A 122,693-nucleotide genomic window follows, 5' to 3' on the forward strand; every position below is an offset into this window, starting at 1 on the left:
GTAACCCCTGTGCATTGCCGGGTGTGACCCAAAAAAAGCAAAAAAAAAACCACGTAACTTCTCTTAAGATTATCTCTACCTTTGGGGCCAGAGCAATGGTACAGCAGATAGGGCACTTGCCCTGCAAACAACCATCTCAGGTTTAATCCCAGCACTCCATATGGTCCCTAGGCCTGCCAGGAGTGATCCCTAAGTGAGCCAGGAGTAAGACCTGAGCACAAATAAGTATGAACAAAACTAAAACAGAAAACAAAAAAATAAAAGAAGAAGAGATTATAACTATTATTTTTAATTTTTGCTAAGATTCAAATCCAGGTCCTCATACAGACAGGGCAAGTACACTGTCACCGAGATTTATCCCCAGCCCTTAAGATATCTATCCATCTTTTATTTTAGGGGGCCACACCCAACTGTGCTCAGGGCCTATTCCTGCATCTGTGCTAGGAGTCAATCCTTGCAGTACTTGGGGAATGACTTGTAGTACCAGGTATCGAACTGAGGTTGGCCTCAGTGTAAGGCAAATTCCTTAACTCCTATACTAGCTCTCTGGTCTCTGTCCCTTAAAATGATATCTGTATTTACTTTTATATCTTCTTAAGGTTTATTAATATTATTTTCTATTATTTTCTGGGTATTCAAAAACTTTACCAAGTCCAGTAGAAAAATATATGTATATAATTTTAAATGAGTTGATGTTTGGGTATCTGTTAAACCAACTAATTCTTTTGTTTTGTTTTGTTTTATATTTTGGGCCACAACTGGCGATGCTCAGGGGTTACTCCTGGCTCTGTGCTGAGGGATGGGACAGAGATAGGCTGTGTGCAGGGCAAGTGCCTTACCTGCTGCACTCTCAGTTGTGTGTCTCTGTGCCTACCACTGTTCCTGGCTGGACAGGAACTTTAAGTACAGTGATTAAGAAAAGGAAGAGTGGCACCCTAGAGTGACTTTTGTAATTGAGGGGTGAGAATATAAGAGGGAGGATGGGAAGATGTTCTTGTGCACAGCCAGACTTTGTGATCAGAACCTCTTGAAGTCAAAATGGGGACCCTGGAAGAAGGTAACTCTCTCTCTATTGAAATTTGTGCAAATAGAGCCTAGAGGGTCCTTCTAAAGCAGCTGTAGGGACTCAAGCACTTCAAGAGCCTCAGACTATTTTACCACCAAAGGACCTTCTGACTTTAACTTTCTTTGTTGTTGCTGTTTTGGGGGCCACACCTTGTGGTGCTCAGGGTTTAGTCATGGTTTTGCACTTGGGGTCATTCCTGGCAGGGCTCGGGGACATATGGAGTTCTGGGGATTGAATCCAGGTCAGTCATGTTCAAAGCAAATACCCTACCTGCTGTATTATCTCTCAGCCCCCAATTCCAACTTGTGAGAGGACAATAAGCAGATCCCGGAGATGTATACATCATTAAGGTCAAGGGTGCCTAAAGATCATATAGGATAAAGTCACAGATTTATCGACCCTCCATTCTTTCTACTTATTCCTTATACAATCATATTCACAATAACTTAAATTATATACAACTTACACAAACACCTACCTGATTATATAGGATGCCTTCAAAGTCCTTGCATTCTTCACAGGCAAATCTATGCTAAGCACCAGTCAACGCTTAGTGGCCCAAGTGTGTACTTCACTTTAACTGAAATCATTTTGTCCATTGCTTTCAGACCCAGGTAGATTTTGGAACTTTTAACTGTGATTGGTTAGTCAGTTCTGTGAGTCCAGAGAGATGGAAAAGTCTTGGCTGACTTGTGATGGATGGGATTAATATACTGAGATAGAGAAACAAAATCATTAAATTCTTTATCACCCCCCCAAGTGAACCCAGGGCAATATAGCTGAGAGTTTGGATGTTGAGACCCAGAACAATAAATTAGAGTCAGGTGTGGTAGCACTGATAGGGACAGAAGGGAAATAGGCAGGGAAAGTTTAGGAATATGGTCCTAAGAAAGAAAGGAATTGTTGGTGCTGGAGCGAGAGTACAGTGGGTAGAGTGTTTGCCTTACATGTGGCTTACCTGGTTCAGTCCCTGACATACCCTCCCACCCCCCGTATAGTCACCTGTGTACCACCTAGAGTTATTCCTGAGTGCAGAGCCAGGACACACCCCTGAGCATTGCCGAGGGTGTGGCCCAAAAATAAAAAAGAAAAGGAATTGTTGGTATGGAATGTCAGGGGGGTGAGCCTGCGTGGTGCCTAATAACCTGGATGACCTAGGCTCTGCCTGACAACCTAGATGACACCATAAGATAATCACCACAACATCCTAACCTCTGGGATAAAACTGAAAAGGTTTTTGCATTTTTTTGGAATCCTACTTCAAGAGCCCTCATTCACTAGTCCCCCAAGCCTGCTATGTATGATCCCTGAGCACGGAAGTAAGCCCTGCACACTGCCAGATGTGGTCCAAAACAAAACAGACAAACAAAAACCTAAACAATCCAGCAGAGTTCATTTTGTTGTCTGTTAAATTAGAAGAATGATGAGCTGCAGAGAGTACTTCAGGTAGGGCATTTGCCTTGCATGGGTCTGACTGGGGTTCAATCCCTGGCCTCCCAAATGCTATTCAAGCACTGCCAGGAGTAATTCCTGAGTGCAGATCCAGGAGTAACCCCTGAGCATTGTCAGGTGTCTCCCCCCGACCCCAAAAACAAAAAAGAATAACAGAGCACTGGGGCCAGGGGCATAGTTTGGTGGCTTAAGGCAATTTCTTAACCCTTTTCCGTTCATGGCCCTTTTCTTTCTTTCTTTCTTTCTTTCTTTCTTTCTTTCTTTCTTTCTTTCTTTCTTTCTTTCTTTCTTTCTTTCTTTCTTTCTTTCTTTCTTTCTTTCTTTCTTTCTTTCTTTCTTTCTCTCTCTCTTTCTTTTCTTTCTCTCTCTCTTCCCTTTCTTTCTTTCTTTCTTTCTTTCTTTCTTTCTTTCTTTCTTTCTTTCTTTCTTTCTTTCTTTCTTTCTTTCTTTCTTTCTTTCTTTCTTCTTTCCTTCCCTCCCTCCCTCCTTCTCACCCTCCCTCCCTCTCTCCCTCCCTTCTTCCCTCCCTCCCTCCCTCCCTCTCTTTCTTTCTTTTGCTTTTTTTATTTGTTACACACATTCAATATTCCAACACTAATCCCACCACCATTATACCTTCCCTCCACCACTGTCTCCAATTTTCCCAACCACCCCTTAATCCTGCCCCCACAGCAAGCCCTCAACAATTTATTTTATATTGCTTCTTATAAATAATTTGCTAATAGAATGATCAAAAAATGTTTCCTTAGAAGAAAACTAGTGAAGATTGTTGTGACTCCCCATGGATTCATTAAGCCCTTGTATAAGAGATTACTAAAATGTTGTTACAGGTTAAGCCTTTCGTCTTTATATTTAGTTAATTGAGATTGGTTGTCTTCTATATTACATCCTATCCAATCTGGTGTGCTACTTCTGGTTTATCCAGGGAGAGTTTGAGATGTCGAGGGGCCATGAATGTGGCATGGTCCCTTTCTGACCTGTTTCTTTCCTGTGGCACTCTTGTCCTACCAATTGTTCCCTGGTCATGTGCTGTAGCACCTATCCACTTTACATGATTTTTTTTTCTTTTTGGGTCACACCCAGCGATGCACAGAGGTTACTCCTGGCTCATGCACTCAGGAATTAACCCTGGCGGTGCTCAGGGGACCATATGGGATGCTGGGAATCGAACCCGGGTTGGCCGCATGCAAAGCAAATGCCCTACCCGCTATGCTATTGTTCCAGCCCCTACATGATTTTTAAAGTCTCACAATGGAGATGTTACTGATGCCCACTCGAGCAAACTGATGAACAACGGGACGACAGTGCTATAGTGCTACAGTTCCTTAGGAATATCTGGGACCTACAGGGGACCAGATGACCCCCAGTTCAGGAATGCTGGCTTAGAGCACCTGCTTGTGAGTATAAGACTGTGCGTTTGACAACCAGTGTCAATCCATGCACTAAGCACAGTCCCTGTGGCTTTCGGGTCTATGATGGCTGGTACTACAGGTGATTTCCAGCTATACTGCAGCCAGGTGTATGATATGATCCAATAAAAGTTGTGATCCTTCGCTAACACAATAAATAAAAAGATGTGCAAACTCCATGACCAGCAAAGAGAGCCTCTGGCAAGCATGTATGTGAGCACCACAGCAACCCCCAGTAAGAATCACAACCAGAATGTGCGCAAGCACTACAACGAAATGGATTGCGACTCCTAGTGAGCACATGCAGAGCACCCCGACTACAGTAGAGCAACTCCTATGGGGAGCAGCATGGCTACATGTAAGAGCCCATAGCCAGGCATCTATGTCTCTTCTGGTCAACACAACAACAAGGAGAAGGGAAGGGGGAAATTTACTGTCTATGAATTTATAGTCCTACCAATATGTGAAGAATGAAGGAAAACTAAAATGATTTTTTAAAATTAGGACTAATTTGAAGAATATAAGGGATGATTATAGCAGACATCAAGATTTATTATAAAGCTGTTTCAAAAATTAAGGTTGTAATATTTCTTTAAACAATTTTTTTGGGGGCCATGCCCAGCATTGCTCAGGGCTCTCTCCTGAGAGGGCTCCAAAGGCCATAGGTGGTCCTGAGGATTAAACTTGAGTTGGTGGTGTGCAAAACAAGCACCTTACCCGCTGTAGCTGTACTATTGCTCTCACCCTGACAATGTGATATTTCTACAAAAAGAGGCAAAAAGTATAGATTAGGAGCCCGAGTAATCATTCAAAGGGCTGGAGCAAATTATTTGCATAAAGGAGATCCAAATTCAATCTCTGGCACCACATTGTCCCCTGAGAATGTATAAGACCAATCTCCAAGCGCATCCCTTGAGCTGAGCATCTGTGATCTGGGTATTCACTCCCTGACCTGCAGAAAGGTTCAGATCATATAGTTCTCAAAGAAATCCACACATTTATAGATAGCTTATATATGACAAAGATGACAAGATAGAGCAATGGGGCAAAGGTCAGACTTGAAAAATGGGACTTAATCTGTTCAAAATTTATATGGATGAAGGATATTTGACTTACCTCATACCATATACAAAACTGATGAGTTGTAATCTGAATGGGAAAGATAAAATAATAACATCCCAAGAAATTAAGAAGAACCATTAGTAGAAAAATATTTAAGATGACACAAGTAAAGTTACTTGTAAAGGGGCTAGAAATATAGTATAGCAGGTAGGGCATTTGCCTGTTATGCAGCTGACCTGGGTTGCATACCCAGCAACAATACCCAGCACCACGTATTGTTCCTCGAGCCTGCCAGGAATGATCCCTGAATGTAGAACCAGAAGTAAATTCCAAACATCACTGGGTATGGCCCAAAACGAAAACCAAATATACCCCACCACCTTTTAAAATTGATAATTACTTATTGGTAATTTGGCTAAGGTCAAGAGGAGAATCTGCTTTTATTAAGTGATATATTGAAGGCACTATATTAAGTAGATTTTTTGGAAGTAGGAGATGGGATAGGAACTTGCTCTGTTTACTCTACACATCAACTACACAGCTTGGTAAAGCAGTATTTCAGAAAAGGAGCATCCTTCTAGGGGAAATTAAAAAAAATTGACATCATCTTTACAATTTTACATATATATGACCAAGTTTACTACTAGGTATAATACTGCTAAGTATTATATGAGCAATTTTTCTGCTAGGTATAAAGCTAGCATATGTGCTGATGTGCCACAAAAACCAAGAATGTTCACAGCAATATTATTATTCTTTTTCTTTTTGGGTCACACCTGGAGGTGCTCAGGGGACCATATGAGATGCTGGGAATCGAACCCGGGTCAGCCGCATGCAAGGCAAATGCCTTACCCGCTGTGCTATTGCACCAGCCCCCAGCAATATTATTTCTTTTCTTTTTTTTTTTTGCTTTTTGGGTCACACCTGGCGATGCACAGGGGTTACTCCTGGCTCTGCACTCAGGAATTACCCCTGGCAGTGCTCAGGGGACCATATGGGATGCTGGGATTCGAACCCGGGTTGGCCGCGTGCAAGGCAAACGCCCTACCCGCTGTGCTATCACTCCAGCCCCTAGCAATATTATTTCTAAAAGAAAAAAATTGAGGTATGGTGCTTACCTTGAGTAGGCTGCCCTGACTTCTATCCTGGATATCCCATATTGGTCCTCTGAGCCCCGCCAAGAGTGACTTTTAAAGGAGCTGGAGTGATAGCACAACAGGTAGGGCGTTTGCCCTGCACGTGGCCTACCCAGGTTCGATTCCCAGCATCCCATATGGTCCCCTGAGCACCGCCAGGGTTGTTTCCTGCATGCAGAGCCAGGAGTGACCCCTGGCTCTGATCACCGGGTGTGACCCAAAAAGCAAAAAAAAAAAGAGTGACCCCTAAAGCACAGAGCCAGCAGTAAGCCCTGAACAAGGCCGAGTGTGGCTCAAAAACCAAAGAATAAAATAGCACTGTCATCCTGTTGTTCATTGATTTGCTTGAGCGGGCACCGGTAATGTCTCCATTGTGAGACTTGTTGTTACTGTTTTTGGCATATCCAATACGCCATGGGTAGCTTGCCAGGCTCTGTCGTGTGGGCAGGATACTCTTGGTAGCTTGCCGGACTCTCCAAGAGGGATGGAGGAATCGAACCGGGGTCGGTCGCATGCAAGGCAAACACCCTACCCGATGTGCTAGTAAAAAATTGAAGACAACTCAAATGTGCATCAGTAAATGGTTATTTTGCAGCAATTTCAGGGGTTTGTTTTTGAGCCACACCTGCTGTGTCCAGGACTAATTCCTAGCTCTCAGCTCATGATGATTGAACCTGGATCACCTGAATGAAAGGACAACAGCATACCTGCCATACTATTGTTCCAGCTCCTGTAGCAACGTTGAATAGTATACAACTGTCCAAATAAGTGGTATCACAGTCATGTATGTATCTTCAAAACAAGGTTGAATTAAAAATGCCAAAAATTGATTTTGGGCAAGTCAAGTAATATAATTTATACTGGGACAAAAAAAAGTAGATCTTGGGGTAGTCACAGATTGGATTAAGTGAAATGACATATATTTGATGCCTGCTCTATGAACATCAGGGTTCGTGGGGTTGTTTTTCCTTATCCACTGCATGTATTTAGATTTTTACTTTTCCATTTTTCTTCGCTCCTTTTTTGTGGGGTGAGGGCAGGAGAGCAAAAAAGGGGTGGGTTCTACACCTAGTGGTGCTCAGGAACCTCACCTAGTGGTGATTGGGTCTTTTGTTTTAAACATGTAACCAACATTCAATAAATGTTGCTGTTAAGTTTGGGGATAAAAAAGCCTCAATCTCAGTTCTCAACTGAGAGGTATGAATACAGTTATTTTAAACTCTTTACCAGTACAAGTCAGTGAGGTATTAATAAGAGATAAACATACTTCTTGCCTTTACAAAAATAAAGTTGAATTAGAGACTGAATTTAAGTAACATTTGAGGGTGTGTTGCAGGTAAGCATATTAATATGATATTCCATTGTCTTCTGATCTGAAATATGTTTTTATGTAGTATTTTGTTCAATGTTTTGTTATTTGCTGAGATGGAAAAGATTTCTGGCTGGAACACTGCATAGAGTTCATGGTCTTCTCATGTCTACTTGGTTTTTTTTCTGGGTAATTCCATCTCTCAAAGATTAGTTGAGTTGGTGTGTCTAAGTTGTCCCAGTCTGTGTGAGTATAGATGTGTCCATCATATAAAGCAAACTTGATTTCTATCCAGTCTTGGTTTCTCCAGGTTAGTTACCAGAGTTACCAGGTTAGGTTCTGGTCACCCATACCCCAAAACTGGAATTTGTGGAATGGAAAATGAAGAAACACAAATTGCTCCCTAATTTCAGGTGTTTGGGGTTTTTTAAAAAAACTTGATGTCAATAATAGGATGTCACTAACACAATATGGGGCTGGAGAGATAGCATAGCAGGTAAGGCACTTCCCTACGGTGCAGTTGACCCAGGTTCAATCCCTGGCACCTATATTGCCCCCTGGCCCATCAGGAGTGATGTCTGAGCAGAGTCAGGAGTTACCCCTGAGCGCTGCTGGATGCAACCTCAAAACAAAAATCCTGCAGGTTGGGGCTGGAGAGATAATACTGTTGGTAGGGCATTTGCCTTTCATACAGCTGACCTGGGTCAATTCCTGGCACTCCATATGGTCTCCTAAGCCCTGACAGGAGTAAGCCTCTGAGCACTGCCAGGTTTATGGCCTTAAAACAAAGCAACACAACAGAAAAACCCCATGATGTTTTTGTGTCCATTGGAACTAAGGACATTTTATCAAGTTGTTTATGGTAAAAGCTATTTTTATTTTATATCATTTAAAGTCTCAGTTTCTAAGAACTTCTGAGGACTTATGTACATTTTAACATTGTATATATATATGTGTATCTGTATATAAATGAAATTGGAGTTTTACTTTTTCTTGGACTGGAGCACTAGCACTGCGGGTAGGGCGTTTGCCTTGCATGTGGCTGACCCGGGTTCGATTCCTTCGTCCCTGTTGGAGAGCTCAGCAAGCTACGGAGAGTATCCCTCCAGACCGCAAGGCAGAGCCTGGCAAGCTACCGTCTATTAGAAATGCCAAAAATTGTAACAAGTCTCATAATGGAGACGTTACTTGTGCCTGCTGGAGCAAATCGATGAACAACAGGACGACAGTGCTACAGACGTATATTTGAGGGCTAACAAAAACTTGACTTAAGCTTAGCAATTATTTACTATTTTATTGTTATTATTATATTTTAACAGGTCTCCTTTCTGGAAATTAAATAAGGGTGCAGAGCATTTGCATTGCCCTCTAACACCCTAACATCACGCCACCAGGCCCCTTCACCTTCCCTTTTCCTCTTCTTACAATTAGGTCTGGGTCTCTTTAAGAAGTCCACCATAACTGAGCACCGAGGAATGCTGGGACCTTCTACTCAGCTCGGGTCCGGAGCATGACGGGAAAAGAAGGAGGAGCCAAACACTGAGCACAGCGTGGTTGGCTGAGTGTTGCACTGGACCCGTCAGGCGGAAGGATTCTCAGTCAGAGAAAAATAATCCTTGACCTAGCGCTGGGGCCGCGGATCTCGTTTTCCCTTCCTTAGCGGGTGCGCGTCTGGGAGCCCGAAAGCTGCGGACAGGTGAGCGCCGCGGGGCTTCCGCAGGGGCAGCGAGGGGCGGGGCGGCGTCGTCGCCACGTGACGAGGCGGGCTCGGCGGGGGCGGCGCCGCGGACGCAGCGGCTTGCTGAGGCTGCTGAGGTGGCTCTCGAGGCCGCGACCGCTGACAGGTGTTAGCGGGCGGGGGGTCCCGCCTGGCCCGGAGAGTTTCGGAGCGTGTGGTGGGTGGGGCCTGAGCGATCCCGCAGGAGCGGGGAGCGCCCCCTCGGTTGCGTAGCAGCGGTCAGGAGTTCTCGTCCTCTCAGACGCTGGGACCAGTCGCTCCCCTTGGTGCCTCTGGGTCACAGAGAACTTTGAGGAACTTTTGCTATCTCTGTCTGTATTTTTGTTTTTCCTTCCAGTTCGCTGCGTTCTCGTCAGTGCTGCGAGGAAGTCTGTCGAGTAGCTAATAGAGTTTCTCGTTCACAGGAAGGCGGTTGTGCAGCAGAGCCCCGAGGGCTCAGTCCTGGGCATGGCCCTCCCGGAGACCCTGGACGGTGCAAGTGTCCACTCTTAAGTGAGGGCGTCCCTCGGGGTCGCTCGCGATGGCATCTTAAGCGCTGCTCGATCGTTGGGCCAGGAAGGGGGCTCTGATGGCGGCCTGCAGTTAAAGATTGACTAGAGGTGGGGACGGGGACGTCGGGGCGCCCCCACTTTGAGAAGCAGAAGGCGAGAGGGGCCTCTGGGTGCCAGTTCTCTCGGAGTCAGAGACAGTGCCCGGGGCCTGTGTGCTAGGAGCGCGGGCACTTCCCCCGAGGGCGGGGGCTCTAGTGTCATTCCCTCAACAGCATGCCAGGAGTGGAAGGAAAGACCTTCCTTTTGTTTGTCATCCAAGATATTCTGGAAGCGGGAGCCTTTGCAGAACTCTTGCTTTCTCAGGTGAAAGTAGCTACGAAAGGAACAAAGGTCAGGAAGGAAGAACGGGGTTGACTGAGGCCCCAGAAGGCTTGATTATTAGAGACTTAGCCCCACAGCCTTGTGCTCCCTACGAAGCTTTTATTGATTGATTGATTTGATTGGTTGATTGATTGATTGCTTTTTGGGTCACGCCTGGCGATGCACCCAGGAATCACTCCTGGCGGTGCTCACAGGGGACCATATGGGATGCTGGGAATTGAATCTGGGTTGGCCACATGCAAGGCAAATGCCCTACCCCCTGTGCTATTGCTCCAGCCCCCCACAAAACTTTTTTTTTTTTTTTTGCTTTTTGGGTCACACCTAGCAATGCACAGGGGTCACTCCTGGCTCATGCACTCAAGAATCACCCCTGGCGTTGCTCAGGGGACCATATGGGATGCTGGGATTTGAACCCGGGTCGGCCATGTGCAAGGCAAATACCCTACCTGCTGTGCTATCACTCCAACCCCGCCCCACAAAACTTTTAGTATAAACATGACAAAGAAGAAAAGAGTAAAGCTGAATACCAACAAACCTGAGTACTTTATGTTGTGTTTTAGGAGCCCAGCTATCCATTACCAAGAAGAAATCCTTTCTTTTTAGACTGGGGAATTCCTTTACATTGAGAAAAAATTAAAATGAAGGAATCTTTGAATGGTGGACGTGACGAGGCAATGGCACCGCAGCCAGGCCTTCTGGACAAAATTAAAGAAGAACCTGACAATGCACAAGTAAGCATCTCATTTTTATTTAGAATTCTAAAACATATAATATATATATATATATATATATATATATAATCTGGTGAGTTAAAGATTTCAGCTAGCCAGCTCCTAGTTTGTAAAGTAAGAGAGCCAAACTGACACTTCCACACCATTCAGTGAGTAAATTAGTTTTTATGCTCTTTGAAAAAAAGAACTTGGCAGTACATATTCCTATTTGTAAGGGCAAGGTAATACGTACTACTATTTTTCCATATTTGGTGCCTCTTTGAAAAATAATTCCCTTGTATCTTTTAGTAGTTTTCTTTGGTAAGTACATATTATCTAGTCTATGGTAGACTCTGGAAATCTAGGAGTGAGCAAAATTATTTTAGTCTCTTATAGTATGCTAGTAAGAGACATAAACATTAAACAAATTCTTCATCAGATAGTGTATGTAATTAGAAATTATGATAAGTGTCCTGAAAGCAAAGTCTAAAGTGGGGAATCTCGCCAACTAGGGAAGGCTTCCCTGAGGGAAGAATTTGTAAGTTATTTAGGTAGAATCAATGGAGCAGGCAAAGGTAGAGAGAGCGGTCTTCTAGACAGGGGAAGTATATAGAAAAGCACTAAGTTGGAAAGATGCATATTTTTTTCTTTTTTCTTTTTGGAGAACTGCAAGATCAGTGAATTTGGAACAGAAGAGGTATGAAAACGGTGTTAATGATAATCATAACAATACTAATAGTATTACTATGTTAATATGTAATGTATTATACCATAATAACATACTTCATTGTAAGTTATTAAAAGTATTACCACACTTATATGTGCTTAAAATATGCCAGACTGTATTCTCATGATCATATTATTATCCTCATTTTACAGATGTGGGAATCAAAATACAAAGTACCACAGAACACAGGTTGTAAATGGCAAAGACTGGGTTCAAATAAGGTAGTCAGAGTTTTAGAGCCTCTGCTATCCTGCTTCTAGGATGAGGCTCTCCAGGAAGCTTGAGGCCAGATTATGCATGTCCGTATGGATTTTGTTAAGAATTTGTTCTGTCTTAAGAACAAAGGAACCACTGCTGGGTTTTAAGTGGTGAAGTAAGACGAACATATGAAATGATTATATGGTGAATCATTTATGGTCCTGGACTGAACATCTGTGATCTGTGTTGCTTTGGTAAAAAATTACTCTTTTTCCCCTTCTTTGTTCTTTTTTTTTTTTTCTTTTTGGGTCACACTCAGCGATGCACAGGGGTTACTCCTGGCTCTGCACTCAGGAATTAACCCTGGCGGTGCTCAGGGGACCATGTGGGATGCTGGGAATTGAACCCGGGTTGGCCGTGTGCAAGGCAAACGCCCTACCCGCTGTGCTATTGCTCCAGCCCCTCTTTGGACAGTTCTTTGATTCTTTGTAGTTAGTTGCCCTATTGTATAAATGAAACACTGATATTAAAAAAAAATAATAACATTGCCATCTCATACCATTTCAGAGGTAATTTCTTTATTCCTCGACAGGGATACCAAATAGGTTTTGATTCACTCATCAGGTCAATGCCTTCTAAAATGCTGTGCCGTGGTGTATGCAGAAACCTTAGTCAGGGGCCGTGTGGACCTTTAGGATTTTCCAAGGGGTCCACAGGTGAAAATTATTAATGGGGGGATACATGACTTGAAACTGAGGAGGCGACTGCTAGGACAGGGGGCTGCAGGAAGGAAATATGTTGGAAGGAAGCCAAGGTTGGAAAAAGGTTGAGAAACAGTGTTCTGTGGGGTTGGGGATGGGGTGTGGGATGATAGCACCAATGCCCCAACCCAATACTACTTATTTCTCTCTGCTATATAATTTATTGTTTATTTTTAATTAATTAATTTATTTTTATATAATTTATTTTTTTAAAAAAAATTAAGCATCGTGAGATACACAGTTATAAAGTTGTTCATGATTGGATTTCAGTCACACAATGTTCCAACACCTGTCCCTTCACCAATGTACGTTTCCCACCACCGATGTTCCCAGTTTCCATCCCACGAGCCCTGCCCTACATGTCTTCTCTCTCTGTCTCTGTCTAGTCTCACAATGGAGACTTTACTGGTGCCTGCTCGAGAAAATTAATAAACAACGGGACAACAGTGCTACAGTGCTATCTGTCTCTCTCCCTCTCCCTCTCCCTTTCTCCCTCTCTTTCTCTGTCTCTCTCTCTCTGTCTCTCTCTCTGTGTGCCTGTCTCTTTTGGGCATTATACTTTGCAATCTAGGTAATGACAGGTTTTCATGTTTGTCCCTTTACCTACTTTTAGCACTCAGATCTTGTCCCAAGTGATCATCTCCAAGTATCATTGTCATAGTGGGCCCTTCTGTATCCTAACTGCCGTCCCCACACCACAGGTGGCAAGCTTCCAGCTGTGGAGCAGTCCTCCTTGCTCCGTTTACCCTGACTTTGAATATTAGTCTCATACTATTTTTTATATACCATTTTTTTATATCCTGCAGATGAATTCAGTCATTCTATACCTGTCCCTCTCCTTCTGATTCATTTCACTCAACATGATACTCTCCGTGTCCTTTCATTTATAAGCAGATTTCATGACTTCGTTTTTCCTGGTGGCTGTGTAGTATTCCATTGTGTAGATGTACCATAGTTTCTTTATTCCGAGTTCTCCAGCACTCGGATTGTTTCCAGATTCTGGCTATTGTAATAGTGCTGCAGTGAATATTGAAATGCAGATGGCTTTTTTGCTGTGTGTTGTTGGTTCCCAGAAGTGGTATTGCTCACTTTGGAAGCTGTATTCCCAGGAGTGGTATTGCTCAATTTGGAATCTCAATTTGTAGCTTTTTGAGGACTGTTCATATTGTTTTCCAAAAAGGCTGGAACAGTTGGTGTTTCCACCAACAATGAAGGAGAATCTCTCCCCCCACCCCCCATCGGCATTAGCACTAGTTGCTCTTGTTCTTTGGATGTGTGCCAGTCTCTGTGGTGTAAACCGATATCTTATTTTGATTTGCATCTCCCTGATGGTTAGTGATGTGAATTTTTTTTCATGTGCCTTTTGGCCATTTGTATTTCTTCTTTGAGGATTCTTTCAACACTTTTCCTTAGTTTTTGATGGAAGTTGGATTTTTTTTCTTGTAAAGTTTTATCAGTGCCTTATATATCTTTGCTATTAATTTCTTACCAGATGGGTATTGGGTAAATAATTTTTCCCATTCCATGGGCTGTCTTTGTATTTTGGTCGCCATTTCTTTTCTTCTCTTTTCTTTTTTTTTTTGCTTTTGGCGTCACACCCGGCAGTGCACAGGGTGCACAGGGGTTACTCCTGACTCTGCACTCAGAATTACTCCTGGCGGTGTCAGAGGACTATGTGGGATGCTGTGAATTGAACCTGGGTCAGCTGTGTTCAAGGCAAATGCCCTACCCGCTGTACTATAGCTCCAGCTGGTTACCATTTCTTTTGAGGTGCTGAAGCTTCTTAGTTTCATGTAGTCCCATTTGTTTCATCTTTGCTTCTACTTCCTTGATCAGTGGTGTTTCATCTTTGAAGATTCCTTTAGCTTCAATGTCTTGGAGACTTCTGCCTACAGTTTCTCCCATGTACCTTATGGATTCATGTCTGATATTGAGGTCTTTAATCCATTTTGATCTGACTCTTATGCCTGGCATTAGAAGTAGGGCTGAGTTCATTTTTTTTGCATGTAGCTGTTTTCTCAGCACCACTTGTTGGAGAGGCTTTTCTTGCTCCTTTATCATAGATTAAATGATTATATATTTGAGGGTCAGTGCCAGGATTCAATTCTATTCAACATCTATGGGTCAGTCTTTATTCCAGTACCATACTGTTTTAATTAATACTGCTTTGTGGTACCATTTGAAGTTGGAAAGGTGATGCCTCCCATTTTCTTTTCCCCAAGAATTGCTTTAGCTATTCGTGGGAGTTTATTGTACCATATGAATTTCAGGAATGTTTTATCTATATCTTTGAAAAATGTCATGGGTATCCTGATAGGGACTGTTTTAAGTATTTTGCTTGTCCTTCATTAGGGGCATATACGTTTAGGACTGTGAGTTCTTCCTGATGTACAGATCCCTTGATCTTTAAGAAATGATTTTCACTGTCTCTTATAACCTTCTTCAGCCTAAAGTCTATGTTGTTTGATACTAGTATGGCCACCCCAACTTTTTTCAGGGGGCTTTTTGCTTGAAGAATTGTTTTCCAGCTTTTGACACTGAGTCTGTGTTTGCTCTCACAATTCAAATGTGTTCTGGCAGGCAGTGGAATATTGGGTTCAATTTTCTGCCACTCTGTATCTCTTAATTGGTGTGTTTAGCCTATTGATATTGTTATGAGAAAGATTATTGTTATGGAGTTTTGTGCCGTCTTTCTGCAGGAGTTTGGTATGTTTGTGGACCTTTTCTTAAAGTAGTCCTTTTAGTTCTTCTTGTAACAATACCTTGAGTCTATGGAACTCCTGAGTTGTAAAGTTGTGTATTGTTTCTTTAAATATAAATGAGTCTGACTGGATAAAGTGTTCTTGGTGAGGTGTTCATTTCATAGATTTTTTTTTCACTATATCCCACCACTATCTTCGGGCCCAGAGGGTTTTAGCTGATAAGTCTGTCATAAGTCTTAAGAATGCTTCTATGTAAGTAATTTCCTTTTTTTGATCTTGCTGCTTTCCGTATTCTATATCTGTGGTTTTCCTCATTCTGATTAGGATGAGTCTTTGAGTATTTTTATTTGGATTTCTTTTAACTGGTACCCTTCGGGCCTCCTCGATCTGGGTGCATGCACTATTCAGCTCTGGGAATTTCTCAGCAGTGATGGCTTTGGCAGTTGCTTCTTTATCAGGATTGTCTTCCTGCCCCTCCATGACCCCAATGATTCCTATGTTGTTCCTCTTGAATTCATCTGAAAATTCTCTTGTCATCTGTTAGTTTATTTTGAGGCTCTTATTCATTTCTGCTATAGTTTGGAGATTTTCTGCACCTCATCTTGGAGCTCACTAATTCTTTCCTCAGCAGTTGTTACTCTGCTACAGACACCTCTCAATGAGTTTTTCATTTCACTTACTAGGTTTCTCAGATCTGTCAATTTTGCTCGTATTTTCCTCATTTCTGTTCTCATATCCTCTTGTTTTATTGACAGTGCTTTGAGCTCCTTGCGCACCCCCAACAATTCCATTCTAAATTCCTTATCAGAGAGGTTATATAGCTCATTATTACTGCTTGGGTCATCTGGACTAGCATCTTCACTCATTAAGTTTGGGGGGGTTTCTGCATTGCTTTACCACTGTGACCTTTGCAGTTTGAAATTGTTTTTTGTGTGTTGTTGTGTGGTTAGGAACTTACATTTAGAGTGTCTTTATATGTTTATAGTGATTTATGGAGAGGTGAAAAAATGCATTGGCACAGAGAGACCAAGCTCTTCTTTTGTTTTAAATTTTAAAATGTTATTTTCATAAAGTTGCTCACAATAATTGATTACATTCAATATTTTAGCACCAATCCCACCATAATTACACTTCCCACCACCATTATTTAGAATTTTTTCACCACCACCCACGTCTGTCTCACAAGCAGATACTAAATAGTTTATTTTGTATTGCTTATTATGAATAGTATGAGATATTATGCAGCTGCAAAAGTGGTTGTGTGCTCCTGGAATTCTAAAATTTTAAATATTTGGAGTCCAGAGCCATCACTGCAGTGTGCTGTTCTCTTCAGAGATTCATTTGTGAGTCTCTGGATCATGGCCATTAATGCTCATAAATGGTGCCCAGGGGCAGTTTGTGGGCGTGACTGCCAGGAAACCTGAAGGACAGGTAGGGGGGAGGGGCCCATTCCTGACTCCGTGAAACCTGGAGATTTCAGTCACAAGTTCCACATTACCTGGGTTTTCAGTGGATTCATTCTCATGCATAGGGTGGGTGGCTCAGTTCGAGCCTGTGAAGGTAGGCCGTGAGTGTGGTGGAAATTGGGTTCTGGAGGTTTGTTGCTGCTGGGGTTCTTTTGGAGCAGGTAGGGGATCACACCTGTCCCCTTCCAAGGTGCCCAGATGAAATCAGCCTGGCATGGGGTGGGGAGTCATCTCTGCTGCGTGCTGCTCTCTTCCAAGGGTCAGTTGTGAGTCTGTCAGGCTCTTCAAGGGCAAGGCTCACTCCTGATGTGCAGAGCAGAACGGCTCTCCTGAGATCAGTCCAGAGTCCTTGATATGACACCTGCCTGACCTTTCTTTAGTTTTCAGTTCTATATGACTTCTTTCCTCTTCCAAAATAACTATTTGTTTGCTATATTCTGTGGGTGTTACCTTTTAAATATTTTCTTCTGTGAAAATTCTTTTTCTCCCTCTTTCATTATTTCTCTCATTCATACTTTGAGAACGATTTCCTACTCATCCTCTTTCCTTCAGTTCCCTCATCAAAACACTGTATAATGATGTTGGTATATTTTATAGATCTGATGATTTTTATATGTTTGTTTTTGGGCAATACATGGCAGCATTTAGGGCTTATTACTGACTCTGCACTCAAATCACCTCCTGGCAGACCTGGAGGACCATATAGAGTGTTAGGGATCATGCTAGGGTTGGCCACAGGCAAGGCAAACTTGTTACCCATTGTACTATTACTCTGACCCCTATACCTGATGATTTTTTTTTTTTTTTTGCCTTTTGGGTCACATCTGGCGATGCACATGGGTTACTCCTGCCTCTGCACTCAGGAATTACTACTGGCGGTGCTCAGGGGACTATATGGGATGCTGGGATTCGAACCCGGGTCAGCCACATGCAAGGCAAACGCCCTACCCGCTGTGCTATTGCTCCAGCCCCCTATATCTGATGATTTTATTGCTATAAAGATCCTGTCTTTGGGCAAGGGAGATAGCCCAAAGGACGAGAGCACCTGCTTTGCATACGGGAGTCCTGGGTTCGATCCTTGGCACTGCATGGTTCTCCAGCATTGCCAGATGTGCTTCTCCCTAAAATATAAACATCTGACCTACTTTCACATAATAAAGCATAAACCTTAAATGTGGCACTCAAACTACCCACATTTTGACTTTTATTTCCCTCTTCAGTTTTATCAATAATCTTTCCCACTAAAATCTAAATTGCAGTTTTCAAATCTATCCTCCTATAATCTATTTGTGTTTCACTACCTATATATTCTGCAAAGTTTTATGTATTACCATTGCATTTATCATTTATTTTGGAAGGAGGTACTCCGGTGGTGCTGGCAATCAATCTCAGCTCTCCAGCATTCAAAGCATGTGCTCCAGACTTTTGAACTACCTCCCTGACCATGCAATATTTCATTTCTTTTCTTTGTGACATCTTAAACAAGTTAGCTTGGTGGAAATTTTGGGCTGGAGAGTGGGGCACTTGCCTTGCACATGGCTGACCCAGTTTAAATCCCTGGCATTCTATATGGTCCCCTGACCCCTTCCAGGAGTGATCCTTGAGCACTGCTGGGTGTGTCCCCCACTTTTTTTTCTCTTTTAAGATATAGTTTAATTTTCCACCACTTGGAGATAGAACTAACCATTCTTCTCTTTTTTTCTCTCTTGTATCATTTTAATCTAATTGAAAGGGTAGTACTTTCATTTTTACCAGGCAGTGAATTCTGTTTTCATACAGAGAATGGTCTGAATCCTCAGTTCCTGACAGTGACTGTCACAAAGTACATGCTTAATAATTGGAATTTAAAAAGCCTCTGTTGGGGCTGGAGTGATAGCACAGCGGGTAGGGCGTTTGCCTTGCACGCGGCCGACCCGGGTTCGAATCCCAGCATCCCATATGGTCCCCTGAGCACCGCCAGGGGCAATTCCTGAGTGCATGAGCCTGGAATGACCCCTGTGCATTGCCGGGTGTGACCCAAAAAGCAAAACAAAAAAACAAACAAACAAAAAAATAAAAAGCCTCTGTTGGGGCTGGAAAGAACGTATAGTGGATTGGGTGCTTGCTTTGCATGCAGCTGACCTGGATTTGATCCGTAGCATTTCGTATTGTCCCCAGCACCCCCAAACTAAAAGAAGTAGCACAACAAAAAACAAGCGGTTTTTTTTTACAGATAAGAAAACTGAAACTGAAGGATAACTCACTTTATAATTTCACTAATCTATGGCAGCAGTAGCAGTAGGATATAAAACCAGCTTCTTAAGTTAGAGGTACAATATAAACTTAATAAAAACTATGCTATGTATTAATGGTGTGGGATTTTGTTGTTGTTGTTTGGTTTTGGTTTTTGGGCTACACCCAGTGGTGCTTAGGACTTACTCCTGTCTCTGCACTCAGTGATCACTTCTAGAGGGCTCAGGGGACCATAGGCTCAGGAGTACTGGGGATCAAACTCAGGTTGGCCACATGCAAGGCAAGCATCCTATGTGCTGTACTATCACTCTTGCCCCTTTTTTCAAGTATTCTCTTTTTTTCAATATAAAAATAGTGATGATGAAGATTCCGTAGGCAATTTTCATTGTTTTCCAAAGTGGGAGGTGGTACCTTTGAGGGGTGGAAGTTGGGGAGGGCTTAGGACCGTCCAAGGTTGTAGTGGGTTTAAGGGGAGGGGTGCGGGAAGGCAGTTTTTGTTTGCTCAAAAGAAGGTAGATCTAGGGGCTGGATCAATAGCACAGCGGGCAGTGTGTTTTTGCCTTGCACGCGGCCGACCCGGGTTCAACCCGGGTTCGATTCCCAGCATCCCATATGGTCCACTAGCACTGCCAGGAGTAATTCCTGAGTTCATAAGCCAGGAGTAACCCCTGTGCATTGCTGGGTGTGACCCAAAAAGTTAAAAAACAAAAAAAAAGAAGGTAGATCTCCTGAGAACCATGGAATCATGAGTGCTCCCCTCCCCCCCAAAAGGGTGGCAGCCCTCTGGACATTGTAAATTTTAGTAGATAGGTATTTACTTGATACTTTTTTGTTATTTGTTTCAAAAAAATGCTAATGTTTCAAGGTGAATAGGCTATCATTTTCATGATTAAGAGTATGGATTCTGGGGCCCAGGTAGATGGATCAAAAGGCTTGTGTACATACTTTGCATGAGGCAGCCTATTTCATGATCCTTTGAGCATGGCTGTTAGAGTGGCCCCCACCTTCCCATCAAAGTACTAAGATATGTCACTATAGAAGCCAAAGAGAGTGGGCTGTGATTTCTTAAAAAACCAGTTGAACAGGGGCTGGAGAGATAGCACAGCGGGTAGGGCGTTTGCCTTGCACGCGGCCGACCCGGGTTCAAATCCCAGCATCCCATATGGTCCCCTGAGCACGGCCAGGGGTAATTCCTGAGTGCTGAGCCAGGAGTAACCCCTGTGCATCGCCGGTTGTGACCCAAAAAGCAAAAAAAAAAAAAAAAAAAAAAAAAAAACCAGTTGAACAAATTATGCTATCTTACATTTGAACATGAACATTGGAAAGTAGACAAGCATTAAAACAATGCTAATATTTTCAGATATATTAAGAATCTCTTCTGGTAGATTCATAGAGTTGAGTCTCATTAGTTCAGAAAGCTTTTATTTCTGCTTACTGTAATTCATAGCACTTGTTGAACACCTGTAAACTATTTACATAATGAATCCTTTAGATGCTCCTGACCCTAAGAGTTAAGTACTATCTTTTTTTTACACATAGACAGGCTGAGACATGTTGCTTGTTAAAGGTAACACAGATACATAATTGAGTGAGGATTTCATCCCAAGCAGTTTGGTTTAAGAACCCAGGTTTTTTTGGTTTTGTTTTTAGGTTATACCTAGTGATATTCAGGCCTTGGTACTGGCTCTGTGCAGTGCACAGGGATCACTCTTGGTGGTGCTGGGGGGACCATATGTGGTGCTGGTGATCAAGCCAAAATTGGATGTGTGCATGGCAAGTTTCTTCTTTCTTTCAGACCCAGGAACCCAAACTCTTTTTTGCTTTTTGTTTTTGAGCCACACCTATAGTGCTCAGGGCTATCTCTTGGCTCTGTTCCTGGAGTCACTCCTGGCGGTACTCAGGGGAACCATATATGGTGCTGGGGATTAAACACTGGCTGAGCATATAGCAAGTACCCTTCCTGCTATGCTATAGGCTCCATGACCCAAACTTTTCAGGGGCTGGAGTACAGCAGGCAGGGCGTTTGCCTTGCATGAGGCTGACCCAGATTTGACCCCTGGCATCTTATATGGTCCTTCGGTAGTGTCAGGAGAAATTCCTGAGGGCAGATCCAGGAGTAACCACTGGGCATCACCTTCTGAGCAAATTCTCAAGAATTTGATATAATGTAAGGGGGGAGTAAAGGTATGGGAATGAGAAGTAATTATATTTTGAGTGATTGCATCTTGCTTGAAGCTGTGCTTGGCACATTTTAGGCATTCTCCTTTTAAATATACAACCATCTAAGGGAATCTCCTTAACCTGTTTAATAAATGAGTAAAATAGCATTAAGTAACTTAACCAAACTCAGCATCAGAGTTACAATAGGAACTTCCCTCTAATTTCAAATTTGTATTCTTTCTGTTGCCTTTTGCCACCTCACTTCTGTACAGATTCAGAGTCACAGTATTGTGTAATTACTGTAATAAAAATTGTAAAGTGTATTAAGAACATAGGGAAAGAGCCCTCAAGTCTCTGTGGAGAGGAAGATTTCAGACTAGAAGGTACTTGTATTATATCAGTTGATTAAGACTTTCAGGCAGAGAAATGGTGGGTGCCAAGTCATGGAGAGATGAGAGAATGTATTATGATTAGTAGTTGAGCATTTCAGGAAAAAAAGTGGGAGAAGAGAATAGGTTTAAGATTTTTTTCTTTTGGGGTAGGCCTCAGTGGTTTATGAATTGGCCCTCCTGGCAATTCTTGGGCAATTAATTCAATGCTAGAACCTGAGGATACTGTGAGTTCAGCATACTGTGGTAATGAGGATTACGCAGGCCACCCCGGAGGTGTTTAGGGACCTCCACTGGTGTCCAGCCATGTGCAAGACAAATACCTTAACCTCTGTACTATTTTTTTAGATAGATTTAAGATGTTTCTGTTTGGGACTTGGGGTTTGGGGTGGAAACATTCCAAGTATGGTGGTGGGAAGGTGTAATGGTGGTGGAATTGGTGTTTGAATATTAAATGTAGTCAAATATTGTGAACTACCTTATAAAATTGAATTAAAAATAAAGATATTTCTGTTTAAATAATTAAATGGAGTTATTCTAGGGGTGGTGACAGAAATCAAATGTAAAGCTTCACATTTGCAAGACAAGCGCTCTCCCTCCGAACCATATTTCCTGCCTCTATTAAATAGAACTTTTTTGCCCAGACCCAGTTGTGTTCAGGTCTCACTCCTGGCTCTGTGCTCAGGGATCATTCCTGATGAGCTCCGGGGAACATATGAGGTGCTGGGGATCAAGCCCTATAGTATGGGGAAGGCAAGTGCCCTATCCACTGTACTATAGCTCTGGCCCTTAAATGGATTTTTATCTTCAGTTTCACTTATCTTTTTCTTGTAAGATTGAGCCTATTTTCAGTTTTTCATGTTCTTTCTTTATTCTAGTTGCCTCCTCTCTCTTTCAGTTGCTATTTTGTTGTGACAACTAGGGATTATATACTTGGTATGGTACTTAAATACTTAGTTGAGGTACTCTAGCTCCTTTGACTATGAAGCTCAGTGGTGGTCACCAGAGGCTGTACTTTTGAAAAGTTACAATGCTTGCACACTTGGTTGTAGTGTGCCAAAAATCTCATGCAGTGTTGCACTGTTGGCATTCCCTAGCTATAAATTTTGGCTTTGATGTGTCTGTGGAGGTCCTTACAATTAGTATGTAAAAGAGATGAAAGAATTACTCTTGTTCAAGTTTCTAGTTTACTTAGCTATATTGAAAATCTCTCTCTCATTTGCTCTCTTGCTTTTTCCTTTAAGGAATATGGAGATACCATAAAACCAAAAACTCAGGAGAGTGAACTGAAAATCAGTGCTGTGTTTTCAGTGAGTGACAATCCACTTGGTAAAAAAATAGAACTAGGTAAGTACAATTTTGTTTATTATATTTTGACTAATAGAGTAGCAGGAAAGCACATTGTTGCTGTGTTTCCCTTTCTTTAGATAAAGCATGACTTTTCAAAGTGTGAACAACTGGTCTCGATGAGCATTTTATAGTTGTTTATTAGAGGCTACACTCAGCAGTGCTGCTGGCCCTGTGCAACTTGAGTGATGCTCAATCTTGTGGCCTTATGGTTCTCAGGGGCTCATGAGGATTACATCTTGCAGTGTTTAGGGGTCCTAAACATGCAGTGCTAGGAATTGAACACATACTTTGCCTGTGCTCTACCACTTGAACTACCTCACTGAACCCTAAACAGTACTAAAAAAGTGAAACTGAATAAGATTATAATTATAATAATGCATGTGCAATATGTAAGGAAACAACATTACTTCCTGAAACAACTGTTTCAGTTTTAAGTTGTATCTATATATCTATATCTATCTACACAAATATATGTATGTGTGACATGAGTCATAGTGTGAGTCAAAAACAAACTATTTGACATTTCTGGAATACTATTCCCTTTACTTATTTAGTTTTTTTTTTTTGGGCCATACGCAGTTGTGTTTGTGTATTCACAAAGAGGCAGCAGCACTCTATCTCTCCCGCTGCCTGCATTTGGTAGTCTCACACCACTTCCCCCTCCCTGGGGAGGTCGATGGTGATAGGTAGGCGAAAGAAGGAATGAGGGCCAGGCTGGTCAGTATCAATTGCGGTTTATTCCAGTCTCCATTCCCCTTTTGCTTCTCTCTCCAGCCCGTCTTGCTTTCACTTCTGATTTTGTCTATTACTTCTGACTCTGTCCCTTATTTCTGACTCTGGCTCTCACTTGCTTTGTGCTCTTTCTTTCCCCTGCTTCTGGCTCTGATGACGCCCTGATTCTCTTTCACCTTGTGCTCTGTTTCTGTGTCTTCCCTGTTAATTCTCCTACAGTCTTAGTTTATATAGCAATCACGTAGGGTGGTGACACAAAGGTGGGTTGAACATTAACAAATCAACAAAGAGGGGTAAGACCACTCCTTCAGGAGATTCACAAAAACTCATCTAAGGAAATTACTCCAGATTACTGGGAGATCTGCTCAAGGGTGGGAGCCAAACAAGAGTGTGTCACTTTCTTCTCTCCTCAGCTAGTAATCCACTTAAATAGTTGTAGTAAATCTACTTTTAATATTTCTAGCAATGTCATTCTGTATCAGCACAGTAAGAGATATAAACTTAAAGTTTTGTTCTTCCTGAGGACATCTCACTATACATTCCAGACCACAGTCTTCAGGCCAGGTTAATCTTCTTTTTTTTTGCTTTTCGGGTCACACCCAGCGATGCACAGGGCTTACTCCTGGCTCTACAATCAGGAATTACTCCTGGCGGTGCTGGGGGACCATATGGGATGCTGGGAATCGAACCCGGGTCCACCGCGTGCAAGGCAAACGCCCTACCCGCTGTGCTATCGCTCCAGCCCCCAGGTTAATCTTCTTAACCCCAGCAGGGTCCTAATCTCGTTGTTAGTTTTGGATCATGACAGCATTTGTCCATGATCATGCCCTCAACTTATAGTTGAGTATTGTGGTGCTTTGGCTTGGCCCATTTCAATGCCAGGGTAGCTCACAGCTTGACCTGGGTCCATTCTGTCCTTCATCGGGACCTTGCTTTTGGGGTGCTAGGAACTAAGGGCAACTAAGTCGAGAAAGCAGATGCCCAGGAGTAAATATTATTTGGAGTTAATCAACTCCCAAGTTACAAAGCATAATATTAACTGTCTTCCTGTGTCCATACAGAAAGGACATTGCTTTAAGGTAAACTATGCAAAAGACACTAACTTAAAATACAAGTTCAGAGTCCTTAGAAGGATCTGATCTTATAAGCTAACAGAATCTGATTAGGGAAAAGGTGATTTACTGGTTGGGAAGGAGGGTACAGAGAAGAGTTTACAGATAAAAGGAGTGAAGTGACTGGGGAAGCATTGTGATGGGTGTAACCAGACAGACCTAAGTTCCCTGCAGCAAGGCTGAAAGGCCAAACCCTGTGTTATCCTACAGAGTTCAGGGCTTACTTCTCACTCTGCACTTAGGAATCATTCCTGGTGTGTTCAGGGGACCATGTGAATATCAAGGATCTAAACAGTGCAGCCGGCTGCAAGACGAACACCTTACCTGCTTTACTATGACTCTGGACCATTATTGCCTTATTTATACTAAACTTTAAGACTGATGGGATTTGTCCTAATAAAGAGAAAATGTATATGTATTCCTACTGAATCTAAATTATTTTTCTTTTTTTTTTTTTTTTTTTTTGTATTATAGCCCAAAATTTGACCCCAGCCTTTCAGTTTCCTGTTGCATCATCGGCCCCAAATGCATTACTACCTTCGGTTCCAGCTCTGGCCCTTCAGGTTTTTTGTTCGGGTTGTAAAAAAATGCTTTATAAGGGACAAACTGCCTATCACAAGACAGGATCTACACAACTCTTTTGTTCTACACAGTGCATCACGGGATTGCCTTTACCTGTCAGCCTACCACCTCCTCCCAAGAAAACCTGCACCAATTGCTTGAAGTATGATATTAATTCTTTCCTTTTTTACACAGTTTTTATATATAGTAAATATAGTTAATATATTATATATTTAACTAGAGAACTATAGTCTGTATCGTTGAAGTGGAAGTGTGCTGTTGCTCCTGTAAATCTCTTTAGCACCTATTCGTCGAATAGCTTTTTACTGATTAAGAAATTTGAGAAAGTTTTTGTATCTCTTTCCATTTAAAATTTTCTGTAGACAGGGGCTGGAGCGATAGCACAGCAGGTAGGGTGTTTGCCTTGCATGCGGCCGACCTGGGTTCGATTCCCAGTATCCCATATGGTCCCCTGAGCACCGCCAGGAGTGATTCCTGAGCCAGGAATAACCCCTGTGCATCGCCGGATGTGACCTAAAAAGAAAAAAATTTTTTTTTCTGTAGAAAGTAACCATTTTGGAAAGAAACCATTTTAGGGAATTATATGATCATTCTTATGTCCTGCAATTGTAGATAACAATCATTTAAAACTAGTTGTTATCTTAAAAGTGAGTGAACACAATGGCCACTCAATACCCTTATTGCGGACCACAACACCCAAAAGGAGAGAGAGAGAGAGAACAAAAGGGAATGTCCTGCCACAGAGGTGGGGGAGGACCTCAGGGGGAGGGGGGATGGGATTGGGAGGTGGGAGGGATACTGGGTTCACTGGTGGTGGAGAATGGACACTGGTAGAGGAAGGGGTGCTCGAACATTGTATGAGGGAAACACAAGTATGAAAATGTGTAAATCTGGGGCTGGAGCAATAGCACAGTGGGTAGGGCATTTGCCTTGCACGCGGCTGACCCGAGTTCGAATCCCAGCATCCCATATGGTCCCCTGAGCACCGCCAGGGGTAATTCCTGAGTGCAAAGCCAGGAGTAACCCCTGTGCATCGCCAGGTGTGACCCAAAAAGCAAAAAAAAAAAAAAAAAAAAAAAAAAAAAAGAAAATGTGTAAATCTGTTACTGTGCCTTCATGGTGACTCACTAATTAATAAAATAAATAAATTTTTAAAAAAGTGAGTGCAGTATAAACTAAAATAACATTACTCTTAGAAGAGTACGTTCAGGTTATTTTTTAGTTGTTTTTTTTTTTTTTTTTGCATACCTGATGGTGCTCAGGGCTTATTCCTGTCTCTGCACTCAGGGATCACTCCCAGCAGTGCTCAGGGAACCATGTGGAATGCTGGGGATCAAATCTGGGTTGGCCTTGTGCAAGGCAAATAAATACTTTTACCCACTGTACTATGGGCTCTATTTGCTCTGGACTTTCTGCTCTTTTTTTTTTTTTGGTGTGTGTCTGTTTTTTGGTTTGTACTTGGCGATGCTTAAAGGTTAGTCCTGGCTTTGCACTCAGGAGTTAACTCCTGGATGTGTTCAGGGGACCATTTGGGTTGTTGGGGATCAAATTTTGGTCTGTGGCATGGAAGGCAAACCCCTGTACTATAGCTCCAGCCTCCTAATTCTTTAGAAGGTAATTTATCTATAAAAGCAGTGTGTTTATAAAATAAGCTTATGAACTTTTGTCAGAGGTCTTTGTGGCTTTACTGTAATGTGATGTGAAAATAGTAATAGACTTAAGACATAGCAATAGACTTCGAAACATTTCTTGCTATCTTAGTAAGTGTGAAGAATTTGGTGTGTTTAGCCTATTTCTATGATAGAGTAATTTTGGGAGTATATTACCTATGCAGAAATCACTACTGTGTAGCAAAAAAGAGTTTGATTGTAGATCCTGGCTTTATCACTGTAATGTGACTTTGGACTAACAAGATAATTAATTTTTTCTAAGCTTCACTTTCTGCACTGGCAAATTATTTCTCCTTTCTTTGGAATTTAATGATATAGATTTTGCACATGGCATAGCATATAGCATATACTTAATAACTGGGATCCTAATATATATATATACATATATATATGTATATTTTGCTTTTTGGGTCACACCTGGCAATGCACAGGGGTTACTCCTGGCTCATGCACTCAGGAATAACCCCTGGCAGTGCTCAGGGGACCATATGGGATGCTGGGAATTGAACCCGGGTCGGCTGCCTGCAAGGCAAATGCCCTACCCACTGTGCTATTGCTCCAGCCCCGCCCCTTCATTACAAAAAAAAAACAGCTTGTTGTTTTGGGTCTCAACCCAGCACTGCTCAAGGGTTATTACTGTCACTACACTCAGAAATTACTACTGTGGTACTGGGAGGAACAACATGGGATATTGGGGATTGAACCTGGGTTAGCCCTGTACAAGGCAAGTGCTTACTTGCTATGCTCTCTCCAGCCCAATTATTTTTTTGTATAATGAAAAAACTTCTCCCCTTTCCTCTTTTTATAGTATACTAGGGGTTACACACATAATTGCTGTTCTCATACACACTTGGTTATAGTGCTCCCTGAGTCAAGGACATAGCAGAGCCAGTAATCACTCGTGAGGACAAGGGGCTCTGCTGGGCTCCAGCTTGACACCTCATACACATACACTGAGTCACACCCCCAGATCCTGCATTTGTATTTGAAGTTAATGATTTTTCCCGTCAGTTTTTACACTTTTCAGACTGGAGTGATATCACAGTGAGTAGGGCATTTGCCTTGCACACGGCCCACCCGGGTTCGATTCCTCTGTCCCTCTCGGAGAGCCCGGCAAACTACTGAGAGTATCCTGCCTGCATGGCAGAGCCTGTCAGGCTACCCATGGCGTATTCGATATGCCAAAAACAGTAACAAGTCTCACAATGGAGACGTTACTAGTGCCCGCACAAGCAAATTGATAAACAATGGGATGACAGTGCTTTGTACTTTTTATTTTTTAAAAATTAAAAAAAAATTATTTGTTTATTTATTTTTGCTTTTTGGGTCACACCCGGCGATGCTCAGGGATTACTCCTGGCTTTGCACTCAGGAATCATTCCTAGCGGTGCTCGGGAGACCATATGGGATGCTGGGAATCGAACCAGGGTCTGCCGCATGTAAGGCAAATGCCCTACCCGCTGTGCTGTCACTCCAGCCCCAGTGCTTTATACGTTTTAGAAGACATGCCATGCTTAGGATCTATTTCTGCTGTCAGTGCTTACTGTAACAATTACCTCTTACACAATGACCCCAGAAATATCATAGATCTACTTAATCATTTGTATTCTTTTCTGTTTCATTTCTGTTCCCATCTTCTTGAGTCTAAGAGTTACTATTCCTGGGGCTGGATAGATAGTACAACAGGTAGGGCATTTGCCTTGCACCCGGCCGACCCAGGTTCTATTCCCAGCATTGCATATCGCCCCCGAAAGCATCGCCAGGAGTGATTCCTGAGTGCAGAGCCAGGAGTAACCCCTGAGCATTGCTGGGTGTGACCCAAAAAGCAAAAAAAAAAAAAAAAAAAAAGTTACTATTCCTTTTTTTCTTTGATTTCTTCAGGTATGGCTTTATGTTATGTATTTTGTTAATTTTTTTATTAATCTTCAGTTCGTATTTATTCCAAATAAATGAGCTTGTATTTAAATTAAAGGGACTGGAGTGATAGTAAGGCACAGCATGAAGGATGCCATGGATACGGTACTTGCTTTGCATACAGCTGACCTGGGTTCAATCCCTGGCACCCCATGTGATCCCCCAGACATTGCCAGGAGTGATTTCTTGGCTTGGAGCCAGGAGTAAGCACTGAGCACTACAGGTATGGCCCCAAAAATAAAAAACAGAAACAGTATAAAAATTAGTGCTCCTTGTCTCATTCTTAACATTTTTTGTGTGGAGAAGAGATCACACCCAGCAGTACTCAGGGCTTTCTCTTAGGTCTGTGCTCAGGGATCAGTCCCTGAGGGCTTGGGAGGGTTTGGGGGCTATAGAGGGTGCTGGCGATTGAACCGGATCTGCTGCATGCAAGGCAAGTGTCTTACCTGCTGAACTATCTCTCCAGCCCTCATTCTTGACTTTCTTGACAGTCACTAGCTAGTATGGGGGCATGTGTTTCATAGTCTGGAATTATGGGATGACTATTTACTACACTAGTACCAGTGGATGAAACTTGGTTAGAGTTAGAAGCCTCACTGTTTTTGTCAGGAGCATCTGACAATGTGTGGATATATCTATATCTATATCTATATATATTTCTTTCTCAATGCATCTGTAAGTTAGATATTAGAAATGCCATTATGTACATAGAAAATTGAGACAGTAATTTTAACAATCAGTTGTTATTCAACTGGTAAGTAACAACTAATTATCAAATCCTGGTTTTCAGATGCCTCATTTAAGTCTCGTCATTTTCTACTACACAATAACTGTTCTTATTAAATGTAGTTATTTTAGTTCACAAGGTGGGGAAGAAATTACAGTTAAGAAGAGCATGTTTCATTCTGCCTTTGTTATTTATTTTTAGAAACATTTTAAATCCAAAGGATGTGATCACGATTCGATTTGAAAATTCCTCTGCTAGCAAAGATTTCTGTAGCCAATCATGCCTTTCTTCTTATCAGTTAAAGAAAAAGCCTGTTGTTACCATATATACCAATGGCAGTTCGACTAAATGCAGTATGTGTCAAAAGAATGCTGATGTAAGTTCCATCTTACCTTTATTGGGATTTTGCTAAAAGATTGGAGATTTTTAAAACTGGCTCTGTTTATTCTCTATGTGTATGTGTTTTGTGTCCTAGATTCGATTTGAAGTTAAATATCAAAATGTGGTACACAGCCTCTGTAGCGATGCCTGCTTTTCAAAATTTCACTCTACTAACAACCTTACCATGAAATGTTGTGAGAACTGTGGAAGCTATTGCTATAGTAGCTCTGGTCCTGCCCAGTCGCAGAAGGTTTTTAGTTCAACAAGTGTCACAGCATATAAGCAGGTAAGATTGGTCTGGTGCATGGAGATTGGAGTATTATTAGTTAATCCTGTTGTGTGAGTTCCCTTTCCAAAAAACGGAATAGATTCTGATACCAGAAGGATTGATTGTGGTGTAAGATGACTTAAGTAAATGACATTTTTGTTTTTTGTTTTTTTTTTTTGGGTGCCATACCCAGAATTGCTCAGGGCATACTCCTGGCCCCATGTTCAGGGATCACTTCTGTGGTCTTGGAGGACTATATGGGTAACTGGGCATTGAACCTGGTTCAGCTGTGAGCAAGGCAAATGCCCTGCCCACTGTACCATCTCTCTGGCCCTAATTTCAAACTTACTAAAAGTTAAAACTTTTTCATAAGAGTCAAAACAAAGTGACTGGAGATAATACAGTGGGTAAGGTTGCATGCTTTGCATACGGTTGACCCAGGTTCAGTTCCCAGCATTGCATATGGTCTCCTGAACACTTCCAGGACTGATAACCTGAATACAGAGCCAGGAATAAGCCCTGAGCACTGCTGGGTAAGCTCCCAAAACCATTAAAAAAAAGTGGCAGACTTTCTCATAGACTTATATTCAAGTCTAAATTAAGGATGGCCTGTTGTCTGATTATTTGTGATAAGAGAAATATAATTACCTAATTCATTACTTTGAATGTTTTCTTTATTGCTAATATAACTGAATGCTTACTAATTTTCTTCAGTTTACATTTTATTGTATGAAAGATTTAATTTTTCTCACATCTCAATTTTCTAAAAGCCTATACTTGGTATGTCTCATTGTCATGCTCAAATATTTTGAAGGTGGCAATAGCTTTTTAAGAAAAAAATCAGGATTCTTGATATCTTTTATTAAATAATATGTACATATGTATGCATGCTTGTGCTAGCTACTTAAAATTCTTTTTAAAATTTTGTTATTAGAATTCAGCCCAAACTCCTCCATATGCCTTGGGGAAATCATTGAGGCCCTCAGCTGAAATGATTGAGACGACAAATGACTCAGGAAAAACAGAGCTTTTCTGCTCTGTTAATTGCTTATCTGCTTACAGAGTCAAGACAGTTATTTCTTCAGGTAATGTTTAAGTTAGAAAGTTTATTAACTATGGGAGAAAAATATAACTCCTTTTCTTTAAGTTTTGTTACAGACTAAGTATTTCTCTGTGGTTAAAATCCCAAATTTGATTTCATTTCTAATAACTGATTTTTAAGCAACTTTCACAGATTTTCTAGGTGAAGTATTTATTTTGTAGTAGTCTTTTTTGGGCAGTGTGGGGGTCAAACCCAGGCCTTCACACATGCAGGGCAGGCACTGTATCACTGTTTCATAGTCTTCTGTTTGAAAAGAAAGAACATATGTTTAAAGTAAATTTTTTATTTTGTTTTGCTCTCAAAGCAGTGCTCAGAAGATGCAGGGATCATTTGCAGCAAATTCTAGCCAACCATACAATGCAGCTGAATGCTAAGGACTGGACTACTAGGGTCACCACAGCAATGCTCAGGTGGCCTCCTGAGTCACAAGGCCACACCTAGAAATGATTGGAGTACCATGTGTGCCAAGCATTGACTGGAGTTGGGCACAACAAAAAAGATTTGGGCCAGAGTTGATAGTACAGCAGGTAGAGTGCTTGCCTTGCACACGACCAACCCAGGTACCATTCCCAACACCACATGTCCCTCAGGCCCCACCAGGAGTGATCCCTCAGTGCAGACCCAGGAGTAGTAAGCCCTGAGCCCTGTCAGGTGTGGCCCCAAAAAACAAAAAACAAAAAAATAAACTTGTGCCATAACGTTAGCTTGTGCATTTCCCTGGCTCTCCAAGGACGTTTTGTGTTAAGTGGGACTTCGTTGAGATTAGTTGTAGTTAGCTCTGCAGACTATGGTAAAGTTCTTGATATCTTTCTCTTTTTCTTTCTTTTTAAAATGTGGCTGGGAGCACACAGAGTTTTGGACCACACCTAGTGGTGTACAGGGATCAATCTTGGTGCTGCTTGGGGACCATATGCAATGTTGGAGATCAAACTAGGGTTGGCCATGTTCAAGGCAGGTTGTCTTAACCCTGTACTATCTCTTCAGCCCCAAGTTCCTTGATTTTTTTTTCTATATTATTTGGCATGTTTTTCATTTTCTTAATGCATTTTTAATTGGTTGTTCATATTCATATGTATCCCTTATTTATTTATTTATTTATTTATAACCAAGGTGTTCAAGTTTCGTGTCATAGTTGTAAAGCCTCTGCAATTCCTCAGTATCATCTTGCCATGTCCAATGGAATGGTATACAGCTTCTGCAGCTCCAGTTGTGTAGTGGCTTTTCAGGTATGATCTAAGATATTTTGGGGTTTTCTTCTTTTTGGGGGGGCGGTTTTCTTTGTTATTGTAGTTTTGTGTTTTGGGCCATACCCAACAGTGCTCAGGACTAACTCCTGGCTCTGAACTCACGAATTACTCCTGGTGGGGTTCAGGGGGTCATATGGGGTGCCAGGGGAACTTGGGTTTGCCTTATGCCAGGGAAGTGCTCCTCCCACTGTATGATCTTTCTGCCTCTAAGGTAGTTTTCTAATCCTTGTAATTCTTTTAGGAATAGGTCTTTGGCAAAATGTTAACTTCTTAAGGTTCATGCTTATAAAAATTTAAATTAAAAGGAAAAATTCTAATTTAAATTAGAATTTAAAATTTAAATTAAAAATTTAGAATTAAAATTTAAAAGTAAAAATTCTAAATTAAATTAAAAAGAAAAATTAAAATTTTTTAATTAAAAGGAAAAGTTTTGTTTTACTTATGGTCCTCAGAGGTAATTTCTGCCAAGTGTCAGGGCCTAGATTTTGGGTCTTAATGCTTTCTTCCTTTTTCAAAATCCTTATCTAAACCAGCGTTTCCCAACCTTTTTCATACCTTGGTTCCTCCTTCTGACCTTGTTTTAAACCAGCGTTTCCCAACCTTTTTCATACCTTGGTCCCTCCTTGTTTTCATCTTTCGGCCCCTCTGTCCTACCCTTAGTTTTGTGCCATGGTTACCCATTTAGATGATTTCCACCTGTGACCTCCTTGGAACAGCCTAGGGGTCTACCGGGAGCCAGATGTTCCCTGGCTGAGAAATGCTGATCTAGATGACCCTGCCCTTCCCTTTCTATCTTATTTTCCAAAGGATGGAAACTAAGATATGGTTTGGATAGGTAGTTTGTCTATTTTCCTATCACCCTCATCCTGATACACAGTGGCTCCCGGTATGGAATTATAAGCCTCCACTTGTCCCGTTTTCTCCTATTCTCTACTTTACACAGAGGAACAGTAGAGTTCAGCAATCTACCAGGCTGGAAAAGTGCCTGATAGAGTGTCCTGGGCACCAGGAAGAGAGACTGTGTGACAGTTGTGTTCCTGATAACTGCAGGCTGGTTGGCAATGGAAGAGCAGTTGAAGGGATCTTTGGAGTGGAGAGGCAGTTGTGACTTATTAGAGACATATACTGTAGGTGTTTGTCTGGAAAGCCTAAATGCTAATTAATACTTAAACTTTTAGTGCTTCCATCCTCATGCCTTCTATTCTGAATTATTCTAGTCTTTTTTTTTTTTTGCTTTTTGGGTCACACCTGGCGATGCACAGGGGTTATTCCTGGCTCTGCACTTAGGAATCACTCCTGGCGATGCTCAGGGGACCATATGGGATGCTGGGAATCAAACCCGGGTTGGCCGCATGCAAAGCAAATGCCCTACCCGCTGTGCTATTGCTCCAGCCCCTATTCTAGTCTTTTTGTTCTAGAAGTATGCCTTTAAATTCCTTATGTGAACTGCTTTTTTTTTTCATATATACAAGTGGGGGAATTAATGTATTTAAAAAGAGAAAAGTACCAAGTTACATTATTTCTCAATTAATAATGATTTTATTTGTGTTTGTTCAGAATGTATTTAGCAAGCCAAAAGGAACAAATGCTTCAGTAGTGCCCCAGTCTCAGGGCAAAGTGCTTTTAAGTCCACCCTCTGGGCCAGCAATATCTGCAGGAGGAGGTAAAGCCTGTGCGGTACCCTCCAGCTCCCTCGGTGACTCTTCTGCAGCCAGTCTACAGCCTCCTGCTGCCCAATCCCAGCAGGTTGCTTCCACCCGGACACTTATTAAACTCAAGTGTCAACACTGTAACCATCTGTTTGCCACAAAACCGGAACTTCTTTTCTACAAGGTAAAGAGAGGTCATAAAAGTAGGATTAAATGTAAATTTTGCCAGTAGAAACATTTTTGTCTTTTCATCTTCAATAATCACTCAGTTTATCTTAAAATCAAAATCTTAAAGAAAAAGGTATCTTAGAGATAAAGTAATGGTTTAATAAGCTCTTAATGATTTTTTTCTCTGCAGAATAAAATGTTTCTCTTTTGTGGCAAGCCTTGTTCTGATGACTACAAAAAGAAAAATAAAATTATGGCAATGTGTGACTACTGCAAACTGCAGAAAATTATAAAGGAGACTGTACGGTTCTCAGGGGTTGATAAGCCATTCTGTAGTGAAGGTAAAGAAAAAAGTTCACATTTACTTACAAAGGATATGATTGGTATAAAAAAACTCATTAGAAATTTGACTATTTTAGCTTTCAAATGAATTTTTATTTACTCATTCATTTATAATTTTTATGCGGGTGGGGTGCCAGACACAGGGATGCTCAGGTATTACTCCTGGCTCTGCACGCAGGAGTGCAGTGGTGCTTGGGGGACCATGTGAGATGCTGGGGATTGAATCTGGGTCGGCCATGTGCAAGGTGAGCACCTTTCCTGCTGTACTATGGCTCTGGCCCTGTCAGGTGAAATTTTATTTTGAGAAATATTTTGAGATTTTTCCCGTACCACTTCCATACATTGTTGTTGTCATCACCAAGTGTCTCACACTTATCTGGATTTGGTGCTTGAAGGGTTATTTGTGGTTCTCACTAGGGGTCACACATCAGGTTTTGATACTTGCACCATTGGCCAGCGTGCTGCCCAAGCGTCAAGCCCCTTTGGTTGTGGTGTTCGTGTACATTCTTGTTGTAGGACTTGTCCCAGGTCACTGTGGTGCTCCCACACGTATTCATTAGGGGTCTCACTTCCTGCCTGTGGTGCTCCAGCATCTTCTAGATGTGCTGCTTATCCCCCTCTGGTGTTGGGCAGTGCAGCTGGAAATTGCTTGCAGTGCTGGGGATCACAATCTACCAAGCTGCCAGGATCACACAGTGCATGTGACTTCACCAGGGACTGAATAAGCTCTGCTGCTTAAAAGGCAGACATTCAAAGATTCAAAGCCACCGAATAATTTACTGGGTTCAAGGGTTTTTTTTTTTCAAAATTGAGAATATATGTAATTCACTTTAAAATCGATCTTTTTAAATACCATAATACTCTTTAAAGGCAAAATTAATAAAATATAATTAGGTCATTAGTATAGACTATCAATAGCACAGAGTGTTTGCCTTGCATGCAGCTGACCAGATTCGATTCCTTCGCCCCTCTCAGAGAGCCTGGCAAGCAATTGAGAATATCTCACCCACACGGCAGAGCCTGGCAAGCTACCCGTGGTGGTGTATTCAGCATGCCCCAAACAGTAACAAACAAGTCTCACAATGGAGACGTTACTGGTGCCTGCTTGAGCAAATCGATGAGCAACGGGATGGCAGTGACAGTATAGACTATAGACAGTTTTTTCCTGGATTTAGCTATGATTTCAGAGATCCATTTGTTCTCACATTTATAAAGAGGATACTTAAGCACTTGCTGCTTTTTGGCTTAAAGAACCTTTAGAACTTGGATGTTGTAGATAGCTGAATAGTTATTATAAAGTATTATAATATTAAAATATATAAAAATATTTCATTTATTTGAAAAACTTTGGGGGGAAGGGCTGTACACATTGGTACTCAAGGGCTTACTCCTGTATCACATGGGGTACTGGGGATTGAACCCAGGTCTATCACGTGAGAGGCAAGTGCACACTACCTGCTCTACTTGCTCTCTGATCCTATTTAGAATATATTTAAAAGAATAGATTTAGAATATATTTAAATTCACAATTTATTTTGTGAATATGGAGACCATATTTTAGCCTGGAGGCAAATTATTGTGCCAAATATTGAGAAATTAGCTTAAACTTGGTATATATAAGACTGTAGAAACTCACAGAACTGATGTAAACTTATTGTTTCTTTTTATGATTTCATTTATAGTTTGCAAGTTCCTTTCTGCCCGTGACTTTGGAGAACGATGGGGAAACTATTGTAAGATGTGTAGTTACTGTTCACAGACATCCCCTAATTTGGTAGAAAATCGATTGGAGGGCAAGTTAGAAGAGTTTTGCTGTGAAGATTGCATGTCCAAATTTACAGTTTTGTTTTATCAGGTAAATGTAATGTACCTCTTTGCTTTTTTGAAAGTTCTATACATTTTGATTTAAAATTTTGTGAAGATAAAGTTTGGCATTTGGAACTGAGTAACATGTTATTGGCTTCTAAAAACAGCATTCAGTTCAATATAAACATGAAGCCTCATAGGGTTTCTGAAGAATTTGTTGTTGTTTTTGAGGATATGTGCCTTTAGTGGTTTAGATTTTTTCCCCTATGTTTTTCTTTCTTATAAGGCAATTGACCTTATTTATAATTTTGAATTCTTTCAAGTGAGAACTTGACATATTCATGTTGCCTATAAGTAGCTATCTTATACAGGGGTCATTACTCTGAGGAATTAGAGCGTTAGACCTGGTTTTCCTTTCTTTTTTTTTTCTTTTTATTTCTGGGTCACACCCGGCGATGCACAGGGGTCATTCCTGGCTCTGCACTCAGGAATTACCCCTGGCGGTGCTCAGGGGACCATATGGGATGCTGGGAATCGAACCCGGGTCGGCCGCATGCAAGGCAAACGCCCTACCCGCTGTGCTATTGCTCCAGCCCCTGGTTTTCCTTTCTTAAGTAAAATGATTGATCACTCTTCCTACCTCCTTTAAAAAAATTTACTTTTCTAAAGGCTAACAAGGGAAGCGACAATGACTTGAGCCATCAACACAGGTCCAGAGTTTCCCAAGTGTTATTTTATCCTTCCGACAATTTCAAGAAATAAATGTATTATTGCCAGTTTGCAATTTAGGAAAAAGACTTGGGTGCAAGAGGTTAAGTAATATGCCCCAGAAGAAACTGGTAGATGACAGATAGCACCTATAACATTACAGTGTGATTTTAAGACAATGGATGAATCAAAGTCTTAATGACTTCTTTCTACCACAATACTGCATCTTTGCCTTTAGAAAGCCTGTCTTAAAATTCATTTGTCAGTAATTTTGGAAACAGAAGTTCAGCTTTTTATATTCTCTTGATTTATGACATTATCTGTATGAAACAGGCTTGTGTATATTTAGCTACGTTTAGTTTTGTTTTGTTTTTGGGTCACACCCAGCGGTAGTCAATGTTTACTCCTGGCTCTATGCTGAGGGATCACTCCTGGTGGGGCTCAGAACGTTATATTGGGTACTGGGCATTGAACTTGGCTTGATCGCATGCAGGGCAAGTGTCCTACCTGCTGTACTGTCTCTCCAGTCCCTGTTTAGTCACATTATAAAATAGAAACATTTTATGATCTCAACTGATTAATTTATCCTGTTTCCTTAGTACCTTTGGTTTTACGATTGTTATTTTTTCATTATTCTATAGTGGTAAGCCTGTTCTTTCTTACATTTCTTTTATCAGATGGCCAAGTGTGATGGTTGCAAACGACAGGGTAAGCTAACTGAGTCTATAAAATGGCGAGGAAACATCAAACATTTCTGCAGTCTGTTTTGTGTCTTGCAGTTTTGTCATCAGCAAATTACAAATGACCCTCTTTCACAAAATAAAGGTAATGTTTGACTTATGAATCCTTAAGTGCTAGAATTTGCTGTCAGCACATGTAGTTGAATAATAAAATCAAGTGGATTCAAATGGTCTGAATTTCCTTATATGTGTGTAAAATTCCTTAAAGTATGTGTAAGAATCCTTAAACTTTGCCCTTGAGGCAACTTTAAGAACTTAACAGTTAAACCTAATTTGTTTAGCAATGCCAACCAACACAAAAATATTAATAAATGTGTGCACTGATTTTATAGTTTTGATTGATTTTGACTGACTTTATCTGTACATAAGTAACTTCTGCCAACAAATATATACTATTTAGTTAATTTGTTAGAATTAAAAATAGGGGCTGGAGCGATAGCATAGTGGGTTGGGCATTTGCCTTGCACACGGCCGACCTGGGTTGGATTTCTCCATCCCCCTCAGAGAGCCTGACAAGCTACCAAGAGTATCCCACCAGCACGGCAGAGCCTGGCAAGCTACCTGTAGCGTATTTGATATGCCAAAACAGCAACAAGTCCCACAGTGGAGACATTACTGGTGCCCGCTCAAGCAAATTGATGAACAACGGGATGACAGTGCTACAGTGCTAACTCCCATGTTACAAAAGCATAGCATCAAACTGTCCTCTGTCTATACAAAAAGGACATTGCTAAACCACGCAAGTGACATAAAGGAAAGAGAAAAGCAATATAGAATTACTAGTGCTTTATGGAATTGGGAGTGCCTCAGGGGCACTGTTATGGCAGTAATTCAAACCTAAGCTCCCTGTGGGAGGAGCAAGGACAATCCAAAGTTACCCAGTGTCTCTCCCTTTTCTACTTGCAAAACACAAAAAAGTAAAAATTTCAATCCACCCCTGAACCCGAGCAGTGTTTGTTATAAAGGGTCCAGTCATTGCTCAACATTATGGTTGACAGCAGCCTGCACTGCCCAGAGACGGTGAGAGTCATTTTGCCAAGTTTTGACGAAATCATGCGTCTCCATGAGGTTTGTCTTGATGAGGTTTGTCTTGAGGTTTGTAAACCTGTTCCTGCAACAGTAGCGATAGTGGTTACAGCAATGAGTCTCAGGAGAGATTCAATTAGGAGTCGGACAAATTGTTGGGAATGGCCAAACAGTCATATAAAGGAGCTAGAGAATGTTTTCCCACAGGTTCTCTGATGCTGAATCCTCCTCCTCCTTTCTTGTGACTTCCAGCTGAAATTGGTTTGGCAGGCTGAAGTTTGGAGGATTGAGGAGTTTCTGGTGGTCTTTAAGGGTCGAATTGGGTGGATGAAGTTTGGATGGATGTGGAGTCTCTGGCTGTCTGGGGGCTGAACCTGGCGGATGAATTCAGCTCCAGATGAGACGTAGTGGGACCCAGAGTTTCTCTGTGGGTCTATCACCTGTTAAAATAAGCATAGACTTTTCCTCGAATGAGGAGTTCCTCTGCTACCCACTCTTTGTCAGTTTTAACCCAAATAGAATTAATTGTATCCTGAGCCTGTGCACCTTCCTGAAAGTGCCTCTTAGCTGCTGTATAGGGCTCTCCTTGAGGTAAATTTAAAAAGTTTAAAGAGAATAATGTCAAGGACAAGGGGTCAATCGGGGGCATACTTCCTTTTTTGTTTTTTAATAACTGTGTTTTGTGATTCTTGGCCACCAAAACCTCTCGTCCCCCAAGAGCCCATGTTTTCCTTTTGAAACTCACATATACTGTTATTTTATTTCTTATGTTTTTTTTTTTTTTTGGCCACACCCATTACTGCCCAGGGCTTACTCCTGACTCTGCTCAGGATCACTTCCAGTGGGATTTGGGGGACCTATGCAGTGAAATGACTGAAAACGGGTTGGCTACATGCAGGCAAGCACCCTACCCACTGGGCCCTTGATGTTTATAATTTTAGAGAATTAGTCTCTTTTGTTATTTTTGTGGGAGTGGTCCACACCCGATAGTGTTCAGGGCCTTACTTCTGGTCGGTGCTCAGGGCTCACACCTAGAGTGACTCAGAGTCCTATTTGTGGTGCTGGGAATTGAATCAGGTTAGCCATGTTCAAGACAAGTGCCTTTATCCACTGACCTCAAGAATTAGTCTCTTTCGCTATAATAAGAATTGATCTGGGGCTGGAGCAATAGCACAGTGGGTAGGGCGTTTGCCTTGCACGTGGCCAGCCCGGGTTCAGTTCCCAGCATCCCATATGGTCTCCTGAGCACTGCCAGGAGTAATTCTGGAGTGTACAGCCAGGAATAACCCCTTTGCACTGCCGAGTATGACCCAAAAAACAAAAATTAAAAAAAATTGATCTGACCAAACTCACCAAATTCAATTTTTTTCTGTTTGTTTTTTTTTTTTTAAATTTGGGATTTGAGTGATAGCACAGCAGGTAGGGCATTTGCCTTGCACATGGCTACCCGGGTTCGATTCTCAGCATCCCATATGGTTCCCCTGAGCACCACCAGGTGTAATTTCTGAGTGCAGAGCCAGGAGTAACCCCTGAGCATTGCCAGGTGTGACCCATAAAGCAAAAAAGGCAAAAACATTTAATTTTATTTTTATAAAGTAGTTTATAATATTTGATTACATTTAGAGCTGGAGCCATAGCGCAGCGAGTAGGGCGTTCAGCTTGCACGTGACTGACCCAGGTTTGATAACTTCACCCCTCTCAGAGAGCCCGGCAAGCTACCGAGAGTATCTTGCCTGCACGGCAGAGCCTGGCAAGCTACCTGTGGTGTATTTGATATGCCAAAGAACAGTAACAAGTCTCACAATGGAGACGTTACTGGTGGCTGCTCGACCAAATAGATGAGCAATGGGATGATAGTGATTACATTTAATATTTGAACACCAATCCTACCAACATTACACATTCCCACCACCATATTTCGGGAGGTTTCCATCCCAAACTCCAATTCCTGTCCCAAAGCAGAATTGAAATAATTTAGTTTGTATTGTTTGTTATAAAAAAAACGCTGAGAATGATTCAAAAAAATTTCCTCAGAGGAAAGTGCATGAAGATTGTTGTATTTCACCAGGGGCAATTAAGCCCTTCTATAAGAGATTACTGCACGACAGAGCCTGGCAAGCTACCCATGGCATATTCAATATGCCAAAAACAGTAACAATGATGGTCTTCATTCCCCTGACCCTGAAAGAGCCCCCAGTACACCATTGGGCTGCACTAGCACACGACAGGGATGAATGGAGAGGTTACTGGTGCCCGTTTGAGCAAATCGATGAACAATGGGATGACAGTGATGATAAGAGATTACTAACATGTTGTTAAAGGTTGATCCTTATGTGCTTTAATATATATATCTGTAAAAATATATTTCCCTTTAAGAATGGTTGCCTTTTACTTTATACCCCATCAAATGTGGTGCTCTACTCGTGGAATATGAGTAATGTGAGATATGGAAAGTCAGTTTTTGTGGCTGTGTGGTTCTAGAGGTTTTCGGTATTAGGCCTGGGTCCTTGGGGCAGGGAGGGGCCTTACCTCCCTCCCCCCCCCATGCCCTGAATAAAACAGCCTGTTATGAGGTCCGGCGGCATGGTTATAGCAAGTCATTTTGTGCTCCCTTCCAGGAGATTTATAATGAGTCTCTGGAAGATTTTTGTTTGTTTGTTTATCTTTTTTACCCTACAACCAGCTATGGTCAGGGGTTATTCTTGGCTCTGCACTCAGGAATTACTCTTGGTGGTACTTGGGGGACCATATGGGATGCCAGGGATTGTACCTGGGTTGGGTATGTGCAAGGCAAGCGACCTACCCACTGTACTGTTTCTCTTGCTCCTCATCATATCCCACTTCTGATAGTTTAATATTTGTACCGTGTCTTGAAAACTGAGTTATTAGTTTTTTTGTGTGTATTTCTTTTGTTTGTACTAAGTTTACGTTTTTATTTATTTTGATCAGTAAATATTCCTAAAGCACAAACTGCTTTAATGGCACTTCCTTCAATAAAGATGAATACTACACCAATTATAACCAATGTGGTATCATTGGCAAAGATACCTCCTGCTCATCTGACAGGCAACACTAACAGTTCTTCAAAAGGTATGACTTTATATAAAGGTGTTTTGTTAGTTCATAGAGGTGTCTAATCTTACAAGCTCTTTTTGGCAGTAACATTAAATTTGCAGATAAAATATATCCCTCTTTCGGTAGTAAGTAGGCTGGCATTGGGTAAGGAAGAAAGTAGGATGTACAATTCATTTTTAGTAAGCCAAATGATTTTAATATACCTGCCTTTACCAATGACAATTCTAATGTGGTAGGATTGTATAGCATTGCAGGTAATATTGCTGTCAGGTTTCTTTGGATCTCTTTTTGTGGGGGAGGGCACACCCATTTTTGCTCAGGGGTTATTCCTGGCTCTGTACTCAGGAATTACTACTGGAGGTGTTTGGGAGACCATATGGGATGCCAGGGATTGAACCCGGGTTGGCCGTATGCAAGGTAAGTGCTCTACCCACTGTACTATCACTCTGGATCCAAAGGACCATTTTTAAAAAATTAAATTGAAACAAAATTTAAAAAAATTGAATTGCAGTGAGTTGCACAGTTAGAAGGTTGTTCATGGTTGGGTTTTAGTTATATAATATTCCAACACCCATTCCTATCACCCCAAAATTAAATTTCTTTTGGGCCTCACAAACAGTGCTGGGGGTCACAGGAAGCCTGGGGCCACACTTGGTAAAACTTGGCCTGGATGTTTGGACTGGACATGTCAATGCTTATATCATTGATTCAGTGCTGCTTGGGCCCAACAGTGCTAGGGGCTGTCAGAGATACACCAGCCACCAGTAGACCATATGGTAGCAGGGATTGAACTTGGGGCTTCAGCATGCCTGGCTTGCACTCTAGTTCAAGGGTCTTCTGGACCCTGTTTAAAATTCTTATTTAGAGTCTAACCCACAGCAGTGAAATAAACCAACAACAAAACTAATTGGCTTTACTGTTTACTTCTTTATATTCTGGGAATAATATAATGTATGTTTTCATTTGTAACAGGTGCAATTACTAAGGAGGCAGCAAAGATCATTGAAGAGGTGAGTTTTATTACTAATATTTTTCTGATACTATCACTTGGGTTATTTTTACTTTGGATACAGACATACCTTATTTGATTGCACTTTGCTTTATAGATACTATAGCTTTTACAAGTTGAAGGTTTTTGGTACCTCTATGTTGAACAAGTTTGTAGTTGCCATTTTTCTAAGAGCTTTTCATATCTAATATTTGGTAATTCTTGAAGTATCTTAGACCTTCTCATCGTCATGGTAACTGTTACAGTGATTTGTGATCAGTGATCTTGGAACTTGCTATTGTATTTGTTTTGGGTTGCCACAAACTGTGCCAATATAAAATTACAAGCTTTATCCATAAATGTTTGGTTCCTTAATTTTTAAATTTTTTTATTTTTTTTGCTTTTTGCGTCACACCCGGCGATGCACAGGGCTTACTCCTGGCTTTGCACTCAGGAATTACTCCTGGCGGTGCTCAGGGGACCATACGGGATGCTGGAAATGGAACCTGGGTTGGCCGCATGCAAGGCAAACGCCCTACCTGCTGTACTATCGCTCCAGCCCCAACAACATATTTTCAATGAAGACAAAGTAGCCTTTCATTGGATGGTGCTATTTATAACTTTCCTAGCCAGAGAGAAGTTGGTGCCCAGCCTCAAAGCTTCAGAGGTCAGACTTATGCAATTTAGGACTTTAAGTTGAAACCTGTGCTCATATACCACTCTGAAAATTCTGGAAATCTGAGGATTATGTTAAATCAGGGCCTGAAAGATAGCTCAACTGATAGAGCACATGCCTAGCTTATGTAAGACCCTGAGTTGAATGCCTGGCATCACATGGGCCTGCTGAGCACTACCAGCTCAAGCACTCCCGACCCCAGCTGGGTTCTGCCTGGTGCTGCCTTGGCTGCATCCCTCAGCACTGCCAGGTGTGAGATATATATACATGCCTGTCAGTCATATACACATCCCTAAAATATGTATGAGTTGAGGATTAAAGTTAGGCCCTCATGCATGCAAAGCAAGTACTCGAGACCACTGCGCTACATCCTTAGTTTTATTTTTTATTTTTTTATTTTATTTTTTTTGCTTTTTGGGTCACACCCAGCAATGCTCAGGGGTTACTCTTGGCTTTGCACTCAGGAATTACTCCTGGCAGTGCTTGGGGGACCATATGGGATGCCGGGGATTGAACCCGGGTCGGCCATGTGCAAGGCAAACGCCCTACCCGCTGTGCTATCGCTCCGGCCCCAGCATCCTAAGTTTTATTATTTATTTATCTATTACTGGTGATTGAACCCAAGGCCTCATATAGAGGAGGCATATGCTCTTTCACTGAGCTATATCCACGGACTCCAGTTTTGTTACTTTTAAGTGTTATTTGGGGCCATACTTGGAGGTGCTAAGAAGTTACTGATCATGATGCTTAGAGAATCATGTAGTGCCAGTGATGAAAGCTGCACCTCTTGCATGCAAAGTAGGTACTCAATCCTTTTACACTATCTTCCAGGCCCTGCTGGTCCCCCAGCTCACTGAATATTTGAGCTCCTATTGAGATTTACTGCTCAGAAAAAAATAATATTTCTTTCAAAATATTATCTCTCACAGTATACATGGTCACCCAAGAGCTCTGATAGAGATGTTAAGAATTTGTGTTGTTTTCATGACCGCCAACATCGAATTCATCAAGGAATAATTCTGACTTCTGATTAATAATATTGAAGAAATGCATTTTTCATATGTAAGACCTTGGATTTGATCCCCAGTACTGAAAAAAATTTTAAAAAAGGAAAGAAATGAAGAAATGCATTTTGTTGAGGCTGTATCACTGTGTCACTGTCATTCCATTGCTCATCGATTTGCTCGAGTGGGCACCAACAGCGTCTCGATTGTGAGACTTGTTACTGTTTTTGGCATATTGAATATGCCATGGGTAGCTTGCCAGGCTCTACCCATGTGGGCAGGATACTCTCATTAGCTTGCCAGGCTCTCTGAGAGGGGCGGAGGAAGTTAAGGCTGTAGGTTTGGGAAAACTAAATTGAAAATTTATAGAAAGTGGTCATCATTTTAGATGTCATTAAGAACATTTGTGACACATGGAAGGAGTTAAAAAATCAACATTATACCGTATATACTGTATATATACCCCAGTACACCGGGGGTCTTGGTGGCTGAACATATGCACTGGTGAAGAGATGGGTGTTTGAGCATTGTAGGACTGAGACTTAAACCTGAAAGCTTTGTAACTTTTCTCATGGTAATTCAATTAAAAAAAATCAACATTAAAAAGAGTTCGGAAGAAATTGACTGCAGCCATCATAGATGACTTTGAGGGATTCAGGACTTTGAGTAAGGAATTTTCTGTGTGTGTGTGTGTGTGTGTGTGTGTGTGTGTGTGTGTGTGTGTGTGTGTGTGTGGTGTGTGCTCGCGCTTGAGGCTGGGATAAGGGGTGGTGGTGGTGAGGGGGGGCAGTTATTAGCAAGAGAAATAGAGCTAGAAGAACCTGAAGATGTGATCAGAGAGCTGCAAGCTCATGATAAAACTTGAAAGGATGATTTGTTACTTCTTGTGGTTGAACAAAAGAAAGTGGTTACTTGAGATGGCATCTACTCCTAGTGAAGAGTCTATGAGCAATACTGAAGTGACACCAAAGGATTTAGGATCTTACGTAAACTTAGTTGATAAAGCAGAGGCAGTGTTTGAGTGGATTGACTCCAATTTTGAAAGAAGTTCTGCAGGAGGTAGATGCTGTCAGACAGCATTTTGAGAAATTATTACAGCTGACCTCTCCTTCAGCAATCATCATTTGGTCAGTCAGTACCCTCCAACACAGAGGTAAAACCCTCCATTAGCAGAAATGATTACAATTCCCTGAAGGCTCAAATCATAGTTAACATATTTTTTTAGGCAACAAAATTTTCCTCATTAAATAATCACTTTTTAAAGACATTACTTTATTGCACACATAATAGACTGTAGTACAATATAAATAACAATCATGTACACTGGGAAACCAGAAAATTTGTGAGCTGCTATATTTTTATACTTGTTTTATTGAAGTGGTCTGAAACAGACTGTTTCAGTTATTTCTGAGATGCTCTTCTAAAATATACAATTAACTCATTTTTTCCGCTTTGTATTTGGGCCACACCTGATGATGCTCAGAGGTTACTCCTGGTTCTGCACTCAGGGATCACTTCTAGCAGTGCTCTGGGGATCATAAGCAAGTGTCTTACCAATGTAATCTCTCTGGGTCCATAAAATATACCATTTTATCTCTACAGGTATTTGTGAGGTCCACTTCAATATGCTTCAGATGTATTTAGTCTTATAATATATATGTGAATACATTTCTATTTGTATAAAATTTGATAATATTTGTACTATCTTAGGTGTTAAAATAATATACAACTAAGTCACTAATAATGCATTTTTGATTTATTTTGTGTTCTGGCTCTTTAAATTCTTGTTAATTCTATCTGGTTAATTATTTCTTTCACTACATTCAGATATTTTCCTTTTACTTATTTATTTTGGAGCAAGGTGTTTTGTTGTTGTTGTTGTGGTTTTTGGGTCAGACCTGACCATGCTTGCACTCAGGGATCATTCCTGGTGGTGCTTGTGGCATCATATGGGATGCTGATGATGGAATCCCAGTTGGCTGTGTGCAAGGTAAATGCCCTACCCTCTCCAAACTGTCCGAAGCAAGATAGTTTTTTTTTTTTTTTTCTTTTTAGGTCATACCCAGTGATGCTCAGGGGTTACTCCTGGCTCTGCACTCAGGAATTTCTCCTGGCGGTGCTCGGGGGACCATATGGGATGCTGGGAATCGAACCCGGGTCGGCCGCATGCAAGGCAAACGCCCTACCCGCTGTGCTATTGCTCCAGCCCCCAGCAAGATAGTTTTTATTGATAGAAACTTGCTTAGAAAAATGTGAGAGGAGAGAAAGACAAGAAACACTGTTCAAGAGAGAATACATGCTTCTCAGAGTGGAAATAGGCACACAAAGAAACAGCCAAGCAAGCAAGATAAGTGTTCAAGGAGAACACAGACTTGAAGAACAAACCTTTTTTTTTAAAAAAAAAATCATTTTTTAATTGAATCACTGTACAGTACACAGTCATAAAGCTTTCATGATCAGGTTTCAGTCATACAATGTTCCAGCACCCATCCTTCCACCAGTATATATTTTCCACCACTAATGTACCCAATATTCCTCCTTCCACCCAACTCCACCCTCATTCCCTGCACCTGTCTCTGTGGCAGGCATTTTTCTTCTTACTCTTTCTCTACTTTTGGGCATTATGAATTACAGATACTGAGAGGCCATTATGATTAGTTCTTTACCCGCTTTCAGCACACATCTCTCATCCAGAGAAATCCCTCCAATCATCATCGTCATAGTCCTTTCTCTCTCCCAACTGCCCTCTTCCCCAGCACTTGAGACAGGCTTCCAGCAGTGGACCACTCAGGAGCAAAACTTTTACACTTATTTTTAATTATTTAATTTTGGTTTGGGGGCCACACCCATGGTGCTCAGGGTTCACTCCTGGCTTTGTTCTCAGGAATCACACTAGGCATTGCTCAGGGGACCATATAGGATGCCAGGGATTGAGTTTGGGTTGGACGTCCATATGCAAGTAAATGTCTTAACCACTGTACTTTCTCTCTAGCCCCAAGTATTTTTCTTTCAGATTTTAAGGTATTCTGAAAAAGTTCAGTAGTCATTTTATGCTCCTGAATTATATGAGGCTGAAATAGTGCATAGTAAAAACATTTAAGTTTTCACTTTATGTCTCAAATTTGAAATATTATGAACTTCTTCTCTTCTCCCCCAACCCTACCCCAACCCGTTTTTAAGACATACCTGTCAGTGCTCAGGGTTTACTTCTGGCTCTGCACTCAGGGGTCGCTGCTGTGCATGGGGGACCGTATGTGCAGCTGGGGATTTCAACCCAGGTTAGTTATATGCAAGGCAGGAACCTTACCTTATCCCTCCCTATTTTAATTTTTATAATTTTCTTTCCACTTAAGAATGCATAGTTTCAAATCTGGCAGACTCATGGTATCTCAGCTAAACATTACAGTATCATTGATTATCACAGTGTCAGCATCACTTTGTTAACAAGGAAACAAAATTCTGGTCATCCTGTAACAGTATCACGTGAATCTAATGTGTCAGATTTTTGGTTAATGCTTGTGACTGTTATGCTACTATCTTAATATTTTCATCTGGTACCTTAACCAGTTTTTAAAAAAATATTTTAAGCAACTGTGATTTACAGTACTACTAATGGTATTAAATGATTGCAGCGCCACACCCTCCAGAATGTCTGCTGCCTTCTACCATTTTCCCAGTGCTCTGCTCCCATCCTATCTCCCCAGTATCTGTACCCTTCCCCCCATGTTAAGCTTCCTGCTGAGGTCAGTTGTTAGTTTTTATTGTCTTTGGGCATTTGTTATTCTCCTACTATGTTTCTTTAGTTTCAACTATGAGAGAGATCATTCTGTATCTGTTCCTCTCCTGACTTGCTTTACTCAGCAGGATACTTATCAAACCCATCTATGTAGCAGCAGACTGCCTAATTTCATCTTTTTTGATAGTCAAGTAGTATTCCACTGTATATACATATACAAAATGTATCATCGTTTTTTTAGCCAGTCATCTGTTCTTGGACACTTGGTTTGTTTACAGATTTTGGCTATAGTGAATGGTGCTGTAATGAACATAGGAGTGAAAGTGTGTTCTCTGATAGATTATTTTGGGTCCTTAGGGTAGATGCCAATAAATGGAATTGCTGGGTCCTGTGGAAGCTCAATTTTTAGTTTTTTGAGAAGTGTTCATATAAGAAGAAGTGATGCAGAGCATATTTTCATGTATCTTTTGGCCATTTGTGTGTTGTCTTTGAGGAAGTTTCTGTTCATTTCTTCCCCCTACTTTTTGATGGGGTTGGTTGTTTTAGTCTGATAAAATTCTACCTAAAATTCTACCAATGGATATTAACCCTTTATCAGATGAGTGGTGGGTAAATATTCTCTCCCAGTCTGTGGGATATGTTTGTATTCTGGAATCATTTGTTTTGTGGTGCAGAAGCTTCTAAGTTTGATATAAGTCCTATTTATTTATCTTTGCTTCTGTTAGCTTAACTAATAGCATTTAATCATTGAAGATGCCTCTAGATACAGTGTCCTATAGTATTCTACCTGTGTTTTTCTCAGTATATTTTATGGATTTAGATTTAATATTGAGGCCTTTAATTCATTTTGATTTGACTTTTGTGCATAGCATTTAAAAAGGGATTTGACATCATTTTTTTTTCTTTTTGCATGTGACCATTGCTCCACATTCTGTTTTTTTCTCTTTTATCAAAGATTAATTCTTCGTATATCTGAGGATCTGTCTCTGGACTCTTAATTCTATTCCATCATTACCAGTCTTTTAATAATCATATAACCTTGTTGCTTAGTCATTTCCCATATTTCACTTCTTAATAGTTTCCACTGCATAATCATCATTCCTGTTTTTTCAGCCACAAAATTGGTTTATAATTAAAAAATTTACATAATGGCTGTACCCCCACTTTTTAGGCCACTGAAAAAAGGGCATAAAATCCCTGATTGTTATGCAGTGAAATATGGTAATGGTGGTGTTAATTACTAAAAAGTATGCCCATAATTCAGTAAGTTTGGGACAGAAGTTAGATGTGATAAAAATCAGTGAAGGCCAGACCACTGCAGTGATATCCTGTGATGTTAATTAAGGAGAGTGCACCCTGCAGAATATTAGATGAAATGCTCAAAAAGCCCAAAAGCAGCATTAAAAAGGACACACCCTTTTGCTGACAAAATTGTCTTATAACCAGACTAGGGTAATGGAATAAATGGGAAAAAAATCTGGGAGAACTGCAGCAAAATATAGTGCTGCTCTAATGCATCCCAAGGCCAGCTTGAAATATTTTTGATGATTTGAAAGGGGGTCACAGTGAGATAAAAGGGTTTATTACAAGTCGTGGTTGACATTTTGGTGTTATAAACCACCAGTGTTTTATTTAATTGCTTTTTGGTGCCCCCAAGCAGTGTTCAGGGAGCTACAGAGCCACTCTGGATGATAGCAAAATGCTTTGGGCCCATGTTGTGATGCTGCCTGAGCTCAGTGATATTGGAGGTTACCAGGGTCATAAGTGATGGTGCTGGGAAGGGGTGGCAATGTGGTTTTGGGTATGAAACTAAGGGTCTTACATACGTAAAATGTGTCCTCCAATCCTTTGATCTGTCTCCGGGCCCTGCTTATTTTGTTAGTTTGTGCCTTCACACTCTGAAATTTTATTTATTTATTTATTTATCTATTTATTTATTTATTTATTTATTTTTTATTCTTTTGCTTTTTGGGTCACACCCGGCGATGCACAGGGGTCACTTCTGGCTCTGCACTCAGCAATCACCCCTGGCGGTGCTCAGGGGACCATATGGGATGCTGGGATTTGAACCCGGGTCGATCGAGTGCAAGGCAAACGCCCTACCCGCTGTGCTATCACTCCAGCCCCTATTTATTTATTTATTTATTTATTTATTGCCACACCTGGTAATACTCAGGGGTTACTTCTGGCTCTGCCCTCAGTAATCACTCTCGGCAGTGCTCTGACGACATATGGGATGTGGGGATCTAACCTGAGTCAGCAAGGCAAACAACCTACCCCTTTACAGTTTTTTTAAAAAGATATGTTTTTATTGAGATGTATTTTTTATTGAGTTAACGCTGGTTTATAAGAGGGTAAATGTTTTAAGAATATAAAAATGAGTAGGGGAGTTACATACTTGCTGATTCTAAACCTATCAAAACATTCCATCACTGATGCCATAAAGACAGTACAGGGATTAAGGCACTTGCCTTGCATATGGCTGACCCTTGTTTGATCTCTGGCACTCCATATGGTTCCCCAGGTACCACCAGCAGTGGTTTCTGAACACAGATCCAGGTGTAAGCCCTGAGCAAGGCTGGATATGGCCCAGTACTTCATCCACCCTTGCAAAAACAAAAACAACAAGCAAAACCCAAAAACTTTACAGCTTTATTATGATTTTAAAAGGTTTTAACTTTGAAGACACTATAACTCCTGATATTCTATAAAAGTTAGGGTCTAGGAAAGATAGATTTGTTTAAGACTGATGAAAGAGATATTGAAATTTTGTTTGGGTTGTATCCTGTGCGTTAAGGAAGACTTTACAGAATTAGAGAAACAAAAGTAAAAGAAAGAGGGCCCAAAATAATAAGCCCGTGTCTTCTACATACCAGCAAAAAAAAAAGTGAGTAGTACAATATTTTGATCATATTTCACGAGCAATTGCTTATTTACTTTTGACCATACCCAGTGATGTTCAGGGTCTATTCAAGAGACCTTGTTGTAATTCTCTGGGTTACCATAGGCAGTGCCAGGGATGAACTGAAATTGGCCTCATGCAATGCAGATATCTTCCCACCGTACTATCTCTGCACCAACATTTGCTTTTTTGTTTTTGGGCCACACCCAGCAGTGATAAGGGCTTACTCCTGACTCTATGCTCAGGGATCACTTCTGGCAAAATTTGGGTTACCACCTGGGGTCCCAGGATTAAGCCTGGGATGACTACTTTCAAGACAAACACCCTACCCATTGTATTATCTCTCCAGACCCAACAATTGATATTTTTAAAGACAGTGCTCCAAATATAGATTGTAGTTCCAAAGTGGCAGGTAAAAGATATATAATATATTGATTGTCAAGGTATTCTCAGTAGTCTCAAAAAAAAAAAAAACCAAACCAAAACCCCAAAGTATTAGATTCATTTAATTAATTTATTTGTTTATTTTTTTAATATTTTTTGCTTTTTGGGTCACACCCGGCGGTGCACAGGGGTTACTCCTGTCTCTACACTTAGGAATTACTCCTGGTGGTGCTCAGGGAACCATATAGGAGATGCTGGGAATCGAACCTGGGTCGGCTGCATGCAAGGCAAATGCCCTACCTGCTGTGCTTTCACTCCTGTCCCTAGATTCTTTTTTTTTGGGGGGGTGGGGGGTTTGGGTCACATCAGGCGATGCACAGAAGTTACTCCTGGCTCTGCACTCAGGAATTACCCCTGGTGGTGCAAGGCAAACGCCCTACCCACTGTGCTATTGCTCCAGCCCTGGATTCATTCTTAATGTACCTTAGAACCTCTTTTGGAGGACTCAGTCCAGACTTCGTTCTAATATGATATGTCCTATCTCTCATATATATTATTGGATGAAAGTGATAATTTTCATTACCACTACTGATTTTTCATTGCAGTATAATTAAGTAAGTATAATTAAGTAAGAATCATTACATGAGCTTCAATAACTACCTTTAATTATATTTACATATTAGATATACATTAAAGCATATCAATTATTGTTATATAGTTAATATTGTTATAGCAAAATTGTATAAAGTATTAGCATGTTGTTATGTTTTCTATTAAGTATTCATATGTACTATAAAATATTCTGTTGATTGTAATTTACTTACTTTCAGAATGCATTCCTCCTCTACTTCATATGTATGGGACAGTTAGTTTGGAATTAATGTTAAATTTGAATTATTAATGGTTTTCAGTAACATCCCTTAAATTAAAAGTGAGTCCATTATGTATGTTTTCCCTTTGTGGAGTACTTCTCTAATTCTCCAATCACTTAAGCCGTGTTACAGAATAGTTCTGATTAATATATGCACTTTAGTTTTTTACTTTTGGTTTTTGGGTCACACCTGGTGGTGCTCAGGGCTTACTCCTGGCTCTGCACTCAGGAATCACTCCTGGTGGGCTTAGGGGATGCCAGGCATCAAACTTGGGTCAGCAGTGTGCAAGGCAAGTGCCCTACCTACTGTACTATCACTCTTGCTCAATATTTTCACTTTAGTCTATAAAAATTTTAATAGTGAATAATGTTGTACTTCTTGTGATTAAAAAGTTCTGATTGTTTTTGAAAATATTTTTTTGTTTTGCTTCCTTTTCATTTCTTTGGGACTTTAATGGGAATTTCCTTCAACTTGCTTAAATTATGTTAAATTTTGGGGAAAGACAAGAGGAAAGTGAAAAGAAGAAAATCTACTGCAGGCCCAGGGAGAGCACTCCAAGAGTAGGAGCTCATGTTTTGCAGTGAAGTCTGTATTCTCTCCCCCTCTATCACTGTACAGTTCCCCTTGCACTGCTGGGAGTAATCTCTGAGTTTTTGACAGGTGTGGCCCCAAATCCCCAAAAAACAAAAAATAAAAATATCTACTTCAAAATCTAGCAATTTATTTATTTATATATATTTCTTTTTCTTTTATTTATTTTTTAAAAATTGAATCACAGCGACATCCACAGTTACAAAGTTGTTCATGATTGGATTTCAGTCATCATGTTCCAACCTCTCTTCACCAGTGTATGTTTCCCACCATCAATGTTCCCAGTCTCCAGCACCTCCCCCTCCCCCCATGGCAGACTCTTTACTTACTTTTCTTCCTCTCCTTACCCCTTCTCTTTTTTTTTTTTTTTTTTTTTGGTTTTTGGGTCACACCCGGCAATGCACAGGGGTTACTCCTGGCTCTTCACTCAGGAATTACCCCTGGCGGTGCTCAGGGGACCATATGGGATGCTGGGATTAGAACCCGGGTCGGCCGCGTGCAAGGCAAACGCCCTACCCGCTGTGCTATTGCTCCAGCCCCCTTACCCCTTCTCTTTAGCATTATGGTTTTATCAAACTTTTAAAAAATGAATATTTAAATATTAAATATTTTAGACTTATTAGCCTCTTTTGCAGCTTCTCCCCTGTAAAAAATAGAAACACGTGCATGCGGAAGGGTGATGATATGTGTGTGTGTGTTCGTGGGCTCTCGGGGTGATGCTCTCTCTCGATGCTCGCGTTCGGTGCTCTTGAGCAGCTGTGTATGGACCAGATCGGAATAGCTCCTTCTTGTGCATTGCTTCTGTGTGTGCCGCTGTGTTCTCTTCTGTCTGTCTCTCTGTCTCTGTCTCTGTCTCTGTAGTCTCTCATCTGGTCTCTTTCGACCTCTCTCTGTTGTCTCTCCTCTGGTCTCTTCCGATCTCTTCTTCTGATCTCTCTCTCCAGAGCCCTTCTGCTTCTCTCTCTGAAGCCCTTCTTGCTCTCACTTCTGACTCTGACTCTTCTGACTCTGACCCTTACTCTGATTCTACTCGCTCTTATTTCTTACTCTGTCCCTTCTGATCTCTGACTCTGATTCTGACCACTACTTCTGACTTTGACCTCTACTTCTGACTGACCCTTACTTCTTTTTTTTTTTTTGCTTTTTGGGTCACACCCAGCGATGCTCAGGGGTTACTCCTGGCTTTGCACTCAGGAATTGCTCCTGGCAGTGCTTGGGGGACCATATGGGATGCCGGGGATCGAACCCAGGTCAGCCGCGTGCAAGGCAAATGCCCTACCCGCTGTGCTATCGCTCCGGCTCCCTGACCCTTACTTCTGACTCTGACCCTCACTCGCTTTGTGCTCTTTCTTTCCTCTGCTTCTGGCTCTGATGACTCCCTGATTCTCTTTTGCCTTGTGCTCTGCTTCTGTGTCTTCTCCCCCTACTTCTCTTACAGTCTTAGTTTATATAGCAATTGCATAGGGTGGTGACACAAAGGTGGGTTGAACATTAACAAATCAACAAAGAGAGTTAAGACCACTCCTCCAGGATATTAACAAAATCTCATCTAAGCGGATTACTCCAGATTACTAGGAGATCTGCTGAAGGGTGGGATCCCATCCAGGGTGTGTCACTTCCTTCTTTCCTCAGCTAGTAATTCACTTACATAGTTGTAGTAAATCTACTAATATTTCTAGCAATGTCATTCTGTATGAGCACAGTAAGAGATAAATGAGACTTAAAGTTTGGTTCTTTCTGAGGACATCTCACTATATATTCCAGACCACAGTCCTCAGGTCAGGTTAGTCTTCCTCACCCTAGCAGGGTCCTAGTCTCATCGTAACTTTTGGATGACAGCATTTGTCTATGACCATTCTCTCAGCTTATAGTTGAGTATTGTGGTGCTTTTGTCTGGCCCATTTTGATGCCAGGGTAGCTCATAGCTTGTCCTGGGTCCATTCTGTCCCTCGTCAGGACCCTGCTTTTGGGGTGCTAGGAACTAAGGGCAATTGAGTTGAGAAAGCAGATGCCTAAGAGTAAGTATTATTGGAGTCAGTCCGCTCCCAAGACATAAAGCATAATATTAACTGTCTTCCTGTGTCCATACAGAAAGGACATTGCTTTAAGGTAAACTAAGTTCCCTGCGGCAAGGCTAAAAGGAAAACCTAATGTTATTCTACACTCTCCTATGTCACTTAGTATGGAAGTAGTCATAGACCATATATGACTCAGTGACTGTGCGCCAAGTAAAACTATAAAACAGGCTGTCGGCTGGAGTTGTGGCTTAGTGATAGAATGTGTATGTGAGGCCCTGTATTTGATTCCTGAAACTCCAGAAAGTGAAGAGATGGTGGCCTACCAGCTGTTTTGCCACTCCTGCTCTCCAATTTTCCCACTTTCCAGACTCAACCATGGTTGCATTTGGCTTGTTTCCTTATACTTCCTGCCCCCTTTACTTTTTCCCTTTTTTTAAAAAAGTTAATTACTCTCCCCAGTTGCCTTTTCACAACTTGAAGGCAACTGCTATTATGATTTTGTTGTACTCCCTTTCATATCATTTTTTGGTCTTATTCATTTTTTTTGTCTTTCTTATTCATATATGAAATCTATGGATTGTATTTAATTTGGTTTTGGGCCACAGCCAGTAGTACTGAGGGGTTACTCCTGGCTTTGCACTCAGGATTCACTCATCATGGGACTTGGGGGACATTATGAGATGCTGGAGATCAAACTTTGGTCAGCCATGTGCAAAACAAACATTCTAACCACTGTACTATTGCTCCAGCCCCAGGAATGTCTTTATTATTAAAAAATATATCCAGATAACATCCCTTAAAACATATCTATGTGACTGTAGGTTTGGTGCATTTCTGTCAAATATTATTTTGTGTATAGATACTATATTGTTTTTAGTGTCTATTGATGAACATTAGATTGCTTCTGGTTTCTCACTATTAAAAGACTTTTGCTATAATGATTAAACATCCTTGTACATGTCTTCTTGTGCGTGTGTACAGATGTTTATGGTAAATAATGAAGGAGTAGAGTTTTGGGCCAATGTGTATTTGCATTTATAGTTTTTAAATTGCCCTACAGAGTTTCAATTTTATTCCCACCAGCAGCTTGACGGTTCTTATTTGCTAACGCAAATAAGAAGGCAACTGCTTATTTAATGTTGTCAGATTATTTATTTAATGTTGTCAGATTAAAATATTTTTGTCATCTTACTGTTGACTTATTTTGCATGTTACTGATTACTAGTGACTTTGCATATATTTCTATGTTTTTGAACATTATACTTTCCTTTCTAAAAATTTTTTTTAGTGAAGCAAGATAGGTTTATTGAATAAAACTGATTTAGAAACATGTGAATGAGGGAAAAGAAAAGGAATACTTGTTTAAGAGAGAACATAGCTTGAAAGAAAAAGAAGCAATGAGACATAGAAAGATACATATTCAAGGGAGAATGTGGACTTGAAGAGCAAGCCTTAGTTCTTTTTAAAAATTTCCCCCTAATTTTGTGTAGTAATCCTTTTTTGTCTTAGTTATTTTATTTTATTTTTTTTTTAATTTTTGCTTTTTAGGTCACACCCAGTGATGCTCAGGGGTTACTCAGGGGTTACTTCTGTCTCTTCACTCAGGAATTACTCCTGGCGGTGCTTGGGGTCATGGGATGTATGGGATGCCAGGGATCGAACCCAGTTGGCCGTGTGCAAGGCAGAAGCCCTACCCACGGTACTATTGCTCCGGCCCTGTCTTAGTTTGTTTTTTAAAAAAATTTCTCCCTATTTTGTGGAATAATCATTTTCTTGTCAGTGCTCATGACTTACTCCTGGCTCTGTGGTCAGGGATTGCTCCTGTTGGGATTTGGAGTACAGGGTGTGAGACCTGGTTCGGTCATTTGTCAGGCAGGTGCCCTACCTACTCTGTCTCTCCAGTTCCTGAACTTACTTTTTTTTGTTATTGATTTATATGATTTCTTGGTATATTTTGGATTCCACAGTTACTTCTGTTCATCATTTTCTTCAACACAAAACTATGCAATAAAACATCTTGTCTTTTGTTTGGGGTTCACGCCCACCAGCACTTGGGGGCTACTTGACTTTACTCTGTAGTTGCTTCACAATCAGGGTTGGAGGTAGAGGGTTGGGGGACTGAACCTGAGCTGTCTGCATGTAAAGCTTATATTAAGCCCCTTGATGTCTCTCCAGCCAATACTCATGGTTCTTAACTGAGAATTCCTTTGGCTTCTCAGGTACAGTCCCATTTCTCTTCTTTCCGTTTTGGAAAGAATCCAAGGTTGGCATCCTTTTCTTTATCTGTTTCTTTATCTGCTATCTTTCCTACACTCTAGTCAGGCCGTACTACTCCATTCAAATTGCTTTTGTCAAGGTCACCATCTTGATCTTGTTTGGCCAAGTTGATGGACGTTTTCCCTTTATCATTTTGCCAGCCTTTCACTAACATTTAACACAGTTCATTTCCTCTTTCTTCTTGAACTGCCTTCTTCACTCAGTCTCAAGGATATCATGCTGGCCCTTTTCTCAGTCAGCTTTATTTCCGAGGGACTTAGACAGTCTGTGATTTTTAAGCACCCACCCTGTGGTGACCGATTGACCTCTGAGTTACAGCTATGTGGGTCCAGCTGCCTACTTGACCTTTAAACTTGGATGAATGGTAGCGGTCTCAGGAGGTCTAAAACAACCCTTTGGTGCTGGAGAGATAAAAGGGTGAGAAAGGCTTCTTTGTATGCAGCCGACCCAGGTTTCATCTCTTGCACCACATGTGGTCCCCTGAGCCCTGCCAGGAGTGATCTTGCGCACAGGGCCAGGAGTTGTCCTGAGCACAGCTGAGTGTGGTCTCGCTCTTTACAATTTCTTTTTTTTTTTAATTTATTTTTAATTAGTGAATCACCGTGAGGGTACAGTTACAGATTTATACATTTTTGTGCTCATGTTTCCCTCATACAAAGTTCGCTTTACAGTTTCTTTTACTTCTCATTGCTGTTGTCAGGACAGTCTTCTTAAAATACAGACCCTTTGTGTCACTCCGCAGTTTGAAATACTTCCACGTAATTCTGAAGAATAAAAAATAAAGGAAAAACTAGTTTATAAATTTATAGACAAACTATGTATTTTTATGTAGTTGAAAATGACCCTTTAGTGAAGTAGGAATAGACAGACAATTCGAAAGAAGAACAAAAGCTCCAAAGTAGAGACCCAAATATACATGACAGTTTAAATTTGTTTCTCCCCCGCTTCCCTTCCTTTTGTTGTTGTTGTGTGAGCACCACAACTAAGTGTGGTGTTCACCGGGAGTAACACTTTAATTTTGGTGCCTGTACACATGCTCAGTGAGAGCTGTACTCCTTTGGTTGTGATACTTCTGTCCATTGTGGGCTTAGTTTGTCAGGGGTCACTTTGATGCTCATCTGCTTGTTGGGCATCTCTGACCACAGTGCTTACACATCTTTAGTTATGTGGCTTATCATGGGAGCACTTATTAGATTGCTCACACATGCCTGTCTGTAGCACTCCAAAGATTAGGTGGTTTTTGTGACAGGGACCCCAGAAAGCAGAATTACTCGACCATGCTTGGTGCAAATGGATGGCATTGGAGATTGAACTCACGACCTCACACTTGCAGATATTTTGTTACTAAGCCAACCCTGGGCCCCCTATGTGGGAAATTATATAGGAAATAATAAAGGTGACATTTGAGATCAGTACAGATACTTAAATTATTCGGTAAAAGATGTCATAACTGAGTCATATGTGACCATGTGGAGGAAAATACAGTTAAGTTACTCTGTTGTTTTTTTATTGAGTCACTATGAGATACCCAGTTAAAATATCCTGGTGTTCATGAGTAGGCTTCAGTCATATAATGTTCCAATACTTAGCCCCTCACCAGTGTACATTTCCCACCACCAGTGTATAAATTTCAACTTCAAAATTAAACCCAAATGAAGTCCAGATGGAGAAAGGTTTAAATGTAAAAAACAATAAAAGTACCAGGAAAGATATAGAACAGAATTTTAATAATATAGAAGAGAAAATCTTTCTAAATATGTCACAAAGTTATAATCCATAAAAAATATGATAGGGAAAATCAGTTTAGAAATCAAAAGACATGAAAAAATGGAAAGATTTCAACTTTATGTCATAAAAGGCTGGTTAATGCACTTTTCATAGCTCCATATGATAGACGACCATAGATTGGACATAAAAGACTTTTTTCCTGGAGCATCTGAATCATTAAAAAGATTCTGTGCCTACAGGATAGGAAAATGGACAAAAGAATGAATCACAGTTTATAAACTACAGGGCTGGAAGCTAGTGCAGCAGATAAGAGCTTGCTTTGCATGCAGTTGACGTGGATTAATCTCTGGTACCCCATAAGGTCCCCAAAGACCCCCTAAGAATGACTTCTGAACCTCACTAAGAGGGAGCACAGAGCCAGGTCTGTGTGCCACCAGGTTAAAAAAAAAGTCCCTCCCAAAACAAGTTTATAGGCTAAATTTATAGACTAAGAAAAAAATTGGGCGCAGGGAAGTGGAGTAGGGATTGGGGAATTGGGTGTGGTGCCCACTGTTCTCAGCCAACTGGGTCTGCAGTTCAGTGTGAAGGTCAGAGAATGTTATGCTGCTCAGGTGCTGCCTGGCTACCTGGGAGCTGCAGGGTGTCTCCAGGGCCATACCCATACCCAGTGGTGTTCTGGGGAGCATGACTTCAGGAATGGCACCGAAGTTGGGCATGCCCTAATCATTGTACTATCTCCCAGTTCCTAGAGATCTTTTGTCTCTGTTTTTGGGTTACACCAGGCAGTGATTGCTTCTGGCTCTATGCTCAGGGATCACTCCTGACAGGACCTGGGGGGTCATATGAGGTACCAGGGATTGAACCTGTGTCTCCCATCTGTGCAAGGCAAACACCTACCCGCTGTACCATTTCTCCAACCTTAAAGATCTTAAACATGCAAAACTATTTAAAAATGAGTTAAAATTATCCTTTCTCATAGTTTGCTATTTGACTCTTTAAATTTTATGTTACATTGCCCACTTTAAAATTACATGGAGTTTTCTTTATTTTTTGTGGGGAGAGCACACCCAGTGGTGCTAAGGGCTTACTCCTGGCTCTGGGCTCAGGGATCACTCCTTGCGGGGTTCAGGGGATCATATGTGGTGCTGGGGATTGAACCTGGGTGGATTGTGCAAGACAAACAATGTACCCAATGCATTATCTCTCCAGCCCCAATATAGAATTATTTTTAAGATGAAGGAAAGTTGTGAATATACAGTTCATGGGAGAGGACACAAATAATAGTTAGTGGTCTAGAGTGGTAGTACTGCAGGTGGGCACTTGTTTTGCATGCAGCCAACCGAATTCAATCCCTGGTATCCCATATGGTCTCTGGGGCACTGCCAGGAGTGATTCCTTAGTGTAGAATCAGGAGTAATCCTTGAGCATTGCCAAGTGCGGACCAAAACAAAACAAAATAATAATTCTTAAACATCAAAGATGTCTCATGGCACTACAGTAAGGTAATTTTCGCTCATTGAGAAATTGTGATAATATTGTGTTTACTAGTGCGTTGAGAAACAGGCTGCGGTTCGCTGCCGAAATTCACATTCAAAAATTTTTTTTATTAATTTGTTTCCCTTTGCACTTTATATAAACACTGTGCTTTACAAGTTGTTCATGATGATTTGTTATAGGCATTCAGTAGACAAACAACAATCCCACCACCATTAAACCTTTCCTCCACCATTGTCCCCAATTTTCCCAACCACCCCTCAAGTCTACCCCCATAGTATTCTCTCAATAATTTATTTTATATTGCTTGTTATCAATAATTCGCTAATAGAATGATAAAAAAAATATTTCCTTAGAAGAAAGCTAGTGAAGATTGTTGTATCTCATCATGGAGCCATTAAGTCCTTGTATAAGAGATTACTGAGATGTTGTTACAGGTTATAGGTTAAGCCTGCTAAAATTCACATTATTTTGTATTTCTGTGGAAAGAAATTTGGCAGATCCATCATAACTAAAAACTGTAGCATATAGATTTAATATCTAAAATATGTAGATTTTAATGTTTGACTTAATAAACAACATGTACAAGATTTTAGTCTATAAATATGGTGGTCCATAAATATAAATAGGCATATATATTGTAATATTACTTATAATAGCAGATGACTTATAAAATTTAAATGTTCTACAGCAGAAACTCTTCAAATTATCTGTAGTCATTGGATATATAAAGCTGGAACTAGGTTATCATTTGCCATCAGAAGCAAATTACACACACCATCTTAGAAAGATACACAACATCTCTGGAACTGTGGTTGTGTTCAAATTTGAATCAATAGATGGCAGAGAGGTGTGAAAAACATTTTGTGTATATATGTTCATATCTTTAAAAAATTTATTTTTATGATGTTATTCACAATAATTTATTATATTTAATATTCTATCACCAATCCCACCACCATTATACTTTTCCACCATCATATTTCAAATGTTTCCACTCTGAACCCCAAATCCTGTCCCCAAAGCAGAATCAAAATAATTTATTTTGCATTGTTTGTTATGAATAATCCACTAAAAATGATCCAAAAAGAGAAAAGTGTGTTAAGATTGTTATATTTCACCCTGGAGCCTTTAAGCCCTTCTATATGAGATTACTAACATGTTGTTAAAGGTTGAGCCTCATATACTTATATATATATTTTTTTCTTTTTTTTTTTATTCCCCCTGAGGTTGGTTGCCTTCTACTTTAAACCCCATCAAATGTGGTGTGCTACTCTTGGTACATCAATGGTGTAAAGTATAAGATGATGTGTAGCCACAAATGTGGCCATGCGCTTCAGGAATTCTAAATTTCAAAATACAGTTATACATCAGATTCACTCATGGGTGAGGCGTGTCCAAGCCTGTGGAGAGTGGCTGTGAGCATGACGGTGTTTGAATTCTGGAGTTTTTGACTGCCAGGGCTCTGTTGAATTGCCCTGGATGAGACAGTCTGGAGGCATCTCTGTGGCATGTCGTTCTGTGTTGCTATCTATCGAGAGCTTTATTTCTGAGTCTCTGGATTATGGCTGTTAATGAGATTATATGGCAACAGAGGTGGTTCGTGGGCATGACTGCCAAGTTACCAGAAACACAGGGAGATTGGGGAAGGTCACACATTCCCAGTTCTGTGCAAGCCTGGAAATTTTAGTCACAAGTCCCTTATACCTGGGTTTTTCAGCAGATTCACTCGTGGGTGAGGCGCATCCGAGCCTGTGGAGAGCAGCTGTTTGAGTTCTGGAGGTTTTTGGCTGCCGGGACTCTGTTGGGGTGGGGATGGGAACTCACCTGCCCAATTCTGGGTTGCCCTGGATGAGACAGTCTGTTGTGGGGTCTAAAGTTATCTCTGCAGTGTGTCACTCTGAAACTTTCATATCTTTTAAATAAATGTAAATTAAACAAAAACCTTTTAGATCCTATACAATTTGGCCTCTGTCTCCCTCTCCAAAATTGATCATTCTTACTCTACTTCAATTATATTCTTTTCAGGGAAGGGGGGGCAAGCACACTCAGCTGTGCTCAGGGTTTACTCCTGGCTCTGTGCTCAGGGATCACTCCTGGTGGGTTGAGGAGATCATGAGGGATGCCTGGTAGGATGCATGCAGTGCAAGCGCCTAACCATAGTACTATCTCGCTGGCTCCCAGTTTTGTTCTTAATGTTGTACCTAAAACCACACTCATACTTTTGGGCTTTTAGAGCTATAATTTCTCTGCTCGGAATCATCTGACCTCAGGCCTTTGCATGCCTTGCCCTTTTGAGTATCTCTGTTTAAAAGTCTACTCAAAAATTACTTCCATGTCTGTACTCTCCACTATTTTGCCCCACTTTATTCCTTTCATAGCACTTACCTCTATAATTATACATTATACTATGTAATTATATATTGTGTATTTGTTTTACTTGTTTAGCTGATGTGTCTCCTAGAATGTAAGGTCTTTAAGAGCAGTACTTTAGTTTTCTGGTGTATCTTCAGGGTTTTAACAGTGCTTGACTTTAAATATTTATTAAATGCAGAAAGCATTCTTTCATGTTTTGGTTATACTTCAAATTTGTTTTATAAAACAAACTTGTAAGAAATTTCTAGCTAGTCAGATTTGCTTATTTTTTCTACCTTGTTTTAAATTCTGGTGTTTTAAGAGTATTTTCAATATTCTGGTCATTTCAAATTTCTGTAGTGATGTATTTCTTATTTTTGGTATATATTATGCATGTTCAAAGTTCTTTAGTATAATACACTTTTGCATCTGGCTTGAAATTGGTTGTGATTTTTGCAATAGCCAATTGTTATAATCAGTAAAGGCATCTTTTAAAAAAATTATTTTGGTATTATTTTAAATCAATAAATAGAAATGATACTGATTGGAGGAGTTAGGAATTAGTGTAAATTTCTCAAAGTGACTTTATTGTGATCACTATTTCTAAGGAATTTTATTTCTTTTGATATTGTGCCACCTTTCAATTGATAGCAATTATAGACAATGATAGGTACTGAAAAAAAAACTCTTTGGTTTTTAAATTTGTTTTTAACTAGGGAAATGCACAGACAGATGCCACAAAACTTCTATCTTCCCAGACTTCCAGACTTTTAAAGAACAAAGCATTATTGTGCAAACCTGTCACTCAGACCAAGGCTACCTCTTGCAAACCACATACACAACACAAGGAATGTCAGACAGGTATGTGACCCGTGCTTTTCACTGTAAAAATTTTATTTTCTCTTTCATCTGTTACTGTGTTTTGTTTTTGTTTTTCATTCTTCTAAAGAAGAAAAGAAAGCTTGACAAGTTTTTAAATGTGAAAACGTTAATTCATGGACCACATACTTAGAACATTTACTTTATTCCTTTCATAATTATTGTCATTAACACTAATAACTATTAAAACTTAGTCCATTTGCACACCATGCATTATATGTAGTGTGGACAAGCATCTCCTACATGTTTGCATTGCTATTTTTCTAAATCTACAGTCAAGGTGTACATTGGTCAGCTTCTTGCAAGACAGTCACCTTAACCCCTGTACTATGTCTCTGCCCTCCTCTTCCCATCCATCTTTTTTTTTTTTAAAACAACAGCTCTGTGGATTGTTTGTTTGTTATGTATGAATTGTGGTCAGGAAGATTATCTTACTTGCCTTCTTTTTTTCCGTTTGTTATTGTTCTGTTTTTGTGCTGCAAAACAGGTTTTGTTCAGAGACCACTAGAGGAAGATTATTTTAATACATACTAAAAGGTTGTAAACTATTGCTCCAATCCATGTTCACTGTTTTCAATCAGCTACCTTTTGTTTTATTTACTCTATAGCCTACTCAATCGAAAGCATTAAAAACAAATGTGGTGGTGGTGGTGTGTGTGTGTGTGTGTGTGTGTGTATGTGTGTGTGTGTGATCATTCCTGGCAGTGCTGGAAGACCATATGGGATGCCGGGAGTGAAATAAATAAAATCATTTTATTTTTAATGGTAATTTTACTTTTCACTTACTTTACCCAGGTTGGCATACCCTGCTGTACTATGGCTCTTGCCTCTCGTTCATACTTGATCTGACTGTGAGGGTTTAATTGTTTGGTGTTGATGCTATTCTGACAGTGCTCAGAAACAAATGTAGCACTATGGACCAAACTTGGCGCCATTGCATGCAAGTCATATGTTCCAGCCCTTTGAGCTATTGCCCCAGACCTGACTTTTTTCTTTCCTTTTCTTTCTTTTCTTTTTTCTTTTCCTTTCTTTTTTTCTTTTCTTTTTTTTTTTTCTGTGTGTGTGTGTGTGTGTGTTGTGTGTTGATCCTAAGCAGTGCTCAGGGACTCTGAGAGGTACTGTCAATCCAACTGTGCAGTTTAAAGGCATCCAGGAGCTATGTGGTGCCACATCAAACAGGATCCCAAGCATGCTTGCCTGGCCCCTGTACTATCTCTTCAGCTTCTCATTTTAATTTTTTTTTTTTTTCTTTTTGGGTCACACCCAGCGATGCTCAGGGGTTACTCCTGGCTTTGCACTCAGGAATTACTCCTGGCGGTGCTCGGGGGACCATATGGGATGCCGGGTATCGAACCCAGGTCGGCCGCATGCAAGGCAAACGCCCTACCCGCTGTGCTATCGCTCCGGCCCTCTCATTTTAATTTTTAATGATAATTTACTTATAAGCTTTGACTAGCAACAAGTAGTCATGATTTTTATGTAGAATGCTTTATCTTGGTAGAAATAATGAAGGATCATATTTTCTTTCCTCAGAAATTTATATTTTTGGGGGCTGGAGCAATAGCACAGCGAGTAGGGCATTTGCCTTTCACGCGGCCGACCTGGGTTCGATCCCCGGCATCCCATATGGTCCCCCAAGCACTGCCAGGGGCAATTCCTGAGTGCAAAGCCAGGAATAACCCCTGAGCATCGCTGGGTGTGACCCAAAAAGAAAAAAAAAAGTCGACTTGAACTAGCTCTTAATCCTAAGGAAAGCAATAAATTGAATTAAAAAAAATTTTATATTTTTGTTAAAATAGTATAATTTGTGTATATGAATTACATTTAATTTTTATGTTCCTTTATTATATTTTATATAGTAAAGTATCTGTGGTCATTGGTATGTGGGTGTATGTGAGTTTAATATGCCTGGCTTTGAATTTCTAAGTTGCATGTTGGTTAGTTTGGGGCCAGAGTGATAGTACAGTGGGTAGGGAACTTGCCTTGTACAAGGCTGACCTGGGTCTGATCCCTGATACCCCATGATGATTCTTTGAGCACTTCCAGGAGTGATCCTTGAGCACAGAGCCAGGAATTAACCTTGAGCCCTGCTGGGTATGGTGCAAAAACAACAAACAGAAACTTACTGGTTTGTTTTCTCTATACTACTGTAAAGTACTTTCTCCTTTAACACTACAACAGAAACATACTTCCATGTCAATACAAGTTTAAATATACAGTACAATTTGGGGATGGGAGACTATACCCAGTGGTGCTTAGGGCTTATTCCTGGCTTTACACTCAGATTACTTCTTTTTTTTTTTTTTTCTTTTTGGGTCACACCCGGCGATGCACAGGGGTCATTCCTGGCTCTGCGCTCAGGAATTACCCCTGGCGGTGCTCAGGGGACCATATGGGATGCTGGGAATCAAACCCGGGTCGGCTGCGTGCAAGGCAAATGCCCTACCCGCTGTGCTATCACTTCAGCCCCCTACACTCGGATTACTTCTGATGGACTTTGGGAACATATGGGATGCCAGGGATCCAACCCAGGCTGTCCACGTGCAAAGCAAGCACCCTGCTATAGTCCCAGCCCCAACATTAAGATTTTTAACAGATAGGAAGATTTCAATCCATACAGCCATCTAATCCACTAAGATTAGACATTTATAGTGCTTGTAAATTTTTAATATTATAAACAGTGTTAAATTGTATAAATTGATCTTTGTCCTCTTGTCCAATTTTATTCTTAGGGTAAATTCTAAGTGGTAAAATTACTGATTCCAAAGTTATCATAGGGCCATAGCAATAGTACATAAGGTAGGACACTAGCCTTGCACATAGCCTACCTGGATTTAATCCCTGGCATCCCATATGGTCCTCTGAGTACTTCCAGGAGTAATTCCTGAGTATAGAGCTAGGATTAATGCTTGAGCATTACTAGGTGTGGTCTCAACTCTCCCCTCCCCCCCAAAAAAAAAGGAAAAAGAAAGAAAAGTCGTCATGGCTTTTGTTTGTTTGTTTTTCAGACTACTCAGCAGTGCTCAGGGCTTACTCCTGGCCCTGCACTCAGGGATCACTGCTGCATTGCTTGGGGAACCATATATGGTGCTGGGGATCAGACCTGGGTAGGCTGCATGCAAGACAAGCACCCTGAACACTGTAGTATCCCTTCAGGTCCCATCATAGTTTCTTGTGGGAGGGTTTTGACTAGGCCCTACAGTGCTCAGGTGTATTCCTGGCCCTGTGCTCAGGAGTGTCTCCTGCCAGTTCAGGGATTACCTCGGACTAGGCTTTGGGGCCATATGCTGTGCTAGGGATGGAAGCCAGGTTGGTTACACTCAAGAAAAGTGCCTTTCCACTGAACTATATGGCCCTTCTCTGGACTTTTAAAAAGTGAAATAAATCATTTAAATTTTGTTTTAGGCACTGTGGTTTACAATATTGTTACTAATTTTTTTTTTTTTTTTTTTTTTTTTTTTTTTTTTAGCAATGCGTACTCTTTATTTGTTGTTTTTTGTTTGTTTCTGGGCCAATTCCAGCGATTATAAGGGCTTACTCCTGGCTCTGCACTCAGGAATCATTCTGGGCAGTGCTTGGGGGACCATATGGGATGCTGGGGATTGAGTCCCAGTTGGCTGTGTCAAGGCATGTGCCTTACCTGGTGTTCTATCTCTCTGGACCCTATTTTTTAAAAAAATTTTTTGGTCACACCTCTCAGTGCTTAGGGCTTACTCCTGGTTCTGCACTCAGGGATCACTCCTGGAAGGGTAGGGAGATCATATAGAACACCGGGGATTCAACCCAGGTCTTCCACTTGCAAGGCAAGTGCCTTCCCCTCTGTACTACCACTTCAACCCCCAATAAATTCTTAATTTGACATATTCTGTGGCCTTTAAGTCCTAATTCTAATAATCTTTAATATACATTGCCTTGCTAGTACATGTACCTACAGCACCTACTACAGTGGTACTATTGTTAGTCACCAAGCTTTGGGCAAAGGAGAAATTAGTTTCATTTCATTTTTTTTCTGCAGGGAGGAGGGCCCACACCTGGTGGTGCTCAGGGCTTACTCCTGGCTCTGCACTTAGGACTTATTCCTGGCGGTTCTTTGGGGCCATATGAGGTTCCGGGGAATCTAACCTGGGTTGCTGTGTGCAAGGCAGATGCCCTACCTGCTGTACTATCGATTCAGCTCATGGTGGTTGTTTTGGTGTTTCTATTTGGTGCCATTTGCAGCAATGCCTAGGGCTTACTCCTATTTCAGTCCCCAGTGTTTGCTCCTGGATGAACTCGAGGGCCCATGCAGTCCTGGGTGTTAATCCCAGGGTTCTTGCATGAAGTGCTTGCTCTAGACTTTTGAACTATCTCCCCTGTCCCAAGAAAAATTTAGTTTTTAATGAATCATGGAAGTATTATGGCTTATGTTTAAACTTTAATGTATTATTTTGAGAAATATTAGTAACCAGTATAAATTTTAAAATATAATGGTCAAAAACAAGCACATCACTTGTTTGTTCTTAAAAATAACAGTGATTCATATATTTCATTCAGATTTACCAATGCCTAATGAGAAAAAGGATGCAGAACTTGATTCTCCACCTGCAAAGAAAAAAAGAATAGATTTTCTTCAGACTTATGATGCGGAATATCTAAAAGTTGGCTTTATTGTTTGTCCTGGATCAAAAGAAAGTTCACCGAGGCCACAGTGTGTCATTTGTGGAGAAATCTTATCCAGTGAAAACATGAAGCCCGCAAATCTTTCCCATCACTTGAAGACAAAACATTCGGAATTAGAAAACAAACCATTAGATTTCTTTGAACAAAAATCTCTTGAAATGGAATGTCAAAACAGTTCTTTTAAAAAGTGTTTACTAGTTGAAAAGTCACTCGTGAAAGCTTCTTATTTAATTGCTTTTCAAATTGCTGCCAGTAAGAAGCCATTCTCTATTGCTGAAGAATTAATTAAGCCATATTTAGTAGAAATGTGTTCCGAAGTCTTGGGTTCAAGTGCTGGAGACAAAATGAAAACCATTCCTCTTTCTGATAACACAATTGAGCACAGGATTGATGAGCTGTCAGCAGACATCGAAGATCAGCTGATCCAGAAAGTCAGGGAATCAAAGTGGTTTGCCCTTCAGATAGACGAATCATCAGAAATCGCAAATACCACTCTTCTTCTGTGCTACATCCGTTTCATTGATTATGACTGTAATGATATAAAAGAAGAATTATTATGTTGCATTGAAACGCCATCTCAAGTAACTGGTTTTGAAATATTTGAACTAATAAATAAGTATATTGCTAGTAAATCTTTGAATTGGAAACATTGTGTTGGTCTCTGTACAGATGGGGCTGCAAGCATGACTGACAGGTGTTCTGGTTTAAGGACAAAAATTAAAGAAGTTGCCATGAATACTGTGACATTTACACATTGTTTGATTCACCGTGAACATTTAGCAGCAGCAAAGCTGTCTCCCTGCTTACATGAAATTATTTTGCAGTTAGCACAAATTTTAAGTTTTATAAAGAGCAATGCTTTAAATTCAAGATTGCTATCAATTTTGTGTGAAGAGATGGGGTCTGAGCATCTGAATTTACCACTTCATGCAGAAGTACGTTGGATGTCCAGAGGAAAAGTTTTAACAAGATTATTTGAATTACGACATGAAATTGAAATCTTTTTAAATCAGAAGCATTCAAATTTGGCCAAGTATTTTCTTGATGAGGAATGGGTTGCCAAGCTGGCCTATTTATCAGACATTTTTTCATTTATCAATGAACTGAATTTAAGTCTCCAAGGAACTATGACTACTCTCTTTAATTTGTATAATAAGATTGATGTATTTAAGAAAAAGTTAAAAATGTGGTTGAAGCGCACACAAGAGAATGATTATGACATGTTCCCTTCATTTTCTGAATTCTCAAACTCCTCAGATTTTAATAAGAAAAGCATTGCTTGCATTATTTTTGAGCACCTGAAAGGACTTTCTCAAATGTTCAATGACTGCTATCCACCAGAAGAAGACTTACGTTCAGGAAATCGATGGATAATTAATCCTTTCATGAATCATCAAAATAGTAATCTCACGGACTTTGAAGAAGAAAGACTAGCACAGTTATCTTCAGATTTAGGATTGCAATACTCATTTAAATCAATGTCTGTAACTCAGTTTTGGGTAAATGCAAGGACAAGTTACCCAGAACTCCATGAAAAGGCAATGAAGTTTTTATTGCCCTTTTCAACTATTTATTTATGTGATGCTACATTTTTAGCTTTGACTGAATCAAAAGAGAGAAATCTGCTGGTTTCTGGCCGTGCTCTGAGACTTGCAGTCACATCTTTAATTCCAAGGATAGAAAAATTGGTAAAGGAGAAAGAGTAGAAAAACACCCATGTTGATTATTATTAAAGTCTTTAATTTTGTGTTAAATTTTGTATGAATCAAATATTCTCAGTATAATTTCATAATATGGATATGTTTTCAGTGATTAAATGTGTTTTAGTTGTTTTTTCTTTTTGTTGAGTTTAATAATTATACATTGTGTAAGTGATTATTTTCTTTTTTCTAGTTCAGAGTAGAGAACTTAGCTATTTTATTGACTGATGGCACCGTTTGGATTCATGACAAGCAGGTGGCAGTTGAAATGCCAAGTTTATAATGAACTGGAATGCCTAGATTTTGAAACAGCTTGACCTTTAAAAGTTCATGGGTTTTTCAGTCTTAACAAGTCAGCCACTTAACTCAACAGGTTGTGGAGAGTAAAAAGATTTAAGCAGCTTGTATAATAGAAGTAGAAGCTGAAGGGGAGTTTGAGACTCCTTTTAAGGGCCTCTAGACCAGGGCTTGGCAAACTTTGTTTATAAAGGGTCAGACAGTAAATTTTTCAGGCTTTATATATCATTTTTTTGGTGGCTGTATAGCAGCTGTAGTATAAATAGTATATGAGTATGGCCATATTTAAAATTTTGTGACTTAGAAATGTGAATTTTATATAAATTTTATGTATCCTGAAAGCTACTTAGAATTCTTTTATCACCATAAAATATAAACACTGTTAGCTGGGTGAGGAGAGACTTAAAAATATAAGGCAGCTAATGGAATTTAGCCAACTAGTTGTTCGCCCATCCCAGACTTAGCAAATTTCCAAGAGCTGACGGACAGGGGTGGCCTTGTAAGGTTTTGTTTAGTGAAAACCTTTCTTTCGGCTGCAGTTATTTAAATTTTCAAACATGTTTCCCATGTTAATTTCAGCTGCAAGAAATTAAGAGGGGTGATATAATTCAGGCAGGGTCAGGAAAGAACTTTGTAGTCACTTTATAACTACTAACTATTTTAGTATTTGGGGGTGGGTAGGTGGTGTTCCGGCCTCCTTCCGGAGCGGAGCTTTAGGGCTCACACTTGGCGGGGCTGGAACCCCGGGGTGCCGGGACCGAGCCCAGGCCAGCTGCAGCAAGGCAAGCGCCCTCGCCGCTGTACTCTCTCTCCGGCCCCGTAACTACTAATTATTGACTTTTAATGACTTAATAGGTGATGGCTGATTACTAGTAAGTGTATAGATTCTCACTTTTCAGGGACCTGGCCAAGTTGTGTCACGTGCCAGGCTTTAGTTATTTAGGGGACAAGCTAAGGTGAGAAGGGGTCAGCTTGGACCACAGAGCTCACTCAGTGGGCAGGGCGCGGGCCCAGGTCTTCGGAGGGTAACAGAGCTCTCTTCTCCGAGCATCTCCCGGGGGACCGCGACTTGCCCGCCAGGGGCCGTTTAATCCGAGGAGAGCCAGCGGGCCGCCGCGTCGGGGTCTCGGAGCTAGGGACTAGGGACGGCCCGCCCACCCACGCGTGTGCCCGCGCGGTCCGGCCGGCAGGGGGCGCCTTCCCGGCGGGACTGGGCCGCGGCCGGCCATGGCGCTCTGGCTCACCGTGGCGCTGCGCGGCCTGCTCGGCGGCTTCTTCGTGCTCACCGGGACGGCGAAGCTCTCGGGGCGCATCTCCGCTCCCGCGTCCGAGCAGATGGTGAGCGGCGGGCGGCGGCGGCGGGGCACCGGGCCGCGGGCCTGCTGCGGGCCGGGGCGATACGGGGCGGCCGGCCCGCCCCTGCCCCGCGGACCCGCCCGCCACCTCCCTGGCGTTGGCCCTTGCCGTACCCCCACGTGCTCGGGCGCTGCCGGGCCCCAGGCTGGACGAGAGGAGAGGAAGGGAGTGGCCCCCGCCCCGGCCCCCCATTCCCCGTTGCTTGAGTGCTTGGGGCGTGCAGAGGCAGGGCTGTGTCCGTCACCGCTTGGTGGGGTGGGAAAGCCACCCACGCGGGGCAGTAGGTCGGCCAGAGGCCACGCCAGAAGTTGCACTTGCCAAAGTTTTCACTCCTTGTGCACGGGTCACTTTGCCCCTAAATTAAGTCAATTTGGAGACTCCCAGCCCTCACCCCCATGCGCACCCACCCGGCCTCAGTTTTCCTCTCCCAGGGCCGGATATTTCTTCTTAAGACGTAAGTCTTTGGAACTTGGGGTGTTTGGAGAAACGCCATCTCCAGATCCAGACAGCTTAGAGAAAGTTCATCCTGGCAGTGATGAGTAGGGGGGGATGGAGCTGAGAGGGGAGGGACCAGCAAGAGGTAGCCAGGGTGAGGCTACCAGGGAGAAGTTGTCAATGTGGCTCCAGACCGCTTAGCTCATCCAGAGGAGCTCCCGGTTGAGCGTGCTCCATGCTGTCTGCTGGGGGCTCCAGGCCACGAAACAGGACACTCAAAGATGTGTCATGAGCAGAGATCTTCCTGTCAGCCCTGCCCACCTCCAGATGAAGAAGAGTAGTCAGAAGGGGAGCCGGACCAGGCAGCAAGAAAGAAGCTGGGAGTTCTCAAGGCCTTGCCCCTAGAGAGGAAGGCCCAGCCCTTCTCCCAGCCAGCTCCTCTCTCCTGGGCCCGGGGTGGTGGGGGTGGGGAGGGGGCCGGGACATAATCTGGAGAGAGGGTGTGATGAGAGAAAGGATCAGTCCCTCTCTGCAGCACTACCCCACGGTTCTTGGAGCGAACAGGCTGTTTCCTGATTACAAGGCTCACCTGTCTGGGGAGTTACAGCGCCTGTCCTAGAGTTGAGGGTGTAGATGCAGAACAGCCTGGACACGGCCTGGGTGGTGGGTGGCTCACTGGCGTGCCCTGCCACCCCTAGAGAGCCCTGTTCGAGCAGTTCGCCGAGGTATTCCCACTGAAGGTGTTCGGCTACCAGCCCGATCCCCTGAGTTACCAGGAGGCCGTGGGCTGGCTTGAGCTGCTGGCTGGGCTGCTGCTAGCCCTGGGCTCACCGGTGCTGCAAGAGATCAGCAACTTGCTCCTGACCCTGCTCATGATGGGTAAGAGGACCTGACCGAGCGGGCTGGGGGGCCTGGGGGAGGGGAGGGAAGGAGGATGGAAAGGCCTGGCTCACCTCCACTTACTTTAGCCGCGCTTCCTTCTCTGCTGCCATCTCGGTGCTCTTTATTCCTGGTGCTTTCTAGACTCACTCGATTCTAACATTCTCGTGTCAGATGGACCTTCTGCCGCCTCTGCCCTGTTAACTGATGGTCCTTCAGAGCCAAGAATAGATGGCAGCCCAACAGCCCCTGCCGCTCCCGCTGCATCCTCACCCCTGGCAACTGCCATTTGTCTTACCTGTCAGGCAGGTGTGAGCAGAACGCAGGGCAGCTGGAACCACTGAACAGTGGAGGTGGAGAATTTTCTGGGGGCAGGCAGTCCTAGGGGACGCCCCCTCTCGGCAGCACTCTTCACAATAACTGCTGTTGTACAGAGCCAGCGGCTGCTTCTAAGGCCAGGCGGCTCTTTCCTAGCCCCTCTCCTGGTGTCCTCGTGCTGCTGTCACCCCTCCCCTCCCCCAGACTTTCTGTCACTGGCCTTGCTCACTTTCCCATCTTTCCTGCATTCCCATCACCAACCACCCCCAAGGGCCTTCTTCCCTCCTGTAGGGTTAAGAAAGGGGAGAATTAGGGAGAATTGCTCCCAAACACCCACTCACCCACTTCAGTGTCTCCCTGGATGGGTTGCTCGCTGCTTCCTGCCCAAGAAAGCGCCTACCGTGGTGCCAGCTGCTTTGAAGTCCTGCTTCTACTCCCGGGGGCCCAGAGACAAGAGTAACATGAGGGTAGCGCCCGGCTGGGGTACATGGAAGGACCTGACTGGAAGAGGGTCTGGCTAACGGGAACCGCTGCCCTCAGGGACCTCACTTTCCTTCCAGGGGCCATCTTCACTTTGGCGTCTCTGAAAGAGTCTCTGAGCACCTGCATCCCGGCCCTCGTCTGCCTCGGGCTCTTGCTGCTGTTGGATCTCTGCCGCCTCTTATTTCCAGCTGAAGAGGTGGTGACCCTCGCCAGGCAGACTCCAAGTGCACCCAAGGACTTCCCGCGGTAGAGACCCTTCCCTTTGCTTGCTGTGCTGCTGGCCACGGCAAGAGCAGGAGCAGGCGCAGGCTAGCACCCTGTTACAGAGACGGCCGGTGTTGAAGCAGATGCCTCACCAACCATGCCCGGCTTCCTCTGCCGGGCAGTTGTGACCCTTTCTGGAAAGGTACACACATCTTTCCCAGGCCATGTGAAAATTAAACAACAAATTGAAATCACTCTGTAGTTGTTGTTTTTTTCTTCTCTATCTCTTCCCCGCTCCAAATTTTTTGTTGTTTTTATTTTGGGGTCTCCAGGCTATGCCAAGGCTTACTCCTGGGGGGCTTGAAGGACCATGTGGAGTGCAGGGGTTGAACCCAGCTCAGCAGTGTGCAAGGCAAGCCCTTCACCTACTCAGCCAGCTCCCCAGCTCCTTCCACTCCACATTTTCAATGACCCCAAATAATAACTGCCTGTAATTCCTTTGTGCCCTGACTGCTCAACATTTTTTTCTGTCTCTCCAGATTTTTTTAATGAAAGTAAGATTGGATATGCTAGTTCATATTTTACCTTGTTGATGACAAGGCTGCATTAACTATTTCATTGTAAGGCATCCCAGTAATTAGCTCACAACACCACAGGGACCATTTGGATTGTTTCCAATCCTTTGCTGTTGTAAGGCTCATAATAAGTTACCTTTGCATACTTATTTTCTTTCTCTAGATGTGAGGGTGCTGGTTCCATAGTCATGTCTTTTGTTTGTTGTTGGTGCTAGGGATTGAATTCAGGATCTTTTTTTTTTCTTTTTGGGTCACACCCGACAATGCACAGGGGTTACTCCTGGCTCTGCACTCAGGAATTACACCTAGAGGTGCTCAGGGGACCATATGGGATGCTGGGAATCGAACCTGGGTTGGCCGCGTGCAAGGCAAGCACCCTACCTGCTGTGCTATTGCTCCAGCCCCTGAACTCAGGATTTTTTGCATGCAAGGCATATGCTCTATGGCATGTACTTGCTGCTGTAGTACATGCCTCCCCCCCACCACACACACACTCCAGTATATGGGTTATACCCAGTGGTATTCAGGGCTTACTCCCATCTCTGTGCTCTGGGATCACCCCTGCTGGGGCTTGGGAGACCATACGTACGGGGAATAGAACCTGGTTTGACTGTGTGCAAGGCAAACACTACCCACTATATTAATATCGCCGACCCTACAGGGTACACATTCTCAAAGATTTTTTTTATATATAAATATGTAGAATTTATTGTTGCTCAGCACATCATATTGTTCTGAAGTACACTGGCAGAAGTAGGTACAACCCTATACTCTGGCCACCCTGATTATAGCAGAGTATAGAACCTGCCCCTCTGAGCCACGTGAGGTAATTCCCTCCTGTCCTGTGTAGTCTCTGGTCCTTGCTATTGACTGAGCTTGAGTCATTTTACAGACCTGAAACAGGTAGTGGTGGGACAGTGCTCCCTGACCCCAGCATGGAGCTCGGGGTCAGCCTTGTGTGTGGATGCCACTTGGAGTAGGGTCAGTAGCTTGCAGTGAAGCCTGAGGCCCTAGGAATTCAGATGCGTGTGTGCGCATGTGCTGTTTCCTGTGCACAACTTCTAGGTGTGTGCAAGTAACAGAGTTCAAGTGTGTGGCCTTGGCAAGCACCACAACTATAAGTGTGTGAGCACTGTAGGCAGGAGTACTACAGGGTGAGAACTAGTGTGAGCACCTTGGTGACCACTATAACCAGAGCGTGCACTCACACCCCAACTAAGAGCATGGCCCCTGTTAAGCTTGTGTGCAGGCACCACACCTAAAGGGGTACATGCCCCGGAGAGTGCCCTTCCCCTGTGTGTGAGCACGACAACAAGACTTGCCATTTCCCACAATCGTCGCAGCCCAAATGTGCCAGCCCTGCAGCCAGGTGTGTGTGACTCCTGACACTGCAACAGCAAAGGGAAGGGCAGGTGGAGTTCTATTTATGTAGTTACTCTAAGACATTGTATACTCATATGCCCAGCTGCTGATTGCTTATGGAGTAGCCTCCAGGGCTTTCAGGAGCCTCGAGGGGTTGAAAGAAGTCAATTTATATTACTTTATTTCATCTTTCACACAGAGTGGGAGTTCTAGCTCTGACACTGACACGCTGCAAGTCTCAAAGTGACACACTTAAAGCTGGAGGAACAGTGCAAGTGGGTAAAGCACTTGCCTTGCGTGTACCTGTTCCAGGGTTGATCCCTGTCACTACATCTGCTTCCCTGAGCTCTGTCGGGAGTGACCCCTCAGTGTAGAACCAGGAGTAAGCCCTGAGCACTGCTAGGTGTGGCCCCAAATGCAAAATCAACAACAAAAGCACAAAGTGACACTGCTAGGCTTTTTGTGTATGTGTGTCTGGAAGCACAATGCAGTTTCTAGTGAGTGTGTGTCTATGTGCAGATACGGGTAAATCAGTACGCACAGATGTGAATAGTGTAATGCAGTACACACCTATAGAATAATGTATACGCCCTAAAGACTGTCAAAACAATAAGGAAACTTTCACATAAGAGGCCCAGCCTAAAAACAGCTTCCACTGCAGTGGTGGGTACTTGAGCGAAGTGATCTCAAAGATTGACATCTTTTCATCTTTCTGCGCTGCTGCTTTTTAATTTATAGACCAAAACCCTCAGGGTTGAAAATATAGATGTAGCAGCTCCAGATGGTATATTTGCACATAACATCCAATGATAGGAAGATGAAAGCGCTCAGACGATGCCTAGGTTTCCCCTCCCATCGCTCTGGCAAGAATTATGTCACATTCTTTTTTCCTGGTTTCTGGGCCACATCTGGCTGGTGTCAGGGCTTATTCCTGGCTCTGTCTCAAGATCACTCCTTGTGGTGTTCAGGGGATGAAAGCCGGGTCAACCACATGCCAAGCAAGTGCTCTACCCACAGTGCTCTCACACTGGCCCCAGGTGAGGGGCCTTCTTAGACATTCTTAGACCCTTCACTAACTAGAAGCCTGGAATTCTGACTTGAACTTAAATTAGTTAAGATTCATCTACAACGGACAGCAAGGAAGAATAAGGTGGTGGATAATAATATCTGTCATTACCTTATACCAAGATATAGGTAACAATGGTGGTATTAAATAGTTGCTGTAAGAATTTAGTGAGTTGAAGTGCTTATAGTGGGGCCTGCCATGTCTAAAAGTGCTTAGTAAGTGCTATTATCCAATGATAGTTTGTTTATAGATGAGAAATAGAGAGCCTATGTGTCTGACTTGTGTCTAGAATTGAGACTTGCCTGACCCTAGAAGTTACATTTTACACGTAGCAGCTGCCACTGTCCCAAGTGGGCAGGCCTGGACCCCCTATTACCTTCACTTTGAGGGCGATGTGTTGTGGGTTGTTTATGTGAAGTGGGAAGGAGGGAGGCAGCAGCCTCAAGAAAGGAATCTACTGCTTGGAGCCGGAGTGATAGTACAGCAGGTAGGGAATTTGCCTCGCACGCGACTGACCTGGGTTTGAACCCTAACACCCTATATGGTCTCCTGAGCACTGCCAGGAGGGATTCCTGAGTGCAGATCCTTGAGTAAGCTCTGAGCACCACGAGGTGTGGCCATAAATAAATAAAACAAACAAACAAATAAGTAAAATAACCTACTTCTCTCTCTTCCCACTTTGGTCCCTCCAGGAAGTGCTCAGGAAAGGACTGATGAGAGTCTGCAATGAGCCCTGCCTGTAAATTCTAGGTATTTATGTATTTAAAAAATATAGAAAGAGCCTGGAGCGATGGCACAGTGGGTAGGGTGTTTGCCTTGCACGTGGCTGATCCAGGTTCGATTCCCAGCATCCCATATGGCCCCCCAGCACCGCCAGGAGTAATTCCTGAGTGCAGAGCCAGGAGTAACCCCTGTGCATAGCCAAGTGTGACCCAAAAAGCAAAAACAAAAACAAAAACAAAAAAACCTTAGAAAATGTGTACACTGTAAGGCCAGAGAGATAATACAGTGGATAGGGTCTGCCTTGCACACAGCCAACCTAGGTTCCATCCCTCCAGAGATCTCCCAGGCCCCAGTTGGGTTTATCTCTGAGCATAGAGATGGGAGTAAGCCCTTATCAGTGACATCTCACCAGCCCCAGGGGCTGGTCATCAAACCACACCAGAAATGATTCCTGGCCACCCAGTTTCTTGGGGAACTGTGGAACCCAGGCTGGAATGAGGAATTGCTCTTTGCAGGAAAGGAAAGTCAGGGTGTGGGGCGATAGTACAGTGGGGAGGGCACATTTGCCTTGTACACAGCTGACCCAAGTTTGATCACCAGCATCCCACATGGTCCCCCAAACAATGCCAAGAGTCATTCCTGAACATCACTGAGTGTGACCCAAAAAGAAAAGAAAAAAGTAAAAGAAAGAAAAGTCAATCCTAAATTTTACCCAGGTTTTCCAGAAACTTTACTTTTCCTTACAGAAAGGAATTTCAGCAGGAGTGAATGGTGAAGTGAAACCATTTTTATGTAGAGATTATGAGGCAGGAAAGAGAGAGAACTGTGGGCTCATTCAGAGGAGAGTCGAGGGAACACATCTTGGGTTGAGATGTGGGCCACCTCCCATACTCCCCATTGTAAGAAAACACGCAACCCGGAGATTCTTCTGGAAGCGATTTATTAAGAGACCTTCTCGGGAAAGAAGAGGAACGAGGGACGAACGAGGAGGAATCCCCCACCTAGCTAGGCAGCTTCCCTCCTTTTTACCCCTCGCTGCCTCCTTACGCCCAAGTGTCTGCAGCTGATAGGTTAGTCACAGCTTATGGGCGTGGCAAGACATCCTGTTTATTAGGAGTTGTTTTCGAAGCACACAGGTGTTGATTACAAAGAAAGCTACAAAGCATGATCCCGTGGAGGCTCTCCACAGTTCCCCCTTTTTTGTTTTAGAACAGCAAGTCTGCGTAGCGACCTTGGCCCCCTTGGCCTTACCCGTCATTGGGAGCCCTCTCGCTTGTAGGTCCCTGTCTTAGGTTGGTCCAAGGGTCAGGTGGGGTATAGTGCACCCTTTCAAACTCCTCAACTACAGGAGGTCCCCTGCAGTTAAGGGCTCTCAGCTGCATAATACCTTTGCTACATCCAGCTAGACCTGATTGTTCTAAGCGAGATTATTGTTTCAGTGTTGCAAGCCAAAGCCACCGGGATAGCTGTGCTTCCAGGACCGCGAATGCCTGTAAATACCACGCCTTTGTAAATACATGTTCTTGCTGCATTTTGTATAGACACCAGGCAAAAAAACCAAAGCAGCGAGAAGCAATAAGGATAGTACTGCTCCCACCCCCACCCACTCTTTGATAAATGGAGGAGACTTTCTACTCTGGTTTTATCAAGATGGGTAAGGACAGGATTAAAGCAGGCCATGTTGTAGCAATGGCCCAGAAAGCTGCTTCTTCAGCTCGTACTGACACAGGAACCAGGCTGAGCAGGAGCACCAGTTTGCACATCTTGGTCTACTGGAGGCGCGGTCTTCTGTGTCAGGTGTTCAGGAATCCACACTGGTTTTACCCTGTCCTACGGAAAAACACAAAACTCCTGGCCCAGGTTAACACGGGTTCCTTGAACTATCTTAGTAAGGTTGCCTCGGCAGTCCTAGGTACAACACAGCTCACGCTTGAAAAAATACTCTAAAGTTACTAGAAGCCTCCGCAGCCGGGGCTTTTATCTCCATGTCTGTGAACAGGAAGAGAGAGAAGCTCCAACACGAAAGGACATCCCAGAGATAAACGAGAAGGTGCTCCTGCCAAATCATTCCTTTCTTCTTCAGGAACCTGTGAATTTCAAGGAAAGGGTAGAAGTAAAGTATTATTAATTCAAAATATGGAGGCCTGGCATTGTCTGATCCACGACCTGAAAAATAAGAGTATAAGGAAAGGTCTTAATGTGACTCATGAAATGTGTAAGGAGCTAGAGGCCTTTGCTCTAGGTCCTCTGACGCCGGCTCCTCTTCTTTCCTTGTGACTTCCAGCTGAGATCAGTTTGGTGATGAATCTAAGCTGGAATTTGAAGGATTGTGAATCTCTTGAGGTCTGAGATCCAAATCAGGTGGTTGAATTCTGCTTCTGATAAGAAGTAAAGGGATCCAAAGTTTCTTAGTGGGGTTATCATCTGTTGAAGCAAAAGCATAGCCTTTTCCTCGAATGAGGAGTTTTCCTGCTACATTCAATTGAGAAAATACCTCCTTTTTGTATTTGATTTAACATTCCATATATCCACTGAAAATGCAGAGGTGGTGGGCTTAAGGCCGCAGTGTTCTATACTGAAAAGGGGTTGTAGTAACTGTATCAGGGCAGGAAATAGGCTGTGCTTCCTGCCGTCCCTGGCTGCAGCGATTATACTGATTGGAGCTCTGAAACTCCACACTGGGGAAAGGGGCTGAAACTGGGAACATCTGCTGATTTTGTGAGGCTTGAGGCTGTCCCCCTTGCAGGTGTGCTGAGTTGGGATCACTCACTGCACCAAAATTAAAGCGACAATCTCTGGCCCAATGATTTCCCCTCTTACACCGGGGACAGGGCCCGGGAGGTGCAAATCTGGCTCTGCAGTCTCTGGCCCAGTGGTTTCCCTTCTTACACCTGGGACAGGGCCCAGGACGTGCTCTCATAGCACTGCTTGGGGGTGCTTTGCAATCTCTACGAAAGTGGCCTGGTTTTCCACAACTAAAACATCTTTTCTGAGCTTGTCTCTGTAAGGCATACGAGACACAGGCCTGTTTGAAACGACTGAGAGAATCCATCCTTAACCTGCGATAAGATGGATGCTGCTTCTTCTCTGCCTGGACTGGGTGATTGAGAGCATGTCCCAAGCGGTCTGGAGACCGTTTGGCTGAGTCACTCTTGGACTCAGAATCTGAGTAAGTGGCAACAGACTCATAACCTGCATCACTTCCATCTAATGCACTGGAAGAGCTATATTCACCAGCTTCAGAAATATTTTGACTATTAAAACCCTTTCGAGACTTAGTTGTGGGAGGAGCTGAGGCCGTATTATTCCTAATGTTCTCCATATCAATTGCACTATTCAAAAATAGGAGAATAGAAGTAACAATCTCCCATGTAGTCCAGAATTCCCAGGGGATCTTAGTCCCTTTCTTAGATGTCTTATAGACATTTTTTCTAACTTGTCTCCATATCTTGCTATCTAGAGTTCCTTCGTCTGGGAACCATGGGTTAACCTCATAAACTACTTTAAGGCAGGACCGGAGTTGGTCTCTGGAAATGTAGAGTTCCGGGTCTCCTATTCTGCGGGAGAGAGACTGAATCAAATCCATAAATGACTTGCCCTCTTCAGTCTGGCTCGAGAAGATATTAAAGATTTTGAAAAGGCCCAGAATCTGCCCCATCTTAGTGGGGGATTGCTGTTCGGATTCTAATCCGCAGCACACTAAAAATTCCTGATCTCCCGCTCACTTTCTAGAGTGGGGTGCACCAAATGCTTATTCTTACCTTTAGTTGATAGTTCGGGCCCACCCAGGGACGCCAGCTGTAAGAAAACACGCAACCCGGAGATTCTTCTGGCACCGATTTATTAAGAGACCTTCTCGGGAAAGAAGAGGAACGAGGGACGAACGAGGAGGAATCCCCCACCTAGCTAGGCAGCTTCCCTCCTTTTTACCCCTCGCTGCCTCCTTACGCCCAAGTGTCTGCAGCTGATAGGTTAGTCACAGCTTATGGGCGTGGCAAGACATCCTGTTTATTAGGAGTTGTTTTCGAAGCACACAGGTGTTGATTACAAAGAAAGCTACAAAGCATGATCCCGTGGAGGCTCTCCACACCCCATCTCAACCAGAATGGAGAAGTGCCCCCTTGTTGCAAAAACTCTGTAAAGGAGTGGTTTCGTAGGTTTTCTCCCAAACAGTTTCCTTGTGGGGCTTTCTACATGGAGAAGAGTCTGTGGCTAGGGAAAAAGCCTGGAACTTTCAGTGTCCACCTTCATATTCTCATGACAACTTTTTGTTTCTGATGAGGCTTCTCTCTGCAGGAATCCGGTTTTCTCTGGGCCAGAGCTGGTACCAGTTAGTCTTTTGGAGCTTCAGTTCCTGTGTCCACAAAGTGGGTCTGGCCATAATTGCTTTTTGACTTTTCAGGACTATTGATTAAATTTTTTAAATAACATCTTTTGAATGGTTTCTTTGTGGTGCTCAGGGCTTGCTCCTGGTTCTGTGCTCGGGGATCACTTTTAGTTGTGCCAGGGGACCATACACCATGCTGGGAATACCATGCTTGGGATTGGTTGGATACAGGGCAAGCAAGCGCCTTACCCATTGTACCATCTCTCTGGCCCCTTTAAATCACATTTTAGTTTATTTTTAAAAATTGCTTCCCTAAAAATTATTGCTAGCCCCCATTCCATGTTAACTTCCTACTTCAGATATGAGGGTTGTATCAAAGTGACTAAACCTGCCTTACTGCCCCCAAGAGCTTCTCTGGAAGAACATTTTGATGCCACGAAAGTAGCCCCTGGAACCCTGAATCCTGACCTCTTTCTACTTCTACCCCTTTAAATAGGACAGCCGGCCATCTCCAGCCAGGACTGTGAGTGAAACCCCGCTGCTGGTATTAGAAAGGCGATTCCTATTTTCCAAGTTTGGCCTCTAGGCTGATTAGCAGCTACCGGGCCCCCAGCCTGGAGGGTGGCCCAGCAGCTGCTGAGATGGCCAGTGCTGGGAGGCGGCTGGCCAGCTGGTGCTGACCATAGCAGAGGTGTCCTGAGCTCCAGCAGTGCTGCGTCAGCCATGGAGAAGCCAGGCCTCAGGAACGGTTCCTGCCAGACCACAGCCCAGAGCCAGGGCAAGCTAAGCACGATGGCATTTAGTTGCAGAGCCTTTCTTACACTTTTCTAGCTTCCTTTCCGTGTCACCTCTTGCCCCGCAATGACACTCCCTTCCCTTGGGGCCCTGCCTGTGCCCCATAAATCCAGTTCACAGCTGTCACAGGTGGACTTCAGCAGCCCCGAGCTGTTGGGTCCAGGCTTCATGTCCTCTATCGGGATTCGTCGGTGAGAAGGTCTGGGATGTGTGGATGGGAATGAATTTTCCTGGGTCTCAGCTTTTTAAAGCCAGCTTCCAGGCCTTGCAGAGATGCAGCAATCAGAACAGCAAGAGGAGAGAGGCACACTCTGATGGGACGGCAGGGGGAGAGTCGACGGGAAACTGCGGGGGCTGGAGCTATGGTAAACAGAATTGAGAGCAAGCGAGGACTACGCTCAGGGTCCCAGGAAAACATAGAGGCTGAAAGAGTCAAAGGCAAAAATACAAATTTTGGATGGGAACAACTAAGTTTTGAGACATTCTAGGCGTGCATTGATGTGTGCCCAAAATAGGAGCAGAGCATTGGCTTGTGCACCAATTGGGGGAAAGGATAGGAATCTGCCATGATGTCTCTGTGTTTTGTTGTTGGCTCGGGCTGGCTGTCTCTCTAGGTGTGCCTGTGTGGGTGTACACATTTACGTGTGCTACCAAGAGCAGAGGGAGCCAATGGTGATGAAGTGCCTCCCCGTGTCAGCCCCAATGCTCAGAGCTTTGCTTATGTTTTCCCATCATCCTCCCTGACAATCCTGTGAACTAGTTATTCTGATCTCTATTGTATAGCAGAGAAGACAGGTTCCGTGAAGCTTAGTCATGTTCTCAAGGTCATAAGGCATCTAGAATCTGCCAGATTCCTGGACCAGAGCTCCTTTTTTGCTTCTTGTCTGACGTTTAGAGTCAGGACCCAGAGTTCTTTGTGGGGAGAGGGAGGGAAAGAGGCCGGAAGGCCTGAGAGTTATGAAACTTTTTCAGCTGTGCCCCAGGTGTTGGGGGATGAACTCCAGGAACGGAACTTCACCTAGGAAAGCCCAGCGTTAATCTGCATACGTCTTGAGTCTCTGCCTTCTGAGATGACCGCCTCACCCATGCCTCCCTTCCTTCAATGCCATGGGCTGCACACGGAGGGAGGGATTCGGGCTTTTCTGTGGGGAAGGATTATATTCCTGTCTGGCTTATGTAGAACTCGGGCTAGACTCACCCTTGCCTGATCTGACTGCACCTGCCTGTGCCCCCACCAGTCTGAACTGTGCTCCCTCAGCCAGGGGCATCTGCACCTGTCCAGCCACCTAAGACTGCAAATTTCCAAGCTTAGCCACTAGGGCCTCTTTCTATTTCCCACAGCTTGTCACTAAGCCCAGCTTGTTCTACAGCCACTAACACAAGTCCGGCACCTCCTCTTCCTGCTGCTGAAATAGTTTGGGCCCAGTTCAGTCCCCTGCCTCTGTCACATAGACTGTCCTGTTGGGAGAGTCGCCTCAACCTAGAGGTCACAGGGTGGCGGAGGTGGTGGAGGGAAGCCTGTGTGGTCACTGAGGCACTTCCTCACCCCAATTCCAGGTCCGAAACAAACAACAGTGCTGAGGGACTTGGGCTAACCCTGCTCATTTCTTCGTGGTACCCACAGCCTTCGCGGTGGCCCTGGGCCTGCGGATGCCCGCCAACCTGGCCACACTGGCAGTGCCTGTCCATAGTGTCTGTACCTGCTCAGCCTGCACCTGGTCGCCGTGTCCTGGCCTTGGTAGTGCTCCTTGGAGCACAACAGTGGCACCCAACTCTGAGCAGTGGCTGGGGGGGTGCCGGCCAGGTCTGCGCCACCACTGTGGCCACAGCCGGGCCGGTGCTCTGGGCACCTTGGGCTCCCAGTTCTTCCCAGGCCAGCCCACCCCTGGCACCCATCCACCTGCTGCTGCTCACATCCTGCATGGCCCCAGCCCAGTGCTGCTGGGCCGCCATGGCTGCAGGGACCCGCTCATGTCCTGTTTGTCTGGTGGGCTCTAAAAAATATTAACGTGTGCGTGTGCAAGGGGGTGATGATGTGTGTGATGTGTTGTTCGCGGGCTCCTGGGGTGGCACTCTCTTTCTCTCTGTCTCTCTCTCTCTCTTACCACTTGCGTTCAGTGCTCTTGAGCCACTGTGTATAGACCGGATCAGGATGGCTCATCCTTGTGCTCTCTTTTGTCTGTCTCTCTATCTCAGTCTCTGTCTCTGTAGTCTTTCCTCTGGTCTCTTCCGACCTCTCTCTGTCTCTGCTTCTGTGTCTTCTCTCCTGCTCCTGTGTCTTCTCTCTCTACTTTTCTTACAGTCTTAGTTTATATAGCAATCACATAGGGTGGTGACAAAAAGGTGGGTTGAGCATTAACAAATCAACAAAAAGGGGTAAAACCACTCCTCCAGAAGATGCTCCTCTGAAAATGCAGCATCAACAGCACCCCCATCAATATCCTTTCACAATCTCTGAATTTTACCCCTTAACTAGGACTAGGTACTATCATCTGCCCCTTCTTGGATCATCTAAGATTACTCCAGATTATTAGGAGATCCGCTTAAGAGTGGGATCCCATCCAGGGTGTGTCACTTTCTTCTTTCCTCAGCTAGTAATCCACTTAAATAGTCATAGTAAATTTACTTCTAATATTTCTAGCAATGTCATTCTGTATGAGCACAGTAAGAGATATATCAAACTTAAAGTTTGGTTCTTCCTGAGGATATCTCACTATATTTTCTAGACCACAGTCCTCAGGCCAGGTTAGTCTTCCTAGCCCCAGCAGGGTCTTAGTCTCGTCATTACTTTTGGATCATGACAGCATTTGTCTATGACCATGCTCTCAACTTATAGTTGAGTACTGTGGTACTTTGGCTTGGCACGTTTCAATGTCAGGGTAGCTCACAGCTTGCCCTGGGTCCATTCTGTCCCTTGTTGGGACCCTGCTTTTGGGGTGCTAGGAACTAAGGGCAACTGAGTTGAGAAAGCAGATGCCCAGGAGTAAATAGTATTGGAATCAATCAGCTCCAAAGTTACAAAACATAATATTAACTGTCTTCCTGTGTCCATACAGAAAGGACATTGCTTTAAGGTAAACTAAGTTCCCTGCGGCAAGGCTGAAAGGACAAACCCAATGTTACCCTACAGTGGACAAATGATTTTTTTTCCTTTTTGGGTTACATGCAGCAATGCTCAGGGGTTACTTCTGGCTCTGCACTCAGGAATTACTCTTGGCATGCTTGGGGGACCATATGGGATGCCAGGGATTGAACCCGGGCCAGACGCATGCAAGGCAAATGCCCTACCTACTGTACTATTGCTCCGGCCCCGGGCAAATGTTTTTAAGTACAAATGTACGCTTTCTATTAGAGTACAAATATAGTGAATTTTCTTCAGAAATCCATAAGTGGGATAGCATTTCTCTTCTGCGATTATTTTCTTTTCTCATGTAACTTACCTTATACAGCTTTGTATGTATCATGGCACATGTAGTTTTATCTCAATGTTTTTAATGGATGCGGAGTACTAATGTTACTCAATTGTTATTCTACTGATGGGCATTTGTTTCCATTATTTTACTGTGATAAACAATGATGCAGTGAAATTCCTTGTCCACAAATATTTGCCTGTGTGCAAATCTGCAGAATAAATTCTTGACAATGAAATTGCTGTGCAGTTTTACAATACAAGTTTTACAATACGTGCACTTAAATTGTTTAATTAATGGGCTGGGGAGGGTTGAGGAAGGCTGGTGGTTAGTACATTAACATGACAGTAAATAATTAAATATTAGCACTGTAGCACTGTCTTCCCACTGTTCATCGATTTGCTCGAGTGGCACCAGTAACGTCTCCATTGTAAGACTTGTTACTGTTTTTGGCATATCGAATATGCCACAGGTAGCTTTCCAGACTCTGCCGTGTGGGTGGGATACTCTTGGTAGCTTGCTGGGCTCTCTGAGAGAGACAGAGGAATCGAACCTGGGTCATCTGCGTGCAAGGCAAACGCCCTACCCACTGTGCTATTGCTCCAGTCCTAATTGAATATTAAAGCATTGTTTAATCATATCACCAAATTGCCTCTGAAAATGCATCAACAACACTTCCATCCATATCCTCTTGTATAAAAATAAAAAGAAACGGCGCGGGAGAGGGAAGAGATACCTCACCGCACCGAGCCAGGCACAGGGCCTAGGGCAGCAGCTGTCTCTCCCGCCACCCGAGTTCGGTAGCCTCCAGCCGCTTCCCCCACCCCGGGGAGGTTGATGGCGAAGATGTGGCAGGCGAAGGAAGGAACGGAGCCAAGATGGTTGGTCTCACTTGCAGTTTATTCTAATCTTCCCTCTATACACTCTCCTCTGGAACTCTCCCTCTGCCCCCTCATCATACAGCTACCTTAAATCTCCCCGTCCCCCAGCAGCCTGGGGCTTATCTAAAGGTGTGGTTACAATCCATAGAGGGTATAGTTCTATCTCTTAGGGGAATGCCTTCACTAGGACAGAATCTCTCTTTCAGCAGGAAGACCCACCCAAGGGCAGAGTCCCATGAATGTGTTTCTCTTCTCCTCAGCCAGCAAACATATAAGAATTCATAATATTAATCATTTTGTATGGACACAATAATAGATGCATTAAAGCTTATAGAATTGCTCTCCTGGGGCCATCTCAATCTCAGACTACAGTGCTCAGGCCAGATCAGTCTTTCCTATCCCTGGCAGGGTCCCAGTCTCATAATTACTATTGGATCATGACAGCATTTGTCTATGATCAAGCTCTTAACTTATAGTTAAGAATTAGGCACTTTGGCCAGGCCCATCTCGATGCCAGGGTAGCACATAACTCACCGCTTGCCCTGGATCCTTCCCGTCCCACGTCGGGGACCCTACTTTGGGGTGCTAGGAACTGAGGGCAACTGAGGCTTAAGTGGAGAAAGCAGATGCCCAGGAGGGAATATCGAGGCCAATTAAGTCTTAAGTTATAAAAACATAATATTGTCTTCTTGTGTCTATACAAAAAAGACATAGCTTTAAAGTAAATTATTCAAAAGGCATAAAGAGGAGAGAAAGGCAATGTTATAATATTCAGTGTCCTAGGAAGTTCTGACCTTACCAATTAACAGAGTTTGATTAAGGGAAGAGCAGATAAACTGGTAGAAATGGTTACAGATAAACAAAGGAATGGGAGTGACACGGGAGCACTTTGATGGGTGTGACTGATAAACCTAAGCTCCTAGTGGCAAGGGGGAAAGGACAAACCAATGATATCCAACATCCTCTCACAATCTCTCAATTTTACCCCTTAACCAGGACTAGGTACTATTATCTGCCCCTTCTTGGATCTGGACTCCTGTGTGCTTTCCAGCTATATGTTTTGTTTGTTTTCTCTTTCTTTTTCTCCCCAGAAGGCTTCCTAGTTATCCTCATACTTATTTGAAACCTGATGGAGTCAGGAGTAGGAAGAGAAAGAGTGTCATCTAAGATCTTACACCAGCCAAATCTGAGTAGGTGCTGTTTATTGGAGGAATTATATTAAAGTTCAGATGAGAGTCCAAATGCAAAGGTCCACAACAGTGGTCCGTCCTCTCTCCTGGGGGATTAGGTTGGCTCATTCTAAGCAGTGCCAACCAGCCTCTCTGGCCGAGCCCAGGAGGTAGCTTGGGCTCCAGCAGGAATTCACTTGCTCTGGTGGAATGAATTGCTCTGCCCTGGGGCCATGCAAGACTGGGCGTCTGAGAAATCATAGGCATCCACACTAGAGCCCGCCGGATCTCCTGAGGCTGAATTTGATTCTGTTCAAATAAAATATGGTTCCTGGTGGCCTCATCTATCCCTATGGTCTTGAACTCGCCTGTTTTGATTGCTCGCTTCCTTAGTAGTCCGTTTCCTTTGGGAAATGTCTAATTTAGTCCTCTCTGTCTGACCTGGGGAAAAAGAACTGAGAGTGGATCGCCTGTGGAAAGACAGACACAGTGGAATGAAAGTCTCGAGCTAGAGTTACGGTATGTAGGGATCCCCCTTTCCCCACCACACCAGGAAACGGACTGAGGACCAAGAAGCAAAAAGCTTTTACCTTTGAGCTGACCATTGGGAAAAGGAAGATACAAAGGATAAAGGAAAGAAAGGTACAGTCGATACTTTGGGGTTCTTAGTTCCTTTATTCATTCCAAATCTTTAATAACTTGATTCAGAACTCTCCCTCAGTCCAGGATGGAGAAGAAGGGAACCCACATTTGTCCTTTTTCTAGGACTCAGAAAAAAAACTCACCTACTAGTCTCTTTAAAAAAAATTTTTTTGGGGGGGCGGCGTATACCCAGAGATTCTCAGGATTATTCCAGGCTCTGTGCCAAGGAATCACTCCTGGTGGTGCTTGGGGAACCATATGGGATGTCGGGGATTAAACCCGGGTCAGCCGAATGCATGTCAAATGCTCTACCTGCTCTACTGCCACTCCAGCCCCTGCCAGATAACCACTTTCTAGTGATTATCAGTTACTCTGTTCTGAACTCCCACTCCTGGAAGTCAGGAACCTCAGTCTGTGTCTGTGGGGTCCAAATACCGTGCAGGGAAGCTGATCATGACACAGGAAAAATGAAGTTTTCCTTCTCTCCCAAATCCCATTCTGACACTCAGTTCAATCACAGTGCAGTCTCTGACACCAGTCCTGCCCTTCCTGCTCTTGGCTGATAGGTCCTTGGCTCTGAGCACACCTGCCAGCTCCCTTTGGCCAGTCCTGTGTCTCTGCAGCCCAGGTTCCTCTTGCTTCCTTGACCTTGATAAGAAAGCCTCTCAGACCTAGGATTGATTTTTCTCTCTGCCTTCAAGCCTCAAGGCAATGTCCCTGTAGCTGACTTTTTAATTTTTGCTTTTTGGGTCACACCCAGCAATGCTCAGGGGTTACTCTTGGCTCTGCACTCAGGAATTACTCCTGGTGGTGTTCAGGGAACCATATAGGATGCTGGGAATCGAACCCAGGTCGGCCATGTGCAAGGCAAACACCCTACCCGCTGTATTATCACTCTGGCCCCTGTAGCTGACGTTTTACCTTGCCATCTATTTCCCTCTCCTTTAGACCTCCTCGGATTATTATAAGGACAGGCTTGCCCTGTCTGTGTCCTGCAGATCTCCAGTGCCTATTGTTCTTTTCCAATGACTCTGAAACTACCTCTTTGCTTTCATTACATTCTAGCTTCAGGGGCCTCTTCCCTAGAACATCACTGCTTGGGCTTCTCAGGCCTAAGCTCCTGCTATTAGGAATCACATGCTGCCTCCTGCCCCCATTCTAATAGAGAGGTGTTGTCCTTAAGTGAGACTTCTGCATCCCTGAGTCTCAGCGAGCATCAGTCTAGTTCTGAAACACACTTGTGGCTGGGTGCTGGACTCACATGGGTCCCTAGCATTTGTGAAGGCTTAAGCAAGCATACATATGGAGGCCCATATTCTATATGTCTCAATATTTAAGAGTTGTGAAATAAGCTAAGATAGTACTAAATAAAATGTATTCCAAATGCATTAATTTTCTTACCTTAACAAAGAAATCTTCCTACTTTAACAAAGATAGCTTTGTCCTTCATCCTGGCAGTGAGGCTGGCAACCCAGCATGTGGCCAGCCTGGGTTTAATGTCTGGCATCCCCTATGGCCCCCTGAATCTTTTTAGGGTGATTTCTGAGTGAAGAGCCAGGGTAAGCCCTGAGTACTATTGGATGTGGCTCCAAAATAAAATAAGCCATCATATCAGGGGCTAGAGAGATAACACAGCTGGTAAGGCACTTGCCTTGCATGCTGCTGATCCAGGTTCAATCCCTGGCATTTCAGTGTGGTCTCCCAAGTCTTCCAGAAGTGATCACGAGCACAGAGCTAGGAATAATCCTTCAGCATCACTGGGGGTCACTGTCACTGTCACTGTCATCCCGTTGCTCATTGATTTGTTCGAGCGGGCACCAGTAATGTCTCTCATTGAGAGACTTATTGTTACTGTTTTTGGCATATCCAATACGCACAGGTAACTTGCCAGGCTCTGCCGTGTGGGCTCCATACTCTCATGTAGCTTGCCGGGCTCTCAGAGAGGGGCGGAGGAATCGAACTTGGGATGGCCGCGTGAAAAGGCGAAAACCCAACTGCTGTGCTATTGCTCCAGCCCATCACTTGGGGGTAGCACATAAAAACAAAACCAATTTTCCCCCTGAAGTTCTTTTTTTTTTTAATTTATATCACTTGTCATCCTGTTGATCCTTGATTTGCTCGAGTGGGCGCCAGTAATGTCTCCATTTGTCCCTGTTGCATGCTAGTGTAACACAATGATATCTGCTCAGTCCAGGAACAGGAAGAGCCTCAAATCATACATTCAGGGGTTTGGCGAAGAAGTCTGACCATCTCGTTGGTGGCGGCCACGAGGTTTTTTGACGTCCCATGGAATCCAGTCTGTAACAGCTCTAGTCCAGTGGTCATCTCTGAATTGCATTATGTGTCCGGCCCATCTGATTTTTGACGCCTTGGCAAACGAGACAGTGTCCCTGATTCTTGACTGTCAGCGGAGGTTGAAACTCTGGATTCCTTCTCTCACTTGAGTGAAATGTGATACTCCTAGCATAGCTCTTTGGATTCTTCTTTGGGATTCTTTTTTTCTTTTTGGGTCACACCCAGCGATACACAGGGGTTAACTCCTGGCTCTGCACTCAGTAATGACTCCTGGCAGTGCTCAGGAGACCATGTGGGATGCTGGGAAATGAACCTGGGTCGACCGCGTGCAAGGCAAATGCCCTACCCACTGTGCTATTGCTCCAGCCCCTCCTCTTTGAGATTTTTAAATTTTTTGATGGGTTATTATTTAAAAAAGAAACAAACAGGAAAAGACAGCTTGATGCTACATTTGTTCAAATCTCTTCAGTCAAGATTATACCTTAATCTAAAACAGCCCAAAATAGTCTCTGTAAATGGGAAAGGATATTTACACAATACCCATCAGATAAGGGGTTAATATCAATGGTATATAAAGCACTGGTTGAACTCTACAAGAAGAAAACATCCGACCCCATCAGAAAATGGGGCGAAGAAATGAACAGAAACTTTCCCAAGGAAGAGATACGAATGGCCAAAAGGCACATGAAAAAGTGCTCTACATCACTAATCATCAGGGAGATGCAGATCAAAACAACCATGAGATACCACCTCACACCACAGAGACTAGCACACATCCAAAAGAACAAAAGCAACCACTGTTGGAGAGGATGTGGGGAGAAAGGGACCCTTCTACACTGCTGGTGGGAATGCCGACACTGGTTCAGCCCTTTTGGAAAACATTATGGACGATTCTCAAAAAATTAGAAATTGAGCTCCCATTTGACCTAGCAATACCACTGCTGGGAATATATCCCAGAGAAGCAAAAAAGTATAGTCGAAATGACATCTGCACTTATATGTTCATTGCAGCACTGTTTACAATAGCCAGAAAAAACCTGAGTGTCCTAGAACAGATGACTGGTTGAAGAAACTTTGGTACATCTATACAGTGGAATACTATGCAGCTGTTAGAAAAAATGATGTCATGAATTTTGCATATAAGTGGATCAGCATGGAAAGTATCATGCTAAGTGAAATGAGTCAGAAAGAGAGAGACAGACATAGAAAGATTGCACTCATCTGTGGAATATAGAATAACAGAGTAAGAGACTAACACCCAAGAATAGTAGAAATAAGTACCAGGAGTTTGACTCCATGGCTTGGAGGCTGGCCTCACATTCTGGGCAAGTCAGAGAAGGGAACACCAAGTAAAATGTGGTCGGAGGCCATGCGGGGGAAGGGTGATGTGTGCCGAATGTAGACTAGAGACTGAACACAATGGCCACTCAACACCTTTATTGCAAACCACAACACCCAATTAGAGAGAGAGAACAAAAGGGAATACCCTGCCACAATAGCAGGGTGGGGTGGGGGAAGATGGGATTGGGGAGGGTAGGAGGGATGCTGGGTTTACTGGTGGTGGAGAATGGGCACTGGTGAAGGGATGGGTTCTCCAACTTTGTATGAGGGAAACATGAGCACAAAAATGTATAAATCTGTAACTGTACCCTCACGGTGATTCACTAATTAGAAATAAATAAATTTTAAAAAACCCAAAAAACAAAAACAGTCTCTGTAGAAATTAGTTTTGAAATTGTCTGTGAATCTTATTTATTGTCATTTAAACATGTTCCCATTTGCCTTACATTGTATTGAAATTTCACTTTAGTTTATATATTTATATATAAACTATATATATTAGTTATACATTAGTGATATATATATCACTATATACTTTATATATAGTGCTTTTCAATGTCTAAAAGCATTTAAAATATGTCACTGTCACTGTCATCCCGTTGCTCATCGATTTGCTCGAGAGGGCACCAGTAATGTCTCCATTATGAGACTTGTTATAACTGTTTTTGGCATATCGAATATGCCACAGATAGCGTGCCAGGCTTGGCCGAGTGAGCGAGATACTCTCGGTAGCTTGCCAGGCTCTCTGAGAGCGGCAGAAGATTTAAACGAACCCGGGTCGACCACGTGCAAGGCAAATGCCTTACCCGCTGTGCTATTGCTTCAGCCCTTAACATATATATAGAAATTTTTTTTTTTTTTTTTTGGTTTTTGGGTCACACCTGGCGATGCACAGGGGTTACTCCTGGCTCTGCACTCAGGAACCACTCCTGGCGGTGCTCAGGGGACCATATGGGATGCTGGGATTTGAACCCGGGTCGGCCGCGTGCAAGGCAAACGCCCTACCCGCTATGCTATCACTCCAGCCCCATATAGAAATATTTTTTAATTTAGTCAACTTTTTAAACTTGTCAACTTCTCATAAGCCTTTTTTTTTAGCATTTTCAAAAGCATGAACCCATACAGATCAAGTACCTGCTAATAATACATATTTAAAATTAATACCTTTTAGCCAAAGACTATGATTTATTTATTATTTGAAAGTCTTCATTTTTTCCACTTAACTTTTCTAGTATATCTCATATCTTAACTTGTAATTGCTTAAATGGCATTTAGTTGAGATTCCCACCATGTGTCAAATTTGATGACTCCTTTTTCACACATTTATCTCTGTACATATCCAGGTATTATTCTGCATTCTCTTTGAATTACTCCAACAATATTATTGTTCTTAGCACAGTTGAAACACATACTTCAATAAATTGAATTCTTCCTGCCTGTCTGTCTGCCTGCCCTGGGCCTTGCATACACAAGGCAACTGCTCCATAGCGAGCCACACCCCTAGCCCATGAACTTTTCGGAAAAGCCTTGCCTTGGACCCTACCACTGTACTTTACTTTGTGTCTTAAATCAATGCTGAAGGTGGAGGCTGGAGTGATAGTACAGAGGTTGGGTGCTTGCCTTACATATGGCAGATGGGGGTTTGATCCCAAGTATCCCGTATAGTCCTTTGATCCCCACCAGAAATGATGCCGTAGTAAAGCCAAGAATAAGACCTGAGCACTGTCAGTATGGCCCCTCCAAAAAGATAATCAGTACTGTGGAGCTAGAACAATAGTACAATGCGTAGGGCACTTGCCTTGCGTGCAGCCAACCCACTTTCAACCCCTGGTACATCATATATAGTCCCCTGAGCACCGCTAGGATTGATTCCTGAGCATAGAGTGAAGAGTAAGCCCTGAGCACTATTTGTTTTGTTTTGTTTTTTTGCTTTTTGGGTCACACCTGGCAATGCACAGGGGTTACTCCTGGCTCTGCACTCAGGAATCATGCCTGGCGGTGCTCAGGGGACCATATGGGATGCTGGGAATAGAACCCGGGTTGGCCGCATGCAAGGCAAATGCCCTACCCACTGTGCTATCGCTCCAGCCCCATGCCCTGAGCACTATTGGGTATGACCCCAAACAAACAAAATGCTAATAACTGAGCACTATATATATATATATATATATATATATATATATTGCTTTTTGGGTCACACCCAGCAATGCTCAGGGGTTACTCCTGGCTCTGCACTCAGGAATTACTCCTGGCAGTGCTTGGGGGACCACATGGGATGCCGGGGATCGAACACGGGTCGGCCTCGTGCAAGGCAAACGCCCTACCCGCTGTGCTATCGCTCCAGCCCCTGAGCACTATATTTTTATTCAAATAACTCATACTTTTGGATTCTGATTTGTAGCATCCTACGCTGCACTCTTATTGCAATGACTGGGGAGGAAACACATTTTAAAACTATATTTAAATAGGGGGGGACCTCACCAGCAGTGCTCAAGGTTTACTCCTGGTTCTGAGTTTAGGGATCACTCCTGGTGGGTCTAGGGATACCATAAGTGGTACCGGGTATAGAACCCTGGTTGGCTGCATGCAAGGCAAGTGCCCTATCTGCTGTAATATCTCTGATCCCCCAAAGTCATGTTTTAAACACACTGGAGTCTGTGGAAGCAAAAACGTCTAGAAGACTTGGGATTCAGACAATCTTTCTGAATTGAGCTGATGGCTGTTCAATATTCCCCGGGAATATTTGTTCATTCTGTGCATGAACTAAATACTGAACACGAACCAACAAAATTGCTTTATGGAGAAGAAAGTAATCAACCAGTTTTGTGGATAAAGGAACCAAAAAAGACACTGGCAGTTGAATGGGGCTGTTGTGAAAAATTGGAGATCAGAGGTTTTTGGGTCACATGCCCAGCAGCAGCTGTGGTATCAAGATCACATTGACCTGTGCATCCACTGTGGGCACACAGTTCTGAGAGCCCTGTAGCAGCTGTGACACCATCCTGGCCAAAGTGGTGATTAGGGAATTTCCAGTTCAATTGTCTGGTAGTAGTTGTAAGTGTCAAGGCCAAGAGAGCCTGGATGGCATCTGGGCACCAAGTTCTAGTGGCACCAAGTTCTAGGTGGCAACCAGGCATTTAAGTGCTTACACTGGGGCAGTCATTTGGGATGCAGATTTGGGAGATAAATCCATGCTGGGGCAGGTGTGAGAGGAGTCTCTAACCCAGCTGGTGATAGATGCTAATCCTGAGGCTGGTGGGGAGTAGACTCTGGTTGTCTGTGGCTGACAAGGGGCCATGAAAAGCAGTGGGGGCCCTTGCTAACAGCTTATGTTTGGGGAGGTTGACGTGGGGGGAGGTGCTTTCTGGCAGTATGACACTCAGGGTGGGACTTGCTTGCTGGCAGTACAGTGTACATCAGCAGGGGCTGGGTGTGTTTATCTTCTGATAGTAAGCATTGCTAGTAGTGTTTATTCTGTCCTCATCCATTCAGCAATTGGCTAGGGGTGGGGGGAGCTCTTGCCTTCAGGGTCTGTGACTGTGCGAGTGAGACCCAAAGTCGTGGCCACCAGCATCACTATCCACAAGGTTGCCAAGATGGCTCTTGCCAGTGACTCTGAACCCTGCTCATACCCTGAGCTTTGTAATACTCATTCCAGTGTGACTATAGGATCATAGGATTGGAGAACTGATTGTTTAGCACAACACTCTGCCCCTCAAGGTCAAATATCAAATACCTTGGAAAGAAATCTCTTCCCGGCGCTAGCTTGTTGCTTTGCAGTGAGGTTGTTTCTTGGCAGGGGCATATTCATCTCCAATTCACCTGGATGTTGTTCTTTATCCTTTTGCTGTAGAACCTGTTGTTCACCTGAATTTTGGGTCAATTTCTTTTTTTTTTTTTTTTTTTTTTTTGCTTTTTGGGTCACACCTGGCGATGCACAGGGGTTACTCCTGGCTCTGCACTCAGGAATTACCCTTGGCCATGCTCAGGGGACCATATGGGATGCTGGGATTTGAACCCGGGTCGGCCGCGTGCAAGGCAAACGCCCTACCCGCTGTGCTATCTCTCCAGCCCCTCAATTTCTATATAGTTTAATTCAAGCTTTGACTTGCTATAATTGCAGGAGGGTAGTCTCCCTATTCAACCATCTTGACTCCACATTGCTGGTAATTTTTGGTTTGTTTTGTTTTTTAGTGGGGGCCCACATGAAACAGTGCTCTGGGTTTACTCCTGGCTCTGTACCCAGGTATCACTGCTGGTGGGGCTTAGGGGGACCATATAGTATGCCAGGGGTTGAATGTGAATCTGCTGTATTCAAAGTATGCACACTGCCCCCTATCCTATTTCTCTGATCTCAGTTGATAATTATTTTTGACCTACATATCTTATCCTGGTAGTTTACTATATATATATACATATATATATTAATTTTATTATTTGCGAAGATTGTGAAAAGTGTCAGAGAAGGAAGCACCAGAAACCTCTCTCTCTCCAACTAGATAACAATTACACTGACAAAATATGTCCAACATAACTATTTTGGAACCTGGAATCTGTTGAAGGATTGCACTTTTCAAGGAAAATTTGGACTGTATATCATGGCTAATTTCAGCTCTTAGCACAATAACAGTGATCCATCCCCCACCCTCAGCTACGTGGCAGGCAGCTGCACATGTGTTTCTAGAACAGCTTGCACATAGAGTGTGGGAGATAGGGTGGGCAAAAATGATCATTTTTTCCAATTATAGAGGATCTGTGCTCTAATCACTGATTGCTGCTTCTGATCACAGAGGTGCAAAGATTGGCACCTGTGCTTTCAGCCCTCTCCCCCATTGTTAAAAGCCACTTATCCTCTGGATGAAGTGACTTCAAGGGGCTGAGAACACTTTTCTGCCCCATTTTCACATTTTCTTTAAGAAACCAGACATTAAAGAGTAGGAAATTTAAAAGGAAACGCATATATGGAATACATATGTGGGAAAAATTAGAAATTAACTGCACATGGCTAGGGAAAAGCTTAGAAAAAAACCAATATAAGCCTTTAAGTTCACTTGCCACGCTGGTCCTTATCTTAGAGATAGCTTATAGCAATAACATCATACACACCCCCAACAAAAAGTCCTCAGGAACATAGAGGATTGAGATTTACTGAATTATTAAATGTCCAGTGTCCAACCAAAAAAAAATCAGGAGATAAGTCTGGGAATGTGGCTCAGTGGCAGAGGACATGTCTTGTATGTGTAACGCCCTGGTTTTGATCTGGCTGTCAAAAAATAATCCCAAGATATATAGCATCTTTCTTTTCTTTCCGGAGGGTAAGAAGTACTGAGAATTGAACCCAGCCCCTCACTGACCTACATCTTAGGTCTCATACGGTATGCAAAGAAATAGGAGGCAAATTCCAAGGAGGAACGTAAACTTACAGAAATGTCCTTGAAAATGACATCATAGTGGATCTACTAGACAAAGACTTTAAAACAGAGGTCCTAAGAACTGAAGAAAGTTAGGTAAAAGTTTTTAATTAGCAATAATCATGCCTGGGATTAACCTCATTGGCTATGATATAGCCACTGTCCAAAGCTAAACTAAAGAAACGGTGAAAATTTAACAATGGTTTGTAAAAATTGGAAATAAATGTATATATACACATATGTACATACATATATATGCATATATGTAAAGACATAGAAAACATGAAAATAAGACAAAAAAGAAATTCTTCAATGAAAAATACAATTAACTAAAGTGGAAACTTTACTTGAGGTTGGAGGACAGAGTCAGGGTGGCTGAAAAGGAATTTTTGGTTTTTATTTTTGGGCAACATCTGGCAATGCTTAGGGGTTAGTGGTGGTGCTGTACTTAGGAATCACTTCTGTCAGTTCTCAGGGGACCATGTGGGATGCTGGAGATTGAACCCAGGTCTGCTGCATGTAAGCCAGAAATTTTATCTGATATACTATTGTCCAGCCCCTGAAAAGGCATATGTCTGTGAGTACTTCTGTGGCATCATCACAGAGAATGTATAAAAGCCGAACAGAGCAGGAGACATCCTGCTGAGAGAATTCAAAAAGGATGGAGAAAATGACCATCCTTTCGGGGACACTCAACTACACAGAAGAAAGAATTATGAGAATTCAGGGTGAGGAGCGTGTCCTTTGGGTGGAGGGATGAGAGAAACAGAGTCTGAAAGAAAGACATACAGGATGTAAGATTGTACTGAGATGGCTAAGAAGAAGATAGACTTGCATCTTCGCAGCACTTGGTGGTTGCTCCTGTCTCTCAGCTTGACCAGGGAGCCGCCACTTCCCTGAACTGAACTCCCCACCAGACAGATTCCTGTTGAATGATCAGGCATTCCACAGAATTCATTTCTTACTGGATCTCACAAACTGCAGTGTCTCAGAACTTCCTAAGCCCAACAAAGGATGGTATGTCCTGGGAGCAGCCATCATGGAGGGGACCATGATGGGAGAGAGGACCACACCTTCACCTCTGCCCAGAAGGCTGGTCATAGCCTCAAATCCACAGCCACAGCTCTGGGCTCACAGTTTGGCCACACCCACCAAACATTTAACTTCAGCTCTGCCCTGTCAGGTTCCAGCAGATGGACTTGTTGGGCAGAGTGCTTGCCTTGTATTGGTCTACCCAGTTCAATCCCCCACATCCCATATGGTCTCTCCAAACCCTGCTAGAAATGATCCCTGAGTACAAAGGCAGAAGAGTAAGCTTTGAGTACCACTGGGCATGCCCAATGAACAAACAAACAAACAAAAAAACCCAGCTGTTGTGCAAACCAACCCACAGGTTTGTCATGGCAGCGAGCTCAGAACCAAAGGAAGCTCTCCCAAAACGGATGCATAGACTTCAGCTAAGTTGAAGAACACGAACGAAAGGAGCATGCCTATGTTCACCATGTCAGAAGGTGACTAGGAGTTGTCAGTACACAGCACAGATGGGGCCCAGTTGTCCCCAGGCCACAGCTTGGAGAAGCCATTCCTGAGAAAGCAACTGGGAGCTGTCATCCAGGAAGCCTAACAGGTGACAGACACCCCAGGGTGAGTCCTGTCATCAGCCAACATCCTGAAACTGGTGTTAACAAATGCAAAAATCCCCCAGTGGTTGTGAAGATCATCTTGTTGAACAGGCATGATTGGCACAGGTGACCATAATCCTCAGTCACTGCCTTATTAGATTGTATTGTGATGTCACACCCACTGCCAGACACTAGCAACAGTGAACTACGGGCTGGAATGCAGGCCAGCTAGTCTTTAGGGCTAAGGCAGCTACAGGGCTCAAGTGTCACAATCCCATTGCCACCCAGGTGCACATAATCAGAGTCACAGACTCCAGCTTGATCTTGCAAGTATTTAATTTTTTTTTTGTCTTTGGACCATGATCTGCAATGCTCAGCGCTTTCTCCTGGCTCTGCACTCAGGGATCACTCCTGGTGGGACCATAGGGGATGCTGGTGATGGAACCTGGGTCTGCCGTGTGCAACGCAAATACCCTATCTGCTGTACTATCACTCTGTCCCATGCAAGCATTTAAGAAATTCTTACAAGGCTTTAGTGGCTGCCGGAAATCAGTAGACTCATAGGCACTAATCTGATATTGAGAATGAGAGCACTGGGTCGCTGCTCAGAACTCCTGGAACTGAGTGCTTTTCCCTTTGTTCCCACAAAGCACCAGGAAAAATGAAAAAAATATATATATAAGGAATTCAATTTTTATCAATAGATGGGGACAGAAGTGAGGAAAGTATCCAAGTACATCAGAATTTTAGCTACTGCCTGAAGATGATGACAGAGTAATCATAGCACTTAATGTTCAATGAACTGAAGAAAACAATGGAAGAGAGATTTAAGAAATTAGAAGAAAAGTTTATGGAATAAAATGAAAAATTCATTGAAACAGAATTAGAAGAACTAAAGTATACAGTAGTAGGACTCACCCCCACAATGGAAGAAGCCAAAAATTTTATTAGTAACCTTAAGCATAAGATTCACAAAATCATTGATAAAGAAAAGGCAATACGCCTTCTCCAGATGGAGTCTCAGCGACACTGAGCTTCTACTAACATGGCTCCGGTATGTGGGACGAGACATCCCCATATCTCTCCAAACTGCGTGGAGGCACTGGAACAGAGTGGCGCCAGCCCAGCTTCCAGCCCGCGCCTGCAGCAGGAAGTCACGCCCTCAACCCGCCCTTGGCGCCATCATGCCACACCTAGCAGGGAAGAATCTGGGCCAGTGGGCACTGCAAGCCGGAGAATACTCTGGAGCCCAGACCAGGCCAACAACACCGGGGTTCCAGATGGAGAAGGTGCAGCCAACCTGTCTTCTCCAGATGGAGTCCCAGCAACACTGAGCTTCTACTAACATGGCTCCGGTACGTGGGACTGGGATATCTCTCCAAACCGCTCGGCCGCTTACGTGGCCTCGAGACTTTTCCCAATATACAAACACAAACAAACAAAACGATCAGGAACGGCTCCACCACCCCTGAGCGCCCATTATCCCAGAGGCACAGAAACCAACTTGGATTGGGGAATCTCACCGGGGGGGGGGGTGGTGGTGCAGAACTGGCCCTGCTTCCCGCCCAAATGAGACCCGAGTGACCGCCTACGAACAGCTCCTCTGTTCCTGAACAGCCATGATCCCAGAGGCACAGAAACCAATCTTGGAATGCAGCGGCTGCTGGCAGAAATACCTCTGGACTTAATACCAGAATCCCAAAACTGGGTGGCCGCTTTTGGGACCGTGCAACATCATATGCTCTTTGTTATTGACAATAGAAAACATATGATCTAATGATGCCATTCCGAAAGGTCTGACTGTTGATAGTGAGTTTTCTGTTGAAAATTGAATGTAATCAAAGTAAGGAGAGAGTAAAGTGAAAATAATCTGCCACACAAGCAGAAGGGGAGTGGGAGGGGGGCTATGCTGGGGTTCTTGGTGGTGGAACATGTGCACTGGTGAAGGGATGGGTATTTGATCATTGTATGACTGAGACTTGATCCTGAAAGCCCTGTAACTGCTCTCACGGTGACTCAATTAAAAAAAATTTTTTTTAAAAAGGCAATAGACAGCAGATTAAAAATAGTGAAGAAAATTAAATATATTTAGTGGAAAGTAGTGAGAGGAACAACCTGATAATCATAAGAACTTCTGAAGGAGAGAGGAAGAGGAAAAGCAACTAGTGGAAGGGGTAATAGACGATAAATTCCTCAGCATTAGAAGGACTTGTGTACTAATTCTTGAGCTCAAAGAGTAGTAGCAAACAGAACAACACCAAGACACATCACAAACAAAATGTCAAGAGCCAAAGGTAGAGATAGGCTCCTTAAGCTACGAGGGAGAGCAAAGCTTCAAATAATAAGGAAAACAGCATAACGCTTACATCATATTTCTCAAATGAAAAATAAAAGCAAGAGGAAAATGTAATGCTATATGCGAATAATTGAATGAAAATAATCTGCAACCAAGAATCTTCAACCTTGGAGCCCAAAAGATAGTACAGAAGTTAAGGTACTTGCCTTGCTGAGGCTGGCCTCAGTTCACCTTGGCATAGCAAATGGCCCCTTGAGCACTGCCAGGAGTGACCAGAGCACAGAGCCAGGAATAAGTGCTGAGTGTTGGCCCAAACTCCTCCCCTCCCTGAAAGAATCCTATAAGCTGTAGTGTTGCTTAGATGTGAGGGAGTGATAAAAACATTCTCAGAGAAGCAATAGTTGAAGATATTTGTTTCAGTCAAACCAAATTTGCAAGGAATATGGAATGGTCTCTTATTAAAAAAATAAAAGTGGCAAAAATAACTAAAACCCTCATGGAAAGATGTCTATGCATTCCTTTATAAAAATCACTGTCATCAGTCCTTCAAAAACTAAAAATTGAGCTTCCATATGACCCCACAATACCACTTCTGGAAATATATCCCGAGGATGCAAAAAGGCACAGTAGAAATGACATCTGTACCTATATATTCATCGCAGAACTGTTCACAATAGCCAAAATCTGGAAACAACCTGAGTGCCCTAAAACAGATGACTGGTTAAAGAAACTTTGGTACATCTACACAATGGAATACTATGCAGCTGTTAGGAGAGATGAAGTCATGAAATTTGCTTATAAATGGATAGACATGGACAGTATCATGCCAAATGAAATGAGTCAAGAGAGTTACAGACATAGAAGGACTATACTCATTTGTGGAGTATAGAATAACAACACATGAGGCTGACACCCAAGGACAGTAGATATAAGGGCCAGGAGGATTGCCCCATAGCTGGAAGACTTCTGCATGAGCGGAGGGGAGAAGGCAGATGGAATAGAGAAGGGATCACTAAGAAAATGATGGCTGGAGGAATCAATCCGGATCTGAGATGTGTGCCGAAAGTAGATAATCGACCAAATATGATGACCTCTCAGTGTCTGTGTTGCAAGCCCATAATGCCCCAAAGTAGAGAGAGAGTATGGGGAATATTGTCTGCCATGGAGGCAGGGAGAGGGTGGGGGGGGGTATACCTGGGATATCGGGAATGTGCACTAGTGGAGGGATGGGTGTTTGATCATTGTGAGATTGTAACCCAAACATGAAAGCTTGTAACTATCTCATGGTGATTCAATAAAATTAAAAAAAAATCACTGTCATCACTGTCATCCCCTTGATCATCTATTTGCTCGAACAGGCACCAGTAATGTCTCCATTTGTCCCAGCCCTGAGATTTTAGCAGTCTCTCTTTACTTGTTCTTCCCAGCGGTGCCGCAATGGAGGCTCTCTCAGGGTCAGGGGAATAAGACCCATCATTGTTACTATATTTGGCATACTGAATACACCACAGAGAGCTTGCCAATCGATGAGCTAAACTCTCCTATCAAAAAGTCAGACTTGCTGAATAGATCAGGAAAAAAATATATAATATAACTTTCTGCTCCCTATAAAAGACCCATTTGACACCCTACAGCTTCTGTCATGTAAACAGCACAGTTTCACAGCTAATTTTGGGAGAGACACTAAACCAAGCTGATAAAACTTATAGATACACTGGTTGTTAGTATGAAAACGCTGGGGCCTTCTTGGAGTGGTGGTGGGCAGGCAGCCCACCATTCCTATACTACTGGAAACCTCAGAAACCAAGCCCACATCCCATAGGCCCCATCATGTAAACTTCATGTAAAAGGCCAGCTTGATAGCCTCAGAACTAATCTTGGGAGAATGCCAAACCAAGCTGATGAAATTCAAAGGCAAACCGGTCTTCAGACTAAAAACCCTGGGGCATCCTTGGGAACCCAAGAATCATTCATATTCCACAGATTCTGGAGCTCCTGAAGCATGTGGCCATGTGACACACCAAATTCCATAATACTCACAGCCCAGTAGGAGCACAACAAATTATAGGGGAAAGTAGCATAGAAACCCACTAGGCTCAAGAAGCAAAAACAATATAGAAGGCTCAAATAGCATCACACAGCTCAGTAAGTTCTCAGAGATTTTAATAGCACCATTGTAAGATATAATACTTTTTACAAATTTTATTTTGCTGAACTTTTTTTTATAATTCCACTTACCATTTTGTTGTAACAAGCAATATAAAATAAATTATTTTGTACTCCTAAGAGGGCAGGCTGGGTGACTGGGGGGGGGAGCGGCAGCGTTGGATGGGAAACTGGGGAAAATGGTAGAGGGAAAGTCATACTGGTGTTGGGATTAGTGTTGGGACATTGAATACTTGAAACAACTGTATTATGAACAACTTTGAAACCCACTATGTTTAAATAAAGTTAACACAAAAGAGACTTATTGATCTCTCACCATAAACACCAGCTCAGAGAAAAAGATTGGAAAATAATCACGTAGGCTAATGATAGACTAAAGAAAGCATGGACAGCTATACTTGTCAGACTAAATAGCATGCAAGCTAAAGAAAATAATAAGCAATAGGGACAGACATTATTTCTAGTTAAGGGATCAATAGAACAGGAGGATTTAACTCTTATCAACATGTATGCATCAAATGAAGGGGCAACAAAATTTGTAAGGCAATTGCTAATAGACTGGAAGAGACACAATGACAGTAACACAATAGCTGTGGAAGGCTTTAACATCCTGCTCTCATAGTTGAACAGATCAACCAGACAGAACATAATAAAGAAACAAGAGCTCTAATTGAGGAATTAGAAGAAATGTATTTAATAGACATATACAGAACTCATCATCCCTAGAAGTGAAATACACAATCTTCTCCAGTGCACATGGAACATTCTCCAAGACAAATCACATGCTGGGACACAAATGTTCATAAAGCCATAAAAATAGAAGTTATATCAAGGATCTTTTCAAACCATAGTGTCATGAAGGTAGAAATGAATCATAAAAACAATGTTGGGAAAAGCTCTAACCTTTGGAAATTGAACAACTTATTATTAGCCATTGGATCAAAAAGGGAACCAAAGAAGAAATAAAAAGATACCTCAAAATAAATGAGAATGTAGACACAAACCATCAGAACCATGGGACACAGCAAAATCAGCACTAAGGGGAAATTCATAGCAATAGGCTTAGATCAGAGAAAAAGAAAAGGCTCAAATCAATGCCTTATCTTCACAGCATGAAAAACTAGAAAAAGAACAACAAATGGATTTCAAAGTTAGTAGAAGAAAGGAAATAATAATTTTAAAAACAGAGCAGAAATCAGTGGCATAGAAATCAAGAAAAACAATTCAAAAGGATCAATGAAACCAGGAGTTATTTTTCCCAAAAAAGAATAAATAAGATTGACAAACCCTTTGCTAGACTCATGAAAAACAAAAGAGAGAAAACCTAAATTAACTGGATCAAAGATGAAGGGGAGAATTTACAACAGACACCTGAGAAATTAAAAAAAAAACACAAGAGGCTACTAAGTCAGTAAGATAAAGAATCTGAAAGAAATAGGTTAACATAGTGGAGAAAAAGGCAGTTAAGTTAGAGAAGGAATCACCAAGTAAATGGTGCTAGGAGGATCTGGTCGGGATGGGAGACGCATCCTGGAAGCAGACTATAGACATGATGGCCACTTAATACCTCTATCGCAAACCACAACACCCAAAAGGAGAGAGAGAGCAAAAGGGAATGCCCTGCCACAGAGGCAGGGTTGGGGGAGGGGGATGGGGTGGGGGTGGTGGGAGGGATGCTGGGACCATTGGTGGTGGAAAATGGACACTGGTGGAGGGATGGGTACTTGACCATTCTATGACTGAAATGCAAGCATGGAAATTTGTAAGTCTGTAGCTGTACTTCACGTGATTCACTAATAAAAAAAAGAGCTTAAACTAAACACACACACACACACACACAAAGAAAGAGGTTAATTCTTAGAATGATATAGCCTCTCAAAATTGTCAGGAGAAAGAAAAAAATCTGAAAAGACCAATCATAAGTAAGAATATTGAAAGAGTAATTGAAAATGTCCTCAAGAACAAATGCCCTGGTCCAGATGGGTTCACTAGTGAGTTCTACCAAGACTTCAAAGAAGACTAAATGCCCATGTGCTTCAAACTTTTCCAAAATTTTCTAGAGATAAAAGCATTTGTCACATGGAACATTTTCAAAACACATGGAACATTTTCAAAAATAGACCATGTACTGGGCCCCAGAACATACCTCCATAGAATCGGAAAAATAGAAATTGTATCAACCATCTTTTCAGACCACGATGCGCTGAAGATAGAAGCTAACCACCCACAAATACGGAAAATCAAATCAAACACCTGGAGATTAAACAATTCCATGTTGAACAATGAGTGGGTCAAGAAGGAAATCAAGGAAGAAATCAAAAGATACTTAGAAACAAATGAGAATGAAGACACGAGCTACCAAAACCTATGGGACGCAGCTAAAGCCGTGTTAAGGGGAAAATTTATAGCTCTCCAAGCATTCCTCAGGAAGGAAGAAAGGACCCACATAGATAGCTTGACTTCACGACTCAAGACCCTAGAAAAGGACCAGAGAAAGGACCCCAAACCAGACCGAAGGAAAGAAATAATAAAAATTAGAGCAGAAATTAATGACATCGAAACCAAAAAAACAATCCGAAAGATCAATGAAACAAAGAGTTGGTTCTTTGAGAAAATAAATAAGATTGATAAACCGCTAGCAAGTCTCACAAAGAAAGAAAGAGAGAAAACTCTAATAAATCGAATCAGAAATGAAAAGGGGGACATCATAACAGAAACCAGTGAGATTCAAAAGATCATTAGAGACTACTTTGAAGGTCTTTACGCCACAAAAAAGGAGAACCTAAAAGAAATGGATGGATTCCTTGATTCCTACAATCTCCCAACACTGAAGAAAGAAGACCTGGAATACCTGAATAGACCCATCAATGTTAAGGAAATTGAAACTGTAATCAAAAACCTCCCCAAAAACAAAAGCCCAGGCCCAGATGGTTTCACTGGCGAATTCTTCCAAACATTTAAAGAAGACCTATTGCCTGTTTTCCTCAAACTTTTCCAGGAAATTGAAAAAACAGGAACTCTCCCAAACAGTTTCTATGAAGCACATATCTCCCTAATACCAAAAGCAAACAAAGACACCACTAAGAAAGAAAATTACAGACCAATTTCCCTGATGAACACCGATGCGAAGATCCTCAACAAAATACTAGCAAATAGGATCCAACAACTCATCAAAAAGATCATACATCACGACCAAGTGGGATTCATCCCAGGGATGCAAGGATGGTTTAACATTCGGAAATCAATCAACATAATCCAGCATATCAACAAAAGCAAAGATAAAAACCATATGATCATATCAATAGATGCAGAGAAAGCATTTGACAAGATCCAACATCCTTTCATGATGAAAACCCTCGCCAAAATGGGGTTTGGAGGAACTTTCCTCAAGATAGTCCAAGCCATCTATCACAAGCCTACGGCAAGCATTATCCTCAACGGGGAAAAACTAAGGGCCTTTCCTCTGAGATCAGGCACAAGACAAGGATGCCCACTCTCACCACTCCTCTTCAATATAGTACTGGAAGTACTTGTGATAGCTATTTGACAAGAAAAAGAGATTAAGGGCATCCAGATAGGAAGGGAAGAAATCAAACTCTCACTATTTGCAGACGACATGATACTATATCTAGAGAAGCCTAAAACCTCTACTAAGAAACTCTTAGAAACAATAGACTTATACAGTAAAGTTGCAGGCTACAAAATCAATACCCAAAAATCCATGGCCTTCATATATGCAAACAATGAGGCAGAGGAAAGGGACATGAAAAAAGCAATCCCATTCACAATCGTGCCCCAGAAAATCAAGTACCTCGGAATCAGCTTAACCAAGGAAGTAAAAGACCTTTACAAAGAAAACTACATAACGCTACTCCATTAAATCAAAGAGGACATGAGGAAATGGAAACATATACCCTGCTCGTGGATAGGGAGAATCAATGTTGTCAAAATGGCAATACTCCCTAAAGCATTATACAGATTCAATGCGATCCCTATAAATATACCCATGACACTCTTCAAAGAAATGGATCAAGCAATCCTAAAATTCATATGGAATAACAAACGTCCAAGGATAGCTAAAACAATTCTTGGGAAAAAGATGATGGGAGGCATCACCATCCCCAACCTCAAACTTTACTACAAAGCAGTAACAATTAAAACAGCATGGTACTGGAACAAAGGCAGAGCCGTAGACCAATGGAACAGGGTGGAATATCCCTACACACAACCCCAAATGTATGACCATCTAATCTTTGATAAGGGAGCAAGAGATGTGAAGTGGAGCAAGGAAAGCCTCTTTAACAAATGGTGCTGGCACAACTGGACAACCACATGCAAAAAAATGGGTTTAGACCTTGACCTGACACCATGCACAAAAGTCAGATCAAAATGGATTAAAGACCTCAACATTAGACCACAAACCATAAGGTACATTGAAGACAAGGTCGGCGAAACCCTCCACGATATTGAAGATAAAGGTATCTTCAAAGGTGACACGGAACTAAGCAATCTAGTAAAAACAGAGATCAACAAATGGGACTACATTAAACTAAAAAGCTTCTGCACCGCAAGAGATACAGTGACCAGAATACAAAGACTATCCACAGAATGGGAAAGGATATTTACACAATACCCATCAGATAAGGGATTGATATCAATGGTATATAAAGCACTGGTTGAACTCTACAAGAAGAAAACATCCAACCCCATCAAAAAATGGGGCGAAGAAATGAACAGAAACTTTACCAAGGAAGAAATACGAATGGCCAAAAGGCACATGAAAAAGTGCTCTGCATCACTAATCATCAGAGAGATGCAGATCAAAACAACCATGAGATACCACCTCACACCACAGAGACTAGCACACATCCAAAAGAACAAAAGCAACCGCTGTTGGAGAGGATGTGGGGAGAAAGGGACCCTTCTTCACTGCTGGTGGGAATGCCGACTGGTTCAGCCCTTCTGGAAAACAATTTGAACGACTCTCAAAAAATTAGATATTGAATTCCCATTTGACCCAGCAATACCACTGCTGGGAATATATCCCAGAGAGGCAAAAAAGTACAATCGAAACAACATCTGCACATGTATGTTCATCGCAGCACTGTTTACAATAGCCAGAATCTGGAAAAAACCCGAATGCCCCAGAACAGATGACTGGTTGAGGAAACTTTGGTACATCTATACAATGGAATACTATGCAGCTGTTAGAAAAAAGGAGGTCAAGAATTTTGTAGTTAAGTGGATGGGCATGAAAAGTTTCATGCTGAGTGAAATGAGTCAGAAAGAGAGAGACAGACATAGAAAGATTGCACTCATCTATGGTATATAGAATAACAGAGTGGGAGACTAACACCCAAGAACTGTAGAAATAAGTACCAGGAGGTTGACTCCATGGCTTCGAGGCTGGCCTCACGTTCCGGGGAAAGGTCAACTCAGAGAAGCGATCACCAACTACATTGTAGTCGAAGGCCATGTGGGGGAAGGGAGTTGCGGGCTGAATGAGGGCTAGAGACTGAGCACAGCGGCCACTCAACACCTTTATTGCAAACCACAACAGCTAATTAGAGAGAGAGAACAGAAGGGAATGCCTTGCCACAGTGGCAGGGTGGGGTGGGGGGGAGATGGGATTGGGGAGGGTGGGAGGGACACTGGGTTTACGGGTGGTGGAGAATGGGCACTGGTGAAGGGATGGGTTCCCGAACTTTGTATGAGGGAAGTATAAGCACAAAAGTGTATAAATCTGTAACTGTACCCTCACGGTGATTCTCTAATTAAAAATAAATAAATTTAAAAATTAAAAAAAAAAGTTTAATTTTTTGTGGAGAAACAATAATAAAAGTTCACTGTGAAAAAAAAAAGCATTTGTAACAGTTTTCTATGAACTAACATTAATACCAAAAATAAGTTAAAGATATCATTTAAGAAAAAGAAGATTACAGGCTGATATTCCTGATGGACATTGATGCAAAAATCCTCAACAAAATCTTAGCAGGTCAAATGCAACAATGTATCAAAATAATGTCCCAAATCATCAAATATCCAGGAATAAACTTTTTTTTATATTTGGGCCACACCCAGGGATTGCTTCTGTTTGAACTTGGACCATATGGGGTGCCAAGGTCGAACTTGGGTTGACCAAGTGTGTGGAAAGCATCCTATCCACTGTACTATCTCTCTGGCCCAAACATCCAGGAAGAATTAGAAAAATTCATACATTGAATACTATATGTCACTATTGGAAGAAATAGAAGACGATATCAGGAAATGGAAGACGATTTCATGTTTGTGTATAGAAAGAATTCACATAGTCAAAATGACCATCCTGCCTAAAGCATTATACAGATGTAATCCCCATTGAAATTCCAATGACATTATTCAAAGTCTTAGAAAAATTTTTACCAAAATTTCTATGGAATCATAAATTTCCTTAAACATCCAAAGCAACTTTGAACAAAAACAAGATGGGAGGTATTACATTTCTCGACTTCAAATTATACTGATACTATAATAACCACTCTATGGAATAAAGATAGACTCTCAGATCACTGGAACAGGCTTAAGAGCCTGGCAAGAAACCTTCATTTTTATGGACAATTAATCCAATATATCCAAAACACTAAAATCAGCAAGCAAACAAAAAACTGAGTCAACCAAAGATCATATATTAGTAGAACTGTCCTTGAAACTGAGGGAGAGAAGACATTTTCAATTAAACTAAAGCAAACTAAATAAAATAATAAATAAATATTAGAAAACAGGCATTTGATTTTATTTTTGTGTGTGTGTGTTTTGTTTTGGGGGGGCCTCACCTCGTGGTATTCAGAGCTTACTCCTGGTTCTGTGCTCAGAGATCAGTCCCAATGGGCTCAGGTGATCACTTTCTTTTTTTTCTTTTTGGGCTGCACCTGATGATGCACAGCAATTACTCCTGGCACTGCACTCAGGAATTGCCTCTGGCAGTGCTCAGGGGGACAATATGGGATGCTGGGAATCAAGCCCGGGTCGGCTTCGTGCAAGGCAAACTCCTTACCCGCTGTGCTCCAGCCCCTGAGGTGATCACTTTTGACTACCTTACTGGCTGTACTATTACTCTGACCCCAGAGAGTTGGTATTTTAACAATAATTTGTGGTTGAATTCTTATTTGTTTTCTCCATGATTTAAGGGACTAATGCATGTAAAGAAAAATTAATCATTAGTGTGGAAGCTATATTGCTTTTAAATTCCAAATTTTTGTTTTTATAGTTTAGGAAACTAAAAAGTTTTCAGTTTATGTTTTGAGGTACACAATATATAAAGATATATAATTTGTGGCATAAACAAACAAAAGGGGTGAGAGCAGAGATTCAAAGGACAGAGTTTTGTTGTTGAAGTTAAACTGGTAAAAATATAAATTACAGTGTTAAAACTTGAGATTTTTAAACATAATCCCCATGGTAACCGCAAAAAATAGCTCTTGAATATACACAAAGGGAAATGCAAATGGTCTCCTAAATATTTCACCCCAAATCAACTAAATATAGAAGAATATAGAAACTGAGAGACAAAAAGCTAGAAATTAGATAGAAAAAAATAACACTATAACAGAAGTAAATCTCTCTTTAGCAGTAATTACTTAAAATGTAAAAACATTAAACTATTCAATCAAAAGACAGAACTAGATAGAACGAATATAAATCCTTGACCGTGGGCCGGAGAAAAAGGACTGTGAGTAGGGTAGGGTAGTACCTTGCATGCTGCCTACCTGGGTTTGACTCTGATACCCCATATGTTTGAGCACTGCAGAAATTATCGCTGAGCACAGAGACAGGAGTAGCCCCCAAACAAAAGCAAAAACCAAAGAACAAAAACCTTTGGCTGAACTATATGCTATCTATAAGTGACTCATTTGAGGTTCAAAAACAAAAACAAGTTTAAAGTGAAAAATAATAAAGTGATATTTGTATAGATATTCCATACAAATAATAAATAATAAAGTGATATTTGTATAGATATTCCATACAGATAATAACCAAAATAGTGTAGATGTGACCATAATAATTCCAGACAAAAGATATTTAAAATTTTAAATATATAAAATTTTAAATATAAGTGTATGAGTTGAAGAATAATGTTGCATTTTCATGGAATGTTGAATACATGAGAAGGTATTAGGATTAGTGAGAAGGTATTATTTTGTAATTTGTACAAATAAAAATATAAAGCAAAACCAAACAGAATTGAAGGGAGAAAAAAACTAATTTCAAAATAATAGTTGGAGATCAATATCCCATTCTCAGTAATGGATTAGGCAACTAGACAAACGATGCATAAGGAACAACACAACAAACAACAAACAAAAAAACAAACAACACAGTAAAGTAGATGGATCCAACAGACATATAGAATAGTGTACACAACAATAGCACACATTTATTCTCAAGTACACATACAGGCATTGTTTTGGATAAGACAATGCCATACGAAAACACTATGGCTCAATAGTTTAAAAAATAGGTACATTTGATCACAATGGGATAAGATTAGGAATCAGTAACAAAGGCAAAATTGGAAAATCCACAAACTTGTGGAATTTACATGGTACAAATTTTGTGGTGGGGTGAGACTCCCAAGTAGTGCTCAGAGTCCTTCTTCCTGCAATTTTTGGCTAACTGGGCTGGATGGTTCAATTTTAAGGCCCAAGAATGTGGTGCTGTTTGGGCCACTGGTGCTGGGAACCACCAGAACCACTCCTTTGGTGCTTGGGGGTCTCCAGGGCTATATCCAGCAAATCGTCCTTATTTAAACGTATACCTTAATGCTAACAAAATGTTGTTTATTAGGATGGACCATAGGAATCTATTTGTTACATATCCATCAAGTGATATGTCTTACAAATTGTATATAGGTATATACATATATAAGCCTATGCATATATAATTCAATGATGATTCAATATAATAATATAAAGTTTAATTTATCTAAAATTAAAGTTTATTTTAAAAAGAGAAAATATTTTAAAAGCTGTTTTAGGGCCAGCAATGTGGCTTGGCAGTAGAATATATACCTCATAGTTGGTTTTAGGTTTAGTTTTCTTGTACCACAAAAGCAAAAACAAAAGACCAAAACAAACAAAACAAAACAAAACTGCTTTAAAATGGTAAATGTTACAGATAAATGAACACCACAGTTGGATTATGTAGAGGTGTTTATAAGAATTATAAGATATTGTTGTCTGCCATAGAGGCAGGGGGAGGGTGGGAAAGGGAAGGTATACCCGGGATATTGGTGGTGGGGAATGTGCACTGGTGGAGGGATGGGTGTTTGATCATTGTGAGATTGTAACCCAAACATGAAAGCTTGTAACTATCTCACGGTGATTCAATAAAATTTAAAAGATTTAAAAAATAATTATAAGATATCGAGCAGGAGGAGATATAGTTTATATGTTTTCTTTCTTTCATTAAATAAATTTTAAAAACTTTTTTGCTTTTTTATTTTTTTAATGGCCACATCTAGAGGTGCTCAGGGCTTACTCCTGGCTATGCACTCAAGAATTACTCCTGGCAGGGGGCTGGAGCGGTAGCACAGCAGGTAGGGCGTTTGCCTGGTACGCGGGCGACCCAGGTTCGATTCCCAGCATCCCATATGGTTCCCTGAGCAATGCCAGGAGTAATTCCTGAGTGCAGAGCCAGGAATAACCTCTGTGCATTGCTGGGTGTGACCAAAAAGAAAAAAAAAGAATTATTCCTGGCAGGGCTCTGGAGACCATATGTGTGACCAGGTCAGCTGTGTACAAGGCAAGTGCCCTACCCTCTATACCATCTCTCCAGTCCTAGTTTAGGTATCTTCTAAGAGAAGGTGGTTAATTTCCTTCCCTCTGTTTCCATTTTCATATTGATCTGGTGATTTACCTCAGACCCAAGTCATCTCCAAACATGAGCGCTAAGTTCTTTTTAGACATACCAATGTGACTATGGGACAGGAACAACCTCAACAGAAGCCTGATGATAGGAGCAGAGACCAAAGGCCTCACAAGGAAAATTCCCTATAAACAGAAAAGGAGTTGGTACATGAACCAGCTACAGCAATAGATCCTAAGTAATGGAGAAGAATGCTGGCTCCAGGTACCAGACAGTGACTGATACAGGAGGTGATTCCACCCAGACATTCAGGTGGCAGATGAGCACTCTTGGAGATGCAGGTTATGCGTTTGAATAGGAAGAATTAGATCACTGTTCTCTACAATAGCATGAGACTCTTTAACCTTGCTGTGTCTCTTCTCTTCCACTGAGCATTCCTCAGGAGGCTTTATTCCCTTCTTACTTGCGTGGCCTTTCTGCGTTGAGTTTATCGCAGCATCCAAGTTTCATGGCTTTCAAACTACAGCTGAATTCCAGCCCCACCAGCATGGGGTGCGACTGCATTCCTGCTTTTCTAGTTCCTAGTGGCGCTACTGCTGGGGATAACACCAGCAGCAGTGGAGTTTCAGCGAGGATATGACTCTTGTGGGATCATTAGGGCCTGAGGTCATTGAGTCCCTGCCTGTTTGTCCACGGCAGAGAGAGAAAGAATGATCTAACTAACAGCTCTAGCAATTACTGTAGGACTTTTCCAACAGAGCATAACGCAGAAAAATCATTTTCTCTATTTCACCAGAGACAGCTTTAACATCCGACATCAAGCCAAAGCAGCAGCATTTCAATTCTACCAACAGTGGCACATGGCAATGATGGGAGTCACCACAGAGTGGAATGGCTCTTTTACGAAGACTTTGGTCTTCTGCAAGCATATTTCTGGCTTGACTAGCTATGGTCTACAAGCCTCACTTTCTGCTTGTTTGTAAAAATTAAAAGTTTCGTTAGTTGTGAATGATAACAGTAACCTATGTACCCATTAACTGTCAATGTTTGATATTTTTAATTAACTTTTGGTAAAAAATCTTGCATATACTCCTTCTAACCTTCCTTCCTTCCTTCTTTCCCTCCCTCCCTCCCTCCCTCCCTCCATTCCTTCCTTCCTTCCTTCCTTCCTTCCTTCCTTCCTTCCTTCCTTCCTTCCTTCCTTCCTTCCTTCCTTCCTTCCTTCCTTCCTTCCTTCCTTCCTTCCTTCCTTCCTTCCTTCCCTCCTTCCTTCCCTCCCTCCTTCCTGCCTTCCTGCCTTCCTGCCTTTCTTCTTTTCTTGTGTTTTTGGACCACAGCTGATAATGCTTAGGACCTACTTCTGGCTCTGCACTCAGGAATTTCTCCTGGTAATACTTAGGGAGCATATGGGATGATGGGATTGAACCCGAGTTGACTGTGGTCAAGACAAGCACCCTACTCACTATACTACCAGAATCCTACCTCTTTCTTTCTCTTTCTCTTTCTCTCTCTTTCTCTCTACCCCTTCCCTTCCCTTCCCTTTCCTTCCCTTCCCTTCCCTTCCCTTTCCTTCCCTTCCCTTCCCTTCCCTTCCCTTCCCTTCCCTTCCCTTCCCTTCCCTTCCCTTCCCTTCCCTTCCTTTCTTTTCCCTACTGCTGTGCTTCTGCCCCTGAAATGTTATTTTTAAAAACATATCTGATCACCTTCCTATTTTTTTTTCTTTTTGGGTCACACATGGAGATGCACAGGGATTACTCCTGGCTCTGCACTCAGGAATTACCCCTGGTGGTGCTCAGAGGACCATATGGGATGCTGGGAATCGAACCTGGGTCGGCCACGCGCAAGGCAAACACCCTACCCACTGTGCTATCACTCCAGCCCCTGATCACCTTATTCTTGCTTAAACTTTTAGAAACTCTTTCTTGGTGGGTGGGGAGACAGATTCGGCCACACCCTGCGGTGCTCAAGAACTACTAATTGCTCAATGCTCAGGGGACGATGTGGTGCCAGGGACTAAATGGGGGGGGGGGCAGCTGCATACAAGGCAAGCACCTTTATCCCTATACTGAGGTCCAGCTCCCCAAACCAGCAGAACACCATAGCTGAATCTTGTCTCTATTATTAATTTCATCTTCTGCTGCACAATTAATCATCCAAACATGTTACTTGGACTTGGATTCCTTTTATTCCTTTTCTTGAAAAAAACTTTTTTAAACACCCTGGTTTATGAAAGTTGTTCATAATACAGTTATTTCAGGCATTCCAGTGTTCCAAGGCCAATCCCGCCACCAGGGTGATCTTCCCTCCACCATTGTCCCCAGTTTCCCATTCCACCTCGCAAGCCTGCCCACATGGCAGGCACAAAATAATTTTTTTATATTGCTTGTTGCAATGAATGGTAAGTGAAATTATAAGAAAAATAGTTCAACAAAAAAGGGGAAATTGTTATATCTTACAATAGGGTTATTAAAGTCATTGCCTGAGGAGTTACTGAACTGTTGCTAGTTGAGCCTTCTGTGTTATTGTTTTTGATTATCGAGCTTAGTGGACTTCTCTGCTACTTTTCATCAAATTTGCTTTGCTCCAACTGCACTGTCAGGATTAAGGAACTGGGAGGTTTCACAGGAGCACATATGTGGCCGTATGTTCCATGAGCTCCAGGATCTTTAGAACTGGGATGGTTCTCAGCCTGCCCCGTCCCAAGGAGGCCCAAAAGTTTCAAGCCCAATGATTGGTGTACCCATGAGCTTCATTGGCTTGGCATCTCTTCCGAGGTTAGTCATGATGAGTGCTGCTGCCAGGCTTCATCAGGGTGGGTGTAGGATAACATTGGTTTGTCCTTTCTCCCTTGCCACAGGGAGCTTAGGTTTATCGAGTTATACTCATCACAGTGCTCCTGAGTCACTCTCATTCCTTTGTTCATCTGTAAACTCTTCTCTGTGCTCTCCTCCCCCACCAGTTAATTTCCTTTCCTCCCTAATCGGTTCTGTTAAGTTGTAAAGTCAGATCCTTCTAAGGACACTGAACTTGTATTGTAAGTTAAATATTGCTCTTCCCCATCTTTTGCATAGTTTACTTTAAAGCAATGTCCTTTTTTGTATGAGCACAGTAAGAGATATATCAAGCTTAAAGTTTGTTTCTTCCTGAGGACATCTTACTATATATTCCAGACCACAGTCCTCAGGCCAGGTTAGTCTCCTTAACCCCAGCAGGGCCCTTATTCAGTTACCTCTTTTGGGTCATGACAGAGTTTTTCCATGACCATGCTCTTGACTTATAGATAAGTATTATGGCGCTTTGGCCTGGCCCATTTCAATACCAGGGAAGTTCACAGCTTTCCCTGGGTCCATGCAGTCCCTCATCGGGACCCTGCTTTTGGGGTGCTAGGCAACTAAGGGCAACTGAGCCTTAAGTCAAGAAAGCAGATGTGTAGAAGTGAATATTATTTGGAATCAATTAACTCCCAAGTAGCAAAAGCATAATATTAGCTGTCTTCCTGTGTCCATACAGTTCCTGGCCCACCACCTTGCTGAGGGGGCCCCAGAGTTTTCAGTCTGAAAACAAGAATACCTGGAAGTTTCATCAGCTTTGCCTGGTGTGTCCTCTAGAATTATTCATGAAGCTGGACCATTTATATAGCGGTGGCTGTGGTGAATTCCCTTTTTTATTCATAGTCTCATAGTCTCTCATTTCAAATTTTCTACAGCTATCTTGGAAGTTATATACTTGTTTTCTATTGTATTGATTAATGTGGATATTTTAACATAAATACTTACTAATGTTTATTGTTAATTTTTTATTGTCCTTCACACCCTATCCCTTATACAAGGATCTTAGGCAGTTTGACTCCCTTCTCTTTTCAGTGATCAAAGCGATTTATTGTCATATGTTTTAATAGTCTTTGGAAAGTTCAACAGACATTATTGTGTCTGTTTTTCACAGTTTGTGTGCATTCACGGGTTTGCCATTTTCTTTGTTTTGATTAATTCTGTGTCCTGATTCTACTATCTGAGGTTACTTTTTACACTAAGCACTTTTTGTTCGAACGATTTCTTTTATAATTTTCTTTTTCTGAAATATCTTTATTTTACCATGATTCTCTTTTGGGCAGGAGAGTGGGGAACACCCAGCAGTGCTCAGGACTTACTCAGGGCTAACTTAGTTCTGTGCTGAGGATCACTCCTGGTAGGGCTCAAGGAGCCATATGGGGTTCTGGGAATGAACCTGGTAGGGCCACGTGCAAGACCAGTGCCTTACTCGCTGTACTATGGCTCTGGCCCCTTTTACCATGATTCTTAAAAAAGCCTTTTTAACTAGGCATGGATTTCTAGGTTGACCATTTTGTTCTCTCAGCACATTGAACATATCTGCTGTTCTCTGGATGTCTGTTGTTTTGTGAAATCAGTTGTCAGCTTCTCTATTGCTTATTTGAAGGCATCCTGTCTTTCCTTTGGCTGATTTTTAAAGCTTTTATGCTTTGGTTTGGAATTTTAATGTTTTAGCTCCAGCTTGCCTCCTTTCCACGCCCCCCCTCCATGCCCCAATGCTTTTTTTTTCCCTTGGGGGAATTACTTGGTGCTTGGGAAGTTTCTCCTGGCTTCTGCATGGTGGTTCCTGGGGGACCTGTGGTTCTGGGGATCAAGCTTGGGTCTGTTGTCCTTTCTCTCTGTCCCTCTGCTTCTTTTTAGGGGTGTCTCCACTTAAATATATTTTAGACCCTCCATCTTATTCTTCATGGTGTTTAACCTTTCTTTCAGAGCTTTCTCTCTGATACTGTCTGCATATATTTTCCAGCTCTTTCTGTTCACAGATTCTATTAGCACCTGCTTTCAGTTGTCTGCTAGGCCCATTTATTGAGTTTCTAATTATAGTTATTATATTTTTCATTTCTAGAAGTTATATTTAGTTCCTTTTATTATTTTCTTGGTCATTTAAAAAATTCCTTGATCTTTGCTCATATTTCAATATTGTCTTTACTTTTTAATGAATCTGAGACACAGAATCAGATAAATTATAATCCTTGGTTTATGGTAACTGTCATATGAAACATTTATCTCTCATCATGTATCGATATATATGTGTACATATTTATAAAAAAATATGAATACTTATAATCCCACCATTTAATCCCAGAACTAGACTAAATGCCTATCTGTTCCTCTCCATCCTGTAATTCTGCTTCCTCTCTCCAAATTTATGATAATTCTTTTTCTCTTTACCGTTTTACCAAATATATTTAGTGAATAAAATATTTTGTCCAGCTTTTACTGTTTTTGAGCTTTATCTGGAGTATTATGATATGTATATTATATATAATCTTCTGGGACTTTAAAAATTGCCATGATATCAATTAAGATATACCCAGGTTATTTTTGCATGCTGTAAATAATCTTCTATTAAGTCAGTAGTCCATGATTCTTTTTTCTTATGAAAACAGTCTTTTTTTTTTCTTTTTGGGTCACACCTGGTGATGCACAGAGGTTACTCCTGATTCTGCACTCAGGAATTACTCTTGGAAGTGCTCAGGGGACCATATGGGATGCTGGGAATCGAACCTGGGTTGGCCACGTGCAAGGCAAACACCCTACCTGCTGTGCTATCATGCTCCAGGCCCTGAAAACAGTCTTAAACAAATATTCTTGTATCACTTTCTTGCTAAACTTGGACAAAAATTTCTACTGTACACATAACTAGTCGAATGAGCAGTGTAGGTTAGCAGTCAACCTGCACACACCTTACTTACTGCTAAGCATCCAATCTGGTTTGTAAGACAGCTGTTCTACTGTTAGTTGTCTTTGAAGATTTGTAAGTGGCAAACTTAATAACTAGTGCAAATATTTAATTAATTATTTATTTACTTATTTATTTGGTATCTCAAGCCCAGGTGGTCCAGGCTTGAGATGTCAAATCTCCTGGTCATTGTTGGCCAACCAGGCTGGAGGTTCAATGTGAGGGCCCAAAGGCATGGTGCTGTTTGGGCCCTGAAGTGTCACAGATTATCCGGGCCACTCTGGTGATGCTCCGGAGCCTCCAGGGTTGCACCCATCAATGTTATGGGGACTGGGTACCAAAGACTGAACCACGGTTGACTGCAAGCAAGACAAGCACTTACCTCTTTTACTATTTCTCCAGCCCCATGTATTCTTATTTTAAAATACTTATTCCAGTTTAAACCTCTGCCAGAGATATACCTCTACCAGAATGACCCACATTCTCTTTAATACTTCGAATTGTCAGATATCTTAATTTTTTGTCTAACGAGAATAAATGAATGTCATATTTTGGTCTTGATTTCATTTCTCTGGTTAGTCACACGTTTGAACATTACTTCAAACATATGTTGGCCACTTGCATTGAAAACCCTTTGAAAATTCCCTCCTCAATTATCTTTTTTCGAAAAATTTACTTGTATTTCTGTTTGATTGTCTTTTTCTTGTGGATTTTTAAGTGGTTCATATAAAGAAAATTTAAAACAGCCTAGACACCAATCTCTGGTCAATTATATATATTTCAAATATTTCCCTCCCCCCCCTTTTAACTTTCTTTTTATGGCGGGGTGTTTCCTACACCAGCAGTGCTCAGGGGCTACTCCTAGTACTCTGCTCCAAGTTGGTCCCAGTGGTAATTGGGGGAGGGAGTGCATGAGGTATTGGGAATCAAACCCAGTTCTTCTGCATACAAAGCATTCGTTCTATGCTTTGAACTGTCTTGGGGCCCTCTTTTTTACTTTCTGTAAGATGATTTATAAATAGATATTTTTCACTTTACAGTGTATAGTCAAGTGTATTAAATCTTTTTTCTGAATCATACTTTTTGAATGCTTATTTTAGAACATCTTTGAAATATATGGTCAGAAGATATTTACTTATGCTTCTGTAATGTCTAGCCATATGTGATGGTTAATTCTATGCATCAAGGTGAATGGATTATATATATATATGTATGTATTTTGGTATATGTCTGTGAGGGTGTTTTGGGGAGATGAAATCAACCTTTGAGTAAATTATATTATACTCCCCAATGTGAGTAGACATTGATTTATGTCTGATTAAATAGGCTAACAGAGAATTCTTGCTGTCAGTAGTAACCTCTGAGCATTGCCAGGTGTGACCTAAAAACAAAAAATTAAAAAAATAAAAGAAAGAATTCTTTCTCCCTGCCTGACTGTTCTCAAGCTGGAACATTGGTCTTCTCCTGCCTACAGTCTTGGACTCATACTAGAACTTACACCATCTGCTTTTCTGGATCTCAGGATCTTGCACTTGAATTACAGCTATGCCAGTGGCCCTCCCTTGTCTCTAGTTTACCTACTGCAGACCTCGCCACTCCATAACTCATTGGCAACTCCTTATAACAAATCTATACGCCTCTCTTTAATATATTTAAGTTCCAACATGGATATCCTGTGAGGTCACTCCCTGGACACTGTCCAGGTGGCGCAGAGGAGCACAGGGCTCTGTCCCGTGCTGTATAATCCCTTTCCACACCATTGGAAATCAAGCCAGGCCTTGAGTCTGAGCCTGCATATTCCTGCAGCTTCTCAGAGACCTCTGAACAATGACTGGGGAGACAAACAGTGCAGGAAACAGTTTTTAAAAAAACCCAAATGAATATTTATTGCATTACACGATTATATTTATTACAAATAATTAAATATATCTGGTTATACTTCTTCAAACATGTTTTATAAATTATACATGCAAATAGTTATAATATTATTTTAAATAACATTAAATATACTTATATGCTTAGAATATAGCTCTTTAATAAAATAAATACGTTTTTCCTTCTTTGTCCAACTTCAATTTCATCGTCTAGTATCCTGATTGACACAACTTCTGAAAGCGTGTTGAATTTGGTTTTTGTTCTATTTTGTTTGGAGGCCACACAGGACAGGCTCAGGAATTCCTACCAGCTTGGTGGTTGGAGGTCATGCCAGACGGTGGTCAGGGGATTATGTGGTGCTGGGGACTGAACCTAGGCCTCTGCATGCAAAGCATGCTCTCCAGCCCATTCAACTCTCTCCAGCCCCGAACTTGAATTTTAAGTTCTTAACCCAACTGGAGTTGAATTTTGTGCATTAATATATGAAGTTATATGAAGGTATCCAATTATTTTTCTAATTTTATGTTAATTTCCCCTATTTTCCCTACTTTCTGCCATGCTACCTCTATGATATACCTAAACTTTTTTCTTTTTCAGAGGGGGAGCACACCAGTGATGCTGAGGGCTTACTCCTGGCTCTGTACTCAGGGATCACTCCTGGTGGGCTCTGGAGACTATCTGGGGTGCTGGGGATCAAACATGGGCGCCTTACCTGTGGTACCATCTCTCCAGCCCCTATACATCTAAGTTTTATGTGCACATCAATCTTTGAGCTTTGTAGGTGATTTTGCTGACTTTTTTGTCTCTCCAACTCAGCACCGCATGATCTTGATGCTATGCCTTCGTTTTCTGTGGTATGAGATTTATATATATGTAATTAGTTTTTAAATTTAAACACTGTGGTTTACAAAGTTGTTTATAATACAGTTATTTCAGACATT

General features: G+C 42.2%; 2 protein-coding genes and 2 non-coding genes across 7 annotated transcripts; 3 read left to right on the forward strand and 1 right to left on the reverse strand.

Annotated features, from left to right (window-relative positions):
- The first annotated feature begins 8,981 nt into the window (after positions 1 to 8,981).
- On the forward strand, positions 8,982 to 70,384 carry ZMYM6 (zinc finger MYM-type containing 6). 4 transcript variants are annotated; one of them, XM_055140501.1, is made up of 18 exons: positions 8,982 to 9,130; positions 9,577 to 9,771; positions 10,605 to 10,775; positions 11,419 to 11,451; positions 22,634 to 22,736; positions 25,058 to 25,307; positions 29,678 to 29,852; positions 29,952 to 30,143; positions 31,060 to 31,210; positions 32,338 to 32,453; positions 34,032 to 34,307; positions 34,482 to 34,632; positions 36,316 to 36,488; positions 37,825 to 37,972; positions 41,863 to 42,003; positions 42,961 to 42,998; positions 63,730 to 63,874; positions 68,426 to 70,384. In XM_055140501.1, the coding sequence occupies exons 3-18, from the start codon at positions 10,683 to 10,685 to the stop codon at positions 70,255 to 70,257; spliced, it is 4,017 nt and encodes a 1,338-aa protein (XP_054996476.1). In that variant the 5' UTR covers positions 8,982 to 9,130; positions 9,577 to 9,771; positions 10,605 to 10,682; the 3' UTR covers positions 70,258 to 70,384. The 4 variants fall into 4 exon arrangements, with proteins under 4 accessions (XP_054996476.1, XP_054996478.1, XP_054996479.1 ...); XM_055140503.1 differs by lacking the exon at positions 11,419 to 11,451; XM_055140502.1 differs by lacking the exon at positions 8,982 to 9,130 and having other exon boundaries at positions 9,218 to 9,771.
- Positions 70,385 to 70,457: 73 nt separating this feature from the next.
- TMEM35B (transmembrane protein 35B) lies at positions 70,458 to 74,477 on the forward strand. Its single transcript, XM_004614333.2, has 3 exons — positions 70,458 to 71,886; positions 73,038 to 73,218; positions 74,097 to 74,477. Exons 1-3 carry the CDS (start codon positions 71,776 to 71,778, stop codon positions 74,267 to 74,269), a joined length of 465 nt encoding a protein of 154 aa, XP_004614390.1. The 5' UTR covers positions 70,458 to 71,775; the 3' UTR covers positions 74,270 to 74,477.
- Positions 74,478 to 98,256: 23,779 nt separating this feature from the next.
- LOC129405196 (U4 spliceosomal RNA) lies at positions 98,257 to 98,391 on the reverse strand. Its single transcript, XR_008630382.1, has one exon. It is a non-coding gene; the product is annotated as a U4 spliceosomal RNA (small nuclear RNA).
- A 23,145-nt stretch (positions 98,392 to 121,536) lies between these two features.
- LOC129405311 (small nucleolar RNA SNORA73 family) lies at positions 121,537 to 121,738 on the forward strand. The gene has a single exon (XR_008630480.1). It is a non-coding gene; the product is annotated as a small nucleolar RNA SNORA73 family (small nucleolar RNA).
- The last annotated feature ends 955 nt before the right edge of the window (positions 121,739 to 122,693 follow it).

The sequence above is a fragment of the Sorex araneus genome, chromosome 5 (genome assembly GCF_027595985.1).
Source record: "Sorex araneus isolate mSorAra2 chromosome 5, mSorAra2.pri, whole genome shotgun sequence".
NCBI lineage: Eukaryota > Metazoa > Chordata > Mammalia > Eulipotyphla > Soricidae > Sorex > Sorex araneus.

What these genes read in the sequence shown, in the direction of transcription:
- ZMYM6 (XM_055140501.1), top strand. Translation starts at nt 10,683, where the DNA reads ATGAAGGAATCTTTGAATGGTGGACGTGACGAGGCAATGGCACCGCAG. An exon ending in TTACAGTTTTGTTTTATCAG is followed by an intron (nt 36,489 to 37,824) that starts GTAAATGTAATG and finishes TTCTTTTATCAG; the next exon opens with ATGGCCAAGTGTGATGGTTG. An exon ending in CACTAACAGTTCTTCAAAAG is followed by an intron (nt 42,004 to 42,960) that starts GTATGACTTTAT and finishes CATTTGTAACAG; the next exon opens with GTGCAATTACTAAGGAGGCA.
- TMEM35B (XM_004614333.2), top strand. Translation starts at nt 71,776, where the DNA reads ATGGCGCTCTGGCTCACCGTGGCGCTGCGCGGCCTGCTCGGCGGCTTC. An exon ending in CTCCCGCGTCCGAGCAGATG is followed by an intron (nt 71,887 to 73,037) that starts GTGAGCGGCGGG and finishes TGCCACCCCTAG; the next exon opens with AGAGCCCTGTTCGAGCAGTT. An exon ending in CCTGACCCTGCTCATGATGG is followed by an intron (nt 73,219 to 74,096) that starts GTAAGAGGACCT and finishes CTTTCCTTCCAG; the next exon opens with GGGCCATCTTCACTTTGGCG.